We start from the raw sequence: 133,690 nt of genomic DNA on the forward strand, positions 1-133,690 counted from the left end.
CAAGACATCTTCCACCTTCTAAAATTATAGTCCTCTAAATTTGGCAACATTTATCAAAATTGTAAATGCATGTACTGTCCCCACCAGTAATAGTTATTCTTTTAATTTGGCCAGTTATGCCTCGAGAAATTTAACCTACAATATTAGCATAGAGTACAAACCTGTGTATATGAGAATATTCATCAGAGCACTGGTTATAAATATTAGGAATACTCTAAGTGACCATCAACAGGAAACTAAATAGTTACATCCAAACAATGGAATACTTGCTGCTATGAAAACAGGAAAGTGCAGCTATGTATGTTGATACAGTCGATAAATTAAAAAAGCAAAGTGCAGAAGTTATACTTGTGCCCCCCTTTGTTGCTAGCAAAAGGAACTCTGAGGTCTGAAATGGGGGAGATTTGCTTTTCACCACCTTTGGCTCTTAAAAAAAATACAAACCAAGCATATAATTCACTAAAAATGGAAAAAATTAATAAAAACAGAATGTGAAAAGCAGGCCCCCCCCAAAGTGCCCCTAAATATACTGGCCTTAACTCTTTTCCTTGCAACTATAAAAATGTTTTCACAAATATTAAAAATATACTTAAAATAGGGAGATTGATTGCTTTAAAGGACTGGGCTATAGCTTGTATCGATAAATACAAATTTATTTAGTCAATAGACATGAAGCACATTAACAGCAACAGAGTTTAGTAGGCCACAGGCACAGTTCAGTAACTCAGGACCAGAATTTAAAAATCCACTACTTCTTAATTATCTTAAGATGAAACATCACATTTACTACTACAAATGAAAAACCATTCTTTTTTGGTTGTTTTTGTTTTGTTTTTAGTAATCTCTACCCCCAACTTGGGGCTTGAACTCTCCACCCTGAGATCAAGAGTCACACACTCCAACTGAGACAGCCAGGTGCCCCACCTCCTTTCCTTTTTTAAAGCAAGCATTTCTGCTTCTTTAACGTTTCCAGATGGGTTCACCCCTATATTTACCTTCAACATTAAATCTCTGCCAGATGATGAGTTTAAATCTGAATAAACCTGAAAAACCAAATGTTAATAAGTTCAGCCCAACACCAGAAAGGATCCTATGAACTTGACTATCCACCTCCACCTAACACCCCCTCATAATGGAAAATTTCAACATACAAATTCTAATACATAGCATCTATTCTGATACAAAACACAGATAACAAGTAACACTTTCCAACAATATTGCATGAGATCTTCTAACTCACAAAACCACACTGTATTCATATTCCATACTTATGCCACAGGAAACTAAACTCAAGAATGGTGATCTTAGGGCACCTGGGTGGCTCAGTTGGTTGACTGCCTGCCTTCGGCTCAGGTCATGATCCTGGAGTCCCTGGATCTAGTCCCGCATCGGGCTCCCTGCTCGGCGGGGAGTCTGCTTCTCCCTCTGACCCTCCCCCCTCTCATGTGCTTTCTCTCTCATTCTCTCTCTCAAATAAAGGAATAAAATCTTTAAAAAAAAAAAAGAATGGTGATCTTAATTCTCAAATGCTATTAATTAAATCAAATTATCATTAAGTAATAACAGTAATCATTAGCTAGGTCCAGGCACTGTATCAGCACTGGAATACAGAGATGACAACTATGCCCACATAACTGAAGGAGAAATACAAGCCAGTAAAACTGCATGAGTTGTGGGAAGGCAGCAGGGGCAGGTCAGTAGGGTACATTGCAGAAGAGATGGTAAACTTAGTCTTAATGGTCAAGTCACCACGGCAGGGGAAGCCATTCTGGAGAGAAGGAATAACTTGCCACATTCCAAACGACTTTAAATGTCATGTAATGAAATTTGGATTATATCCTACATGTGATGAGGAATCACTGAAAATTTTAAGGTAAGGGACAGACAATATCACATGTGTTTTAAAAAGAACTATGGCAGCAGGTAGAGCATAGACTTAACTGAAAAGCTACTGCATAATCTTGGCATCAGTTTTTTTATTTGGTTAGTAAACTTAGCAAAGATCTATTAGAGACTGGTTAAATAAGTTTCGATATATCCATACAATGGTATACTATTCATTAAAAATTGTGCTGTGGATAGGAATTTACTGACACTAAAAGATGTTGATAGGACAGGGTGCCTGGGTAGCTCAGTCGTTAAGCGTCTGCCTTCAGCTCAGGTCATGGTCCCAGGGTCCTGGGATCGAGTCCCACATCGGGCTCCCTGCTCCGCGGGAAGCCTGCTTCTCCCTCTCCCACTCCCCCTGCTTGTGTTCCCTCTCTCACTGTCTCTCTGTCAAATAAATAAATAAAATCTTAAAAAAAAATGTTGATAGGACACTGAATAAAAAAGAACAGTATAAAAAAACTTAAACAACATGACCCCATTTTGGTAAAAAATACAAATTCACATAAGATGAAAAAGGGATATTTATTGAGTAGAGCGATTATGAAAATTAAAAAAATATTTTTTCTTCTCTGTGTTTTGAGATTTTGAAAATAATGAACTTGTATTCTTATTTCAAAAAAGCTTATCATTTTGTTACAAATGAAAGGATATATATGAAAATGTTAACTTGGTGGTTGTACTTGCTGATTTTTAATTTTCTTTGTACTTTCATTTTCCTAAATTTTGTTATGGACGTACATTTTTCAAGAATTTTAAATTCCTGGGATGCCTGGGTGGCTCAGTCAGTTAAGCATCTGCTTTTAGCTCAGGTCATGATCCCAGCGTCCTGGGATCAAGTCCCGCATCGGGCTCCTTGCTCGGCAGGGAACCTGCTTCTCCTCCTGCTCCCCCTGCTTGTGCTTGATCTCTCTCTGTCAAATAAATAAATAAATAAAATCTTTAAAAAAAATTGAATTATAAATTCCCAACACATACCTATTCCCCTCTTCTACAGGGAACAGGTTAGCAACCTTTGAAGAGAAAAAGGACACCTAAAATGGGATCTACCAGGTCTTTCAATAAAACTTGAGTGAATAATCTTTTTAGTCTTTACACCACTAGATTATATATAAATAAGGCAGACTCTCATCTGCAAGAAACTGTCAAAACTATCCCCCCTCCCCGGGCCAAAAATCCTGCCTTTTTGAAAACAGGTCCTTCCATTTACTGAGTCCTGAATATCTGTGATAGACACTGAGCTAAATATTTATGTACATATTAAATGAAATCCTTACAAAACTCATTTAAGATTTAAAAAACCCCACGAAAACGTGAAGCTTTTATCAGTACTTAAATCTGCACTTTTCGGGGCACCTGGGTGGCTCAGTCATTGTGTCTGCCTTCGGCTCAAGTCATGGTCCCAGGGTCCTGGGATGGAGCCCTGCATCGGGCTCCCTGCTCGGCGGGGAGCCTGCGTCTCCCTCTCCCACTCCCCCTGCTTGTGTTCCCTCTCTCGCCATGTCTCTGTCAAATAAATCTTTAAAAAAAAAAAATCTGCACTTTTCTTGAAAGTCTGTGCCTTTCTTTTTCATTCTACCAGTCATATCACCTGTCCTTATATTGCTGATCTGAAATGTGTATGCTACTTACCTAAAAATTTTCTAGTCAGGTTTACATTTTAAAAGTCAGTAAGTTTGGGCGCCTGGGTGGCTCAGTTGGTTGGATGACTGCCTTTGGCTCAGGTCATGATCCTGGAGTCCCGGGATCGAGTCCCGCATCGGGCTCCCTGCTCAGAGGGGAGTCTGCTTCTCCCTCTGACCTTCCTCCCTCTCATGCTCTCTCTCTACCATTCTCTCTCTCTCTCAATAAATAAAAATCTTAAAAAAAAACAAAAACCTCAGTAAGTTTTACTCAGACCAGTAAGATCTTGTCTCCTTACCTCTTCACCCTTCTCTCCAGCTGCATTTTGAGTGGGTGAGAAGTGGAAAAACAGGAGGAAAAAGACCAAATGGTCCACTACTGTAGGTTTTCAAATTTGTGTCAAGCCTCTGCTAGGTACTGTTGTGGGTAGAGGGGAGAGGAAGAGAGGTGCGCTGGATTGGACAGGAGACTCAAGTTTTGATTGAGATGGGGGGAAAATAAACCAAATAAATGTTTGAATTTTCTAACCCCCAGTGAATATACTTTTCCAATGAACTGTTCATTTTAGTGATAACTGTCCAACACCAGCAGAATACAAACTATATACATATATATTTTAAGATTTTATTTATTTATTTGACGGGGGGGTGGAACAGAAGCAGGGGGAGTGAGAGAGGGAGAGGGAGAAGCAGGCTCCCAGCTGAGCAAGGAGCCCGATGCAGAGGGGTGTGGTGGGGGTGGGGGTGTCGATCCCAGGACCCTGGGACCATGACCTGAGCCAAAGGCAGACGCTTAACAACTGAGCCACCCAGGCGCCCCTACAAACTCTATTTTTTAGAAAAGCAGCAAAGTTACTTTTAGGAACAACTTTGTACAATGAATGACCTCTACATTGAACCTCAAAATGTCTGCCTTTTTGTTAGTTTCTATAGATTAAAGCATCTTCCAATACATAAGGAAAAGGAGTGTTTGAAATTTTATCTAAAATTAATGAAGATTAGAAATTCATTAGCTCTTTCAAACATCTTTTCTTTCTACTGTTAAAAGAAAAGATTTTTGAAACGGGGCGGCTGGGTGGCTTAGTCAGTTAAGCAACTGCCTTCGACTCGGGTCACGGTCCTGGGGTCCTGGGATGGAGGCCCACGTAACTCCCTGCTCAGCAGGCATCTGCCTTCTTCTTCTCCCTCTATCCCTCCCCGCCACTTGTGCTCTTGCTTGCTCTCAAAAATAAAACAAACAAAAAAACCAAAAAACTAAAAGATTCTTGTCACTTACAGTTTTCCTTTTGGCCTATAAAGCTAGGCTCTCCGAAAAGGGTTTTTCCACTCTTTCCCATGACCACAATTCCCGATGGCAACTCATATCATTTCCGTAGAAGCTCCTACACTGAGCCAATACCCACTGTCCTATTAGAATTCCAGGGATAGGCAGACCAATTTCCCCCCCGGCAAACTCTATGTCATTTTTTCCCTTATATTTTTGTTAGGACCTCCACTGTATTACTGAATATTAGTGGTGAAAGTGGACCTCCTTACCTTGTCCAAAGCAGTTCTGATTTCATGATTAAGGCTTTTTTTAAAAAACAAAGAAACTTTTTATTTTAGAATAATTTTAGATTTACAGAAAAGGCCCAAAGGTAGTAGAGTGTTGCTTTATATCCAGCACTCAGTTTCTCCCATTGTTAACAAGTTACATTAATATAGTAGTACATTTGTCACATTTAATGAACACTGACACATTACTAATAAGTAAACTCCATACTTCATTCAGATTCCATTAATTTTTCCCTAATGCCTTTTTTTCTGTCCCAAAATCCCATTCAGGACACCGTATCACATTTTGTCATCATGTCTCCTTAGCCTCTTTTGGACTATGACAATTTCTCAGTCTCTCCTCCTTGCTTTTAATGATCTTGATAGTTTTGAGGAGTATTGGTCAGATATATGAGGAATATTGGTCAAAATGTCCCTCAATCTGAGTTTGTCTCATGGTTAGAATGGAGTTTTGGGGAAGATTACCACTTAGGTAAAGGGCCATCCTTGTCATAACATATCAAGGGTATGTGGTATCAATATGACTTATCACTGAAGATATTAACCTCGATCCCCTGGCTGAGATGGTTTGCCTGGTTTCTCCAGGTAGTATTTTTCTCCCATCCTTCCACACAGTACTCTCTGGAAGCAAGTCCCTAAGCACTTCCCACTGTAACTCTTCTGAACCCTAAAAGAGTTGGAAGGCTTTTTTTGTACATTTATGGAGTAAATGTATATGCAGTCTGAGAGGAAGAACAAGCAGAATTCTTGTTGCAAAAGAAACACAATTAGAAAGTCTAACAGAAAGAAATAAAATGGACTGTGTAAATAGGAAATTGGTTACAAATATTTTAATGACTCAACTTTTTTAAAATATTTTATTTATTTATTTGAGAGAGAGAGAGAGAGAGATAGCGACAGAGAGCACAAGTGGGGTGGAGAAGGAGAAGCAGGCTCCCCGCTGAGCAGGGAGTGCTACATGGGGCTCAATCCTAGGCCCCTGGCATCATGGACATCACAACCTGAGCTGAAGGCAGACTGCTTAACTGAATGAGCCACCCAGGCTCCCCTTAATGACCCAACTTCTAAAATAGTGCATATACTTTTAGAAATGTCTTACCCTTTTCCAAATAATGTTCAAGATCAATGTACTGAATCAAAACCTCAGATTTTGTTAGGAATAAGATGGAAATTAAACTTATTTTAACATATTTAAAAATCCTGACACATCAGACTAGCCTACCACTGAGTCCTTATTAGAAATGGAGTCTCTTTGTAACATACCAAAACGTGGCATTCAAGTGATTAAAAAAAGAAACTTTTTTGGATTAAAGCCATTCGTGGAAAATACCATGAGTCCAGAAGTAAACAGAATAGTAAAAGAAACCAATCTTACACATAAGATATATATATCACAGATACAGTTTTATGGGCTTACATAAAAACTCTCGTGGCTGTCAATTTCCATAGGGGTTAACTTTTTGCAAAACTTGTAATTCAATTTTCAAAAACCAAACATTCTTAATCTGCAGTCTATGAACAATTTTGTAGTTCATGCACTATGGACTTTGTGAAAGCGTATGCAATACTTTGTTTATACGCATGTTTTTCTGGAAATAGAATTTCTCCATTCATTCCATAAATATTTATTGAACACCCATTATGAACCAAGGACTAGTTTTAGTTGCTGAATAAAAATGATTAGTTGCTCATTCAAAAATATCTGAGAGCCTGCTTTGCACCAGGTCCTGCTCAGACATTAGAAATAGAGCAGTGAATAAAACAGCAAAAACCCCTACTCTGGTGGAACTTATATCTAGTGTGGAAGACAGACAATAAACAAAGTAAGTCAGATTACATACCATATACATGTAAAGATAGGAAGATTATGACAGATGGTAAGAAAAATAAAGCAGGGGATACCTATAAGGTATTTTTTTCTTGTGCAATTTAGATAAGGTAAGTCAAAGACCTAACAAAGATGAGAGAGAGAAAAGCTGCAAAGATAAATGGGGAAGAGCATTCTAAGCAGAGAGAACAGCAAATAAGACTCTGAGGTGTGAAGAACAACAAGGGAGCCAGTGTGGCTAAAGCTGAGTGAGTAAGAGGGAGGTTGAGGCCAGATATCATAAGGCTTCAAAAGCCCTCTAAGGACTTTGGCATTGACTCTGATGAGTATGATCGGAAGCTACTGGAACATTTGCCCATGAGTGACATGATCTGACTTATTTTTTCACAGGCTTACACCAGCTGTTGTATGGAAAACAGAATGAAAAGAGGCAAGGGATAAAGTTTTAAGACCAGTTAGCAGGTAAGTGCAATAATCCAGGAGAGCTACAACAGCAACCTGGGCTAGGGTGGTAACAACGGAAGTGGAGAAAAATGGTTAGACACTGGATAGATTCTGAAGATAGAATCAATAGGATTTGCTGATGGTTGTATGAAGGAAAGAGAGGAGTCAAGGGTACTCCAAGATTTTTGATTTGGGCAAGAGATGGATGACGAATGACCATTTATTGAGATGCAGAAAGTGTGTGAAGAATAGATTTAAAGGAAAGATCAGGAGTTCAGGTTTAGAAACAGTTAAGTTTGAAATGCCCATTAGCCATGAAGACTAAAGATAAAGATTTGGAAGTCACCAATTTATAGATGGTATTTCAAACCACAAGATGGATATCATAAATGAGACCAATGCAAAGAGAAAAGTTCTGAGAAGTGTGTCCTGGAGTACTCTACATTTTAGAAGTTGGGAAGACAAAAAGAATTATAGCAATATGAAATACCAATATGAAGGAAATCCACAGAGTCAGAAGGATTAGTGGTTGCCAAGGAATGGAGGGAGGGAGGAATGGAGAGTGATCACAGGTACAGAGTGTCTTTTTGGGGGGGGGTGAAAATGTTCTGGAACTAGACAGACTTTAAAATGGTGCCTTTTATGTTATGTGAACTCTTATCTTAAATTAAAAGAAAAGAAGAACTAGCAAAGGACACAGGGGGAGCAGCCAGGGAGAGTACGTGGTGGTGTGGAAGACAAACGAGAAAGGTATTTCAATGAGGAAGCAAGTGATCAATTTTACCAGAAGCTGCTGAAAAGGCATTTAAGATGAGGTCTGAGAAGTAGCCACCAGACTTAACAATGTGGAAAACAGCTAATGAATGTGACAAAAAAAGTTTCTGTAGAAAAGTGGAGCAAAAAGGCACCTGACTTAGGAAGCATGGGACCAGAAATTAAAATTTTTAACTTCAACCAGTAACTGCGGTGAAGAGGGTGACTGAATGATTTTTATCACATGCTGTTTCAAATTTTAAAGACAGGCAGTATATATATTTGGAAGAGACCTGAATTGGGCCCTCAATCCCTTAGTTTTATCCTACCCTCAATGTTACAGCAACAAACCTTTAGGCATGTCAATCTCTCTGAGCCTGATTTCTCATCTGTAAAATGAGGCTTATATCACTACCTATGTCACAGATAAACATAACGTAAGGCTTTCTCCTATTAAATACAGCCTCCAGAGATCTAGATGATCTGTTTTGTTTTCCTATTTTCCAAAGAGCTTTACTGTATGCTCAAACATTTGTTAAATTAAGTTAATGGATAGGCAAAACTTAAACCATAAAGCAATACACAAATATAAGACATAAAAATCAAATATTTCTACCTCCTAATTAAAATGAAGACACTTCTTTCTCACTGTTGAAATGCTTTCAGGTAACAGGACAAAAGGGCCTCTATCAGTTTTGCTTAAAAAATTTTCCCCAAATACCCTTCAATATAACCTAAGGGCGAGCGGCCAATGAGGAACATGTCAGAAAGCTCACACTTCTCCTGGTTAGGTTATGATGATGTGCTTACAGGGAGAAATAAAACAGTTGATTGGAGAAAAGAGAGAAGTACATTTCTCTGAAATTTAAAAAAAAATCATGAGAGTGGGCTACCTACTGACAATTACACCCTTTCCTAACAAAATAAAAAAACAAATCCTATACAGTATTTAAAGGGATTCTCTCTGAGAATTGCAGTTTCACAGAGAAACATGTCTTACATACATCATGGAAATACAGCAAAAGACTTCAATAATGCAATCACAAGCAATACTGATTATAGCTAAAATTACTTGGCGTACACAATTTTTCAAAACATCTTTAGCATACCCAATGACCAAAAATAATTCTAGAATTAACAGCTGTTATAAATGAACTGAATAAAAGGTAAGTCAGTTTCCTGGGCAACTTCTGAATGAGATAATTATATGAACATAATGCCAACTTGATAATTTTTACCTAAAAAGTTTTATTATGAAATTTATATATTTTTCACAAGTTTATACAGTTTAGGAGGCAGTTATAAATTCACCATTAACAATAAAGTCAAACACACAAACTATAAGCTAATTACATCAACAAATATGCATAGTTATTCATTTATTTGGAGACTTTATAATTCCACTTGGAATTACAAAAACGGTAAGTTCCAGGATTACTACTAACGAGTAGTGCTTTCTATACAACAAACAACCTCAAAACTGGAAAATTTAACTTTCCCTAAACTTCAATGACATGTCACCAATTCCTTTACTACCAAACTTCATTTACAAGTGCTTGAAACATGAACAGGATTAAACAGGTGAGTCGTTCCCCCCCACCCCAAAACAAAAACAGTGAGTCCTGTATCAGGACAAATATATAATTTCCTTACCATAGAATACAATAAAAACAATGATATTCATTTTGTTTTGTTTTCAGACCATCTCTAAAATCATAAAAATTAAAAACAATGCACTTACCAGCAATTTAATAAACAATCCTCTAGAGATTTCTTTTTTCTTTTTTTAAAGATTTTATTTATTTTTATATGACACAGAGACAAAGATAGAGAGCATAAGCAGGGGAAGCGGCAGGCAGGCAGAGGGAGAGGGAGAAGCTGGCTTCCCATCGAGCAGGGAGCCCGATGTGGGGCTCGATCCCAGGACCCTGGGATCCCGACCTGAGCCGAAGGCAGCCACCCAACCGACTGAGCCACCCAGGCGCCCTCCTCTAGAGATTTCAATTTAAGGTTAAGGTATACCTGTCAAATGTATGAGACTGGTTTGTTCGATCAGAATGGTTAAATTATTTGTGAATGTGACTCTAAGAGGAAAAAAGCATTAAAAGAAACCTTTTATTCTGGGGGAACAAAAAAACCCAACTCAACAGGCAAATGTAAAACATACTGACACGACCATTCTTGCTGTCTCCTGTACTCTTGCTTCCAGTGACAGTAGGTTCTTAGTGCATCAGAACTACACTTATGGTTAGAATGCTGCAGACAATACTTAAGCATACCTTTTTTAAACATTTATTTACTTAAGTAATCTCTACACCCCACGTGGTGTTCAAATTCACCACCCCAAGATCAAGAGTCCCATGCTTTTTCCACTGAGTCAGCCTGGCACTCCAATATTTAAGCATATTGGTGTCATGTCAAGTTATCTACAAAACACTTTGGCTACCCCCCACCTCCCTTCTAATAGACTAGCTGAATGAAAGGGCTGGTAGCTTTGAGACATTAATGGGAAAGGTCAAAAGCTGAAATAGATTCACTTTTAAAAAGAAGAAGTCCTACCAGATCTTACTTCATCTTGAGGAAGATTATGATTTCTCACTTGTAATTCAATTGCTATTTTGTATGTATGTGCAAAGTTTATAAACTGCGAACAGATGTATCAAATATTAGATATTTTTACTCAATGAGAGTTCGGATTTTAGGGCACAAAGCAAATTTGCCTAGGTCATATTGCTGAGGCTCACGATATGCACAAGGTCATACAATTAAGAGAATTAGGCTTGAAATCTTTGTGCCTCTGGAGCTCAAATCTGTGTGTTTATCACCATGTTATATTGCCACTGACAATCTGACATGAATATAATAATGTCAGTGCTGAACAAATAGATTTCTAAGGGTTAAGATGAAAAATGCAAATTACATACTCACATTTGATTGACATAATAGGACAAAGTGTGAAATGGTGCCATAAAAACTACACAGGACAACTAAGTTTCATGAGTAAGGAAAATAAGTATTTAAAGCAAAAACTTTTTTTTTAATTGTGCAAGCTGTTTTTGCTTTGAGTTAATTTCCATGAACAGATAAAAGAAATGCAGCTTTATTCTGGCATCATGATTTTCATAGCAATCATAAAGAACAGTTTCTGGCAAGTTACAGAATTTCAAATGCTATAAAAACAGTAAACTTTTAAAGTTCAGACAACAGACATGTACCTATACTTGATGCCTAATAAAGGCAATTCTCTTCCTGAAAAGAACACCAAATATTTAAGTTTCTCTTACCTTAATCTCAATTTTCTGCCTTTGAGATCTTTGATTTTCTTCAAAGGCAGAAATCTGGAAAGCCAATTCTGGCACTTGACCTCCTTCTCCAAGCATATTACAATGCTGGCTGCACCAGTACCCAAGGCACTAGACCAGGGAGTGCGGACACTCATTCTCTACCTTTAGTAGGAACTAATATTTCTCAAAGCTGTTACTGGATAGGTCAATCGAGACAAAACTTTTTCCTGCAGGACATCAAGCAACCACTTCTTTTACTTTTTGAAAGTCTCTAAAACCAAGCTGAGTTTGGTGAAAGAATGTGAAGCTGAAGGTTGATGTCAACACTTGTAGTTTTTTTAAGCAATCAAGATAGATTTTTAAATATCCATTTTAAATAGGTTAAATTGTGGAGTAACAAACTTCACCTTATTTTCATAGTGCAGAAGCCTAGGACATTTCCTCTGAGGTATGGAGAAAATATTCTGCAAGGGGAAGAGCTTCTCCAATGGAATGATAACTACACATTGCAGTATCTTAAGCTAAACTTTTCAAGTAGCGACCTGACAAATGAGGCCCACCAAAACTGTATTAATGCTTTTTTAGATAATATTAATACACATCTACAATAGATAAGAATTTAAGACAAAGTATCTATTTTTCAGGTGAATCAAAAATTTAAAATCAAGAAGTATCAAAAGCTACATACAAAAAGGCCAACAACCAAAAGTATCAAAAGCTACATACAAAAAGGCCAACAACCAAACGGAGAAGTGATTAAATCCAAAACACGAAGTTGCTAAGTTAGAGGGAAGCTGCTGTTCATCTGGACCTTTGCCCAGAACACAAAAATTTGGAGGAGAAACGCTGGTTTAAAGGTAACAAGAGTTCTAAATTTGCGACCTCATTCCTCTATCTGGACAGCTAATCTTGACCTTGCAGAAGCTTCCTTTGATACTGTTTCTACTGAAATGGCCAAAATCACAGTGGAAAATCCAAAAGGGTACCAAAGCTCTTATGTGGAAATCCACTGTTCAAAAAACACCTACAGAAAAAGGGGCACCTGGCTGGCTCAGTTGGTGGAGCATCCAACTCTTGATCTCGGGGTTGTGAGTTTGAGCCCCACCTTGGGTGTAGATTAATTAAAACAAAAACCAAAACCCAACACCTAAAGAATGTATTTAAAGTGAAGATCAGAAATCCTACATTCCTTACATCAACCTAAGCTTCTGGCAAAGGAGACAGTGAAGTATTTTAAAACCCCTCAAAATCCTTTAAGGTAACTAAATAAAGGGCAAAATTATCTGTACTCTCCCGGGCTTATGGCCCACTTATTTTGACAAAAAGGTTTTCTTCTTTTCTTCAAAGACTGAGTTCCTTTAAGAACCACCACCTGCTCAGGGTGCATTTTTTTTTTCCCCCTCAAGAAGGCATCTGCACTGCAGATCTCTGCATGAGGGGAGCTTGAGCTTGCCAGCCAGCTCCCACCAGCAGGCAAACGCGTATACAATGGAAACTAAAAGCGGCCTGCAGCTTCCCTCCTAGTCTTTCACAGAGATAGGAGAATGGGGTTCAACCAGCTCCTGCTTTGTCTAATTTTTCTCCCCTCCCCCTTTCTGCGCTAAACATCCCCTTTTGTTACAATGGGATCAATAACAGCCCACAGAGAGCATGAAATCAAAATGTGTTGATGGCTTGGCATGACATTACTGTCTTCTAGAATATAAGCAACTGATTGCTTGTCCCCACCCCCACGCCGCGCCAGTGAAGAGCAAGCGGTGCTGCAGATGCAGCCACGGATCCATCTTGGACCATCAGCTGCTCCCTCCCAAATCTTCCTGAGCTATTCTCATCACGCCTCCTCTTACCTCAGAGCCTAAGAAAAGCGGGCATTTAGAGAGTCTAGCCACACACACACACACACACACACACAAGCAAATAAAAAGGGTATAGAAAACGGCTACCATGTTCCCATGAAACTTCCTGATCCTCCCCACGAGAAACCAAAAAACATTTTTTTTGCAAGACTACCATGAATTTGATTATGTCAACATCTGTCCGCAAACCTGCAATGCAACCCTTTCACCATTAACCCCTCAAAATCGTAACTAGTTCTTTCTCCTACAACCAATCTGCCCCAATCCTCTCGATCTCTCTAATCCTCCACTAAACCCCCGTTCAGCGGACGACTCCCCCAAACTGCTGTTTTTCCCCACCTACCCTGCCTCGGCGTTAACGCCCACTCCCTAGAATATCTCCCCGCCCCCAACCTGTTTGCCTCACACCCCGTTATTTCCTCACCGCCTGCACCACCTTACGCTCCCCTCCCCCTTAGCCCATTTTCCAGACGCTCGTTCCCGGGGGCTGAAGCCTCCAGTAGGCGAGGGTGATTTGCCTTCCCCGACCCCAAAAACAAGCCCCTCGAAGGCGGGGTTCCCCCGGCGCGCCTCACCCGCACAGGAGGAGCCGCAGCTCTTCGCCCCCAGGGCGGGGCAGGATCCAGGGCTCCCGCCGCCGGGCGCTGAGGGTTCGGCTCCGGAGGACGACGAGGAAACGGACGGGGACTGAGTGGCCGCCGACGGTTCCGCCATGGCTGCGCGAGCAAGGGCAGGAAAGGGGTGAAGAGAGATGTGGGGCGGGAGAGAGGGAGGGGAAAGAAAATTATCGAGCAGGAAGCTCTCAGAAGCCCCTTCGCTCCTCCGGCTCCGAGGACAGACTCCGACAGACTGACTGACTCAGCCGAGCGCAGCGAGAGGGCGGGAGCGCGAGCGCGCAGGCGCACAAAAGGCTCTCGGGCGGGCGTCGGTCGCGCCTAGGTGCCCAGCGAGGCAGGGCGCAAGCGCAAGAACTGTCCCTCCGCGCTCCTGCGGGGAAGGAGGGGCAAAACTGGCTTCACGCTGCGTCCGCGCGGGAGGCCGGGGTGGGCCGCGCCCCTCCGGGAAACCAGACGCAAGGGGGCGTGGCCAAGCACCAAGCTCCGCCCACCACTGCGGCCGAAGTGGGAGGGGGCCCTGCAGGTTAGTGTCTCTTTACAACTCTTGTGAATGCTTTAGGGGCGGCGGATTATGTGTTTTAACGATATTAGTTTTTTTTGCTTCCATTAGCTGGAGTATGTCTTTCCCATAAATTCCAGAGCGGATGTCTATTGTCTGATGCGTTTCTGCCTGTGACTCCAATGAAAAGTGAAAACCACGATGTGGATAGGCCCACAAGGTGCTTTATGAATTTTTCTGGATGTGTCGTAATATCACCATGAGGCAGAGATGGCACTGTCTCCCGTTCGGTAGGTGGAGCGAGATGCTAGACAGAATGAAAAGCTATTATTCATTCCAGTCACATTGCAATGCAGCTGTAGAACCTGCTTCATATTCTTATGTTGTTTCTGTTCCAAAGAGGGGTCCACCTTGGGTCTTAAGGTTGTCCTTTCCTCCAAATAGGCTATCAGGTAAAGAAGACATATTTTGAAGAAAAAATAGCTGAGCTAAGGAGGAAAAAGAAGAGCCAGGAGATAACATCCTGGCTGCGGTCATGAAGGAGGGTAAGATGCGGTATTAAAAATTGAGAATAGGGCACAAAATACACATAACTGAATTTTATTAATAGCCTAAATGGAGTCCTTTTCAGAGAATTTACTTGAAACCAGATATCTAGCTTATACTGAATTTTTTTTTTTTTTTGTCTTCTCTTTGGTTGGATTGTGAAATAGAAAGCCTTCTCCATAGGCCTGGTTAAAATATTTGAAATGTGCATAATTCTTTTAAAAAGGGGAACGTAAACTGGCAATGACCATGATCAAAACTGTTGCCCTTGTTATTGCTAAAGCAGCAATCGATGACCTGAAGGGCAACTGCAAGATCAGCAGATCCTGTAGAGATGCAGCCTTATGAAGGGGGAGGTAGTAAGCCAGGCAGCAACACAGAGGAAAAGCGATCTGAGCAGTGGAAATCTTCTAGAACAGGAAGTGGACGACATCTGCCCTTGACAGTTTTTAAGGTCAGGTAAAGCTCAAACAGGAAAAAAACTGGCCATTGCAACCTTCTGGAAAAAAGGCACAGAAAATATTTCCCAAAATAACTTCGTGGCAAATATCTTACTCTGACACTTACAGCATCACTTGATAATGCAGCAATCTGTCCTTTAGATGACAAAGGGAAATACAAGCCAATCTGATAACCAAGCCAGTTATCTACTCATTCTAATAAATGCATAAACTTTAAAAATGTATGTTATTAGGAGCTGGATAAGGAAATGAACGATGCTGGTCCCTAGCCCTGACAGCGATTGCTAGGATCTGAAGACCCTGCTTGGAAAGGAAGCCTGTCTTCATGGTAACTAGAAGCAGAGAAAAGAAGCTAAAAATCAAGATACTGATGTTGTCTTGGTGGTCCTTTCATACTCTTAAGGTTTCTTACATCAGAGGCCTTGTGCCAGGTCCAATTCCTGAAGCTGCCTTTCCTTCCTGCTCCCTCTTGCTGTACCAGTAAATTCCCTGAGATTGACTCTTGCTTGAGATGTTATTTGTATATAAGGTTTGTTCCACAAATGTTTACTGATCACCTGCTGAGAGAATGACAGTCTCCTGGGAAATTTGAAGGAATCCAAAAAATGTTTGTCCTGTCTTCAATGAGCTTACAAGCTAGTTGGGGCTTAAAACATACTCATAAAGATAAAAATTAAATAGCAACCGAAACAACCCCCAGCAACACAAAGCTATAGTGTTCTGCTTAGATGGCAAGTGAATTATATGGATTTAAAGGGAGAGGGAGTCACTATGGAGTTGTAGTGGCTTGCGGAGGTTTTTTGAAGAAGCGTGAAGTCAGATGGGAGTTTGGATGGTAAGGAGGTCATTAAAGGCAGAGGAGAATGGTATGGGGCAAATGCCAGGGGCTGCTTTTGTGCACGTGTACAATAAGACTTCCTTCTGGGCAGACAAGTCACAGAAGAGCACCCCTTCCTCCCAGCCCAACCCATGATGCACTTCAATGCAGGCTTGTTTAGCAGAACTTGGCCTAGATTTGATCCTCTCTTGCCCCTCCCCTCCACAGCTGCCTTAGACCTACACATAGAAAGCACAGCCATCTGTGGTGGCTAGAGGTTCCGAGTGTGACCCTGGGTAAGGTGTTTTGGGTGTGGTTAGCCCAGGTTGGCTAGAGCCAAGGGCTAACAAGATGGAGATAAAATGGGGAAGATGTGTTGGGGCCAGAGTGTGGAGAAGAGGTAATATAGCACTAAGGAACCAAGGCTTCCTTTTAAGGTGAATGGGGATTCAGTGAATGTTTGCAGGCAGGGAAGGGCTCAGATGGGATTTTTAAATGCTCACCGGAGCATAGCCACTTCTCAGTTCTGTGGAGCAATTTTTACTGCTGAGGCACTGAGCTGGGCCTCTTCCTTGGCCCTGTCCTTGTACGACTGGTATTTACACTGGTATTTACAGTCCTTATAGGACTGCTAATTTCCCCACTCAGCTTCTGGGCCATCTCATTATCCCATCTTTTTCTTGACTATCAGAAAAAAGTATTTTTTAATTAAGAAATCTCTTCGAATATATTTGTATGTCATATATATATATATGTTCACATATATATGAGTGTATATATACCTTAAAGTTTTCTTCTGTTATTAACCCCTCTCCAGCTCCTAGTCTCCCCCTCTACATACACATAGGTAAATACCGTTAGGAGCTTTTTGTGGCAAATGCAAAGGTGAATATAAGCAAATCTTTATCCTCATTTGCTCTTTTTTTTAAATATATATTTTGAGATTTTACTTATTTGAGAGAGAAAGAGCATGAGCAGGGGGGAGGGGCAGAGGGAGAAGCTGACTCCCCCAACCGAGCAGTGAGCCCAACTTGGGGCTCCATCCCAGGACCCTGGGATCATGACCTGAGCCAAAGGCAGACATTTAACTGACTGAGCCACCCAGGTGCCCCTTCGTTTACTCTTTTTTTTTTTTAACACAAATGATAGCATGCTATACAAAGGTATGTTGCTTCCTTTCCTTAATTGTAAATTCTAGTGATCCTTTCTAGTATCCTTTTGAAGAGACAGAGAGCCATACTGTTAATAGAATAATAATGAAGCAGCTGGTAGGTCTTGAGCTCTTAGAGTATTACCACCATGTTGAGGGCCTGATATGCAACTTTATAACAGTCTGTGAGTTGGGGTTGACTATTTTTTCTTTTCTTTCTTTTTTTTTCAGAGAGAGAGGCAGGGGAGGGGGAGAGGGAGAGAGAGACTCTTGAGGAGGCTCCATGCCCAGCGCAGAACCTGACTCAACTTGGGACTTAGTCTCACAGAGTCTTGGACCCCAAGACACCAGGTGCCCAGCTGGGCATCATTTAAATATTTGTATATTAAGTACTTAAATATTTGCTCTGTGTATAGAATGAGCTATTGACTTGGTGTCATAGTTTATAAAAAGAAAATAGTCGGGGCGCCTGGATGGCTCAGTCAGTTAAGCATCCAACTCTTGATTTTGGCTTAGATCATGATCCCAGGGTCCTGGGATCTCAAGGTCCCATGTGGGTCTCCCCGCTCAGCAGGGAGTCTGTTTGAGGATTCTCTCTTCCTCTTCTTCTGCCCCTCCCCACCTAAAATAAATAAATAAATTTTTTTTTTAATGATGCCCAGGGATGCCAGTGGTCCAGTCTGTCCCTTCTGAGGCCCCAGACTGTTGCTTAAACATGGATCCTATGAGTAGGTGCTAAGAGAAAAGGCTGAACTGAGGCCCAGCACAGTCACAGGGAGTGATAATTATTTACTTGGCTGTTTATCCCACAAGACTGTGAGTCTCTGGAGGACAGGAATATGTGTTATGCGTATGTCAGCAATACTGCCTAGCACTATGCCTGGCACATAACAATTTTGGAAAGCTATTCTTGGAAAGCTTTGAAACCTGAGTCACAGTGGATGTCACTGCAGAAAACAATTTTATTATTACTGTGCTTCATAAAATACTTGATTATCTTGAATATTTATGACTTTGTTTTGGCTTTCCAGAATGAATATGATTACCAGTTTTTGAACACTAACTATGCATCAGTCATAATTGCCAAATACTTAGATCTATTTTAACCCACAACAACTCAAATCATTTGGCAACAGACAATGAAATAAGTTCAAAGAGGTTAAGTAAGTCACCCAAGTTTGCACAGCTAGTAGCATCGAAGCCAGAATTCAAAGCCAGGTGAGTCTGATCCCAAACCCTGTGGTCTTAACCACTCAAACATGTCTACATGTCTACATGTCACCTGCTTCTGGAAAACCACAAGGAAAGCTCAGCCTCTGGTCATACCACATGACTCAATTCAGAGTGAGATGGCTGAAGGCAGACTGTAATCAGTATTATCAATATTTAGCGTTTTGAATATCCACTGTTTTGATGACCCTGGTTATTTGAGAAGGAAACAACACTAACAACAAAACGTATTTCTCATTTACAGGAGTAGCTTTCTAGGCTGTGACTAATCCTAAAGTCTACCTATAATTTGTACTGTGTTGTTCTGAATTCCAAAAACTTCTACAAGGTATGGGGAAGGCTGATGTGCTGACACTGACTTTGATGCAATTAATTGAGACAGATGTAATGTCAGTGTTTGCTGGTCACTTCTTGACAGGATGGATTTCAGTGGATCTCTATTGGGAGCCCTTAAAATAGAACAGTGTATTTTGTTCGAAAGCAAAAGTTAGGGACTTAATATTAAGGGAGCAAGAAAGTGAGTGAGCAGTGTTAGGTGTCTCATATCCCTTCTTTATCCAACCGTTCAATAAATATTAGAGTTTCTACTATCTGCCTGGCATTGTCTGAAGCACTGTGGATATAGCAGTAAACAAAAACAGACAAAAATTCCTATTCTAGTGGGAAGAGAAACAAAAAGATTATGTTTTACTTAAAATGTAAGTCAGGGGCGCCTGGGTGGCTCAGTCAGGTAAGAGTCTGCCTTCAGCTGAGGTCATGATCCCACGGTCCTGAGATCAAGCCCAGCGTCTGGCTCCCCGCTCAGCGGGGAGTCTGCTTCTCCCTCTGCCCCTCACCCCACTCGTGCTCTCTCTCTCTCTCAAATAAATAAATAAAAATAAAACATAAGTCAAATGGTAAGAAGTCTAATGAAGTTGGACGAGGAAGGGGACTAGAGAATTCTGGGATGTGTGTGCAATTTTAAAATTCTTACACTGTGTGTTGCAATTGTGTCAAGTCATTGGCCTTTGGCCCCTGTCTCTCTCTGAGCATGCCACATGATTATCTGGACTTGTGTCACATCCTGTAGGTCTTGCCTTCTGCACACCTAGTGTGAAACTCCAATAACCACTTGCCCTGATGTTCATGGCTGGTTTCTTGCTGGCCTGAGTGGACTAGATGTAATCTATAGACTCTTAAATCTAAAGCCTAGAGGAGGGTATTCAAGTAATCTTGAGAATTTGGGGAGAATAAGAAGGCAGAGGTAAAGAAATCAAAACAGGATTTCTTTAGATAAGATTAGGCAAAATTCTCTCTCTCTTCATCTCTGTCCTAATCACTCAGGAAGTAAGAAAAAAACAAAACAGCTCAAAGGCTTGGCAGGGCCAGGAGGTGGCTGGAAGGAGGTTCTGGGTAGATTATAATAGTTAAGGCAGAGGCAGAAGTGGGGTGCCTTGCTGGCTCAGTCAGAAAAAGTTAGAGGTAGAAGAAAGTATAATAATTTGTCTAATGAATGAGGGAATGATGATGCCAAGACGTGGTGGTGATGGGATGGATGGATGCTTTAGCCTCCCATAAGCTCCATCAGCTACTTATCTCCAATAACCGCCCTTACCCCCAACAAATCCAAACTAACAAGATTCTTCACAACTGACATTTTCTTAATCACACGTGAAGTGTGAATAAAAGCATTTTCGGAGAACCTTATTTTGTATTGACCTAATACACAGTTTAAGTAGGGTGTGCTTGCAAAAGTAGCTTCAAAGCAAGCCCTATAAACCCGATATTTACAAAACATGGCCATGGCTTAGGCTGGACAGAGCCTGTGGAAGGAGTTTCCCTGGAAGTTCTTAGCTGTTAAGAGTGGTGGTGATGGTCCACCACCAGGCTTGGCCAGGCATGCGATTATGGGGTGAAACTGATGATCGTGGTGATGAAGTCACGTCCTCATCTCCTTGTGAAGTCAAAATCGTTAAAAATCCAGTGACGCTCACGTCATCCAGGTTTGAGGCCTCCCTTTGGTCCTTTGGTCCTTAAGCCTGAAACTGCCAAACGCGGCAGAGAGGGGCTAGAGGCGGGTTATACCACGTCCTCCGCCCCGGGGCCGGTCTCAAGACTAAGATCTCGGCGGGGCCGGCTGGCTGGCCCCGGCCTGAGCCGGCCCGCCCCTCCCTTCCCCGCATGGCCTGCTGGGAGTAGTAGTTCAGTCGTCGAAGAGACGCGCCAAGCCCCTTCCCTCTCTTCCGTTTCCTCTCCGCCCCGGATGAGTGCGCAGAATAGGGACCGCAGGCGGGGCGGGGGGGGGGGGGGGGCACCCAGAGAGTTTGGGACTACAATTCCCAGCGGACCGCCTTCCCTAGTGCGCAGTCCCAGGTAGCCGGCGGCTCGCTTGCGCGCAGGAGCACACGCGTGGGGCGGTGGCGGGATTTGGCCGCGTACTCCTTCCCGCCCCTGCCCGCCCAGCGCCCGCCGCGAGTAGCGCGGTCCGTCCGGCCTCGCAGACCCGCCCTGTGTTGGTTCCCTCCAAGCTCTGCGAGCCCCTCCTCCTACCCAGTTTCTTCTAGAGCCCAGGCCCCGCCCGTTTCCCACCTCCTGGGCCCGGTTCGTTCCCGACTCAGCCCGTCCCTCTCTGCGCCCCTGCTGCTTCTGCTGAAGGCGGAGGCTCCATGTTGTCCCCTCAGCGAGCGGTAGCGGCTGCCTCGGGAGGAGCAGGTGAGGCGCCCAATTTTCCCCGGGCCCGCTCCGTGGCCCCTCCGCCGCCCTCCCGACTATAGCCCCGAGGAGAACGCCCGCACCGCCGCCCGTTCCTCGTCCCAGGGCTGGGACCCTGCGCCCCTCGCCTGGGTACCCTCGGCCCGCGAATTCGGGGCCGGGGTCTCTTAGTGAGGCCTGGCCGGTCGGGCGCGGGCGGCGCTTCCCTCCGTTCCCGGTGGGAGCGGCAGCCGTCGGCGGCCGGGCCCTGCGCCCGCGGGAGGCCGGCGGTGTATTAGAACGCGGGACGGGCGGCGTGCCGGCCCCGCCCTGACCGAGCTGCGCGCTCCGGGGCTGCGGCTCCCTCCTTGCCTGGCGCTTCGCAGGGTCGCGGGCCGGGAACTGGGAACTTAGATGCTTTACTTTCAGTTTTTGACAAAGCGCTGGACGGCTGCGAAGTGTTTCGGAGTTGGAAGCTTAATTTTTTATCCTAACGACCTCGAGGCGCTGACAAGCATTAGGAAAGTTGATTATAAGCCCACACTTCTTTCCATAAACGAGATAAAAGAATGTGGCCCAAATTGCTTTTTTAGGAAGTTCTTTTAGTACGTTTGGCATCGTACGTTGTTCTCTTGCTTCCTTGAAGACAAAAAATGGTAAAAGAATTAACTAAGTAGAGAGTCATCAAAAATTGAAGGATACTTCATCTGTCATTTTACTTGGCTTTATTCTTGCTTAATGTGTGTGCTCTTGAAATCGCCAAAAGTTTCACTTGCGAAATTTAAAGGCAAAAAAAGAAAGAACATTGAAGAATCTTAAGAGATAAATCCCAGCCCTCAAATTTGAATACGAAGTTGGGTGGAATGTTTTGTGAAAGGGAGAAAACTAACGGACGAAAAACGCAGTTTCGCATTTTGGCTTGCCTTTGGAGAAGCAAAACCTACGTGGTTTTAATCCATGTCAAGTGTTCAGTATTGCAGGGAACTGAAATTCAAATTAGTGCTTTTCTTTTTCCACTTTCCACAGAAACTAGCTTGTAGTCTAGAAATCCCTGTTTCTGCTTTACCACCTGTAAAGGAAAGACTTGGATGAAAAGAATCTCTATATAATGAAAAATTAACATTGGTACAGCACATTGTTTTATTAGCTACCATTTACTATCTCATTGGAGTAATCATGAAATTAGGAAAAATGACAACAAAGGATAAATATGTGTACTAGCATACTTTTTGTAGTTTTCACTCAATAGTTTAGAATAGGCTTTTTGAAATTGGTGTTCTATGGTGGAGCAGGTGTGTTTTTCATTTTTATGATTTCTAAATCTTAGAATAAAGGATAGATGCACACTAATTTAAAATGAGATAATAGAGAATTGTAAGAAGCAAGAAATTAATATAAAGTTTTCTCTACCTCCCCCAACCCCTGGTGCTAGGTCACTTAACAGTTTGGCTACATAATAAGATTCCAATGAAATAGGGAACCCCAGGTTGTGTGAACTTGTTGAGAACTAGAATTTGCCTATAATGACTAGTTATGCCTGTTAAAGTGTCTATGGCCTTGTGAACTGAGAAATTGTTCAAATAACACAGCTGCATTTTAAAGTTAATATGAATTTTAAAACATTTTCCCAAGTTATCTTGAGGTTTTGGGAGAATATTCTTTAAAGAAGCATCAAGGGGAAAAAGTGAGGAGAAAGCTTTTATTTAAAGGAAAAAAAACCCCTCTATTTGGGCTGTGGATCTCCATTCTGCTGCCTGATTAGAACAACCTGCGGTATTTTAAACCTGACAATGCATGGGACCCACAGATCCTGATTTAATTCGCTGAGGGACCAGGCAACAGTTAAAAAAAGAACACTGAATAATTCTGATTTGCATACTAATATAAAATTTCCCTATAGGTGGTTGCTTACATTTGAATTGATTTGCTACTTAATAGGAAGTATAATTTATAATATCAATGTATTGAGAAGTTGATGCTCTTCGCAAATTTGTAAAGAATGCTTTTTATTAGCATGTATTTTGATAGAACTTGTTGATATATTTCACAGCTAAAGTATATTACAAGTTAGGAAATAGACTTTACTGGTATAGTCGGTGAAAAAACAAAGTAGATGAACTGTATTTATGTCTTGAAATCATAAGGAATCCAAGTCATATTGCCAATTAACTGCGTTCGCGCTTTCCCCTGGTTTTTTAAAAAAAAGAAGAAAGCCTGTTCATCTGGAGCACAAAACCTTCAGGTAACCAAATTGATTTTGGTGATTTTTTTTTAAAGATTTTATTTATTTGACAGAGAGAGACAGTGAGAGAAGGAACATAAGCAGGGGGAGTGGGCGAGGGAGAAGCACGCTTCCCGCTGAGCAGGGAGCCCGATGCGGAGCTCGATCCCAGGACCCTGGGATCAGGACCTGATCCGAAGGCAGCTGCTTAACCGACTGAGCCACCCAGGTGCCCTGATTTTGGTGATTTTTTATTTTTAGGGCTGAGTCAAATAAGATGAATATTGAACTCATTCTATTAAAAATAATTTTTTTTCTATAGCATAGCCTGGCATCATTTTTAGATTCAACCTAGTCTCTGCGTTTCTGAATCTTAAGTACTGTTTAGTTATAATTGGTCTTTATAAAACTATAAAGCACTACAAAATTGACAAAATATGGTTTTGTTCAGCATTCTGTGCTAAAGTATGAAGATTTCTTATGACAGATGAATTGAGAAAAAGTTTCCTCTTAAACCCTTTAATTGATTCTAATGTAAATTTCCCCCAATATTCTCTTCTCTTGGGCATAAGTAGTATTTTTATTGAAACAACTTTAAAAATGTCTGTGTATCTACCAGTATATTTACTGCCTTAAGACAATAATAGACTGTATAAAAAGCACTCCCCCCATCAGTGGCATGGAACCACACCCAGCTGTTTGAGTTGGCTGAGGGCTTACCATCATATATGATGATGTGTTTTCTCTGGCCTTGCCTGAATTAGGAACTTTGAAGACTGCTAGCGAGAACAAGGCATGAAATGGTATGCTTCTGTTTTTGGGTGTGTTGTTCTTGCCCTTTAGTGAATGTGTTTCAAAAGGAAAGTGGAAAACTCAGGTCATAACTTTATCCTGAGTCATTCACTGTACTCAGTGAAATGTTTCTGAAACTGTAGTTTATTTGCTTTTTGGAACTCTGAATAGTAAAGATGAGCACTGGGGCTGGCTCTGCCATAGTGGTTCTTAACCCAGGGTGATTTTGCTGCGGTGGGACATTTAGCAATATCTGCAGACATTTTTGGGTCTTACAACCAGGAGGTAGCACTACTGGTATCTAGTGGGTAGAGGCCAGAGTCGCTGCTAAATATCCAACAATGAATAGCCTAGCTCCCCACAACAAAGAGTTATCCAGCCCAAAATACCAGTAGTGCCGAGGTTGAGAAACCCTGGTCTGCACTGTTCATCAATTAAATTCTGTATGAATTTTCTGAAATAGCATTTGTAACTGCTTCCAGTTAACTAGTTTCATTGAATTTATCACTGTTCAGATGGTCTTTTCAAATATTTGAGGGGAATTTAAGCTTTTTTTCCCCATAATGTTTTTTGATAGAATTTATTTCTTAGAATGTATGTTTTCCATAGGACTGAAAAGGCCAATTATGATTAAGTAGTCTCACGGACTTTTATTTAGCCTATGCAGCTCCTTTTGAATTTTTAAAAGACTTTTTTTTTTTAAGATTTTATTCATTTATTTGAGAGAGAGACAGCATGAGTGGGAAGGGCAGAGGGAGAGCAAATCTCAAGCAGACTCCACACCGAGTGCGGAGCCCAATGTGGGCCTCAATCCCAGCACCCTGAGATTGCAACCTGAGCCGAAACCAAGAGTTGGATGCTCAACCAACTGCACCACGCAGGTGCCCCTAAAAGACTTTTTTAAAAGTAGCTGCAGGGGCTCTCGGGAGGCGCAGTCAGTTGAGTGTCTGATTCTTGGTTTCAGCTTAGGTTGTGATCTCGGGCTCATGAGGTGGAGCCCCGTTGGGCTCCTCAGTCAGTTCAGGGTATGCTTGAGATTCTTACATCCTCTCCCTCTGCCCCTCCTGCTCGTGCGTTCTCTCTCTCTCTCTCTCAAATAAATAAAAAATCTTTAAGACAAAAATTCAGCATTAGGTCATTCTAAAAGAGTTAATGCTGTAATTTGCTCAGATCTCTACAGTTTTCCCTATGATAATTAGTTTCACCTGTTAGTCTCAACGTCTTTCTACTTGGGTTGTCTGTTTTTGTCGTTTTAGTGCAGAGCCAGTCTATTGAATGCAGTTATTACAGAGATTATTTGAGCAGGCATATTTAAACCTATTGGTTAGTCTGGGTTAAGGTGTATTGTGCCAAAAGTAAAGGCTAATCAGTACTTTAAAAGTAATTAGAGGGGCTCCTGGGTGGCTCAGTTGGTTGGGTGTTGGGATGAGTCCCGAGTCGGGCTCTCTGCTTGGTGGGGAGCCTGCTTCTCCCTTTCCCTCTGTTCCCCCTACCCCACACATGCTCTCTCTCAAATAAATAAAATCTCTAAAAAAGTAAAAGTAATTAGAAAAAAGGTTGTAGCTTCCACATAAACTGTTGAAAGGCTTTTTAATTATCCAAATATTTTCAGCACTTCCTACATAACTGAAATGAAGGCTGATTCGGTGTTACCATTTGCTATTTACACCAATAATCAGAATTGGCAGTATGATACAGTATTTGTTCTACTCATCTTTTAAAAAAAAAAAAAAAAGGTTTTAAGTTCACTTATGTGGATATGGATGACAGATGTGACTATTGTCAGGCCATATCTTTGTGTACCAAAATGTCTCATCTGTTATTCATATAAATGAACATAGTACAGCATTAACTCTTCATCTAAATAAGCATTAACTGTTCATATAAATGAGCATTACTGTTGTCTCAGAGTAGATATCTAGATCTTGGGAAATAATTGCTTCACTAAAGGGAGAAGCATGTCAGGTTGTCACCTAAAGTTTTTTTAATACCATTCCTGGAGGTTAGATCTCTAGAGTTAAAATTCCTGAGGAATGGAAGTAATTTCAGCGCAATTAAGAGAAACCCCTCCCCCCTCCCCCTAAAACCCTCAAAACAAAACCCCAAACCTCAAAAGCTTTTGTGTGAGTCCTTACTGAGCAAGTTGCTTTAATGTTTTTATCATTATAAATTTTGATCTATTCTTTAGCCAGGCCTATAAAATTTAAATTAAGCCAAGGGATGCATAGGTTACCTAGCCAGTTTGGCCAATTTAGACATCTAGGAAATTTTCAATTGTTAAAGAGTCATTGAATCTTAGAGCTAGAAAATAGCTTTACCTAACTGCCTGGTTTTGTTGAGGAAACTGAGACCCAGAGAAGTAAAATGATTTACTCATATGGTTGTACAGTCATTGTACAGCTGGGCCCTGAGTGTTCGGGAAGGCCTTTCTCCTGTACATTCTGCCTCACTAGAGAGTAACAACTTTTGCCAAAACAAGCTTAAGTCATAGAAGGAGGAAATGAGAGGTGCTTGGGTGGTGCAGTTGGTTAAGCGTCCAACTCTTGGTTTCAGCTCGGGTTGTGGTCTCAGGATCATGGGATGGAGCCCCGAGTCAGGCTCCACACTCAATGCGAGCTCTGCTTAAGATCCTCTCTCCCTCTCCCTCTGCCCCTCTACCCCTGTGCTCGCTCATTCTCTCTCTTTCAAATCTAAAAAAAAAAAAAAAATAGGAGGAAATGACTGGATTTGGAGGTATATAGTATATAGGGAGATAGAGTCAGGGAAGATGTGGAGGCTGAGAGGTGGAGATTTGAGAGAAGTGGAGTATCTGAGAGGATTCAATGTGATGCTACCACAAATAGACATAGAAAGTGTTAGTACTGGAGGGCTTCTAGAAGTTAAATCTTGACTCATTTCACTCTTGAGCCTGAAGACTAGACATGCCCAGAATCCCATAGGCTGTCAGTGGTAGAACTGGAACAGGAACTCGTCTCTTGACTCTTACACCCATATATTTCTACATATTACTCCTGAGAAGGAGGTGATGGTGGAATATCCAGGTGCATCTGTCCCTGAGGCAGTTGTATGTTTGGACCTGAATGCAGGTTAGAAATTAATGAAGTTGCATCACCAAAAGAGGGTATAGTGAAATTATAATAATAAAGAGCCCATTGAGGGAGTGAGAGAACTGCAAGACTGAAGCAGAGCGCTGGTGGAGCTCGCAGGAGGCTGAGGAGAAAAAGAAGCAGTGGAAAGAGCTGGTGAAGAGGCTGGGAGGGAGCTAGGAATGGGTACTGTCACTGAGACCAAAGGTTTTCAGGAGTTCTAGAAGCAGGTGGCAGTTGTGTTTTGTCTTACAGAGAGGGTTGAATGAGGATCAAGAAAGGGCCATTGGATTTGGCAAGAGAGGTCATTGATAAACTAGTGAATAGTTTCAATAAGAAGATTGAGAGAAAAATCAGGTTGCAAGGCAATGAGAAGGGAATGGGTAGGTAGGTGGATGAAGACATACCTTCAAGGAGTTTGGCTGAGAAAGAAAGGAGACTGCAAGTGGGAAGGGAAGAAACTGGTTTTTATTGAGGTGCTTAACAAGTATTACTGGTTTTAGTTTTCACAATACTAGGAAACTGTTATTCTTCCTTTTATTTTTATTTAATTTTATTTTATGTTCAGTTAGCCACTGTGTAGTACATCATTAGTTTTTGATGTAGTGTACAGTGATTCTTTAGTTATGTATAACAGCCAGTGCTCATCACAGCACATGCCCTCCTCAATACCCATCACCCTGTTACCCCCTCTCCCCATACCCCTCCCCTCTGAAACCCTCAGTTTGTTTCCCCGGGGTCCATAGTCTCTCACGGTTTGCCTCCCTCTCTGATTTCTCCCCCTTCAGATTTCCCTCCCTCCCCCTATGGTCCTCTGTGCTATTGCTTATGTTCCACATATGAGTGAAACCATATGATAATTGTCTTTCTCTGCTTGACTTACTTCACTTAGCATAATCCCCTCCAGTCCCATCCATGTCGATGCAAATGGTGGGTATTCATCCTTTCTGATTGCTGAATGATATTCCATTGTATATATGGACCACATCTTCTTTATCCATTCATCTGTTGAAAGGCATCTTGGCTCCTTCCACACTTTGGCTATTGTGGACATTGTTGCTATGAACATTGGGGTTCATGTGACCCTTCTTTTCACTACATCTGTATCTTTGGGGTAAATACCTAGTAGTGCAATTGCTGGGTCATAGGGTAGCTCTATTTTTAACATCTTGGGGACCCTCCATACTGTTTTCCAGAGTGGCTGTACCAGCTTGTATTCCCACCAGCAATGTAAGAGGGTTCCCCTTTCTCTACATCCTCTCCAACATTTGTTGTTTCCTGTTTTGTTAATTTTTGCCATTCTAACTGGTGTAAGGTGGTATCCCATTGTGGTTTTGATTGTATTTCCCTGATGGCTAGTGATGTTGAGCATTTTTTCATGTGTCTTTAGCTATTTTTATGTCTTCTTTGGAGAAGTGTCTGTTCATGTCTTCTACCGCATTTTTTGACTTGATTATTTGTGTTTTGAATGTTGAGTTTGAGAAGTTTTTTTGTAGATCTTGGATATCAGCCCTTTATCCGTAATGTCATTTGCGGATATCTTCTCCCATTCCATGGGCTGCCTCTTAGTTTTGTTGACTGTTTCCTTTGTTGTGCAGAAGGTTTTTATCTTGATGAAGTCCCAGCAGTTCATTTTTGCTTTTGTTTCACTTGCCTTTGGAGACGTGTCTTGAAGTTACTCTGGCCGATGTCGAAGAGGTTACTGCCTATGTTCTCCTCTAGGATTTTGATGGATTCCTGTTTCACATTGAGGTCTTTCATCCATTTTGAGTTTATCTTTATTCTTCCTTTTAGATGCTGGGGCTGAACGTGATAGTTTCCCTACTCCCCAGAAGTTCTCAGTTGGGTGGTAAATCATGATTACAAATGAGAATATTATAATGGGTGGGATAATAGAGTATGTATGAGGTTTTAGTGGAAATAGGAAAGTGGGACCACTTTATTGAGTTCCTAATATGTGTTAGACTCTGGGCTTTGAGAGGAGTATTCAATTACTAAATGAACCTACAAGTGGTTAGGATTTTATCCATAATCACATTGAGACTAAGTGGTGGAGTTTATTCAGTTATTCCACAAATATTTATTGGATATCTATTATGTGTGGGCACTGTTCTGGGATCTTGGGGGATATAGCATTGAAGAGAAGAGACAAAAATTCTTGCCCTCATGGGGGCGCCTGGGTGGCTCAGTCATTGGGCATCTGCCTTCAGCTCAGGTCATGATCCCAGGGTCCTGGGATCAAGTCCTGCATCAGGCTCCCTGCTTGGCGGGAAGCCTGCTTCTCCCTCTCCCACTCCCCCTGCTTGTGTTCCCTCTCTCGCTGTGTCTCTCTCTGTCAAATAAATAAAATCTTAAAAAAAAAAATCTTGCCCTCATGGAGCTTACATTTTAGAGGGGAGAAGGTAATCATTCAAGCCCTGCTGTATCTTGATTCCAGAACCTGTTTTCTTTTTAGTATACCATGTAAAGTGATAGGCAGAGGATGGGGACAGAGGGAGGGTAAGGTGGGTGTTGAAGGGTCAGTGTTTGGCCTGGAGTTGGGGGGTGGGGAATGTGCATTTCATGCCATGGGAACAAGTGGCTGAATAAGTTGTACGTTTGAAATTTTGGAATCAAGGCAGGACAGGACCCGAATCCTAAGTTTCTTCAGTAGAAAGACCAGTGAAAGTAAATCTTCCTGAGAGGATGAGGGGGATAAGGAAGAAGAGGAACCAAGGCAGTGGGGAGAATGGTGAAAGGCTTTGACTTAGAGGATGGAGATTTAGCTTTGAGCCCTTGATCCATAAAGTGTTTTTGCTGCTAGCCCTTATGTAGTTGCTGTCGTGATGTATTTATGTACTATAATGAAGGAGGTCAGCCCAAAAGGATGAGGTCGCATCATTAAAGCAACCCTTGGGGATGGTTCCTAATGGGTGTGAAAGATTGGGAGGTGGTAAGGCCTGAGGGAGAAGGTCCTGAGGTTTTGATTAAGGGATTGGGGAGCCTGAGATATGGGGATAAATCAGCAAAGGACATTTATTTTTTATTAAATTTTTTTGTTTTATTTATTTAAGTAATTTCTACACCCCATGTGGGCTCGAACTCATGACCTCAAGGTCAGGAGTTGCATACTCTTCCAACTGTGCCAGCCAGGTGCCCCTTTTAGCAATTTTTTTAAAGAGCAAAGGGCAATTATATGACATCTGGAAAGGGGTGAGTAGAAATAAAGTTTTTGCTTGGAAGATCAGTGATACCATTGGGGGCAGCTGGCTGGCTCAGTCAGTTGAGTGTCCGACTCTTGGATTTGGCTCCTGTCAGGATCTCAGGGTTGTGAGATTGAGCCCTGCATCAGGCTCCATGCTCAATGTGGTGTCTGCTGGAGATTCTCTCCCTCTCCTTCTGCCCCTCCCCCTGCTCGCTCGCTCTCTCAAAATAATATATCTTTTAGAAAGAAAAGATACTGTCTTGTCTTAGGAAATGAGAGAGAAAGATGATATGTTGAAAAGTGAGCAACTCAGTTTAAATTGAATTATTGGTGATGTGTGCAGTTCACAATGATTTTTCCCTTAAGTGGACGGAAACCAAAGGAATAAGATCTTTTTAAATCCAGTGTGCCCAATAAACTGTTTGAAGAGAAATGCAAGATCATCCCAGCTCCTCCAACTAAACGTAGCCTGGTTCTCTCTTCCTTTTCACTGTGCTGTAGGCAGAAAGAGAAGAAGAGATGAGTGAAGGGCCTTATCACCTTTTTCCCCCCAACTGTCCTCAGTGGTCTTCATCTTCTCTTGAAGTACAGTTCATTGTGCACAACTGCATACATTCTTGTCATTGGATTATCCCATCTTGTCAGTAGCCCAGGTAACCTTATCTTTTGTGCCTGTTGCTCTGGCAAAACCACCTGCATCCTCAAGGTTGTGGCCTTCAACTGTATTACAGTACATATGATTCATTCTTTTTATGATTGTTTATTGTGTGCCTGCTATGTGTCAGTACATTCACCTGCTCAGTAAACTTTAATGGTTTAATAGATGAAATGGAAAGAGCCAGTATCATGAACTTAATGGTGAAGTCCTGGGGGACTGTTGTACTGGTTACTGGGTTTGGCCGTACCTGATAGAGCCTTCAAATTAGTTATCTAAACAAGGTAGACATTTATTTATGTATTTCACATAAAAGTGAGCCAGCAGGGCAATTCTGCTACATGAAGTCCTAGGCCCTACCTCTTGTTGGGCCCTACCACTATTTCTGGGGCGTTGCGCTCGTGTGCCTGGTGCAGGATGACTCCCTCCCGTGAATACATCTAGCTAGCAGGAAAGGGAAAAATGCGTGCCCCAGAAGTTGCTATATCATTTCCAGAGTTAGAACTTAGTCACACAGTGATACCCCTGCTACAAGGTTGGGTTGAAAATGGGTTTCTTTGGGGCAGGTTTTATGCCCAGCTAAAAATCAGTTGCCATAGCAGGAGGGGAAAATGAATAGTGTGGGAGCAACCAGCCATCTCAGGGTCTTTGGAATTGCTCTTGAGTCTTGCACAGTACTTGACTCTGTGGCTTATCCATAAGATCGTTTGTTCTTTTATATGAAAGATTGGAGGTCTTTAGGTCCTGGATTCACCTGCTTTTGTGGCAATAAAGAACTGTTAAGAGATTATTCACAGAAATATTTCCTTTTTATCCGGGCAGTAATGGGAAAGAAAAATAGTAATATACATTTATTACAATGATACTGTGACAGTTAATGTATACTTATAACTTGTTTTCCACTAGTTTGATAAAAATATAAAAGTGGCAAGAACCCTTTGTTGCTTTCTGGTATAAAAAGTGAGCAGCAATTCCCATAGCTTAATGGGTAGAGTCTGGCAATCAAGCTGTTTTGTTGACTTTGTCTACTATGATCATGCAGCCTTCAGTGTTTCCCAGACAGAAGTAATTTGGGGACCGTATTTGTGGTTTTTGCCATATCTGCTTACCTTACTGTGCTTTGCATAGGATTTGTTTTTCAATTTACTTTGAATTGATTCACCTTTTAAACTTAGCATCCTTCCAAGTAATAATCCATTAAAACATGGTTTTGTTTCCTTGTATACATTAAAATACATAATTATTAAAATAAATGTCCTTTTAGTACATGAAAACATCTTTAATACCAGTGGTACATACACTTAGGGAAATAGTGCTTTGCTTCTAGGCTTTACTAGGCTACACTGGTAGTTTTTCGTAAACTTTCCATAAATCCATAGCTACTGAGTGGCTCTGTGAATTTCAAAGAATTGATACCTTTCTGCTTTCAACTCTGGTAGGGAAACTATTAGTTAGTGCTTTATTTTGAGCTAAAGAATTAATTGCCCCTAAAGTGTTGACTAGGTTATTAGGAATGATCTGCAAGTCCTAGCCACCTAAAGATCCTTTCAAGCTTTTCTCCAGAACCGGTTGGATAAGATGTTTAACTTTTGTAAGCCCTAGTTTCCTTATTTTTAAAAATGAGGCAGTATTATTTACCACATGGGGTGGTTCTGAGGATTAAACAAAATGTATGTAAAAGGCTTAGCAGTGGCAGGCACCCTTTCTACTGCTGATAGACATTTGGATTGTTTCTAGTTTGGACTATTTTGAATAAAGTTGATGTGAACTTTTTTTTTTTTAAGATTTTATTTATTGGGGTGTCTGAGTGGCTCAGTTGGTAAAGTATCTCCCTTTGGTTCAGGTCATGATCTCAGGGTCCTGGGATGGAGCCCAGCCTGGGACTTTCTGCTCATCTTTATTTATTTGAGAGAGAGAGAGCATGAGCAGGGAGGAGGGGCAGAGGGAGAGGGAGAAGCAGACTCCCCGCTGAGCAGGGAAGCCCCATGTGGGGCTCCATCCCAGGACCCTGAGATCATCATGACCTGAGCTGAAGACAGCTGCTTAACTGACGAGCCACCCAAGCGTCCCTGATGTGAACATTCTTGTATTTATGTCTTTCGGTGGGCATAAGCACTTATTTCTCTAAGTTATATACCTAAGAGTAGAATTGCTAGATTATAGGTATGTTTAGTTTTAGTAGCTACTGCCAAGCAGTTTTCCAAAGTGGTTATATTCCTGTTAGAATGTGTGACAGTTCCAGCTGTACCACAGCTTCTCTCACAGTTGATATTGTCAGTCATTTCAATTTTAGCCCCATTCTGATGGGACAGGTAGTGGTATCTCAATATGGTTTTATTTCTATTTCTTTGGTAAGTAATGGTATGGAAGCACCTCTTCATAGGATTATTGACCATTTGGGTATCCTTTTTTTAATGAAGTGCCTTTTGCTTATTACTATTTTGAAAAATTTGAATATTTGTCCTTTTCTTATGGATTTCCATATTGATTCTGGGTGTGAGTCTTTTGGATATAGGTATTGTGAATATTTTTTCCTGGTCTGTGGCTTTTATTTTACTTTCTTTTGATGGTGTCTTTTAAAATTTAAATTCAATTAACATATAATGTATTACTGGTTTCAGAGGTAGAGGTCACTGTTTCATCAATCTTATGTAACACCCAGTGCTCGTTACATCACATGCCCTCCTTAATGTCTATCACCCAGTTACCCCATCCCCCCATTAATGATGTCTTTTAATAAACAAAAACTCTTAATTTTAATGGAGTCTAATTTGTCATTTTTTCTTTTATGGTTAGTGTTTTTGTGCCATTTAAGAAGTTTTTGCTTTTCCCATGTTCAAAAATACAAATTTAAAAAAGATTTGAAAGTGATTTTTTTTTTTCTCTGCAACAATCTAGGTGATGCCATGGAGAGTGGAAAGCCTGGCCCAGTGCAGGTTGTTTTGGTTCAGAAAGACCAGCATTCCTTTGAGTTAGAAGAGAAAGCCTTGGCCAGCATTCTCTTGCAGGACCACATCCGAGACCTTGATGTGGTGGTGGTGTCAGTGGCTGGTGCTTTCCGAAAGGGCAAGTCCTTCTTCCTGGACTTCATGCTACGATACTTATATTTCCAGGTAAGCTCGGATTATTTCATTTCAAATTGGAAAATGAGACTTCTGTGTCCAAAAGAGCAAAATAAGCTTGTGGATTATCCTTGATAGGTAAAATTACTCAAAATTTAAGATTTAATGGAAATTTCTTATTTTTCCTATAGAAGGAAGGTGGCCGTTCAAATTGGTTGGGTGACTCAGAAGAACCATTAACAGGGTTTTCATGGAGAGGGGGCTCTGACCCAGAAACAACGGGGATTCAGATCTGGAGTGAAGTTTTCACTGTGGAGAAGCCGGGTGGGAAGAAGGTAAGGAAGAAAAGACTTGTAAATTAACAAAAACAACAACAGAACGAGAACTTTAATGTGTATTCTGATAATTCAATTAAAAATAATTTTTATCAAAATGATGTAAGTGCATGGTTTAAAAATAACATGAGTATATTTTAAATGGTCAAGTAATAAGATTTCTTTTTTTAATTTAATTTAAAAAAATTTTTTTAAAAAGATTTTATTTATTTGAGAGAGAAAAAACGCATGAGCAGGGGGAGGAGCAGAGGGGGAAGCAGGCTCCCCGCTGAGCAGGGAACCCCACGTGGAGCTCCATCCCAGGACCCTGGGATCATGACTTGAGCGAAGGCAGATGCTTAACCGACTGAGCCACCCAGGCACCCCAGTAACATAAGGTTTCTAACAAAAAATAGCTATCAAAACCAAAAAGTAGCTATCAAGGGCCCTGTTCTTCCCTCTGCTTGTTTTCACTTCCCGGGTGTTAATGATCTCAACTGTTTCAGATGTTACTTCTGTTCTTTACTTTCTTACTCCTGTGAGGGTGACATAGACTTGGCTGCCAGTCTTCTGGGAGCTGAGCAGATACAGGACACTAGGGCATCTCACATGCAGAAGGTGAGCATCCTCCACCTGCCGCTGGGGCAGTCATCAGTAGATCTCTTACCCCATCTCTTCCGTGCCTAGTAAGCTACAGTCCTACAGCCTCCCCTACATTTTTTTGTCAAAGGTGAGTCATGTGTCTTCTCAAAGTGGCAGAGAGGATTTGGGGGTATCATTGTTTCTTAAACAGATTTTAACCCAGTCCTTCTGTTTTTAGTTCCATCCTAAAGCATGCTTTCACAGCTGTTGGTGCCTCTCATTCTCGAGTCTTTCTAGGGCTTAAGGTTTCAGGTCCCCACTTCAGATTGTTCGGTTTCAACCTTTTCTTAAATGCTACGCTATTCGATATTTTTGGGAGCTGGAGAGTTGATGCACAAGTCTTGATTGCTGTTTCCACATCTTTTATTCTTTTTCCTTATAAATTTCCTCATTAAATCTTTTATAATTTTCTTTCTCTTTCTCTTTTAGTGAGATTCCAGGAGAAAGGTATATTGGAAAACCCTCTAATTTTTGGGAGGGGATTTTATTTATTTATTTGACAGAGAGCAGGAGAGAGAATGAGAGAAAGCACAAGCAGGGGGAGCAGCAGAGGGAGAGGGAGAAGCAGGTTCCCCACTGAACAGGGAGCCCGATGTGGGGCTTGATCCCAGGACCCTGGGATCATGACCTGAGCTGAAGGCGGACACTTAACTGACTGATCCACTCAGGTGCCCCTTTAATTTTTTTTAATGCATAGAGGCACATATAAAAAATATGTGGCAAAATGAAGAGGTTATCACATATTTTTTAAAGAAAGAGAATCTAGGAGAATAAGAAGTTGTAACATTGAAATACTACATTATAAACTTTTTCTTTGGAGGGTCTACCTTTAATTATTTAACCACTTTATTGAGATATAATTGACATTCCATTTCTCCCTTCCTACCTTTTGGGCTATTGTCACATAGTTTACTTTAATAACATTGTATTTATTTTTTTGTTTAAACAATTCCTGTTAAAACATTCAATTATCTTTTAAAGATATTTAAATAATAAGAAAGAAGCCAGGGACACCTGGGTGGCTCAGTTGGTTAAGCATCTGTCTTCAGCTCTGGTCACGATCCCAGACTCCTGGGATTGAGGCCCGTATTGGGCCCCTCCTCAGCAGAGTCTGCTTCTCCCTCTGCCCCCCGCCCCATCAAGCTCACACACTCTCTCTCTGTCTCTCTCTCTTTCTCTCAAACAAATGAATAAAATCTTTGAAAAAAGGAAAGAAGCCATATATTTACCCATGTAGTTATCATTAACTGTGCTCTTCATTTTTGGGTGTCCATATTTCTATTTTTGTGTCCATTTTTCCTTCTGCTTAAAGGACTTCCTTTAATATTTCTTGTAGTGCTATTTTGCTGGTGCTGACTTCTTTTGGTTTTCATATATCTGCAAAGTGTTCATTTTGCCTTTTTTGGGAAAATATGCTGGGTATGGAATTCTAGGCTGGCAGTTTTTTCTTTCTGTGCTTTTTTTTTTTTAAAGATTTTTATTTATTTGAGAGAGAGAATGAGATATAGAGAGAGAGCATGAGAGGGGGGAGGGTCAGAGGGAGAAGCAGACTCCCCGCTGAGCAGGGAGCCCAATGCGGGACTCGATCTCGGGACCCCAGGATCATGACCTGAGCCAAAGGCAGTCGCTTAACCAACTGAGCCACCCAGGCGCCCCTCTTTCTGTGCTTTAAGATGTCAGTTCTTTGCCCTTTTCCTGATTGTTTCTGATGACAGATCTTTTATCCTTATCTTTGCTCTTGTGTGTGCTTCGCATGTGGTTTTTTTTTTTTTTTCCTGGTTGCTTTTAACAGTTCAGCATTTTTTTGTTTTTTGAGCAGTTTGGTTATGATGTGCCTTAGTGTAGTTCTCTTCATGTTTCTTGTGTTTGGATTTTGTTGAGCCTCTTGAATTTACAAGTTCATAATTTTTATCAAATTTGTGCATTTTTTGGCCATTATTTCTTCAAATTTTTTCTCCCTTATTCCTTTTGGGGCCTCCTATTACGCATACGTCAGGCTGTCCCATAGCTCATTGAAGCACTGTTCATTTTTTTAATTTGCTTTTCTCTCTGTTTCCTTTTGGGCAGTTTCCATTGCTAGGCCTTCAAGTTCCCCAGTCTTTATAATCCAGTCTACTTTTCATTGCAGAAATGTGATTTTCGTCCCTGGAAGTTCAGGTTAGGTCTTTTTTATGTCTTTCATGTCACTACGTAACTTTTTGAATATATGGAATATAGTTATACAGAATGCTGTTTTAGAGTCTCATTTTCTGTTAATTTTAACGTCTGTATCTATTCTGGGTTTTTTTTTTTTCCCTTAAGTAGTCTCCACGACCAGTGTGGAGCCCAAAGTGGGGCTTGAACTCACAACCCTGAGATCAAGCTCTGAGCTGAGATTAAGAGTCCAACGCTTAAGTCCAAGTGAGCCACCCAGGTGCCCCTGTTCTCGGTTAATTTTAATTGATTTTTGATTGAATTTTCTCCTCATTGGGTTGTACTTTCTTGTGTTCCCCGATTTCCCCCATTTCCCATATTTTCCTTGACCTTATTCTATTTTTTAAAAAATATTTTTATTTATTTATTTGACAGAGACACAGCGAGAGAGGGAACACAAGCAGGGGGAGTGGGAGAGGGAGAAGCAGCCTTCCCGCGGAGCAGGGAGCCCGATGCGGGACTTGATCCTGGGGCCCTGGGACCATGACCTGAGCTGAAGGTAGACGCTAATGACTGAGCCACCCAGGCGCCCCTCCCTGACTTTATTCTAGGATGCAGTTAAGAAATTTGGAAACAATTGGACCCTTTTTGTTCTGGCTTTTAAGTTTTCTTAAACGGCACCAGAGCAGTATTTAATATAGAGCTATTTATTCCTCACTACTGAGGCAAGTACTCTTCTGAGTACTCTAGAATTATGGGATTTTTTCAGTCTGGTTGGAGGGAACAGGCCTGTTCTTGGCCCTCTGTGAGCACCAGGTACTGCTCCCTCTAAACCTTTTGATTGGTTGTCTCTAGCCTCAGGTAGTGTCCTCATGTGCATGCGCTTGTCAGTACTCAGCTGAACTCTTGATGGGGACCCTCTGCAGATCCCTGGGGTTCTTTGTCTTTGTATCTCTCTCCTCTCAGACGCTCTGCCTGAGAATTCCAGTGTCCTTGGTCTCCCTGACTCTCAGCTGTGTCTCCTCAACTCAGGGAATCCGTTGAGTTCTGCCTGGTTTCCCCTCCCCACGCCTTAGTCAGTAAGCTGGGACAACAGAAGGGCTCACCTCATCTGTTCCTTTCCCTCAAGGATCGTTATCCTTTGTTACGTGATGTCCAGTGTCGTGAACTGTTGTTTCATGTGTTCTGTCTGTTATTTTTTGGTTTTAGGTGGGAAGGTAAGTTCAGTCTCTGTTACACCATTTTGACTGGAAGTGGAAGTCTAGTCTTTTCATTTTGGAGATGTTTGGCATCTCTAAACTGCTGTATTACCCATAGCAGTTAAGGCCTGCTGTGGGTAATACAGCTGCTCTTAGATCTGGCATTACAACAGGCCCTACAATTTTCATTTCAGTCCTGTTTCGTATCATTGCTCTCTTCTATTTCTCTGGTAGTGTGTGGTAGATGCTTTCATAATTTTCTTTTTAGGAATAAATAATTATTTTTGACTAGATGATCCCTTTGTATAGAACTGGTAGACCTGATTTTTATTTTTTGGGGCAATTGATATATTTTCATAATAGTTTAGGAAATCTCTACAGTCTTAGTAAGCAAGCTTTGCTTTTAGTTATCTAACATTTGTAGTGCCGTCATTTTTTTTATCTTGTTGAATGACTCCTCTATAAAGCTCAATTTTTTTTTTTATGATTTTATTTATTTATTTGACAGAGAGAGGCACAGCGAGAGAGGGAACACAAGCAGGGGGAGTGGGAGAGGGAGAAGCAGGCTTCCCGCCGAGCAGGGAGCCCGATGTGGGGCTGGATCCCAGGACTCTGGGATAAGCTCAATGTTTTTTGACATCATTTTGGTTTCCTGACCTTTAAAAAAATTGATAGACTTTATTTTTTAGGACAATGTTAGGTTTATAGGAAAATTGATTGGGAAGTGCAGAGTTCTCACATGCCCCTCCCCCTGCCAGTTTCTCCCTACTATTTATATCTTATATCAGTGTGATGCATTTGTTATAATTAATGAACCAATACTGATATATTGTTATTAGCTAAAGCCCATGCTTTACATCAGGGTTCCCTCTTTGTGTTATATGTTCTATGGGTTTTGGTAAGTGTGTCATGATATGCAGCTGCCATTGCTGTCTCCGACAGAATAGGTACACTGCCCTAAAAACCCTCTGTGCTCCACTTATTTGTTCTTGCCTCCTTCTCCTGCCTTCTCCCTGAACTGGCAACCACTGATCTTCATACTGTCTCCGTAGACCTGCCTTTCTAGAACGTCATGTAGTTGGAATCATACAGTATGTAGCCTTTTCTATTGGCTTCTTTCACTTAGCAGTGTACTTTCATGGATCCTCACATTTTTTTGCCTTGATAGCTTATTTCTTTTTATTGCTGAATAATATTCCATTGTCTGTATGTACCACAGTGTATCCGTTCACCTACTGAAAGACATCTTGTTTGCTTCCAGTTTTGACAATTATGAATAAAGCTGCTGTGTTAGCATTTGTGGGCAGGTTTTTGTGTGGACATAAGTTTCAACTCATTTGGGTAAATACCAAGGAGCATGATTGTTGGATTGTATGGCAAGGTGATGTTTAGTTTAGTTTTTTTTTTTTTTAAGATTTTATTTATTTATTTGAGAGAGAGAGAATGAGAGATAGAGAGCACGAGAGGGAAGAGGGTCAGAGGGAGAAGCAGACTCCCTGCTGAGCAGGGAGCCCGATGTGGGACTCGATCCCGGGACTCCAGGATCATGACCTGAGCCGAAGGCAGTCGCTTAACCAACTGCGCCACCCAGGTGCCCGGTGATGTTTAGTTTTGTAAGAAACTGCCAAACTGTCTTCCAAAGTACCTGTATAATTTTGCATTTTTTCCAGTAATGAATGTGAAAGTTCCTGTTGTTCCACATCTTTGTCAGCATTTGGTCATTCCAGTAGACGTGTAGGGATATCTCGTTGTGTTTCCTATCCTTTTTTTTATTTAAGATTTTATTTATTTATTTGGCAGAGAGAGAGAGACAGAGAGAGAGGGAACATAAGCAGGGGGAGTGGGAGAGGGAGAAGCAGGCTTTCTGCTGAGCAGGGAGCCTGACGCGGGGCTTGATCCCAGGACCCTGGGACCATGACCCAGGCCGAAGGCAGACGCTTAACCGACTGAGCCACCCAGGCCCCTGTTTCCTACCCTTTTAAGAAATACTATGTTCAGGCATTCAGCGGGATCAGGAGTGCTTTAAAAAATCAATATAATATTGGATAAATGCCATACTAATAAGCAGTTCTTTAGAAGTTACCCAAATGAAAGTTTCACATGATTGTTTTGTTATTTTTATTTTTAATTTTTTAAAAGATTTTATTTATTTGAGAGAGAGAGAGCAGGAACACAAGCAGGGGGAGTTGGAGAGGAAGAAGCAGGCTTCTCGCCTGAGCAGGGAGCCCGATGTGGGGCTCGATCCCAGGACCCTGGGATCATGACCTGAGCTGAAGGCAGACACTTAACGACTGAGCCACCCAGGTGCATTGATTGTCTTGTTTTTTTTTTTTTTAATGTTTTATTTATTTATTTGAGAGAGGGAATGAGATAGAGCATGAGGGGGGGAGGGTCAGAGGGAGAAGCAGACTCCCTGCTGAGCAGGGAGCCAGACGCGGGACTCGATCCTGGAACTCCAGGATCATGACCTGAGCCGAAGGCAGTCGCCCAACCAACTGAGCCACCCAGGCGCCCCTGATTCTCTTGTTTGTAATATACCTGGTGATATTTTAGCTTAGAATATATCTGGCTAAAACAGTAGGTAATTTTGGGGGGGGGCACCTGGGTGGCTCAGTTGGTTAAGCATCTGACTCTTGATTTTGTCTCAGGTCATGATCTCAGGATCATCAAGTCAAGCCTCTGCTTGTCCCTCTCCCTCCCCCTGCTTGCACATTCTCTCTCTCTCTCTCTCAAATAAATAAATAACATCTTTTTAAAAAAGTAGATAATGTATTTGTTTTTACTTTTTTTAATAAAGATTTTTATTTATTTATTGAGAGAGAGAGAATGGTAGAGAGAGAGAGCATGAGAGGGAGGAAGGTCAGAGGGAGAAGCAGACTCCCCGCCGAGCAGGGAGCCCGATGCGGGACTCGATCCAGGGACTCCAGGATCATGACCTGAGCCGAATGCAGTCGCTTAACCAACTGAGCCACCCAGGCGCCCCTTGTTTTTACTTTTTAATTGAAAAACTACAGTCTTAAATATGTGGCTCCAGTTTATTCTTTTTAACTGTTACGTGGTAATCATTATATGAATATTCTTATTTTATTTTGCCCATTTACCGACTGGTGGGCATGTGGATTGTTTCCTTTTTTATTTTTTTTAATTTTTATAATCCTTCCTACAGTGAACAATCTGGTAAATGTCTCCTTGGGGAATTGTGCAAGCGTGACTCCAGGCCACAGTTTTTTGAACTCTGTCCATGACCCATTAAAGGTAGAGAAATCAACTTATTGGCTCATGACCAATATTTAAAAAGAAAGAACTAGAACAGTGTAGAAAGTGTCAGACTGCAGTATGCAAATTTAGTTTCAGCTTTATGTATGTGTTTATTTAGTTAGGATGTTAAGTATATTTCTTTCTCTGCGTTCTGGAGTCCAACAAAACGTTAGAAAGCCACTTGGAAGTGGAATTGCCAGGTCTGAGAATGCCCATTTCCCCTTTTTCTAGCTCCTGCCCAGTTGTTCTTGATAGTGTTGATGGCAGTTTATCATTTCACTATGTGATAGGAGAACACCATTTCCCCCAAATACCCAGGACTTCATCTGAGTGTATGTATGACTCCTATTCCTCAAGAGCTTATTTCCCTGATACAGCCTCATTTTTCTAGTTAGTAAATATATGCTAGGATGAGCTCTTTTTCATTGAGAGCGAGTTCACATATCATAAAATTTATGCTTTAAAAGTATATAATTCAGCAGTTTTTAGTATAGTCACAAGGCTGTGCAAGTAACACCACCATCTAATTCCAGAACATTTTCATCATCCCAGAAAGAAACTCACTACTCATTAGCAGTCATTCCCCATTTCCCTCCTATCCCAGCCCCTGGCTACTATTGATCTACTTTCCTTTTTTTTTTTTTTTTAATGATTTTATTTATTTGTTTGTTAGAGAGAGAGAGCAGACAAGCAGGGGGAGCGGCAGGCAGAGGGAGAAGTAGGCAGAAGGAGAAGCAGTCTCCCTGCTGACCAAGGAGCCTGATGTGGAACTCGATCCCAGGACCATGGGATCATGACCTGAGCTGAAGGCAGACGCTTAATCGACTGAGCCATCCAAGCGTCCCTGATCTGCTTTCCTTCTCTACGCATCTATTTGTCTATTCTGGACATTTAATACAAATGGAGTCATATAATCTGTGGTCTTTGCGTCTGGCCTCCCCCACCCCCCTACCCTCCCAGCCCATTGCCCTCCAGATCCATCCATGTCGAAGAATGCATCAGCACTTCATTTCTTTTTGTGGCTGCATAATACTGTGTTGTGTGGATGCGTCACACTTTATCTTTTCATCATTTGAAGGACATTTGGGTTATTTTTACTTTGTGGTTATTACGAATCATGCTACCATGAACATTCACATACAAGTGTTTGTGTGAACATATCCTTTCTTTTTCCTTGTTTTTACTGTGGTAAGAGCACTTAACATGAGATCTACTCTCTTAATAAAATTTCAAGTGCACAGTATAGTATTGTCAGCTGTAGGCACTATGCTGTGTAGTGGATTTTGAAAACTCATCCATCTTGCATAACTGAAACTTTATACCCACTAAACAAGTCCCGTTTCCTCTTCTCCCCTGCCAACCACCATTCTACTCTCTGTTTCCCTGAGTTTGACTATTTTAGATACCTCACATAAGTGGAATCAAGCAGTGTTTGTCCTTCTGTGACTGTCTTATCTCACTTAATATCCTCCTGATTCATTTATATTGTCACATATGACAGGATTGCCTTCCTTTTTAAGGCTCAGTTGTATTCCATTGTAGGTAGATACCACATTTTCTCTATCCATTCATCAGTTGATGGGCATTTAGGTTGTTTCTATATCTGGGCTGTTGTGAATCTTGGCGCAGTAAACATGGGAATGGAGATATCTTGAGATACTGGTCTGAATTCTTTTGGGTATATACCCAGAAGAGGAATTGCTGGATTATAAGGTAGTTCTATTTTTAATTTTTTGAGGAATCTCCATACTATTTTCCATAGCAGCTGTATGATTTTGTATTCCCAACAGTGTACAAGGGCTCTGATTTCTCTATATCCTCGCCAACACTTATTATTTCTTTTTTTCAAAATAATCTCTGCGCCCAACATGGGGCTTGAACTCCTGACCCTGAAATCAAGAGTCACATGCTCTACCGGTTGAGCCAGACAGGTGCCCCTATTTCTCTCGTGTGTGTGTGGTTTTTTTTTTTTTTTTTTGATAATACCCATTTTAATAGGTGTGAGGTGGTGTCTCATTGTGGTTTTGATTTGTATTTTCCTGTTGATGAGTGATAGTACCTTTCCACATACCTGTTGGCCATTTATGTTGTCTTTGGAGAAATGTCTGTTCAAGTCCTTTGCCTATTTATTTAATGAGATTATTTCCTCCCTCCCACCCTCCCTCCCTTCTTGTTGAGTTATAGGATTAAGCATGTTTTCAGTACTTCTGGGTATATACCTGGGAGTGGAGTTTCTGGGTCATATGGCAACTCCATATCTAACCTTTCGAAAAACTGCAAAAATGCTTCCCAAAGCAGCTGGCGCACCCTACATTCTCACTGGAAATGCAGGAGGCTCCCATTGCCATATGTTTGCCACCCCGATCTTATGTGTCTTCTTGATTATAGCCAGCCTAGGTGTGAAGTAGTATCTCATTGTGGTTTTATTTTTCTAATTTAAAAAAATTTTTTAAATTATTTTTTAATTCTTGAGGTATAATTGGCATAGATATTACATAACTGTTACATTAGTTTCAACATCTTTTTTTAAAATTTAAAAAAATTTTTTTATTTTTAAAGATTTTGTTTAGTTATTTGACAGAGAGACACAGCGAGAAAGGGAACACAAGCAAGGGCAGAGGGAGAGGGAGAAGCAGGCCTCCCGCGGAGCAGGGAGCCCCATGCGGGGCTCGATCCCGGGACCCTGGGATCATGACCTGAGCCGAATGAAGGCAGACGCCCAATCACTGAGCCACCCAGGCGCCCCTAGTTTCAACATCTTGATTTGATAGTTCTATACATTATTCATTGCTCACTGTGATAAGTGTAGTCCCCATCTGTTGCCATATAATGTTATTACAGTATCGTTGATTATATTCCCTGTGCTGTACTTTTCATCTTCTTGACTTACTTATTTTATTACTGGAAGTTTGTACTTCTTAGTCTCCTTCACTTATTTTATCCATCCTCCCATCCACCTCCCTCTGGCAACCACTAGTTCTCTATATTTAAGAGTATTTTTCTTTTGTTTTTTAGATTCTACGTATAAGTGAAATTACATTTGTCTTTCTAAGTCTGACTTATTTCACTTAGCTTAATAGTAACTGGGTCCATCCATGTTGTTGCAAATTGCAAGATCTCGCTCTCTTTTTTTTATGGCTGAGTAGTAGTCAAAGATGTATACCACATCTTTATCCAGTTTACCTACTGGTGGACACTTGGGCTGCTTCCACATATTGGCTCTTATAAATATGTCCCAATAAACACAGGGGTCCATGTATCTTTTCAAATTAGCGTTTTTGTTTTCTTTGGGTAAATACCCAGTAGTGGAATTATTGGATCATATGGTGTTTCTATTTTTAATTTTTGAGGGGCCTCCATACTGTTTTCCAAAGTGGCTGCACCAGTTTATATTCCCACCGACAGTGCATGAGCGTACTTTTTTCTCCACATCCTCATCAGTACTTGTTATTTCTTATTTTTAATTTCTTTTTTTAAAGATTTTATTTATTTATTTGATAGAGAGAGACACAGCAAGAGAGGCAACACAAGCGGGGGAGTGGGAGAGGGAGAAGCAGGCTTCCCGCGGAGCAGGGAGCCCGATGCGGGGTTCGATCCCAGGACCCTGGGACCATGACCTGAGCTGAAGGCAGACACTTAATGACTAAGCCACCCAGGCACCCCTTATTTTTAATTTTTTGAGGAAATTCCATACTGTTTTCCACAGTGGTTACACCAATTTACATTTCCACCAACAGTGCATGAGGGTTGTTTTCTTCACATTGTCACCAACACTTGTTATTTCTTTTCTTTTTTCTTTCTTTTTCTTTTTTTTTTTTTAAGTAATCTCTACACCCAATATGGGGCTCGAACTCATGACCCCGAGATCAAGAGTTACATGCTCTACCAACTGAGCCAGCCAGGTGCCCCTTGTTATTTCTTTTTGATACTAGCCATTCTGACTGATCCTCATTGTAGTTTTGATTTGTATTTCCCTGATGATTATTGAATGAGGTTAAGCATCTTTTCATGTGTCTGTTGGCCATCTGTATGTCTTCTTTGGAAAAACATCTATTCAGATCCTCTGCCGACTTTTTAATCAGATTATTTCCTTTTTGGTGTTAAATTGTATAAGTTCTTTTTATATTTAGCTATTAACCCCTTACTGGATATATCATTTGCACATATCCTATTCAATAGTGCCTTTTTGTTGTGTTGATGGTTTCCTTTGCTGTGTAAAAGCTTTTTTTTTTTGATTTAAGATTTTTAAATTTTGTTCAAAAGCTTTTTATTTTGATTCTTTGTGGCTTTGATTTGCATTTGCATTTCCTCAACGACTAATAATGTTGAGAATATTTTTATGTACTTATTAGCCATTTGTATATTTTCTTGGGAGAAGTATCTGTTCAAATCAAATTCATTTTTTTAAATAATTTTTTATTGTTATGTTAATCACCATACATTACATCATTAGTTTTTGATGTAGTGTTCCATGATTCATTGTTTGTGCATAACAGCCAGTGTTCCATGCAGAATGTGCCCTCTTTAATACCCATCACCAGGCTAACCCATCCCCCCACCCCCCTCCCCTCTAGAACCCTCAGTTTGTTTTTCAGAGTCCATCGTCTCTCATGGTTCATCTCCCCATCCGACTTACTCCCCTTCATTCTTCCCCTCCTGTTATCTTCTTTTTTTTTTTTTCTTAACATATATTGCATTATTTGTTTCAGAAGTACAGATCCGTGATTCATCAGTCTTGTACAATTCACAGTGCTCACCATAGCACATACCCTCCCCAATGTCTATCACCCAGCCACCCCATCCCTCCCACCCCCCACCACTCCAGCAACCCTCAGTTTGTTTCCTGAGATTAAGAATTCCTCATATCAGTGAGGTCATATGGTACATGTCTTTCTCTGATTGACTTATTTCACTCGGCATAACCCCCTCCAGTTCCATCCACGTCGTTGCAGATGGCAAGATCTCATTCCTTTTGATGGCTGCATAATACTCCATTGTGTATATATACCACATCTTCTTTATCCATTCATCTGTTGATGGACATCTTGGCTCTTTCCACAGTTTGGCTATTGTGGACATTGCTGCTGTAAACATTGGGGTGCACGTACCCCTTCGGATCCCTACATTTGTATCTTTGTGGTAAATACCCAGTAGTGCAATTGCTGGATCGTATGGTAGCTCTATTTGCAACTGTTTGAGGAACCTCCATACTGTTTTCCAGAGGGGTTGCACCAGCTTGCATTCCCACCAACAGTGTAGGAGGGTTCCCCTTTCTCCACATCCCCGCCAACATCTGTCGTTTCCTGACTTGTTAATTTTAGCCATTCTGACGGGTGTGAGGTGGTATCTCATTGAGGTTTTGATTTGGATTTCCCTGATGCCGAGCGATGTTAAGCACTTTTTCATGTGTCTGTTGGCCATTTGGATGTCTTCTTTGGAAAAATGTCTGTTCATGTCTTCTGCCCATTTCTTGATTGGATTATTTGTTCTTTGAGTGTTGAGTTTGATAAGTTCTTTATAGATTTTGGATACTAGCCCTTTATCTGATACGTCATTTGCAAATATTTTCTCCCATTCTGTCGGTTGTCTTTTGGTTTTGTGGACTGTTTCTTTTGCTGTGCAAAAGCTTTTTATCTTGATGAAATCCCAATAGTTCATTTTTGCCCTGGCTTCCCTTGCCTTTGGTGATGTTTCTAGGAAGAAGTTGCTGTGGCTGAGGTCGAAGAGGTTGCTGCCTGTGTTCTCCTTTAGGATTTTGATGGACTCCTGTCTCACGTTTAGGTCTTTCAACCATTTGGAGTCTATTTTTGTGTGTGGTGTAAGGAAATGGTCCAGTTTCATTCTTCTGCATGTGGCTGTCCAATTTTCCCAACACCATTTGTTGAAGAGACTGTCTTTTTTCCATTGGACGTTCTTTCCTCCTTTGTCAAAGATGAGTTGACCATAGAGTTGAGGGTCCGTTTCTGGGCTCTCTATTCTGTTCCATTGATCTATATGTCTGTTTTTGTGCCAGTACCATACTGTCTTGATGATGACAGCTTTGTAATAGAGCTGGAAGTCCGGAATTGTGATGCCGCCAGCTTTGCTTTTCTTTTTCAACATTCCTCTGGCTATTCAGGGTCTCTTCTGGTTCCATACAAATTTTAGGATTATTTGTTCCATTTCTTTGAAAAAAGTGGATGGTATTTTGATGGGGATTGCATTGAATGTGTAGATTGCTCTAGGTAGCACTGACATCTTCACAATGTTTGTTCTTCCAGTCCATGAGCATGGAACGTTTTTCCATTTCTTTGTGTCTTCTTCAGTTTCTTTCATGAGTATTTTATAGTTTTCTGAGTACAGATCCTTTGCCTCTTTGGTTAAATTTATTCCTAGGTATCTTATGGTTTTGGGTGCAGTTGTAAATGGGATCGACTCCTTGATTTGTCTCTCTTCTGTCTTGTTGTTGGTGTATAGGAATGCCACTGATTTCTGTGCATTGATTTTATATCCTGCTACTTTACTGAATTCCTGTATGAGTTCTAGCAGTTTTGGGGTGGAGTCTTTTGGGTTTTCCACATACAGTATCATATCATCTGCAAAGAGTGAGAGTTTGACTTCCTCTTTGCCGATTTGGATGCCTTTGATTTCTTTTTGTTGTCTGATTGCTGTGGCTAGGACTTCTAATACTGTGTTGAATAGCAGTGGTGAGAGTGGACATCCCTGCCGCGTTCCTGACCTTAGGGGAAAAGCTCTCAGCTTTTCCCCATTGAGAATGATATTCGCTGTAGGTTTTTCATAGATGGCTTTTATGATGTTGAGGTATGTACCCTCTATCCCTATACTCTGAAGAGTTTTGATCAAGAAAGGATGCTGTACTTTGTCAAATGCTTTTTCTGCATCTGTTGAGAGGATCATATGATTCTTGTTCTTTCTTTTGTTAATGTATTGTATCACGTTGATTGATTTGCGGATGTTGAACCAGCCTTGCAGCCCAGGGATAAATCCACTTGGTCATGGTGAATAATCCTTTTAATGTACTGTTGGACCCTATTGGCTAGTATTTTGGTGAGAATTTTTGCATCCATGTTCATCAAGGATATTGGTCTGTAATTCTCCTTTTGGATGGGGTCTTTGTCTGGTTTTGGGATCAAGGTAATGGTGGCCTCATAAAATGAGTTTGGAAGTTTTCCTTCCATTTCTATTTTTTGGAACAGTTTCAGGAGAATAGGTATTAATTCTTCTTTAAATGTCTGATAGAATTCCCCTGGGAAGCCATCTGGCCCTGGGCTTTTGTTTGTTGGGAGATTTTTGATGACTGCTTCAATTTCCTTAGTGGTTATAGATCTGTTCAGGTTTTCTATTTCTTCCTGGTTCAATTTTGGTAATTGATACATCTCTAGGAATGCACCCATTTCTTCCAGGTTATCTAATTTGCTGGCATAGAGTTGCTCATAATATGTTCTTATAATTGTTTGTATTTCTTTGGTGTTGGTTGTGATCTCTCCTCTTTCATTCATGATTTTGTGGATTTGGGTCATTTCTCTTTTCTTTTTGATAAGTCTGGCCAGGGGTTTATCAATCTTGTTAATTCTTTGAAAGAACCAGCTCCTAGTTCCGTTGATCTGTTCTACTGTTCTTTTGGTTTCTATTTCATTGATTTCTGCTCTGATCTTTATTATTTCTCTTCTCCTGCTGGGTTCAAATTCATTTTTTAGTTGGATCATTTGTCTTTTTATTGTTGAATTGTTCTTTATATATTCTGGTACTAGACTGTTGTCCAGATAGATAATTTGCAATTATTTTCTTTCATTCTCTAGGTTGTCTTTTTATTTTCTTGATAGTGTCTTTTGATGTGCAAAAGTTTTAAATTTTGTTGAAGCCAGTTTGTGTATTTTTTCTTTGGTTGCTTGTGCTTTATGTGTCATATTAAAGAAACTATTGTCTAGGGTGCCTGGGTGGCTCAGTTGGTTAAGCATCTGCCTTCAGCTCAGGTCATGATCCCTGGGGGTTTGGGGATCCAGCTCTGCTTTGGGCTCCCTCTTCAGTGGGGAGTCAGCTTCTCCCTCTGCTGCTCCTCTCCCCTTGCATATGCGCTTGTGCGTGCTCTCTCAAATAAATATAATCTTAAAAACCACAACAACAACAGCAAAACCATTGCCTCATCCAAGGTCCTAAAGATTTACACTTCTGTTTCCTTCTAGGGTTTTATGGTTTTAGCTCTGACATTTAGGTTTTTGATCCATTTTGAGTTAATTTGATCCATTTTGTATATGATCTGAGGTAGAGATCCAATACTATTCTCTTGTGTCTCAGCCATGATTGGTGCTGATTACTTGTTTAGTTTGATGGTATCCTCTTCACAAAATGGATAAAGTGTGGAAAGGATAAAGCCTTCATGTCTGTCATTAGGTTTCAGTGTATTGAGGTTGGCTAGAAACTTTATTTGGTTTGATTTTATCTTTTCTGCTTAATACTTTCTTTTGTGTGGATTTATATCATATCTCTTCCACTACTGTGGATTGGGGGTATGAAAATAAACTCAAAAATGTAGTATGTGATTAATGGGACTTGATATGTAAGTTACATAAAAGTGATAATCATATTATTACTTCTGTGAATAAAAATATCCGAATGACGGGCTTGGTAAGTGAGCTAATTGGTCCCAACATTTGGCTCATTTAATTGGTGAGGCACTTTCCCCATCTATGCATATTGCTCTGCGGGTTTCTGTTTCATACATCTCATCAGGTCAGAGCAGATAATCTACAGGAAACTTCTCTGATCAAGACAAGGCATTTCAATAACTACTTTTCTGTAGAACTACAAACAGGTGCCAAAACCTCATTTAATTGTTACCTGTACTGTACTTCTCGACTTCTTTTCTACATTTTTCCCCTTCTCACTCTTAACATATTTTTGTTGGTATTTGTCTTTCCTTTAGGTTGCAGTTGTTCTGATGGATACCCAGGGGGCATTTGACAGCCAGTCCACTGTGAAAGATTGTGCCACCATCTTCGCTCTCAGCACCATGACTAGTTCTGTTCAGGTATCACCATTTGATTAAGATAAAAGTTTGCAGAGGAAATGAGATAAAGGGAGTACAGCTGTTTTCATTGTTCTGTTATCAGAATTCCTAGGTGATGTGTAAATGTTCTTTTTAGGCTGTAGATATAAGTCAAGCTCAAGAAGGAGCTTTAACTATTTTTCCACTTTGGTCATAAGTATGTATAAAATACTTCAAGAAAAGTCTGAAAAGTGGAAATTGAAATTACATTAATTACATCACACAGGAAATGGAGATTTGGTGAGAACTCAGGAAAACTGATTTTAAGCTATGAAGGAAGAATTAGGTGATTTCAACATTATATGCATAGTTTTCCAAAAGACAGCTGATACTACTATTTGAACAGACCTCATGTTCTTGTATGTAAACCTTTAGTTGTACACAGCTTCTCTTCAATGCTTTAGGCTTATTTGGGACTCCTTTGAAGTGAAGCTAGAGTGATTGTCAATCTGGATTTTTGTTTTCTAGATTTATAATTTGTCCCAGAACATTCAGGAAGATGATCTTCAACAGTTACAGGTATATATTCATCATAAAAAGTTTAATGTCATAATATATCATTTAAAAGTTTTAAGCCTAAGAGAAATTTTATAGCTGAATAGGTTTAGCAGTAGATTGAACTATAGGGGATGGTTTTTGGCTCACAGCAGTTCTGTACCCTGTTCCTGCGGGGTAATCAGGGAAGGCCTTACTGAATTGAGCACAGAACCCAAGAAAGTGGGTAAGTCCTGCAGTATATCTGGGGGAGAAGTAGTATAGGAGAGGGGGCAGCAAGAAGAAAGACCTGAACTGGAGGGTGCTTGGTAGAATTGAGGAACAGCAAGGAGGCTAGTGGTTAGGACTAGGAAGTATGACAGGAGGAGGCTTTTTTTTTTTTTAAGATTTTATTTATTTATTTGACAGAGAGAGACACAGCGAGAGAGGGAACACAAGCAGGGGGAGTGGGAGAGGGAGAAGCAGGCTTCCTGCTGAGCAGGGAGCCCGATGCGGGGCTCGATCCCAAGGCCCTGGGATCATGACCTGAGCCGAAGGCAGACGCTTAACGACTGAGCCACCCAGGCGCCCCCCCTTTTTTTTAAGAGAGCGTGTACACGATGGGGAGGGGCAAAGGGAGAGAAAGAATCTTTTTTTTTTTTTTTTTGAGAGAGAGAGAAGGAGAGATAGAGAGTACAAGCAGGGAGGAGAGGGAGAAGTAGGCTCCCTGCAGAGCAAGGAGCCCGATGCGGGGCTCCATCCCAGAACCCTGGGATCATGACCCAAGCCGAAGGCAGACGCTTAACCCACTGAGCCACCCAGGTGCCCCAGAGAGCGAGAATCTTAAGCAGATTCCCGCTGAGTGTGGAGCCCGACATGGGCCTCAATCTCACAACCCTGAGATCATGACCTGAGCCAAAATCAAGAGTCAGATTCTCAACCACTGAGCCACCCAGGTGCCCTGTGACAGGAGGAGGCTTAGTGATAAAGTCAGAGAGGCATTTAGGTCCTGTTGATGCTTGGCCTTTGCCAAGGGCTCAGGCTTTTCCTCTGGGGAATGGATATAGGAGCCCTGTTTTGAGCATAGGCGGGACGTTATTTGAGCAGAGGATCACTCTGGCTGTTTAGAATAGATCTTTTAGGGACAGGTGTGCATTCAGTGAGACTGGTTGTGAAGCTGTTGCAAAAATCCAGGTGAGGGTAAATAAATCAGTATTTATAAAATGCGTAGCATTATGTGCCTAGAAAAGAATATAAGCTTAATACCTGTGAGCCATTATTTAGTATTACTATTACTACTGCTGCTATTAGTCATCGTCTTCTGTTCTCCGTGCAGCAGTTCCTACGTGTTATTCCTGTAAAATACTCTTCCATGGGTATTCCAGAGTTGAATGCAATTCTTGACATGCCTTTGTGATTGCACTTGTCCTGTTGACATTCAAGAAAACAGATCAGCGTGCAAGGGAACGAGCGCGTCCTTTATTACGGGGATTACTTTGAGTTAGTTCTAATTTCTATTCCTTTAAAAAGCAAGGAAAATAATTCCTCAACTTTGGCTCTTCATGTTACTGTTGGCAATAACTTGTACTCTCTGACTGGTGGTTCTGCTCTGGTGTTATGACTCCGGACTTGGGAGCTGTTGTTCCTGAAACATTTAAATCAAAACTTAAGTTTGACACCTTTTCACCTGAAAATTATTCTTTTTTAGGGTCTTTCCTTTCACACATTTTTTTGAACACCTAGCTTGTGTGAGGCAGTGGACTCTGTGCTGTGGACACACTCATGTTTGAAGTAGACCTAATTCCTTATGGATCGTGCCATCAGTCAGTGAAAGGTCATCACGAGTAGACCCGGGTGATGTGTGAGGGCGGCTGTAACCAAGTACCACGGACGAGGGGGCTTCGGACAACAAAAACTTACAGTCTCACGGTTCTGGGGTCTGATAGTCAGAACTCAGGCTGTCCACAGGGCCACACCCTCTCTGAGCCTGTGGGGAAGAATCCCTGCTTGCCCCTTCCTCATTCCTGCTGGTTTGCTGGCCGTCCTTGACGTTCCTTGGCATTAGCTGTAGGCCTTCAGTCTCTGCTTCTGTCTTCCCTGTGTGTCTCTTTGTCTTCACGTTGCACTCTTCTCCCTGCGTCTGTGTTGCTTTTTCTTATAAGGACGCCAGTCACGTTGGCTTAGGGCTCACCCTGATGGCCTCATCTTGACGTGATTACCTCCGTGAAGACCCTGCTTCCAGTAACGTTTCCTGGTGGGAGATCCCCCTCCACTCTATGCCTTCTTCATAGAGGCTGAATTTAGCTCTCTCCATTAGTAATATGACACCTGTCACTCTAGTCATTTCTGTATTTTTAAAAGTTAATAGCATAATCATTATGAAATTAGAAATGATGTTGTTCTTGCAAAAAAACTGGGACACCTTGGATAAAACTGAAGTCCCCCTTCCCGGTCCCCAGAGGTAACCACATATCGGGTTTGAATATATGTTTTCTGTTCTCTTTGTAAACAGATAGATATCCCTATAGGAAATAGATAACATGTGACAGCAAGCCTTACTCCAACCCTTTGAGACTACGTGTATTTTGGGATTTGAAATTTTTTGGATTTTAGATGGACGATATCAAAAGTGCGTGTAAGCATGAGGTCGAGGACAGGAATGGGCGTTCAGGTAACATCTCCTGATGAAACACGCTACTGTTTCTGCAGGTAAAGGCATGACCGATTCATGAAATGGGATAAATAAAGCTTATAAAAAGCCTCATATCCGTTCAAGGCAGATTTTCCTTCAAAGGAGTTTGCCACCTAACTTGGGTTTTTAGAGCTTTTTGGATTTCAGAATTACAGAGAGAGACATCATGGGTTTTGTACAGTTTTGTTTATATACAGTATTTTATATGTGTTTCTTTTTCTTAAGCATCATTTTATTTTAACAAAGTAACATACACATACACACATACACACAGTATAAAAGTCAGTAATATTGCAGTGTTCATAATAAAAAAGAACATCCTTTCAACCTCCTACATGCTTTCTCCAGAGGCAGTCACTTGTCCTTTGGGCTATATCTTCTGCTATTTGCTTCATAATTTTTCAAGAAGATGGTTATGCTGTTTCTTCTGGATTTTTATATTTGAAATAGTAATAATTTCTTTTACAAAGTTAGGGTTTAGCATCTTTACCACTCTCCCACCCTCACCTGCAGCTTCCTTTCCCTCATCCTTCAACAGTTAGATCACAGTTTTTGACTAAAAAAGTATTCGTAGTTGCCTTATTATATGGGTATATTTATATGTTCTTCCTTACTGAGGTTTCTTGTGAATTATGATTGCATTTCTTGTAATGAATTACCTGTATCATGTTTTTTGGTAGTTTTAGTGTTCACTAATGTATCTCAGGGGATAGACTCGTAAAACCTCTCAGTATGGTCTTCGTACTTCAGGTTTTTTGTTTTTTTTTTTCCTTGGGAGCATCACTCCTGGGCATTGTGTTCTCCTTTACCCTGCACTGCTTCCTTTAGTCCTGGTGCACAGCTGTCTCACTGGCAATTTCTTTCTTTAAAAAAAAAAAATATTTTTTCCCTTGTGATGAAAACATTTAAAGATCTACTGTCTTTGCAACTTTTAAGTATTATTAACTATAATCACCATGTTGTATCCCCACGACTTATGTATTTTATAGCTGGAAGTTTGTACTTTTTTTTTTAAGATTTTATTTTTAAGTAATCTACATCCAATGTGGGGCTTGAACTCACAACCCTGAGATCAAGAGTCCTATGCTCTTCTGACTGAGCCAGCCAGGAAACCCTGGAAGTTTGTACTTTAACCCCTTCACTTTTTTTCCTCTACCCCCCACTCCACCTCTGTATCCATATGCTTGTTTGTTTTTTAAGCGTTTAAGTTTTTTTTTTTTTTCCAGATTCTACATATAATTGAGATCATACGGTGTTTGCCTTTCTGCCCCTCGCTTAGTAACACTTGGTACGTTGCCCTCAAGGTCCGTCCATATTGTTGGAGATGGCAAGATTGCCGCCTTTTTTATGGCACATAATATTCCACTGAATATATGCACCATGTTTTTTGTATGCATCCACCGATGGACACGAAGTTGCTTTCGTATCTTGGCATTTGTAAATAAAGCTGCATTGACCACGGGGGTGAATATGTCTTTTTGAGTTGCTGTTTTCGTTTTCTTCAAGTAATTACTTGGAAGTGGAATTGCTGGATCGTCTAGTGGTTTCATTTTTAATTTTTTGAGGACCTTCCATACTGTTTTTCTTAATAGTTGCACCAGTTAAATTTCTGCCAGCAGTGGACAACGGTTCCCTTTTTGCCACATTCTCACCAACACTTAATGTTTCTTTTCTTTTTGATAAATATTCATTCTAATAGGTGTGAGGAGGTATCTCATTATGGTTTTTATTTTCATTTCCCTGATATTATTGATGGTGAGCATCTTTTCACGTACCCATTGGCCATGAAATGCCAAATGGATATATCTTCCTTACAAAATGTCTATTTAGATCCTCTGCCCATTTTTTAATTGGATTGTGGGTTTTTTTCCCCCTGTTGAGTTGTATGAATTCTTTATATACTGTGGCTGTTAACCTTATCTGATGAATGATTTTTAAATATTTTCTCTCACTTGGTAGGTTGCTTTTTCATTTTGTTAGTGGTTTTCTTTGCTGTGAAGCTTTTTAGTTTGATGTTGTTCTGCTTGTTTATTGTGGCTTTTGCTCCCTTTGTTTTTGTTTCCAAATCCCAAACAGTTGTTGAGACTGACATGAAGGAGCTTACTGCCTATGTTTTCTTCTAAGAGTGTTAGGGTTTCAGGTTTTATGTTCAAGTCTTTGATCCATTTTGAGTTAATTTTTATGTGTGGTGTAAGGAAGTGGTCCAGTTTCATTCTTTTGCACGTAGCTTTCCAGTTTTCCCAGCACCACTTATTGACGAGACTGTCCTTTCCTCATTGTATGTTCTTGGTTTCTTTGTCTTAAAGTCAATCGCTCATATATGCAGGGGTTTATTTCTGGGAGAATAAAAAGCTATTCTATTCCATTGATCTGTGTGTCTGTTTTTGTGCCAATATCATACTGTTTTGATTACTATAGCTTTGTAAGATAGCTTGAAATCAGGGCCTGGGAATTTCTTTTCAGTTCCTTTTGCAGTTGGATCCATTTTAATCTTTTATTTATTCTCTCTCTCTCTCGGTTTTTTTTTTTTTTTTTTTGGTTTATTCTCTTCTTAATTCTAAACATTCTACATTAGCTTTCTGAGAAAGGATAGAATGGATGTATAGTAGATAACTTTTTTGAGTTCTTGTAAGTCTGAGAATATTTTAATTTTATCCTAGAATTACAGGATAGAAATAATTTTCTTTTAGAATTGAGGGCATTGCTTCATTGCCTTCCAGCTTCCAGTGTTGCTGCTGAAGTCCCACACCATCTGATTCCTGATCCTTTGTGTGTGACCTTTTTCTCTCTGAAGCTTTTAAGATCTTCTTATTCTTGGCATGAATTTTCATGGTAATGTACCTTAGTGTGGGCTTTTTCTTCATTCTTTGTAAATGCATATGGTCAGAAAGATAATATGTTGCAGCTGTTGCAACCAGGAAAAAACAGGATGCTGTTAAAAAGCAACATTCAGAAAACAAACAAAAGCTTGGAAATGAACACTGTGTCAGTAAAATTGGAAACTTCAGTAGAGAAGGAGGTGGAAGCTAAATTGGAGAAAATCTCCCTGGTGGGCTGAATGAAAGGGCAGAGCAGAAGTCAGACCAGAGGGAGGGAATGAAGCAGAGAGAGAAGAGCGGGGCGTGGGGGGAGAGAAGTGGGAAAAAGGGAAGAGAGGAGCGGGAGAGGTGGAGGAGAGGGAGAATGGGGGGACACAGCCAACAAGGAAAATTTGAGCGTCAGTTTAGGAGAGGTTACACCTGTTAATAATGAGAGGTGTTTTAGTAAAACATAACGGAGAAAATGGAGGGAAAGAAACTATAAAAGGAATAATATAAGATGATGTTCTGGAATTGAAGGACACAAGTGTTTTTCTTTCCTGCTAGTAGCTTCTCTCAAAGGTCTGGTGTCCTTGGCCATGTGTATTTAAGAGTGAGCTGTTAAAAATCTGACTGGGACCTTTGGTAAGAGGGTGGGCCTGGTGTACTGCTTTGGATCACAGTGAGGTGACTGGACAAGTATTTGGGTATTTTGTTGCAACCCCTGAATGTCTATTTGCAGCCTGTTCTTGGGCTGTCATTTTCCCCAGAGAAGAATTCTTTAAACTCCTGCCTGGGGGGTAGAAGCTTGCTGTGTCTCCAGCAGAATGGGAGGCCAAGGAGTCTCACTATTCAGTATGTAGACCTTGATCTAAGTGCCCATTTCCAGTAAAGTAGGGGACTTACCTTACTCCTCTTGGCTGGGTTTGGTATCAAAGTATAAGTTCTTTCTGGTTTATCTCCAGACAGTACACTTTCCATCTTCTGTGGGGGCAGGAAGAGAATTTGGAGCACAGCGAGGGAGCAGGATCTGGGAGTGTAGGTGCTCTCTCCGAAGACTTGCAATCGTTTCTTTAGTTGTTAGCCCCGCTCCCTCACCCCCTCCTTCATGGTGATGGGTGCTTCTAATTTCTGAGCCTTTCAGGGATTCTGCTGGGAGAATCTGCTTGTTTCTTGTTGGCCTGTCACAGATAAGGCAGAGAAAGCCAAAACCTGAGATAGTTTTCATTTCTGTTTTCCTTCCAGAGTGTTTTTGACAACTCTTCTTTGTTGCCATATCATTTCTCATCCCCTTTGACCTGTGAGTTTATAACTTTTAAACTTCATTTTGCTATATTTTTAGTGAGAGGCTTCATGAGGACATAGAGATGAATGTCTGTGTAAACCCTGACCTTAGAGAATGTGGTCATTTGGTCGTTTGTGTGGTGTACACGCTCTTGGCCCAGTGCTCCTCCTGCTGCCAGAGATGCAGTAGTGCAGGGAACAGACAAACACCCTTGCCCTCCTGGAGCGTAAATTCTAGTAGAGAAGACAGGCACTAATCAAAATAAGTAAAGGTATAGTATGTTAGATAATGAGACGGGTTAAGGAAGGATATTTAGAAGAGATGTGGGAGTAAGAAGAATTGTGGGGGAACTTGTAATCTTTTGAGGCAGATGGTTGGGAAGGCTTCTTTGAGAAGGAGCCATTTGAGTGAAGACCACAAAAAGTGAGGGAGCGGATTGTGCCGTTACTTGGGGGGAGAACCTTACAGGCAGAAGGAGGAGTCAGAACAAAGGCCCTAAGGTAGCAGTGTGCACAGCATGTTTGAGGAAGAGCGAGGAGGGCCAGGGTGGCCAGATCTCACTGGAAGGGGCCGGCTTTTCTACTATGAGGTTGGAGGGTTTTAAGCAGAGGCATGATGTGATCTAAGTAATCTTGTAACAGAGCCATTGTGGCTACTGTCCTGGGAATAGTCTGGGGACGGAGCAAGGGCCGAGGCAGGGAGACCAGTTAGGAAGATGTTGTAATATTCCAAGCTACATGGAAGCTGTGAGCGGTTGGATTCTGGGTTTACTAATGATTTGGAATATGGATGTGAGACAGAGGAACAACAGATTATTTTAAGGTTCATGGCTCTCCAGGCTTTTGAAACTGTAGAACTTGGGCCTCATAAGTAGCATTGAGTCTGTTAAATGAATTCTTTGCTAAATAATAGCCATAGAAATACTTTAAGTAATTTTGCCTAACAAACCATTAACTCTTCTTTTTTAAAGCTCTTCACAGAATATGGTCGTCTGGCAATGGATGAAATTTTCCAAAAACCCTTCCAGGTAGAATGCTAACTGTAAATGTAATTCATGTCTTTGTTCTGTTTTTTTTTTTAAAGATTTATTTATTTATTTATTTTAGAGGGCGCACATTCAAGTTCGGGGAGGGCAGAGGGAGAGAGAGAATCTCAAGCAGACTCCCTGCTGAGTGCAGAGCCCCACATGGGGCTTGGTCTCACAACCCTGAGATCATGACCTGAGCCAAAACCAAGAGTTGGATGCTTAACCGACTGAGCCACCCAGGTGCCCCTCATGTCTTTGTTTTAGTTCAGAGATCAGCAAACTGCAGCCCGCAGGCCAAATCAGGCTAGCTGCCTGATTTTATATGACCTGTGAGTTAGGAATGGTTTTTATATTTTTGAATGGTTGCAATCAAAAAAGCAACACTATTTCATGACGTGTAAATTAGCCGTGGACACAGACATTTATTTATTTATTTATTTATTTTTTATTTTTTATTTTTTGTTTATTTTTATTTTTTATTTTTATTTTTTTTAAAGATTTTATTCATTTATTTGACAGAGATACAGAGAGAGATACAGCAAGAGAGTGAACACAAGCATGGGGAGTGGGAGAGGGAGAAGCAGGCCTCCCGCCAAGCAGGGAGCCCGATGCGGGGCTCGATCCCAGGACCCTGGGATCATGACCCGAGCCGAAGGCAGACGCCTAACGACTGAGCCACCCAGGCGCCCCTATTTATTTATTTTTTAAAGGATTTTATTTATTTGACAGAGAGAGACAGCGAGAAAAGGAACACAAGCAGGGGGAGTGGGAGAGGGAGAAGCAGGCTTCCTTCTGAGCAGGGAGCCCGATGTGGGGCTTGATCCCAGAGTCCTGGGATCATGACCTGAGCCGAAGGCAGATGCTTAATGACTGAGCCACCCAGGCGCCCCGACACTGACATTTAAATTGCAGTTTTATTGGAACACAGCTACACTCATTTGTTCATAGCTGCTGCTTTTTTTTTTTTTTAAGTATTTATTTATTTGAGAGAGAGAGTGCGTGCACAAGCAGGGGCAGAGGGAGAAGTGGACGCCCTGCTGAGCAGGGAGCCAGATGCGGGGTTCGATCCCAGGGCCCTGAGATCATGACCTGAGCCAAAGGCAGATGCTTTTTTTTTTAAAAGATTAAAAAAAAATATTTTTTTTTATTAGAGAGAGAGAGTATAAGCAGGGGGAGCAGCAGGGAGAGGGAGAGGGAGAAGCAGGCTCCCCTCTCAGCAGGGAGCCCGACGTGGGGCTCGATCCCAGGACCCTGGAATCATGACCTGGGCCGAAGGCAGCCGTTTAACCGACTGAGCCACCCAGGGGCCCTCCATAGCTGCTTCTTGTTATGACAGTCTAAGATACTTACTCTTAGGTCCTTTATGAAAAAGTTTTCTGGCCCCTGCTTTAGCTAGTTGCTTCATAAGGATGAGAATGTATAGTAACCTCAGTAAGATTAGAGGAGTTTTAAGTATTATTATTTAATTTAGTTTTCCTTTCTAACATTAAAAGTAGATCTGATTTCAGGATTAGCTGGTACCATGTTGTTTTCTTGTCCTTTACCACATTCCTTGTGCTTGCCTTTAGAGCAGAGCCCTGAATTTAACATCTCCTCAATCTCTTCCTTCTGCTCTTACCAACCCATGGGAACAAAAATAGCCGATAGGATATATTCACCTCACATTTGACTTAATACATGTCCTTCTAGTATTTATAAGGTTTCTCAAACTTTACAGAAGAAATAAATCCTTCACAATTTCTTACCCTCTTTGAAGAAGTTGGCACTATGCAAAGAAGTGTTTCAGTTGTTATTTTGAAAATGAATTTGTGCAACCTTATAATATGTTCTATTCTTTTCCTAAATAGACACTGATGTTTTTGGTTCGAGACTGGAGTTTCCCTTATGAATACAGCTATGGACTACAGGGAGGAATGTCCTTTTTGGATAAGCGTCTACAGGTAAGAAGAAATAGAATCTTCTGAAGAATTACCTACAAGGAAAGTAGTGGTAACTTTCTCATTTGCCTTTAGCTGTAGTAGTTAAAGCAGATTATGGAAAATTCTATCAAGTGTGTTAAATACTTATGAATATTAGCGCACTAATGGTATTCACATAGGAGTGAAGAGCCTGGGTATGGAGTGCACAGGGATTGCAGAGGACTCTGGCTTTGAAGGACTTCTGAAGGACTCTTGACTCTGGCCCAAGCTTTGATTGTGGTTTCCGTTTCACATTTTGCACCAGGTTCTATATGTGCCTTTAGAATGTCATATTCAGAATTTTAGTTCTGTTCTTCTTCTTCAGAATTCTTACTTGTTTTGGGGTAGATATAAACAGGCTTAGCCTGTTGTCCAAAATTAAAATATGGGAGTCCTTTGTCAATCACTACTAACTAGTTAGATCTTCCTTCATGACCACAAACCTTCCCTTGTTCTTCTAAAGTACTGTGTGATACTTTTTTTTTTTTTTAAAGATTTTATTTATTTATTTGACAGAGACACAGTGAGAGAGGAACATAAGCAGGGGGAGTGGGAGAGGGAGAAGCAGGCTTCCTGCTGAGCAGGGAGCCCGATGTGGGGCTCGATCCCAGGACCCTGGGATCATGACCTGAGCCGAAGGCAGTCGCTTAATGACTGAGCCACCCAGGCGCCCCTGCAATACTGTTTTTTAAGAAACTCTTTAGTCCCTGTTCTTTGGTTGCTATGGGAACCAAACCATGGTTAATCAAATGTATGCATTTATTGCTTCTAGGGTTCCGAGTTTTCTCAGTGGACACAACGTAAGTTGCTATGATCCATCAGAGTTGGGAAGTCTTTGTCCTATACTAGTGGTTCCTAGTGAAGAAAAACAAATGGTCTTTTGTAAATTGTTGGTCTTCATTGGCAGGTAAAAGAACATCAACACGAGGAAATTCAGAACGTCCGAAACCACATTCACTCCTGCTTCTCCAACGTCACCTGTTTTCTCCTACCACACCCAGGACTCCAGGTGGCCACAAGCCCTGACTTTGATGGGAAATTGAAAGGTGTGTTACAAATGATGTTATTTTAGACTGGTGATTTGATCTTTGGAATTAAATAGTGATCAGAAAATGTCAATTATGGATTCAGTGAATGCTGAAGAGGAACGGCGGCGTGTTCTCTTAGAAAGAATAGTATTTAGAGTCCACTTCATTTTTTTGCTTCTGCCTTTCTGTGACCATTAGAGTTCACCTTAATTTTTCCATCTGAAATGGTAGTGGTCATATTCATCAGTGATCTTTCTAAGAGGCATGTTTTGATTACTGGTTTACAAGAGATAAAAGCACTAAATAAAGGAACACTAAACATTGGTCAGCTGATAATTATCAAGTACAATTAAATTCTCAGAGGAAGGTAACATGATGCATGGCATGGCTGTGTGTTGTGATTAGCGCAGAGCCTGGCGCTGGGTCATGTGTGAGTATTAGGAAGTGTTGACTAGGTGTAAGCTTAGAGTAATTATGAGTCGGGAGTCTTGGATTCCATTATCTTATTTTTGTTCCTTATTCATTAAGACCTTGTGTCATGTAATGCCTAGCCTTCAGTTTATACATGTGTTAAACTAGCATGTTTGTTTATAAACTTACCTGAGCTTCTCAGGTTCCCAGTAAAGTAGGAATAAAAATAGCTGCCCATTTCTCCAGGCTCTGCTGTATTTCCCATTGCTCATCTCTTTGGGCTGCTATAACAAAATGCCATACATTGGGTGGCTTATCAACAACAGAAATCTATTTCTCATGGCTCTGGAGGCTGGAAGTCCAAGGTCAGGGTGCCAGCATGGTCAGGTAACGTCTGTCTTCCTGTTCTCAGACTTCTGGTTGTACCCTCATGCATGGAAGGGCTAGGAAGCTCTGTGGAGTCTCTTTTATAAGCGCCCTAGTGCTGTTCACAGGGCTTCTGCCCTCATGACCAAATCACCCCTCAAAGGCCCCACCTAATACCATCACCTGTAGGGGTTAGGATTTCCACATACAAATTTGGTGGGGACACAAACATTCAGACCATAGCACCAACACTGCTAGTTTACTTTCCTACTTCATGCTCCTGGTGCTTCCATAAGCTGATACTGTCTCTTTTATCCCACAGATGAAGAAACTGAGTTAGGAAAGTTAAGGAACTTGCTCAAAGTACTCCGCTAGTAAGTCGGGGGGCAGGGGGGGGGCAGAGATTTACATCTAGGTTCTTTTTGCCCCAAAGTCACATTGGGCTAAAATAGAAGTTCTTCTGTTATTTTGGGGAAATAATTTAGAGGGTATACCATGTTTAGTTTACAGAAGAACTTGCCTTTTGAAGTGGGAGTTTTTCATAGCCTTGTAATAAACATAAAATATATCATTTTCAATTTATTTGACTTACTTGATCCAAGAACATTAATGTACTTGTTCAGTGTAAGATTTACATCCCACCTGGTCCTCATGGTACAGAAGAAGTACATAATAGTACAGAAGGTCGTCATGGTGCAGAAGGAACTGAGTTTGAAAGACTTCTTAACCTTTACCTTCTGTTTGTCACTGTGTGCTATTTTCATGTGGTTGGCAGCTTTCCTGAGCAGGAGACTTCAAGAGCCTGTTAGATGGCTATTCAGAAATCCAAGTTTGGGGTCTGGCTTTGGAGAGAAATCTGCTCAGGCAACATTGGAGCTAGAACCTTTTATTTCAAAAGCAGTTGCAAGTGACTTTTCTGAGTGGAGTTTATAGAGGAAGTTGAGTGTGTAGGTGATGTGTTCCTTTGGGGTTTTCACACTCTTATTAGACATACCTTTACCAAACCTAAACTTGGGTTTGTTCATCACTGGGAGGGGAGGTATCCAGGGCATTCCTAAATGAGACTGCTGAGGAGGGGGTGAGTTCAGGGACTTCCTCACGCACTTGACCCAGCAAGCATGTTCTCAGGTTATTAGGTATAAACACAGAAAAAGGCATTCCGCTGTATTTTCAAGCATTTTAATGTTTCAAAACATTGTTTTAAAATTCACTTTTATTGTGTTATTCCGGGAAATAGGAAGAGCTTTTTAAGGTTTTCTAACCCCAGCTTTTGAAATTTTGTATCACTGTTGGGTGTGTACATTGTATCTGTTTCCTAGGACTGCTGTAACAAAGTACCACAAACTGGAAGGCTTAGGACCACAGAAATTTACTACCTAACAGTTCAGGAGACCAGAATTCTGAAATCATGGTGTCGGCATCGATTCCTTCTGGCGGCTCTGGGGGAGAATCTGCTCCCTCTCTGTCTCCTAGCTTCTGGGGTTTGCTGGCGGGCCTTGGTGTCCTTTGGCTTGGAGCTGCGTGCATCACTCCGGTCTCTGTCATCACATGGCTGCCTTCTTTCTGTGTCTCTGTGTTCTCTCCTCTTACAAGCACACCGCTGTTTGGATTTAGGTTGCCCCCTGATCAATATGATCTCAACTAGTTACATCTGTAATTTACAAGTAAGGTAATGTCTTGAGATTCCAGGAGGACATGCATTTTGGGGGGATACTGTTCAACCCTCTACGTATTTAAAACTAATGAACAGCTTCTCGCTAAATCTTCGTTGTCCTAATTTTCCTATTATAGTTATAAAGTAGGGAACAAATTCTGTATAAGCTGTTAGTATCATAATTATGTACTATTTGCTTCCCTCATCCATCATTGAACTTTAAAACACACTTATGGGGTTAAAATCTTAACTCTCTTACATGAAAAGGCAAGTCCCAAAGGAAGAAGTACAAATGGTGAGTATATACTCATGAAAATACATGTAGCATCACAATAATTGAGAAAGTGCAAATGTATTGGTACAAATTCGTAGTCTTTATGGGTCAGTATCAAAATTTAAACTGTTTACATCCTTTGATCCAGTATTTCACTTTTAGGAAAGTATTTTAAAGAACTATCCAAGTAAGTACATAAAAATATATGGACAAGGATATGTATTACTATACCATTATTATAATAGGGAATAATTAGAAACAACTTAAATGGGTATTTTTGAGGAATTGGTTAAATTATGGTACATTTGCACTTTTAAAAGTTTACTTTAAAACTTATTTAAAGTCTTTTTTTTTTTTTAAGAGAGCAGAGAGAAATGGCAGAGGGAGAGAGAGAGAATCTTAAGCAGGCTTCACGCTTAGTGCGGAGCCTGACATGGGGCTCCATCTCATGACCCTGAGATCATGACCTGAACTGAAATCAAGAGTCAGATGCTTAACTGATTGAGCCACCCATTTAAAGGTGCCCCTATTTCAAATCCTTTAAAAGGTTAAGGTAGATAGATGGATCTGTGTTTACATAGATGTCTATGACATATAATTAAATGTAAAAAGGTTGTGTAGTAGCATATGTTGTATGATCCTATTTATTTAAAAATGTATATTTATAATTATGTTTTTAAAAGGAAAGATTTAAAAAATAAAAATTTTCTTTTTTGCTTTACTTTAAAAATATATTTATAGTCTGCCTTGTGTGTCTGTTTCAAGAACTATAGTCATTAGGAGGATTGCTCATAAAGAATTCTTATTAGCTCTGCAAAGGTTTGTGTACTTTTAGGGGCTTTGCAGATGGATATTTTGTAATTTTAGGCAACTTTCTAACAGGATAGTGAAGGGTTTTGAGTGAAGTGTAAATTGGACGATAAATTGCAAATAATTGGTGGCTTGGAGTACTTGGCAAGGGCTTGATTGAGAACCACATAAATTTTATTGTGGGGGACCTGTAAATAGAGCTGATGTATTTTTCAGAGTTAAAGAAAATGCCTCCATGTTGTTTTTTCTCAAGTATATACTTGTGTGATGACTTGGCTGAGGTCCTGCGAGCCGCATTCCATATAACCTGGAAAAGACAACAGTAGCTTGAGAATGGTTAGGGCTAATCCACAGAAGGACCTTAATGTAATTACTGTAGAACATTTAAATTTAGTAAGTTACATTTTCTGCAAATGTTTTCCTAAATACTTCAGGGATAATTTTAGTGGTTTTATTTGCTGTATTTTTTTTTTTTTTTAAAGAATGACCATTTATCCAGAGATGAACACTTGCCAAACACAGTTAGTCTTGGTATAATCGCTGCTCAGCTGCTGCTTCCTCTTAGCTCGATTAGCTCACTTTTGAGAACCCTTTCATCAGACACAGATGTCTCTGCCATTGACATAAAGAAAACTGTCATCTTCGTATTTTCTAGAGCAGAGAGACCTAATGCAGTAACCCCTGAGCTGTTTAGCTAGAAATTAAACGGAAGAATTTGTAGGGCACAATCTTCTTTGACACCATGAGATTTGGAGATTGTCAGGAGATAGTTCTTGTCTGTTCTGAGTCTAAAACTAGTGTTTTGGTATAGCCTTTATAGAAGAATTACTAGCTGAGGGTCTGTTAAATCTGGGTAAAGTCGAATATAGGAACAATCTGTGGTGTCTATATTGTGCTAGTTTCTTGAGTGAAATATTTTTGAAGTTCTTAGTCTTTCAGTATGATAAAAGTTGAAACCATAAAGAAAGGGTGGTTGTTTTTTTTTTGGAATAGGTAATACATTTACATGTTTAAAATCCCAAAAAGGATTAAAAAGTATTCAGGGAAAAGTCTTCTCCACTTTTTTAGGCTTCCAGAGTTTCTTTAGTATGTGCAAGCAAATATGAATATAAACAGAATAACATAGCATGTACACTATTTTATGGTTTTCCACTCCAAGTTATAAAGAATTTGTCCCACTTTTTTTCTTGAAATTTTGTAGTTTTATTTTTCACGTTACAATTTATTATCCAGTTTAGATCCATCTTATTTTCTGAATGGCTACCCATTTGTCCCAAAAGTATTTATTGAATAGTCCAACTTCCCCCACTGGTTGAAATGTCACCTTTATCATACATTAAGCCACTAATCAATGTGTAATATGGGGATTAATCCCTTTTTAAAAATTGGTAAAGGCCATACTTTGGCGCCATCCTGAGGAGACTATAGAATTAAGAGTATTTGGATGGGAGATTGGTACCCATTTATTTAGGTGGGATAGATTAGAAAACCAAAAAATTTTTTTGATGCCATGAGATCTTATAATTGATCGGTTATTTAAGATGTGATGGGAATCGGTAGAGATGAGAGGTACATGTTACTATTTAGAGAGAAATGTCATGTAGATTTTAATTTATGAGGCATAAATAAATTCTAGGTAGATTACAGAGGTAAATTATAAAAATTAAAGCATGCGGAAAATTTAATTTTATTAGATCTCTGGAATTGGGGAAGGACTCTTTAAAATTAGGAGGTATAAAGGAAATTGCCAAGGAAAAATGGTATAGGTTTGAATACCTAATAATTTTATGCATATTAAAAAGGCAAAGAAACTGAAGAAAATATTTCAGTGATTATAGTATACATAAGGATAGAGGATAGCATATTTGTTTACTTTGTGAAGAATGACTGTATTCTAAGATACAGGAACCAATATGGGAGAAAGCTTGGTCTAACTAGCAACAAAAGAAATGAAAGCAAATTAAAATAATGAGCTACCATTAAATTTTAAAATGTATTATTAGGTATACAAAAGAATACAAAAGTTTTACATATATAAAAGGATACATAGAACTTATATATGTAAGATATAAAACCTTATATAATGAACATCATGAACCTATTACCCAACTTAATATCTAGAACCAGAATTGGGAAATTTTTTCTGTAATGGACCAGATAGTAAATATTTTAAGTTTTGTGGGCCATACAGTTACTCATTGTTGCTATTGTAACAAGAAAGCAGCCATAGACAATGCATAAATGAAGACATAATTGTGTTTCAACAAAATTTTACTGACAGTTACAGTTAGCAGGCCATATTTAGCCCAAGGGCTGTAGTTTGCCAGTCTGTCATCTAGAACATTACCAGTACTATTTCCTATACCTGTGTGCTTTTTTCCTATCTCTTCTCCCTCCCTCCCCACAGAAATAACCGCTATTCTAAATTTTGCTTATTTCACCCTTGAATTTTTAAAAAAATCGTTGTGTTTGAATCACTTAGTCTGTTGCTAAGTTTCTTTAATTTTGAACTTACAAAAAATAGTATGTGGCCAACTTGTATTTTCATTGAGTGTTTTTCTTTTTTTTTTTTTTTAATTAAAAAATTTTAGGGGCACCTGGGTGGCTCAGGTCCTTCGGCTCAGGTCATGATCCCAGGGTGCTGGCATCGAGTCCCACATTGGGCTCCCTGCTCAGTGGGGAGTCTGCTTCTCCCTGTCCCTCTGCCCTTCCCCTCTGCTCATGCTTTCTCTCTCTCTCATGCTTTCTCAAATAATAAACTCTTTTTTTTAAGATTTTTTTTTTTTTTTTGAGAGAGGTAATGATAGCGAGAGAGCATGAGAGGAGGGGGAGTCAGAGGGAGAAGCAGACTCCCTGCTGAGCAGGGAGCCCGACGTGGGACTCGATCCTGGGACTCCAGGATCATGACCTGAGCCGAAGGCAGTCGCTTAAACAACTGAGCCACCCAGGTGCCCTCAAATAAATTTAAAAAAAAAAATTTTTTTTTAAGATTTTATTTAGAGAGACAGTGTGCACGAGAGTGTGCCTGCAAGTGGGGGGAGGGGCAGAGGGAGAGGGAGAAAGAGAATCTCAAGCAGACTCTGTGCTTTGTGCGGAGCTGACATGGGGCTGGATCCCATAACCCTGAGATTGTGACCTGAGCCAAAATCAAGTCAGACATTCAACTGACTAGCCAGATGCCCTGAGTGTTTTATTTCTGAGATTATCTGTGTTATTGCATGTAGTTTAGTTCATTCACTTTTTTTAACATTTTATTTATTCATTTGAGAGAGGGAGAGACAGAGAGAGGAGGGGCAGAGGGAGATGGAGAAGGAGGGGCAGAGGGAGATGGAGAGCAGACTCCCCGCTGAGCCAGGAGCCCGGATGTGGGGCTTGATCCCAGGACCCCACCCATGACCTGAGCCGAAGGCAGATGCCCAACCATTTAAGCCACCCAGGCGCCCCTAGTTCATTCACTTTTACTGTAGTATAATTGTGCCTTCTGCGAATGTAACACAGTTTATTCTTGATGGAAATGTGAGCTTTTCCAGTTTCTTGCTGTTATGAACAGTGCTGCAGACATTCTAGTATATGTGGATATATGGGAGTCTCCCAAAGGTATATGCTTTAAAAGCAGGATTCCTGGGGAAAAAAAAAAAGCAGGATTCCTGGATATTAGAATTTGTATATTTTCACCTTACTGGATAATGCCAGATTGTTTCCCAAAGTGCTTGTTCCAAATTATACTCCCTTCATCAGTGTATATAGAAATTCCTGTTGATCCATATCCTAGGCAGTGCTTAGTGTTATCAGACATCTAGTTTTTACTAAATTAGTGATAAAAAACAGTATGTCATTGTGGCCTTAAATTGCATTTCTCTGGTTACTAATGGGATTGACTATCTTTTCATATATTTATTTACATCCATGCTTCCTTTCCTCTGCAATTCCTATTCACGCCTGTTCAGTTTTAGATTGGGTTTGTCTTTCTCTGCAATGTATAGATCCTGTATGTGTATTTTAAGATATGAACCTTTGTTAGTTATATGTTGCAGATATCTTCTCCCATCTTCTGTCTTGTTTTTTTTTTTTTTTATGGTGTCTTAGCTTAAATGTGATTGAATTCATTCACCTTTGATCTTATGTAGTGTTTTTTTAAGTCTTGTTTTAGAAAATCCTTTCCTTTCTCCAATACACACCTGCACACACTCTCCCTTGATCTTTCTCTCTCTCTCAAGTATTGTCTTTCATACTTGTGTTTAATCCACTGGTAATTAATTTTTATGTATGTATGAAGTAGAGATCCATTTTCTATTTTTCTTTTTTTTTTTTTAAAGATTTTATTTATTTATTTGAGAGAGAGAGAATGAGAGAGAGAGAGCACATCAGAGGGGATAGGGTCAGAGGGAGAAGCAGACTCCCTGCCGAGCAGGGAGCCCGATGCGGGACTCAATCCTGGGACTCCAGGATCATGACCTGAGCCGAAGGCAGTCGCTTAACCAACTGAGCCACCCAGGCGCCTCCATTTTCTGTTTTTCTATAGATACCAATACTTTGACATCATTTATTGAATACTCTGTCTTCCCATTATTTATAATTTCTGTTACATTTTTTAAAAACGCTTTTCCTTGGGGTGCCTGGGTGGCTCAGTCGGTTAAGCATCTGCCTTCGGCTCAGGGCATGATCCAGGGTCCTGGGATTGAGTCCCGCATCGGGCTCCCTGCTCAGTTTGAGCCTCAAAGTAGTGATTGTTTAAAAATAAAATCTTTTTTTTTTTTTAAGATTTTATTTATTCATGAGAGACAGAGAGATTGGCAGAGGCAGAGGGAGAAGCAGGCTCCCCATGGAGCAGGGAGCCCGATGTGGGACTCGACCCCAGGACCCTGGGATCATGACCTGAGCCAAAGGCCAGACGCTTAACAACTTAGCCACCCAGGCGCCCCGGAAGGGAATACTTTAAATGTTAATCATCATTATCTGGCTTTATGATTTTTTTTAATTCATTTTGAATGCCTTCCAGGAGTGTGTACATTGTCATTATATTATCTAGTAATTGCTTTTAGAGGACCATATGTTCCAAGGAAAGAATCTAAGGAAATAAAAGTAACTCAGATTTTTCTACAGAGATTCTTAGTTTGTAATTGGAAAAATTTAGAAGCTGCTTTTGTTCTGTTCACTGCTCTGCCCCCAACTCTTACAACAATGTCTGTCTCAAAAAAGGTTCTCAAAAACTGTTGAGTGAATAAAATTTGAAATCGGAATGTCTCAGTTTTATACATTAGAGTTCTGGAGTGTTGAAGAGTTTCTACCTTGATGTGGGTTCCTACCCACTTTCTTTTCAGCTGATGTTTGAATTAGTTGGGAACCTAAGAAGATTCCTTGTATTTTTTTTAAAATTTTTTTATTGTTACGTTAATCACCATATATTACATAATTTGTTTTGGTAGATTCCTTGTATTTTAATTCTCTTGTGTCTTCAGAGTTGGACCAGCTAGTTCTCACTTTGAGGAAAGAGCTCTTAATTAATGGCTCTCCTGCACCCTCAGTGGGAATTTTGTAGAAGCTGTCATCTTTCCTGAGATAGTAGCCTTTTCCTTTTGGGATGGCCCAGAGGGTCTTGAGGAGATAATAGAAAATAAATACCATGCAGTACAGGTGCTTCTACTTGTTTTAACATTAAAAAATGAACAACAGAAAAGCAAGTGGATGATGAGTAGTGATTTCTAATGGATCCAAGGGGGAGTGTGAAGGTATGGTAAGGAAGAGAGGACTAGAGGGGTTGATAATTGATTTTTTGGAAATTCTTTAAAAAGTGAGATTTCTTGAAAGGCTGGGAAGTAGACTAAATCCTCCAGAATGAAAACCAGGGGAAGGATATTCTGCATATTCTGTTCTAGACTAGGCAGCCCTTAATTCCCAGAAGGGAAGGAAGGAGACAGTAAAGGTACATGCTAGACAGAGGTCCATCAGCAACCTGGTCATGGGCAGAAAGTGTCAGACACAGTTGGGACTCCCTCCCCTCACTTTTCTTCTTTTTAAGATTTTATTTATGAGAGGGGCACCTGGGTGGCTCAGTCATTAAGTGTCTGCCTTCGGCTCAGGTCATAATCCCAGGGTCCTGGGATCAAGCCCCGCATCGGGCTCCCTGCTCAGCGGGGAGTCTGTTTCTCCCTCTCCCACTCTCCCTGCTTGTGTTCTTTCTCTCGCTGTCAAATAAAGTCTTTAAAAAAAAAAAAAGATTTTATTTATGAGAGAGAGATTGAGCATGAGCAGGGAGAGGGGCAGAGGGAGAAGCAGACTCCCCGTTGAGCAGGGAGCCCAATGTGGGGCTTGATCCCAGGACCCTGGGATCATGACCTGAGCCAAAGGCAGACGCTTAACTGACTGAACCACCCAGGCATCCCTCCTTCCCCTCACTTTCAACTAGCAAATGTTAAAACAGTTGGATAGACTGAAGATTGCATTTTATGCTCAGCTTGGTTGAATAAACCCGTTTGGCTTACTGTTTTCTTCCTCACGGTCTCGTGAACAGATATTGCCAGTGAATTCAAAGAGCAGTTACAGACCCTGATTCCATTTGTATTAAACCCAGCTAATTTAATGGAAAAGGAGATCAATGGCTCAAAAGTCACCTGTCGGGGGCTATTGGAGTATTTTAAGGTAAATATGGGTTTTAATAATCAAAATATTTGACTTTTGGTAAAACTGATCTAGGTTGTAAACTAACTTAATTTTACTATTTTAAAGCTTAGGGGCAAATTTCATGGGGGAGATGGTGAGAGGCATTTTCAGAGCCTCCAGTGTCCTTCCAGGAGTGGGCCACTGGGTGGCAGTATCGGTCTAAGAACCAAATGGATGTTCTTTGCACTTTCTTAGAGGAGTAATTACTGTGGCTAAAGGAAGATTGTTCCTCAAGGAAGATGGTGTGGACAGGAGGTGGTTAGGAGGTTGCCGTGAGTAGGAGGAGATGGCATCTAGATGTGACATGGCTACTTCAAGGCGGACGGTCACTGTGCCCACAGGTAGTGGTGAGGCCAGTGTGCATGGGGAATCTGGTGGGACTCCTAGCCTTGCTAGGCTCGTGCTGCTTGAGAACAGTTTTAGTTAACTAAAAATGCTAACATGCACTCAAAGGTGTGTTGTGTTTTTGCTAATTCCTGGGTGTTGATCTAGGTCTTTAGGAAAATGCAGTTGTATGGTCATTTTCTAAAAGTTAAAGTATGATTAAATGTGACAGGATCACATTTTTCACAATTGTTTTTACGTTTATATCCTAAGGCATATATTAAAATTTACCAAGGAGAAGATCTGCCTCATCCCAAATCCATGCTTCAGGTAAGCAATTCTTTGACATCCGAAATGATACTGTTTAATTCCTTGTTGACTCATACACAAGAAGCAGCGTCCTTTAAGAAGAGATTGTGGGGCGCCTGGGTGGCTCAGGTGGTTAGGCGTCTGACTCTTGATTTCAGGTCATGATCTCAGGGTCCTGGGACGGAGCCCCACATAGGGCTCTGTGCTCCGTGGGGTAGTCTGCTTGAAAATTCCCTCTCTCTCCCTCTCCCTTTGCCCCTTCCCCCACTTGTGCACATCTCTCTCTCTCTAAAATAAATAAGACTTTAAAAAAAAGAGAGAATGCTTTTGCTCTCCTTGCCTGTTATGCTGAAGTATGTGAATTTTTAGCACATTCTTCAGCATTGTGACTGCCCTCTGGGTTGTTTTTTTTTTTTTTTTAAGATTTTATTTATTTATTTGACAGAGAGGGAGGGAGCACAAGCAGGAGGAGGGACAGAGAAGAGGGAGAAGCAGGCTCCCCACTGAGCAGAGAGCCTCGCATGGGGCTCAATCCCAGGACTTTGGGATCATGACTGAGCTGAAGGCAGATGCTTAATTTACTGAGCCACCTAGGCACCCCTGCCCCCTGGGTTTTTTGTGCGTATTTGTGGGGGTACAGTTAAAGCAGAACGGCCCCTCAGTGGGCCTGGTCTTCCCACCAAATGCACTGTGGAGAGCACTGTTTTATTACACCCAGGTAGAACAGGCACAGTCATCTTAGACAAATTATTGTCCTGTTTTCTCTTGTCTACTTTAGTAGAACATGTCCTGACATACCTATTTACTACTTACTGGTCAGGTTTTTTATTTTTGGGGACTTTTATTTTCAACATCTTGCTATTTTCAAGATGTCATTTTGTTAACACATAGTCTCTGACTTTCATAAAGTTTACTGCCAAATGTTTATTTCTTTAGTAGCAAAACAGTTCTACAAAGGAAGCTAGAATTTGGAATTCATGTAAAGATAAATTTTTTCCCTTCTTTTTTGACCCATGTCTATTTCTTAACACTTATTTTTTTTTAAGATTTTATTTTATCTATTTTTTAAGATTTTATTTATTTATTTGACAGAGAGAGAGAGACAGCGAGAGAGGGAACACAAGCAGGGGGAGTGGGAGAGGGAGAAGCAGGCTTCCCTCTGAGCAGGGAGCCCGGATGCTGGACTCGATCCCAGGACCCTGGGATCATGACTGAGCCGAAGGCAGATGCTTTAACCACTGAGCCACGCAGGTGCCCCAAAGATTTTATTTATTCATTTGAGACACAGAGATAGGGAGAGAGAGAGCATGAGCTGGAGGAGAGGCAGAGCAAGAGAGAGAAGCAGGCTCCCTGCTGAGTCAGGAGCCCATTATGGGGCTTGATCCTAGGACCCTGGGATCATGACCTGAGCCGAAGGCAGACATTTAACCATCTGAGCCACCCAGGCACCCCTATTTCTTAACACTTAAAATGGAAGCAAAGGGAATGATATTTCCAGAGGTTTAACTGATGGTAAAACCCCTTTGTATAAGAATGTTTTTTGGCAGAAAATTTGGTAGAAAAGTAGTATTTTATTTCATAAATTGGGCTGTATGGAAACAAAAAATGGCAGAAGGATCCTAGAAAAGGAAGAATGGGGACAGGGTGAGATGACGTTGGCACTTGGTTATTTGTGGAAGAATGTTAAAAGAGGGGATTCAGAGCTTATGCTTTCCTTTCTTAAAAGGCCACCGCTGAAGCCAACAATTTAGCAGCTGCAGCCTCCGCCAAAGACATGTATTACAACAACATGGAAGAGGTATGTTGGGCACGTGTCTTATTCTGACGTATCTATCACCTGGCCCTGTTGCTGACTTCAGAAGCCCAAACTGATCCTGTTTAATGTATCTGAAGATGATGAGACAACAAAGCTGTGTTCAGGTCCCCCTGGGGGGGGACCTGAAAGCAAGACTTTCTTTTGGTGCAGTTAATGTCACCTTGCTTATTTCAGTGTGCTTTTCAGAGGAAGTGAACCCAGACTTTTATTGGTCTTGGTCAAATTGATTTCTAATATCTTAAAATGTTCTGACTTTTTCAGTGTTTTCACTTGTTTTATTGGGCACTTGTTTTCAAAGGGATCTTCAACACGTTATGTCTTTATTCTTTTTAGGTTTGTGGGGGAGAGAAACCTTATTTGTCTCCAGACATTCTGGAGGAGAAGCACTGTGAATTCAGGCAGCTTGCTCTGGACCATTTTAGGAAGACCAAGAAGATGGGTGGGAAGGATTTTAGCCTTCGTTACCAGCAGGAGCTGGAGGAGGAGATCAAGGAGCTCTATGAGAACTTCTGCAAACACAATGGCAGCAAGAATGTCTTTAGCACCTTCCGAACCCCCGCGGTGCTTTTCACGGGCATTGTGATTTTGTACATCGCCTCAGGCCTCACTGGCTTTGTTGGCCTTGAGGTTGTGGCCCAGCTGTTCAACTGTATGGTTGGACTGCTGTTAATAGCACTTCTTACTTGGGGATACATCAGGTATTCTGGTCAATATCGTGAGCTGGGCGGAGCAATTGATTCTGGTGCAGCATATGTACTAGAGCAGGTGAGTGATACCAGCTGATGAGGCTACGGGTTGATAATGGACAGATGTTTGTGCTTTTATTGTAAAGTATTTCCATTTGGAAGAGTTTCACAGTGAAAGAAGGCATGAGAAACTTCCCCTGCCATTTTTTGTTTTTTGATAGGCATTATGTTGTATCATCCTTCTTTAGGATATTAATATTTATTCCTAATATTTCGTTTCCACGCCTAAAAACTGCCCTCTAATGCAAGAAAGTGCTAACTTAGACATACTGTGTTACTCATGGGGAGCTTCTAATCACATGCTCTTTAGACGCAATTCCTGTGTGATTCTCCCCCATCCGAGGTTAATTTGCTTTACTGAAAATCAGGAGCTTTGAAATTTTTCTGTTTTGAGTTCTAATGGATGGCATCTCTTTCGCTTAAAATCTTTAAAAAAGCCAGTGGCTTTTGACATTGACGTGATCTCCAGGTGTACAGATCCCTGAGACTCGGATTTCTTTTTCCGAGTACCAGGAGCAGATCTGTTGAGTCAGAAGCTTGTGAGGAGCCAAGGTGGCTTCCCAGCCCACCACGATAATGGAGCAGAGGCTTCAATGACTCTGGGGAGCCAGCTGCCGCCACAGGTTCCCCTGACACCTGCATTTTCATTTCCCAGTTTTCTGGTAACCTACCCGTGATGTAGACAGAGATTTGTGAAAGTTTATCTCTCAAGTCTCTCTCGATGCTGTGTTGTATTTTATTAACTTACGTGTTGAATAAATGGACTCTTGCAGGCTGCTTCTCATATGGGTAATTCTACTCAGGCCGCTGTGAGGGATGCAGTTGTTGGGAGGCCACCTGTGGATAAAAAAGCTCAATAGCATCTTGACGAGAGGAGCCAACGAGAACGCGGCCAGCCCCTCCTGATTTCTGGGTTTCTGCCACGGCCACAAGTCCAGGTCCAGAGGAACGCAGATCTGGGATCACCCGGGAAGAGCTGAAACTCAGCAATAATAAATTAATGGACCTTTCCCGTGGCTTCAAATTCTTAAACATACTTCCATTTCTGTTGGAAGCATTTTTTTCCTTGCTGATATAGATCCATGCCTGCGTCTATTTTCTTATTACTCTCTGCTTTGTGCACTTTATGGGGAGAAAGCTAAAGGAAAAACTGCAAATGTGGTTTTAAATCCTGTATGTGCCACTTAGTGCCTTTTAAGATTGAATCCAGGCTTTTGAGGACATGATAGGGAATCAAGAATAACCTCGTGAAAGATGCTGTTTTGTGGTGAAACCTATCTGTTCTTCTATACCTTACTATTTTAAAATGTTTACAAAACTTGCAAAAGCTTCAGAACAAAAGACTGAAAAGGATGCCATTACACTTTTAAAATCTTATAAAGAATCCTGCTTGCCACATAGTGTGGAAAATCCATATCCTATTTAAATCCACCATACACTGAAATTTATGGTCTTTTACTGACAGGCTGACGGTTTTGTTGGAGCATACTTTCATTTTATTTTTGCCTTCATTCCTCTAGCTTCTTTTTAGAAAAGAGGGAAACATGCCTTGAAGAGCCACAGTGGCTCATAATGAAAGGAGTGAGCTCGATGCTTTAAACAAAAAAGCTTGAGTTTAAATGAACCATGTGACCTCTGATGAGTCACTTGAACTTGTGCCTTGCTCACATTCACTGTTTGCAGGTTTATATGCATATCTGTGTTATATATAACTCATGGCTGTCATTTGAGAGGTCTTGTTTGCAAGAGTTCTACTTAAGAACAGAACTTTATTAAGGATTAGAGGAAAGACATTACCAAACATTACTGCCTTCAGTTGTCCTGTTGCATTGTGGCCTAGCAGTAAATCAGGTCTTTATCCAAAACATTTACTTGCGTTCTCCTAGGCACTGTCTAATATTTTTAACAATAAAGCTAAAATTGTCAGTTTTGTTTAGTGAGTCTTCCTTTCTTTAACCTCACTTGACTAGTCTGGTAGCTTTAAAATAGCTTTGGCTTAGTGAGGACCGAAGCCCCACCTAAATATGGACAGTATCCAGAAGTATCTAAGAAATCTTTTTTATTTACCTTGATTGGGTGGTAAAAAACATTTTCTCTATGAGTTGCCTTTTCCTTTGATTTATAATATAATGGTGAATTATTGTGGATTTTTTTTTAATTTTTTTATTGTTATGTTAATCACCATATATTACATCATTAGTTTTTGGTGAATTATTGTGGATTTTTAAACTTCATAAAACTTGCCTTTAAGTATTTATATAAACATTCAGGTATGAGAGCCTTAATTAAGATAGTTTTTGTTGTGGGAGGGAGATAGGAAGGCTTAGGCGAAACCCAAGTGTAGATTCTACATACGTGAAGAAGTCTGAACGGAAGGCAGAAGAAAGAAGCATGTAATCTCTATTAAAGAATTTTTACTACATTAACACTTCACCACTGAAGTATTTTTATGAGTCTGAATTAATTCCAAGCATTTTATATTTTTTTCCTATCTACATACCATCTTTCCCCTAAGTTCTTGCTAGTTTATTCAATTGCCATTAAATTTTAGGAAAATTCCAGCTTGTTCTAAAAACTGTTTATTTGCCTGTCAGTGCTGCTTAGTGTTGACTGTTAAATTGAAAGCTTCTCTTTGAAATTTTGGTGCATTTTCAGGTGGCCTCTCATCTTCCTGAAGGTTCATATTTATTCACTAAAGGCTTTACAGATGTTGAGATACTTGGCTTTTAATGCATTGTAGAGGCACATTTATAGATTTCAGAGTAATTGTCTAGAGTGATGCTTTTAATGGTGAGAAAAGGATGATGTATCTAAAACTTATTTTAATACTAAAGTATTAGAATTTTTAAAGTAAAACAATATGTGATAATGTATGACTAAATGAAATCTTAGGATTTAGTTACTGTTCAGATTCACCATTTCTGTTTTGATCTTAAATAATTTGGTTTAATTCCCTGGGGAAGCCTTATTATTTTTGTCTTTATTAGTTAATTTATTCTAGCTCTGGGAAGTACTGATAAAGTTTTCTCAGTGAAGATCCTTAATGAGTTTTCTTTGGTCTCTTTTCTCTTATTTTTACAGTAAATTGGTGGTTTTATATCACCTTTTTCAATAAAAGATGCATTCTCATTGCTGGCTTTAAATAATCCGGGGAGATTTATGACCAGGTTGAAAAGAATATCTTGTACCTCTTAACTTCCCTCAGCCTTTAGTTTGTGGGTCAGAGACATTGCTTAGGTGTTCACACTGCAAGTGTTTGCATGGTGTATGTAGTTCTGCCACTCCTGACCAGCCTTTTCACACAAGCATTTATGGTTTGCACGTTTCTAACGGTTATATGGGGGCATAGCCCTATTAACGTGCAAAAGGAGGTTTTCAGAATTTCTATGAAAAGTATTCATTTCAGGAAAAAAATTTTTTTAAATCCAATTAGCTTTTTATAGTAAAAATAATAGAATCAAAATTTCAATTCTTTCTAGATTGGTTTGTAGATACAATGGGGGCAAACGATCATGTATGATGATCAACATCTTCAGAGCCATGCCCTATTTTAGCAATATACCAAGAAGTCTGTTCCGTGGAGGTTTATGTGTTAACGCCTTCTTTATACTTGGTAGAATTGCCTATGAATATTGTTTTGCTTTATCTGCTCTTTCTTTTTTCTCTTAACATGAAGTGAAAGGGTTTAGGCACATAAACAGACAAACAAACTGCCTTGTTACTGGCAGGGTGTTCCCTTAGCAGGTCATAGCCAGTGTTTTACCTACGTTATAAAAGTAGTGTCTTGGATAGGGTGAGTTTCGATGGGTATTTATGCATTATGGATGAGTTACAGAGAAGTAGGTTGACGTAAGCCCAGGCAAAAGTGATAAAAAAACAAAACTAAATAGTTGATTTTTTCCTAGAGTTTTTATATGGAAGTCTTCATAGGCCTTTTTTCCCCCTCATAGAATATTGAAATGTAATTTAGGATGATTTTAGGATGGCTGCTATCCAAGGTAGCCAGTGTGGGCTACATCTTTCTGGCTTACGTTGAGACCTGACAAAATTTTAGTCAAGGAATAGGGCATAATGAAGACAAACTTGAGTCATAAAAGTACAAACTATTTGTGTAAGTGATTTTTTAAAATGACAATGACCATTTGCTGCGATAGGATAGTTTTCCTTATGTCCTGTTGTAGTTGTGTTTTGGGTAGTGGCTCTCATCTATGTTAGAGCGCCCAAGACGTACTTGGGAGTCTTGTTTAAAACCATTCTGGTCCCTAGCTTTATGTTAGGGATTGCCTCAGTGGGTCTGGGTTGTGGCCCTGGAATCACCCCTTCGATAGTATTGCAGGTGGCTCAGAGACCAGTGAGAGAGATGCTCCGTGGGATGGGAAGGTGCAATCAGTATTGTTTGGAGCCGAGGGGACGGTCAGCTTCTACCTGTGCTCAGAATAGGTGCTCTGCTGCCAGTACTGTGACTGAGGGTTCACCGTGTTCCGAGTAATAAGGGCGATGTCTTTCATCTAGAGGATTAACTAAGCTCGTTAAAGCTGTTTTTCTAAATTAAGGTATCATAGTGCCTTCTCTGAAAAATGAATGTACAAGTGTCCTATTTACTAACAGGTGTAATTAGGATTAAAAAAAACTTTTTGAAAGTAGTGTTTCTTTTAAAAAGCAAAATTCACTGTGACTTGAACCCCTCATCTTTCATGCACAGAAAACCTTAAGCCATAAATAAAAATAATAAAAAGGAAGGAGAAAATAATTTTGAAAATTAGTGACAAAAGTACCCCTATAACAGGAACTTTTCAAAACAGGTCTAGGAGCAGAAAGATTTCAAAAGAAAATGTTCTTCCTTGGAAGGAGTTTTCATGTGCCAGAACTAAAATTTAAATGTAGTGCTCTTCTGACCAAGGAAAGGTTACATTTGATTGGCGAAGCTTTCTAATTTAGATGGCTAAATCCTGCCATGGACTTAAGCCTTAAAGGGGTTCGTATTAATCCTGAGCATGTACAAGTTTTCTTTTTCTTTTCTTTAAAAAATGATTTGTTGAAAATACTTTCTCCTAGACCCTTGCCTTTGAACGGCTTTAAAATTTAATATACTTTTTAAAAAGTGCAATGGGATGAGATTATGCTATTAGTTTATTGAAAGCATATTTTCTGTTTCTTAATTGTAAGGTCATTTAATTGAATAAAGCTCATAGCACCATGTCTGTGATTTGTTTCTTTCTCTGTTCTTTAATATGGGAAGGTCTGTGAAATAGATTTGGGCTTGTCAAAGTGAATAGGATATCTAAGGGGAGGGATAACCCCATGTCAAAGGAGGTAGTGGAAATGCGGTTCGGGTGCATCACCTTTCTCTGTCCTGCAAAACCATACCTCACAGTCTTGCTAGCATAGTGCTGGAGAAGGGCATGGACTTGGACTTAAAATTGAACACAAGTTTTATTTACAGTAACGGGGACTTGTGAGGACCCTTGAACTTGTAGCACTTTCATTTGGTTGCCCTATTTGGTTAGATGGTTCCTCTTTGGGAGTGAGTGAAGCTCTTTCAAGAGCTTTCCCTTTTAACTGGTGACCTTGGAGCCAGTGGAGAGGTTGCATTCAACTTCCCAAATATTGGCTAATTGCTAGACGTAGCCCATTTGGCCCTGCAGTAAGATTTCTAGTATGTTTGTAGATTGAAACATACACTTGGTGTGGTCAGTTGCCATCCCTCCCTCCCTCCCTCCCTGTCTCCCTCTCTCTCCCTGATGGTGGTCATATGTTCGGTGCCAGGCTAGCTGTTGCATTCATGCTCATCAGTATAGTTAGGGAGGGTGCAAACTCACCGATTGTTAGGGTAGGAAGAGTATGGTGAAAACCCGGGACTACCATCAGAGTGGTGATACCCCAATAGCATAAGCTGGGGAGAAAGACGGGTGGGGAAAGACGGATGGATGGGGAGAAGTTGAGCTAACTTTTGTCTTTGGTGCATTGACATTCTTGCCTTTGATTACCATATATCAGTTTGCAAAGATGAGTTCAGCTCTAGCTGAATCAAAGGAAAAATGGTAACTGGATGTCTAGGAGCAAAACACATCAGGCACTGGAAGAACTCGAATGTCAACAAGGCTATTATCTCAAGCACGTGGCAGCTGTATTATCTGCTTTTGCAGATGGATTTCTTCCATGCTGCAGGGGAGGTAAGGCACAGATGGTTCCATGCTTACATCATACCACTTTAATGTTTCCAGGGGAAAGAGCCTTTTATTTATTTATTTTTTTAACCCATTGCCTATTTAGAAATGTGTGTGTATATAGAGAAGGCTTCTGATTGGTCTGGCTTGGGTCATATGTTCCTTCAGGGTCAATTGCAATAGCCTGGGGGCTGGGGCCTGATAGCTGGACCAAGGTCACATGTGTCTCTAGTCAGGGTGATGTACCGTGATTAGGCAGGTCCACTAGAACCACACAGTCACCAAGTGAAAGACTGCTGGACAAACAAAAACAAATGTTTGTTTTGGACTGTTGCTCCATTTAACGGGAATAAGAAACGTGGAACATTTCAGGAATGTTCTTTCAAAGGGAAGTATGGTGGTTATGCTGCACATTAATGCAGGGGAAGCTCTTCAGAGCCTCTCAATAGGGATTTGTTCTCTTTAGTAGGACTTGAGGGGTCAGAAATGGGATTCAGAAGGAAGTTACATTTCACCTTTTCTTTCATAAAAACCTGATTTTTCTGGTCAAACTGTCAGAAGTGGCATATTCACAAAGCTGCACCAGAGTAGCCTGGATAAACATTAAAAAGCCTGTATTCAGGGGTGCCTGACTGGCTCAGTTAGCGGTGACTCTTGACCTCAGGGTCTTGAGTTCAAGCCCCACGTTGGGCACAGAGCCTACTTAAAAAAAAAAAAAAAAAAAAAGGCAAGCTTGTATTCAGTTTTGACATTGATGGACTTCTTCCCAGAAGAGTGTTCAGGTTTTGAGAGTTAATGTCAAGCAACAGAAACCCTCATGTTCGCACAAAATGCTCCTAATGGATTCTGCTCCTTTAAATGTGGCTTGCCGGCCCTCTCTCTCCTTCCCCACTCTCCCCTTCCCCCTTTCCTTCTCCTGCCCTGGCCTTGTTGCCCTCCTACCCCACCCACTCAGAATCCCCACAAGGTCTCATGCTTCAGCATAAGCCTGAGCCATTTTCTCCTACTTTCAGAGACCGCAAAACACTGGATTCTCCTGGAGAATCGTCCTCCTTAGAAGACAGAAAATGGAGACTGCAAATAATGACAATTACCCCTCCCCACCACAAGAAGAACAGGGCTCTGTGACTGTGGTTGCAGAAAAGACCAGAGACTTTGGAGTCAGCTCTTGGTTTGATCCTGGCATGGCTTCCCATTCAAACAGCGGTAGTGGACTTGGAGGGCGGGGGGGGGGCGCCTAGGGACAGTCTTGCTGGTGGCGGTACCAACATCGTGTGGTATAGCTTCTTGGCCTGGGGTCTGTCTTACCGAGCTCCTCTTGAGCCCTGTGTGGAAGGCGAAAATCACTTTCCTGACATCCTTGTCCCTCAGGATGCTTTCTGTTTTGTTTTCCCTCGCACAGCACAGGGGGAAATAAATAAGGGAGGTGACATCTGGGCAGTTCTGAAAGCAGAGAGTAAGGAGAAACAGAAGTCAATCTGGTGTTCTCAAACCCCAACCCCTCCGCCTTGGGTTTGGGCTGCTTTACTAGTCACTTGCTTAATACGAAAAACAATTTGTTGGGTGAGTAGCAATGCCCATAAAGCTCTGGTATGTATTTGCGTTGCCTCTGACTCTCCCGTTGGGAAGCTGGTGAATGACGGGTGATGTGTTGAGCACGTGCTTTTCCTTGTGTTAACAGCCAACATGTCCTGATGAGGATTTACCATGTGCCACACATCAGGCTCAGTACTTTATAAGCATCATTTCATTTGTGGCTCTCCCTTCGGGGAATGTATTTTTACATGTGATCTTATATGTTGCCCAGTACTATCATCACTCCTTTTAAGAGATGAATAGACTGAGGCTGAGAGAGTGAAGGGTGTCCTGGACCCTATAGCCAGCAAGTGAGCAGGCCAGGATGTGGCCCAAGCATCTAGACTGCAAGGCGCAGGGCTGGCTGGGAGTGGGGAGAAGAGAGATGAACGGGAGCTGGTTCCACTCTTAAGGAGCCACAGTCCAGCCAGAGCCGGGTGCCAGGAAGGGCCTGTGTCTGGTCATTCATTCATGGAATTTGTGCTGTGGACCCAGTTTGGGGGATATCTGATGGCTTAAGACCCAATAGTTAAAAGTGCTTCCTTTTTGCTGGACCTCTGAAAGCCTTCACCTGGTTTTCAACTTTAATATAGTTTCAAACTATAAGCCCACTCCGATGGAGGAGGTAAGTCAGTTGATTACAGTCCAGAGTGGTGTGTATACAGATGGAGTCTAATACAAGATGGGTCTTCAATATTGGGCGGCCCCAAGCGCGTGTGTGGAATTGGTGAGGAGGAGGTGGCAGTGGAACTGGGTTCAGGGGGCGCCTCTAGGTGGAGGAGGGCGTGGGGAGCGGGGGGGGGGGGTGAGTGGGAGGTCTCCTGGCCCTCTGACCCAGAGGCGGGAGCAGGCTGTCCCTGTCGCCTGGCTGGGAGCTCTGCGAGGCTCTCATTTGTCAGCTGCGCGGGGAGGAGCCGGGTGACCTTACGCTGGCTGGAGCCTCTGCGGCCATTAAACCCGGTCTCTTGGCTGCGCCCTGCCTCCCAAGTTCGAGAGGTAGGTGGAGCGGTCCTTTCCCGAACTTAAGGAAGGGTGAAGTGCTTGGGGTGGCTCTCCAGGTCCCGGATGGTCGAGTGGGAGACGGAGAAGTTGGGGGGAGGCGGGCGTAAACAAGTTAGGGGGCAGCCCGCCAGCAGCCGCGCCCCTGGCACCCGCGGGCGGGGAGCACCACCATGAGCAGGAGACACTGATCGTCCTTTCCCGGCTGCGCCGCCGCCTCTCAGGTGTCGGGTGAGCCTTCCCTGACCCTTCAAGGGATTCATGAGTTCACGGCCAAGTTCAGGGGCAGGGAAGGGGTAGCGAGGACCTCGAAGAGTGAGCTGGTGGCCCTGGGAAGAGTCAGAGGAGAACCGCGCAAGGTCTCCTTGCTAGAAGCCACGGTACCCTGGGGTTCGGGGAACGCTGTTCCCTATTAATGTCATAATGAATCCCTGCTCCCCCTGCCTCAGGGCTTTACGCAGCAGATACACCGAACTCCAGCCTGAAATTGAGGGTCCACAGGACGAGAAAAGATGCGCGCGTCCATCGTAAGTGTGGGGCCGGTGTGGGCTGGGGTGGGGGCTGTGTTTTAGTGGGGACTCATTGTCCGGGAGCCTGAGTTATTACTGGAGAGTGAGGATCCTGGAGGATGTGGGACCACACCTCCTGCAGCTGGTGGGCATCAGGTGTCCGATGTGGGTTAGCCTGCTCCTGGTCCACCTGTCTCAGTACTCACTCTTGTGTGGGTACCTGCCTGAAATTAATGCCAGGGCAGGCAGGACCTACAGGAGGAGGGAGGCAGCAAGGGGCGACTTGCTCCCCGAGGGCCCTGCCCTGCGTCCCCCAGTCAGACCAGAACATCCCAGCCTGGCTCCTGGGGCCAGATGTCTGGGGCTGGACCTGCTGCCCCAGCCCCTGCTTGGGTCTGACCTTTTCTCTGGGCTTTTTTTGTCTCCACTGACTCGCCCCATGACCAGCCCTAACAGCGATTTCTAAGCTTTCACTTTTACTTTTTCTAGTCTGTGATGTGGTTCAGAAATCATAAAGGGGCTTAGCAAATGCTTCCTTTCAACCTAGCAGAACCTGCAACAGAGAGATTCAGGGCACCGGCTGCTGATGTAGACCCGCCTGGGGTTGTGTTCCTACACAGCACTTGGTTGGGGCACAAGCCTGCAGGGTGCTGTTCTGAGCACTTCCTGTCTGAAATCCACTCCGTTCCCCAGAATGAAGATTATAGGACTTAATACATGGGAAGTGCTCAGAGTAGTGCTTCCCACACATAGTAAGTGCTCAACTGCAATTCACTCTTACTATTATTTCAATCCACAAAAAGATGCCACAGGGACTGGCATCAGGCAAGCAGGACCCTGGCATATATGATGCCTCGAGTGGTCATTTTAAACATCCCTCTCCTTTATCTGACAACACTGTTTTCAATAATAATCATGAAATGGATAGTAATAATATCCGGAAAAGAAACAGTGAAAATTTTCTTTTATTGAGGTTTGTATATGAAATCATGCCAGTGCAAAAGGAAAAAAAAAAAAAGAAAGAAAAGAAAAAGAAGGTAAATGTTATGGAGAAAAATAGGAAAAAGTAATGGATTAGGAGTTTTTAATTCGGGGCACCTGGCTGGCTCAGTGAGCGGAGTCTGTGACTCTTGATCTCAGGGATGTGGGTTTGAGCCCCATGTTGTAGAGATTGCTTAAAAATCTTTTTAAAAAAGTTTTTAATTGCATGAATGTAGTTTTGAAAGAAAGCTTACTCTTGCATGTAGGTTGGTCATAGTCACGAATAATAGCAACATGACAGTTTCTGTTTTGGAACTTTTACTTCTGGAAAGTTGTCCGTGACTTTGTCAAGATTGATCTTTGCATATTCATGTTTTGTATTCAGCTGAGCTCCATTTGTCCATCCGTCTTTGTTCACAGCTGACTGAAGAGTGCTTTTTATTAATTTTAATTTCAAAAGCTCCTCTACATGAGACCACAGATATACAACTAGGGAAAGTCTTAAACATTAGGAGAGTTTTGTCATAGATTCATAAAAATCACATTTCAGAATAAATTCCAGAAATTGCAATACTGTGTCTTAAAAAAAAATCAATCTAGTGCCTTTTAAATATCTCCACATGTGAAACATTTTCACTAAAACATCATCACCAGAAAATTATAAGTTTTTATCTTATTTGGTGAAATTCGCCCAAGTTTTCCTTCTTCTGAAAAAATCAGAGAAAATGGTTGAGTGAAAGTGGGCACTGATATTTATTTATTCCATTGCTTTAGAATGAGTCTAGTTCTCGGTGATAGGGAGGCCACTTCTCTTTTAGTTACTCTGGCATGGGGAGAGCTGACTCTTCTGTCTTCTATGTTGAAACACAGGAAAATGTAGGACCTTGAGAGTCAGCATATGAACCGTGCCCCGTGTGAGCTCGAACCCCTCTGAGCTACTTGGACTTTCTGTTGGAACGGTAGCTAAGTCTGTATCCACAGACTATAGAACTGGGTGTTCTCTGATCGAACTTCCATGTAGAAGACAGTTTTATTTTGTTTTTTTTTAAGACACAGCGAGAGAGGGAACACAAGCAGGGGGAGTGGGAGAGGGAGAAGCAGACTCCCCACTGAGCAGGGAGTTCGATGCGGGGCTCCATCCCAGGACCCTGAGATCATGACCTGACCTGACGCTTACCCGACTGAGACACCCAGGCACCCCAAGGTGTGTTCTTATTGTTTTAAAAATTTCTATGGACAACTTATTCCTTTTTTTTTTTTTAAAGATTTTATTTATTTATTTGACAGAGAGAGTGAAAGAGTACAACAAGGGGGAGCAGCAGAGGCAGAGGAAGAAGCAGGCCCCCTTCTAAGCAAGGAGCCTGATGTGGGACTCGATCGCAGGACCCTGGGATCATGACCTGAGCCGAAGGCAGATGGTTAACCATCTGAGCCACCCAGGAGCCCCAGACAACTTATTCCTATTTGCATCCAAGGAATACAGCTCCCACCTCCCCACTCTTTTGAGTGTGTGGCTGCCTGCCTTTTAGAGTTTGGCAAATGTCATTTCTTATTAGAGCAGCTGCGTGGACCTCCCTGGGATGGAGAGCCTGCCTGTCTACTGTCCAGCCCATGTTTCTCTGAGTCCTTTATTTTTATTTAAATTCAATTAATTAACATAATGTATTATTAGTTTGAGAGGTAGAGGTCAGTGATTCATCAGTTGTGTATAACACCTAGTGCTTATTACACCACATGCCCTCCTTAATGCCCATCACCCCGTGACCCCATTCCCCCACCCAGCTCCCCTCCAGCAACCCTGTTTGTTTCCTGAGATTGAGTCTCTTCATCTTGTTTTATTTTTTCCTCTCTTCCCCTGTGATTCTGTATCTTGTTTCTCAAATTCCTCATATCAGTGAGACCATATGATAATTGTCTTTCTCTAATTGACTTATTTAGTTTAGCATAATACCCTCTAGTTCCATCCACGTTGTTGTAAATGGCAAGATTTCATTTTTTTTTTGATGGCTGCATAATATTCCGTTGTATACGTATCCCACATTTTTTATCCATTCATCTGTTGATGGACATCTGGGCTCTTTTCATAGTTTGGCTATTGTGGACATTGCTGCGATAAACATCGGGGTGCAGGAGCCCCTTCACTACCTTTGTGTCTTTGGGGTAAATACCCAGTAGTGCAATTGCTGGGTCGTAGTAGGGTAGCTCTATTTTCAACTTTTTGAGGAACCTCCATACTGTTTTCCAGAGTGGCCGCACCAGCTCACATTCCCACCAACAGTGTACGAGGGCTCCCCTTTTCTCTGAGCCCTTTAGTCAAGCCTGTGACTACTGGTCAGTGCCAGAGCTGACCATTCTCTCCTCTTCATGTTCCACATTTGCTTAGAACAAGCGGGCCAGGAGCCTTTGCCTCTCCTTCTCCAGCCTTGCCGTCCTTAAATCTGTGGCTAGCTGCTGGGGAAGTGAATATCCAGAGTGAAACTGAGGCTCCAGAATATCGGTACTGAACTGGACCCTTGGGTTCTCTAAACAATAGAAATCAGTAAGAGGCCAACCAGGAGCTCCAGGCAAGGCTTTACTGGGGTTTGTGCTCAAGCACAAGGGAGGCAGTACAAGGAAAGAATCCCCTGACTCCCCGGAGGAGAGGTCAGGGAGGGTTTTTTAAAAGAAACGTAGGTGGGGAAAGGGTGCGGTGGAAGCACATAGTGGAGGATTTATTCACACCTGTGCACTTAAAGGTCATGCTTCTTCCTGCGTCCCATGTCTAATCAGCATGTTAAGTCCCCATGCCCTGGGCCTGATTTTTGAGTATTATAATGAGAAGTCAAGTCTGTGAGAGTTCAGTCCTGGGATCTGCCCACCTTGGTGCAGACTGGTTTGGTCCGGTCTTGGCCAGTCTTTGTAGTAAACATACTCCCTTCAGTAAGCGCCTTCCCTCTGAATTCCTGCAAGGTGGGCTCCTCAAGAGGCACAGATTTTTAGCTTTTTTTTTTTTTTTCCCCGTACGAAGGCCCCCAAGGAGTTCTGGATTTCACAGTCAGGGTTGAAGGGACGTGAGTCCAGTCCCTGCTCTGTCTCAATATGAAGACGTTGATGGGCCTACTCTGATCTCTGACTCTGGACTCCCTTGTGACAACTTTGTGAGCCTCTCAGTTTGCCTGATATTCCGACAGATCTCTGCAGTGTTTGTTAAGGTGCTAAGGGGAAGGGACGAGAAGAGGACCTTCTCAAGTAGCAGAGCTCCAGGCCCTGCAGGGAGTCATCCACATTCCAGAGGGGTCCTATCGGGGCTGGGCTTCAGAAGGAAGCAGTGCATCCTTGGAGGCTGCAAACCTCTGGTGAGAACACTATGTGCCAGGCTGGTTGCTGGGTGTGGCTGGTGGGCTGGGCATGGAGCCTGGTCACTGTTCCCATGGGCTCAGCTCAACAATTATAGTCCCCTGAGGGCGCCTGGGTGGCTCAGCGTTTACACGTCTGCCTTCGGCTCAGGTCATGATCCCAGGGTGCTAGGATTGAACCCCACATCGGGCTCCCCGCTCGGCGGGAGGCTTGCTTCTCCCTCTCCCTCTCCCCCTGCTTGTGTTCCCTCTCTCGCTGTGTCTCTCTCTGTCAAATAAATAAATAAAATCTTAAAAAAAAATTATACTACCCGAGAAAATCGGGCGTGGCCCGTGGAAGCAGCAGCAACACTGTTTGCTGGAGTGTCCTCTTGAGGGATCGGTAGGACTTTGCCAGTGAATAGCCAAGGGCATTTCTGGCCTAGAGAAGCATGACGTAGAGGCAAAGCTCACCCTGCGGGTTGTTACCGGAAGTCAGGACTTTCGTGTGAACTTCTGGGTATAGTGGAAAGAATTTGGCCCTTGGATTCAGGAAGACCTACAGTGGAATCCTGGCCCAGCTTCTTGGGGAGCTCTGAGAACTTGGGCAAATTACTTCCCATCTCTGCGCTGTTTCCCGACTTGTAAAAAACAGGGCAGCTGTGAAGAATTCCAGATAACTCGTGTGCACGGCGGTGGCCGTGGTGGTTTCCAGATGAGTTGGGAGGCAGTCCTGATTCATGTGGAGTGAGGCTGGACTCATACATCGCACCAGCCTCGGGCCTGGAGGTCAGGAACCTGGGAGGCCCCATAAGTTTTGCCTCCTTTTTCTAGGCTACTTTTGGGGCCACAGGGGCTGGACCTGCTACCCACTGGAGCTGCCCCTGTTCCTCTCCCAGCAACTGGCAAGGGAAGAGGCGATACATAAGCCCAGTCCCTCCTCTACCTTCTCTCTGGGGCTGAGGCTGGGGGGTGTGGGCAATCAGACCTCTGGTCATACTTCCTTCATGTACCCAGCCCGGGGCACAGGGTCTCAACCCTCTCCCAGGTACTTTGTTTTACAGCTTTTGTCCCATGATCGCATTTATTCCTCACATAGACTCTGCTGGATGGATCTGCATGGCCCCATTGTACCAGAGAAGCTCAGAGAGGTTCAGGGACTCCTGAAGGTCACACAGCAGTAGAGCAGAGAGGGGCTGAATCTTGGGTGGACATGGGCTGTGCTTCTGAAAACGCAGCCTTGGATAGACAGGATTGATGCCCAGACCCTCACAGGTTTCTTCTCTTCCTCGAACCTTGGTACTGAACTCCCAGCTCTTTGCTGGAAAGTCCCCTCTTGGCATCCACACTGGACCTTCGGTCCTTGTAATTTTCCAGGAGTTTCCCCAGAGCATCAGGAAGGAAGGGGCTGAGACTGGAATTTCCACACTCCCCACAGCATGTGGTTTTGGGAACAAGGAGAACCTGCTCTCAGGCTGGGTTTCACAATCTCCATGGCATCTCCGGCTGGTCCTGGAACTGAGAACTTCCCAAACCAAACATACTGAAAACACACCCAAGGACAGTGGCAGCAAAAACTGCCGTGTACAGAAGTCTTCCTTTGTGCCAGGTGGTATTTGCTGAGTGTTTTGTAGGTATTAACCTATTTGTTCCTCAGGACAACCCCATGAGTTATTCCATTTTACAGCTGGGGAAACCGAGGCTGGGAGAAGTTGGGTAACTTGTCCAAGACTGTCCAGTTAGGAAGTAGCAGAGCCCAAATTTGAACCGAGGCTGTCTGGCTCTGGAGCCCCAAAATTGTAGTCAGTATGCTTTTTTCTGAAAACGAAAGCCATCTGGATTTAGACATGCTCATGAGTCATGCTCAGTAGCCTACTGAGCATGTATTTTTTTGTACATCTGAAATATTTCATTAAAAAAAAAAACAAAATTGCAAAGCTCTGACCGATGAGGCTAAATGGGGCCGGATGTGTGTGAGTTGGAGCACTTCCATAGTGGCCTTGAATTAAAGAAAAAGATGCTTTTTTAAAACATCTATTTTATTTATTTTTATAAAGTAGGCTCCCCTCACAACATGGGGCTCGAACTCACGACCCCAGAGTCGCACACTCCACTGACTGAGCCAGCCAGGCGCCCCGAGAAACACATTCTTTTTGTTTTGTTTCACCGCTTGGGTTGAAAATTCTTCCGCAAATGCTGTTGCTGCGCTCTCTGGTCCTGTCCAGTGCCCACAGCTGAGGATCTCAAACTGGATCGGAGCCGCAGGGGTGAGTGTGGATGACTATGTAGGGGCTGCAGACGGAGTTGTCTGCTGGAGGGCTTGGCTGTCTCCTTTCTCCCTGCGGTGGGGAAGAGGCTGGGGCTGCAGCTGCCCCATTGCCACTTTCAAGCTGACTCTGCGTAAGCGACCTCATCTCCCTTAGCCTCAGTTTCCCCGCCTGCAAAATGATGTATGTCTGCTCATCTCAGCCTGACGTTCAAGGTCACGGCTCTCTCCCCTCAGATACTCTCTCCTCTGGTTCTCACTCTGGGCTGCACCGTAGAACCACCTGGAAGCTTTAAAAAAAATGCTCCCACGGGCACCGGGAGATCCCCTCACAGCTGTGCTTCTGCTTCAGTCTGCCCCGCACCCCGGCTTCCCTGTCTCCATCATCCCCCTTAAGGCCCCTCCCTCCTCATCACCTTCTCTAATTGCCGGAGGATGTGAGGGTTGAGTATAGGATTCAGATTTGAATTCTATCTATAGCACATACACGGTCCCTCTCGCCTTTCAGGACTTCAACCAAAATCTCAGGTGCTGCCTTTTCTATCATTTGCGGCTCCTCTCCCCCTCCTCCCTTACGCCCATTCAGCCGGACTTTGGTGTCCAACTCTGGTTGGAGCTGCACTCACAAAGGCCACCAGTGACCCTCACCCTAGAGCGCACTCCTGACCTCCAGAAGCCCGTTTTCAGCTGCCTCCCTGGCCTCTCCACTTGGCTCCCTGGAGCCCGGTTCACCCCAGCGCCCCAAGCAGGAGCACCCACTCCTCCCTAGCCTGCTCTGTCTGCAGCCTGCTCATCCTGCCTCCCACTTGCTCTGGCCAGAAACCCTGGGGTGATCTTTGACTCCACTTTCCTTCACGCCCCACCTCATTCCATCAGCAAATCCTGTGGGTTTGACCTTCATAGAAATCCAGAACCTATTACTTGTCATCCTCACTGCCCTGCCTCGTCTGAGACAGACAGGATTGATGATAGGCATCATCCACACCACTCTCCATCCTGCATCCTCTCCTCCTTCGCCGCCCCCCCCCCACTCCAGCCACACTGGCCTCTGGGCTGCTCCTCAAACACGCTCCCACCTGGGGCCATTGCTCAGGCTGTTCCCTCTGCCTGGGTGTTCCAGATCTCTGCAGGGCCCACTGTCTGCCTTCCCCAACCCCTCATTTAATATTGCAGTCTCTGTCCCCACCCTGCCCCTCCAGATCCTTTAACACCGCTCTACATTTTCTTTCTTTTTTGTTTTTATTTGGTATCTCTTCCAATGTTCTGGATGATTTGCTTATTTACTAAGGCTTAAAATAAACTAAAAAAATTTCTGTCTCTCTCCCTGGTACTGAGCAAAAGCTCATGAAGGCAGGGATCTTTATTTTGATCATAGACACAGTGCAGGTGCCTAGGTTGGTGCCTGGCATCTAGCTCTGTGAGCATCTGTTGGGTGAAGGAGCAAATGAATGAGTTCCTTGACCCTCCCAGGCAGAGGTGGGCATCTCCAAGGTGAAGGGATTCTCAAGGGGTGGCCACTTACACCACTGCCCTAGGGCGGGGCAGAGTATTTGTTAAAAGTGTACGGTGATTCTGCAAGCAGCAAGCAAGCCCCTCTCCTCTAATTTGTGCGCAGGCTTGTGTCCGAGAACCACAGCTGGGGATAAAGGTTGCAGGCTCGGAGTCAGGAACCCAGTGGATTCTAGAGCAGAGTTAGAGCACATCGCACACCATTATTGCCGTTGTCATTGTCCTGGACTCCCTCTGCTTTTCCCAGAACGCCGGTCATTAAACTCTTCTTTTTAACTCAAAAGATACTCGGCTGGTGGAATGAGCAGATGGGCATATTTGTGATAAAGCAAATGCAGTAACCTAAGAGTAGCATCTAAGTGGTTGGGTATACAGATATTCACTAAACAACGCATTTAGTTTTGAATGCTTGAGACTTTAAATTGTATGTTTGAAAATGTTTCTTAATAAACTGTCGGGAAGCATGCTATGAACTTAAAAACACTCATTGCGGGAAAGCTGGAAAATACAGATAAAGAGAAGGAAGCAAAATAATTCCCGTAACCATCCCTTAGCCCCAGCACCCAGAGAGATTCTCTGTGAAGAAGTTGGTGTATATCTTTCTAGTCTTTTTGTCATGTGTATTTATTTTGTTACAGAGTAGTAATGGTATAGATTACCCCAAATTGAACACACTGATGTTTGTCAGGTTTTGTGTGTGTGTGTGTGTGTGTGTGTGTGTGTGTGTGTGATTCTAAAATGAATATACGTATATTTAAACATTTTCGAGAGTGCCTGGGTGGCTCAGTTGGTTAAGCGACTGCCTTAGGCTCAGGTCATGATCATGGAGTCCTGAGATCAAGTCCCGCATCAGACTCCCTGCTCAGCGGAAAGTCTGCTTCTCTCTCTGCTGCTCCCCCTGCTTGTGTGTGCGTGCTCTCTCTTTCTGACAAATAAATAAAATCTTTAAAAAAAAAATAAACATTTTGGAAAACTAGAAAAAAATTAAAAAGAAAATTAATACCCCAGATGTCACCAACTGGTAATAAACAGTTTACATTTTGGTGTATTTCCACAGCTTTTCTTTATGTGTTTTCTTTTTTAAACAAGTTTAAAAAATATACTGTTTTGTATAAAGCTTTTTCATTAACCATTATGTAATGGGCATTTATTGTCATTAAGTATTCTTTTAAAATAAAACTTTAAAACATAACATATAGTATCCTAGTATATAAATATGGCAAGAATAAAATAATCTTTTTACATAGGATTTTTAGGTATCAATGTTTTGCCATTGGATGTCACTTTTTGATGGACAACTTTTGTGGGCATTTCAGATTATTTCCTTAAGATCTGGTCTATAAATAGAAATTGGGTCAAAGAGTATGAATATTTTTAAGGTTAGTGAGACAAATTGCCAAATTGCCTTTCAGAAAAGTTATACTGATTTTTATTCGCATCAGCAATGAATGATGGTATGTGTTTATCTTTTCTTATATTTAATATTGGTATTTTAATTTCCCCCAAAACCAGTTTTTAATTTGCATTTACTTGATTACTAGTGAGGTAGAATATGTTTACTTATATTAGTGGTAATATATATTTCTCCTTTTTAAATTACTTATCATGCCCTTTGTCTACCTTTTTCTATTTTGATATTTACATCTTTTTTATTGGTTTGTAAAAACTCTTTATATATTAAAGATATTGACTGTTTTTCCGTCATTTTCTTCCAGCTGATCATGGTAGTTTGTGGTGTTTTATTTTGTTTTTTTCCAGTGCATAGAATGTCTGGCTCATTTGGCTATAAGTAACAAGCAACCCACTTAAGCTAGCTCAAGTAAAGAAATTTTAGTTTTAGTTTTAAACGTTTAGTTTTAGTTTAAGGACACATGTGGAGGTTCATAGGATGAGACCTGCTTGCCTTCTTCAGGTCCAGCTGGCTGAGGTGGGAGGCGTTGGTCACAGGGTATGAAATATGGTGCCTGCCTAGGCAACTGGGACTGCAGGCAATCGTTTTCCCTTAAAAGGGAGCATGAACATAACAGGCAATGATAGAAACTGCTAATCATAAGACCTTTAACATTTTTTAAATTGTAAAACCTTTTACCCTTTTTCTTTGTGGCTTTTTCTTTGGCTTTTATCCTTTGAGTGTCTTTATTCTAAGATCTGATATATATGCATCTATATTATTTTAAAATTTATTTATGGTTTTAGTCAACAAAACAAAGAGGCAACCCACGGAATGGGAGAAGATATTTGCTAATGACACTACAGACAAAGGGCTGGTATCCAAGATCTATAAAGAACTTATCAAACTCAACACCCAAAAAACAAATAATCAAGTCAAAAAATGGGCAGAAGACATGAACAGACACTTCTCCAAAGAAGTAATACGAATGTCTAACAGACACATGAAAAAATGTTCATCATCATTAGCCATCAGGGAAATTCAAATCAAAACCACATTGAGATACCACCTTACACCAGTTGGAATGGCAAAAATGGACAAGGCAAGAAACAGCAAATATTGGAGAGGTTGTGGAGAAAGGGGAACCCTCTTGCACTCTTGGTGGGAATGCAAGTTGGTACAGCTACTGTGTAAAACAGTATGGAGGTTCCTCAGAAAATTAAAAATAGAGCTACCCTATGACCCAGCAATTGCACTCCTGGGTATTTACCTCAAAGACACAGATGTAGTGAAAAGAAGGGCCGTATGCTCCCCAATGTCCATAGCAGCAATGTCCACAATAGTGAAACTGTGGAAGGAGCCAAGATGCCCTTCAACAGATGAATGGATAAAGAAGATGTGGTCCATACATACAATGGAATATTACTCAGCCATCGGAAAGGATGAATACCCAACTTTTACATCAACATGGATGGGACTGGAGGGGATTATGCTAAGTGAAATAAGTCAAGCAGAGAAAGTCAATTATCATATATATGGTTTCACTTATTTGTAGAACATAAGGAACAGCATGGAGGACATCAGGAGAAGGAAGGGAAAAATGAAAGGGGTGGAATCGGGGGGAGACGAACCATGAGAGACGATGGACTCTGAGAAACAAACTGAGGGTTTCAGAGGGGAGGGGGGTGGGGGATGGGTTCGCCTGGTGATGGGGATTAAGGAGGGCATGTACTGCATGGAGCACTGGGTGTTACACGCCAACAATGAATCATGGAACACTACATCAAAAACTAATGATGTACTGTATGGTGACATAACATAAAAAAAGAAAAAAAAGAAAATTTATTTATGGTTTTATATATATATATATATATATATATATAAATGTTACTGGTTTTTAAGCATCATTAACATGGTCATATTTACAGGTTCCAGGTGGGAAATGGTTTCAAGAGGTTTTGGTGACAGATAATATACACCTTTTCCAATTAAAAAACTTCAAGCTTGGGGCGCCTGGGTGGCTTAATCGGTAAAGCAACTGGCTCTTGGTTTCGGCTTAGGTCATGATCTCAGGATCTTGAGATTGAGCCCCGTGTCAGGCTCTGCGCTCAGCAAGGAGTCTGCTTGAGATTCTCTTTCTCTCTCCCTCTGCCCCTCTCCCCCAGCCCCATGCTCTCTCTCACTCTCACTTTAAAATAAATAAATAAATCCTTAAAAGTATTTTAAAAAAATAAACAAGATAAAAAACTTCAAGCTCATCAACACGAGGGACGTTTTTTCTCCATCTAAAAATCTTAAAAAATTTTTATTATAGAAGTAACTCATATTAGTAAAAAAAAAGAAATAAGATAAAATGTAAAAGTCTGAATCCCAAACCCCCACTGTATATAATATACAACAAGTTTGGTGTATTTTCCTCAGATCATGCATAGTGTATAGTACATTTTGCTTATAAATGTATAAAAAATGTATTTTATTTTATTTTAATTTTTTAAAATGTATTTTAAGCAAAAACGGGATAGTAATGTTTTTCAACGTGCTTTTTTCAACCAGTTCCACGTCTGCTCACATAAATCCACCTTGTTTTCTCTAATGGCTCTATGTATATATGTACATATGGATGCAGGATAATTTATTTAATTGGTTCTTATAAATGGTTATTTAGGTTGTTTATCTGATAATTTTGGAGGCCAGAAATTGTTCCTCAGTTTGCTTGCTAAGGAAAATGGTTGTTATGCAGTTCTTTGTAACCCTGCTTTTGTGGAAAGGATAAAGGCCTTTTGTTCTGAAATCCCATGGGCACAGAGTCTCAGCTTTGCCATTGTTAGTGCCTGCGTTCCAAGTTGCGTAGTTGAGGCCTGGTTACTGTGCACGCTGGGGATCCCCTGAGCCCTGACCTGGAGAGGGAACTCTCTTCCTGGAGCCTCCTGCTGGCCCCCTTCTTCCTAGAGGAAGAACCACCTGGCAATGAATCCCTGGGACTGTGGATCAAGCTGAGTAAGGGAGGCATCACAGTCCATCTTTTTATAGCAGGACCTGGCAAGCTTTTTCTGTAAAGGGCCAGATAGTGGAAGATTTTAGGGTTTGCAGGTCACACGGTCTCCATTACAACTCCTCAACTCATCTGCTGTAGAGAGAAAGCAGCCCAGCACAAGATGTAAATGAATGGGGTGTGGCCGTGTGCCAGTAAAGCTTTGTGGACGCTGAAGTTTGAATTTCATAAAATTTCATGTGTCACAGATCATCCTTCCTCTTTTGATTTCCCCCAACCATTTTCAAAATGTAAAAACCGTTCTTAGCTTGCATACAAAAATAAGCAGAGGCACCAATTTGGCTCCTGGGCTGTAGTTCTCATACTTCTAATTTTATAACCTGGTTCCTTGAGTTCTTCACTTTGATTCAGCTGAGTTGGCTCATGTGTATCATTAAGTTATTGTTTCTCTAGTTGGATTTTATGATAGAGGGTGATGTCATTCATATTCTCAGTTCATGACACCCTGTCCTCACTGATTCCTACAAGACCTCCTCTCTTACGGGTTTTTGTTTTTGTTTTTTGTTTTTGGTTCCTCTGTATCATCATGCCTTCCTCCATCTTCCCAGCGGCCAGCATCCTGATGTGTTTAATGTGTGTTCTTTAGTCCATATGCTTCTGTTCTTGTTCTTGTTGGTTTTTTAAAATGATGTTTTCAGGTATGGTTCTTATAAGATGTGTATCATTGGTTTGCGTGTGTGTATCTTTAATTGATATAAGTGGTGTTGCATTGCAGAGCTCATTCTCATTTTTCCACTTAGCTCCGTCTCTAAAAGATTATCCCTGTTGCCATGTGAAAATCGAGTCCTTGCACTAGTTAGAAACTCGTGGGCAGATCATCTCCCCAGATGAGTCTACCACCTTTCACTTCATTTTTTAAAAAATTTTATTTATTCATTTGAAAGAGACAGAGAGAGAGAGCACGAGCAGCGGGGGAGAAGCAGCAGGAGGGGCAGAGACAGACTCCCTGCTGAGCTGGAAGCCAAACGTTGGCTGGATCCCAGGACCTGGAGATCATGACCTGAGCCGAAGGCAGACGCTTAACAGCTGAGCCGCCCAGGTGCCCCGATATGAGGAATTTTTAATCTCAGGAAACAAACTGAGGGTTGCTGGAGTGGAGGGGGGTGGGAGGGATGGGGTGGCTGGGTGATAGACATTGGGGAGGGTATGTGCTATGGTGAGCACTGTGAATTGTAAGACTGATGAATCACAGACCTGTACCTCTGAAACAATACATTATATGTTAAAAAAAAAGATAATAAGAAGGGAAAAATGAAGGGGGGGACATCAGAGGGGGAGATGAACCATGAGAGACTGTGGACTGTGAGAAACAAACTGAGGGTTCTAGAGGGGCGGGTGTGGGGGGAAGGGTTAGCCTGGTGATGGGTATTAAGGAGGGCACGTATTACATGGAGCACTGGGTGTTATACGCAAACAGTGTATCATGGAACACTACATCAAAAAAAAAAAGTAAAAAAAAAACCTTTTCCTTTCAAACAATAGATATCCATTAAGATAAAAAAAATTTTAAGGGCGACTGGGTGGCTCAGTCGTTAAGTGTCTGCCTTGGGCTCAGGTCATGATCCCAGGGTCCTGGGATCGAGCCCCACATCGGGCTCCCCGCTGAGCGGGGAGCCTGCTTCTCCCTCTCGCCCTGCTTTTGCTCTCACTCTCTCGCTCTCAAATATTTTTAAAGATTTTATTTATTTATTTGAGAGCGAGAGCGAGAGCGAGAGAGAGAGAGAGAGAGAGAGTGCATGAGCAGTGGGAAGAGAGACAGAGGGAGAGAGAGAAGCAGGCTCCTTGCCGAGCAGGGAGTCTCACGGCAGTGACAGGGTAGATCCCAAGACCCTGAGATCATGACCCGACTTGAAGGCAGACACTTAACCGACTGAGCCACCCAGGCGCCCCAAAATTAAAAAAAATTTAAATAGATTAAAAAAATGTTGTGTTTAAAAAAACTGAGGTCTAAAATTCCTTTTAGTGTTCTTTTCTAAAACATAATTTAATTTTTTAAAAAGTTTATATTTGTTTTAGCAGTCTCTACACCCAGCATGGGGCTTGAACTCATGACCCTGAAATCAAGAGTCAGTCACTCCACCGACTGAGCCAGCCAGGCACCCCGTTAGTGTTTGTTCCTATGAGTTTTCATCAACACATACAATTGCATAACTCACCACCGTCAGACACAGAACAGTAGGGAAAGTTTAGTTGCCTCCCAATTCCCTCCTGCCCCTTTGTTGTCAGCCCCCCTCCTCACTCCCAGCCCCTGGCAATCACTGATCACTTTCTGTCCTACAGTGATGCCTTTTCTGGGATGGGACATGAATGGATTACTATAATTGCGTTGCTTTTTGGGTATGACTTCTACTCAGTAACATGCATTCGCTGCTCCATTATCTTGTGGGGTTTATGGTGATAAGGTTTGAATTTCTTTGTAGATATTTTTGTCATCTTTTCAGGCATCTTTCTTTTTTTAAATTTAATTAAAAAATTTTTTATTGTTATGTTAATCACCATACATTACATCATTAGTTTTTGATGTAGTGTTCCATGATTCATTGTTTGTGCATAACAGCCAGTGCTCCACGCAGAATGTGCCCTCTTTAATACCCATCACCAGGCTAACCCATCCCCCTACCCCCTTCCCCTCCAGAACCCTCAGTTTGTTTTTCAGAGTCCTAATTTAATTTTTTTTAAACATTTTTTTTTTTAAGATTTTATTTGACAGAGAGAGACACAGCGAGAGAGGGAACACAAGCAGGGGCAAAGGGAGAGGAAGAAGCAGGCTTCCTGCTGCTCAGGGAGCCCCAAGCGGGGCTCAATCCCAGGACCCTGGGACCATGACCTGAGCCGAAGGGAGACGCTTAACGACTGAGCCACCCAGGCGCCCCTTCAGGCATCTTTCTATGTGTAGGCCACCTTTCCTTGCTATTGGTCTGGAACACAGTGAGCTCCTCGGGTCTGTGTACCCACTGACTGCTCATTACTTGACATCGTATTACTGATATTCACACGGTCTCCTGTTTAATCGGTAGCCTTCCCGAGGGCTGGATCCCTGCCCCATCTTTATGTCCTTGCTTATTCATGGAAAACGCCCCCTCCCCGCCCCCCCCAAGTTAAATTCCCTTTTGGGGGATTTCTCAAGGCCTCCTAATTCTTACCAAACAATATATATTTTTTTCTTTTATTCTGGAAAACAAGTGGGATTCATAAATTGCAACCATTGTCCACTGTTCTGAAATAGGTTCTCAGTAAGGTCTGGGTGCCTTCTTTTTGGCAGACTAAAAATGCATAAGAGAACATGATTTATCCATAACATTTTTGTGAAAAGATATTTTTCCTGCCATATGTAATATGTATTTGCAGTTTTAATGTTTGTATAAATAGAAATGAACTACCATTGACCTTGCTTCATAGGCCTCCTGGAGTTTGTGATTGGCTCTTCCTAATGTCCTTTGTTTTTATCCCAAGGGAGGCCACGCAGGGGTGAGTCCTCCCCATCGCCTCCTTGATGGAATCTCTCAGTCAGGTCCACGGGGCTTGGCAGTGGGATGTGGGCAAATCCCTACAGGTCTGCCCATGAGAGGCACAGGTCAGAGCCCCCTCCCTAGAGTCTTCACTCCCTGAAGACTCAGCCAAAGGACAGAGGGGATCCTTCTCTAGGTGCTCTAAAGGGTTAGTTTCCTCGCTCATTAAAAAGAGATTTAAGATTGGCTTGGACCAGAGAAGCTTGTCACCCCTGATTCTGGTCCAATGCCCCCGTCCCCAGCACTTAGCACAGTGTTTGGTGTCGGCGCAGCAATGCTGAATGGAAGTGATCTTGAACCTCTTGAAGTTTTCTCCAGCTCTGCTCCACTCTCCCTGTTCCCCAGCAGGGTAGGGCTCTGACCCCCTTCCCCCCACTTCCCCGCACACACATAGACACTCACCCCTACGCACACTCCTTGTGAGGCAATAAGAAATACAGTTTTTTTATTATGTTATGTTAGTCATCATACATTACATCATTAGTTTTTGGTGCAGTGTTCCATGATTCATTGTTTGTGTATAACACCCAGTGCTCCATGCTGAACGTGCCCTCCTTAATACCCATCACCAGGCTAACCCATCCCCCCTCCCCTCTAGAACCCTGTTTGTTTTTCAGAGTCCATAGTCTCTCATGGTTCGTCTCCCCCTCCGATTTCCCCCCCTTCATTCTTCCCCTCCTGCTATCTTCTTTTCCTTTTTTTTTTTTTTTAACATATAATGTATAATTTGTTTCAGAGGTACAGGTCTGTGATTCAACAGTCTTGCACAATTCACAGCGCTCACCATAGCACATACCCTCCCCGATGTCTATCACCCAGCCGCCCCATCCCTCCCACCCCCCACCACTCCAGCACCCCTCAGTTTGTTTCCTGAGATTAAGAATTCCTCATAGCAGTGAGGTCATATGATGCATGTCTTTCTCTGATTGACTTATTTCGCTCAGCATAATTATGCTGAAGAAATACAGTTTTCGTCTTTGTTCCCAATTCCCTGCACTGGGCTTCTACAACCCTTGTAAGGTCCTGAGTGATGGGAGAGACGAGTCTTTTGTTATTCATCATAAGCCCCTTTCATCCCCACCTGAGTTTATGCTAATGAGGTGATGAGGAACCCACCTGATTAGAGGGCTGGAAATTTCAGCCCCGCCTCCAACCTCCTGGGCGGGGAGAGAGGCTGGAGGGTGAGTTAATCATTAGGACCAATGATTTAATCGGTCCTGCCTGTGGAAGGGAACCTCGGTAAAAACTGAAAGGGGTTGGGGAGCTTCTGGGCAGAACACACGGAGGTGCTGGGACACTGGCCTCTGGAGAGGGCGTGGCAGCTCTGCCTCTCCCCCGCTGGTCTGCCATCTGGCTGTTCCTGAGTTGAATTCTTTATAACAAACTGGTAATCTAATAAGTAAACTGTTTTCCTGAGTTCTGTGAGCCATTCTAGCAAATTATAGAACCTGAGGAGGGGGTTGTGGAAACCCCCAATTTATAGCTAGTGGAGTCAGAAGCACAGGGAACAATCTGAACGTGTGGCTGGCCGCTGGGGGTGAATTTTGGGGGGGCAGTCTGGTGGGACTGAGCCCTTCACCCCTGGGGTCTGCGTTAGCTCCAGGCAGTTAGTGTCAGAATTGAGATAAACTGCAGGATACCCAGTCCATTTCCACTAAGGACTGGATTGCTTGGTGTGGAAAAACCACATGTCTGGTGTCAGAAGTGTAGGTGTGAGTATAGTTTACAGGAGAAAGAATTTTCCTTTATTCACATACTCACACTTACACATACACACATACACACACAGCCACTCATCATCAGGATGAGCAGCCAGGAGGACATTATGGCCAGAGACTTGCCAATTCTTGGTCAGGCCCTAGGCCAGGTTGGGGAATGTCTGGGAGACACCCTCCCAGTTTGACAGCCTTTGGCAAGGGACCCCAGCCTCTGCCACCTGGTTCCAAGGTCTCACTTGCACCACCTCTAACAGCCTTGTTCTTGGTTTTGCAGCCAGAGCCCAAAGTTGGAGACCTGATTGAGATTTTCCGCCCTTTCTACAGACACTGGGCCATCTACGTTGGCGATGGATACGTGGTCCACCTGGCCCCCCCAAGTAAGGGCGCCGAGGGCCTCTGCTGTGCTGGGGCTGGGAGGAGAGGGAGATGGGGCAGCTGTGAGTGACAGGGGAGCCCAGCTCTCTCATTGATCCCTGACCGGTGGTTGGTTCCTCAGGCAGGTTGGTGTGGGGCAATGGTCTTCAAACTCTACTCCTTGGAACCCTAGGGGTTCCCTACAGGGGTTGAGGTGGGCTTCCAAGGGGATGGCTCTGTTTTTATGGTTTTAAATACTGTGGGTGTTTATAAAACACATTCACCTCTTCAATGTAAAACTCCCTGAGAGAGCATGGGCTTTGGGGCAGCAGGCTTGGTGACGAATCTAGTTTCTACTCTCTAGTCTTGGTTTCCATTATCTGTAAAACTGAGGCTAAGAGTGCTGCATTAGGAGGATCGTTGTGAGACTTCCCCCATCCCTTTTCTGAAACTTGTTACTTAAACTGAGGTATAACATAAATATGGTAAAGTGCACAACTGTAGTAAAGTGTATAGTCAGGGAATTAAAAAAAAAGTCTCCATGTGACAGTGACCCACATCAAGATCTAGAACATTTCCACCACTCTGCCAGGCCCCCTCAGGTCTCTTCAGCCTCCTCTCCTCTTCCCTAGAGACAACTACTCTTCTAGCTTCTCTTGCTGTAAATTAGTTTTGCCTGTTCTAGACCTTCGTGTGGGAGGAGCCACACAGTCTGGGCTTTTTTTGTGTCTGGCTTCTTCCCTTGCCCGTGAGAGCCATCGGTTTGTGAGCGGTAGGAGGAGTTCTTTTTCATTCTGTGTGTTTTCTGTTACATGAAAATGCCTCAGCTTGTTATCCATGCTTCTACTGATGGACGTTGGATTGGTTCCCGTGTTTGGCTGCTGAGAATACAGTAGGTGTGGACATTCTTGGACACGTCCTTTGCCCACCCCTTCACCTCTAACTAATGGCCTCACCCTGTACTTATGGAGGAATCAGAAGGAACCAGAGTATATGGCACCTTCCCCAGCCCTGACGAACCAAACCACCAACATCTGCACCCACCTAGTCTGCCTTTTCTTCAGTTAAGATTCAAAACATGCCCTGTCCTTGTTTAAAAAGCCAGCCTCTGTGTGTGGGTCCTAGACCCCCACTCTTAATTTCGTGAGCACTTTGCTCCTCAAATTCCTCACCTCCTGTATTATCATGGTCCCCCTCTCTGCTAGATTATTCTGACTGGCATAGAAAACACTGTAATACCTCCTGTTGATAGAATGAACGAACACTCCCTTCACCTCACATCTTCTCTAGCTAATTCCCTGTAGAGCGAATCTTCGATCGTCCACCATGGCCCTCAGCGCTTCCTCTTGCCATTCTGTCTTCGGTTCCCTCCACCAGGCTCTTTTTTTCAGCCCCCTCCCAAAGGAGTGCTTATCAAGGCTACTGAAAGTACTTCCACATTTCTTTTCTTTTTTTCAAAGATTTTATTTATTTATTTGACAGAGAGAGACACAGCAAGAGAGGGAACACAAGCAGGGGGAGTGGGAGAGGGAGAAGTAGGCTTCCCACAGAGCAGGGAGCCTGATGCGGGGCTCGATCCTAGGACCCTGGGATCATGACCTGAGTCGAGGGCAGACACTTAATGACTGAACCACCTAGGCTCCCCTAGACCTTCCACATCTTGACAAAGCCAGTGGTTAATTTTCTGGTCAAGGCTTACTTGGCTTCTCTGTAGCATTTGACACGAGTGACCTCTCTCTGATCTTCATCTGGCACCTGTCTTTCTTCCTCTCTCACTGGGCCTTTCCTTCTTGGTCTCCTGTGTGGGCTCCTCTTCCTCCTCACCCATACCCCTCATCCTTACTCTCGCCAGGTGACTTCATTGGGCCTCTGGCTTCCAATATTTTCCATTGGTGGATGTTTCCCAAGCCCCCCTCAGCATAGACCTCCCCACTCAGCTTCAGACTTGATTAACCTCTTGACTACTTGGCATCTCCATGTGGGTGTCCAGTTGGCACATTGAACCTGACATGCTCTGAAAGAAAGGCTCCAGTGGATGACACTATCCAGCTGCTGGAGGCAAAAATCTAGGTATCATTCTCAATCCTTTTCACCCCATATCTAATGCAACGGGAAATCTGGTTGCCTCTCTCTCCAGGAGAGACTCCAGGTCTGATCACTTCTCACTGTCTGCACTTCCATGCCCATCTGAAGCTCCTGCAGCTTGCGGCTGGTCTCTCTGCCTCTTGCCCACTTGTGGTCAGTCCCTCCTTTCCTGGGCAGCCAGCATGATCATTCTAAAGTATGAATCGGATTATGTTACTTCTCTCCCTAAAATTCTTTCTTTTCCCCCCTCAGTTCAAGTTTAATAGAGACCACAAAAGATCAAAAGTGATGTCCCACTACTGGCCACATCAGCTGACCTGCCCCATAGCACGGTTCAGGCAATTCTTTCCAGAGGAAGAAAGGTTGGCCTCCCCAGCCCCTGCAAGAGAGGCCTGTCCTGTCCCATACCACATCTGCACTGAATCTAAAGTCTTGTGTTTTCAGCATGACAGTAGTATAAAATAAATTGTTTTCATGGCCGCCCACTGCAGCCTGGCCCTAAAATGGCCCAGCACTCACTTCTGCTTAGAGAAGTATTCTTTGCTCTTCTGCACGGCAGGCTTGATGGTATCATTGCCAGCCTTCCAGCCAGCGGGGGGCACTTCCCCATGCTTGTCAGTAAACTAGAAGGCCTGAAGTAGTCTCAGAGTCTCACCCACAGAGTGGCCGACCGGGGGTGGGGGTCATCCTTTGTCATCTGCCAAAGGAAACCTGTATCATCAATAATAAAGAAACCCCTGAACGGGATGCCTTCATCAGCCTTTAAGACTCCATAGTCCTGAGCGATGTACACATGGGGTCTGATACCAGGGGAATGTTCATGGGTCCCAGTCCTCCTTGTTTCTTGGGTGTGTTGATCCATGCCAGGTGACAGAAATGAGAATCCACAGAAGCACCAGCCACTTGGCAGTTGAGTTCCTTAAATTCTTCTGTCTGTCACTGAAAGCAATGATCTCCATGGGGCACACAAAGGAGAAGTTAAGAGGGTAGAAGAAGAACACAATGTATTTTCCTTTGTAGTCAGGGAGGCTGATGCCTTTGAACTGGCCATCTGGCATAACGGCCGTGGCTTTGAAGTTGGGGTCAAGGTACCCAGTTTTGGCATTTCTTGAAGACATCTTGCTGTTGGCACCTAAGCACTCTTGAGTGCCAGACCTCGCCCAGGCACCTCCCCATCACAGCACCCCAAGTTGAGTAGGGCAGGTCCCTGGGGGGATGAGGAAAAGGCAGTGACCAGGATGTGGGGGTGCTTCCCACCAGCTTTGAGACAGAACTCACCAAAGACCAGTCAGGAAGAAGACGTCCCTTAAAATTCTTTTTTTTTTTAAGGATTTTATTTATTTATTTGACAGAGAGAGAGAGACACAGCAAGAGAGGGAACACAAGCAGGGGGAATGGGAGAGGGAGAATCGGGCTTCCCTCTGAGCAGGGAGCCCGATGTGGGGCTCGATCCCAGGACCCTGGGATCACAACCTGAGCCGAAGGCAGACGCCTAACGACTGAGCCACCCAGGTGCCCTGTCCCTTAAATTCTTGACTGGGTTTTCTATCACACATAGAATGAGGTTCCAAGTCTGTACTGTGGCCCGTGGGGCCTGGTGTGGTCTGGCCTCTGCCTGCCTCTCTGACCCGGATCTTTCTCTCCCGTCCTCCTGGGTCTCTTGACGTCAGCCACATTGGCTTTCCTACAGCTCTGAAGCATGCCATGCTCTTCCTTTCTGAGGCCCTTGCTCTTGCCCTTCCTTCTGCATGTGATGCTCTTCCCTGGATCTCAGCACGGCTACCTCCTTCCCATCATTCCAGACTCCTCTCAACTCCCATTCCCTGGGGTGGCCCTTCCCATGCCGGGCCTCCCCGAGTCACCCCTTCTGTAATATTTCACTCAATCTAATCCGTAGCACTTTCACTACCCGGAAGTACCTGATTTTGTCTATTTGTTCATTGTTGGGGGGGGTCCTCTCACTGGAATGTGAGCTACCTGAGGGCAGGTGCCCTGTCTAGTTCATGCTGCTGCCTCCAGCACCTTGGACAAGGCCCCACACAGCCGGGCCGCAGCGTTGACTGACTGCACTGAGGATGTGCCTGGTGGATAGGAGGCAGGGGAGAGCATGACAGGAATCCTGGGGACAGCTGTGCCACAGTCTTTGGGCAGGGAATGCTCCTTAAAGGGGAAAGATGCTTCCACACGCATCTTCTCACTAGAGCTTCGTGGGAGCCTTGCCAGATAGGTCAGGACTGACCTCATGCTACTCAGAAAATGGTAGAGATTAGAGTTGGAAAGAAGCTTGGGGAACAACTCTGATGATGAGAGCTGACACTTGCTGGGCACTCGCCCTGTGCCAGGTACCAGAGAAGCCACCTTACGTGGCCAGCTTCGGTAATCCTTGCAGCCCCTCCCCCTGTCATGGTGCTGTAGGGACAGGTAGGGCTGTTATTGTCCCTGCTTTACAAGGAATTGGGGATTCACAGAAGTGAATCCTTGCCCAAAGTCACAGGGCAGGTAAGCAGTGGAGGTGGGACTCGAACTCTGGCTGTCTCTTGACTCTGTGCCTTTTCCCATGATGCTACACTGCCTAGTCTGACATTTCCCAAAACTCACTTATGAAATGTGTACCCTGTCCACATGCCCTTTCTCTGATTGTTGAACTAATATTTTCTTTAATGAACTAACTTTAAAAATGGAAAAAAATTTTTAAAAGGAGCTTTAAATGACTATTGATACATGTTTGTGTATCAATTTTGGTGTGTATTTGGGGACTTGCACAGTGTTGGCCCAGCAAGGTTAAGTGGTGTGTCAGGACCACTCAGTGATGCAGCCAGAATCCAAACCCAGAGTTTCTGATTGTCAGCCCTATTGTACCACCCACCAGAGTGGCACCCACAGCGCAAAACTTAAGGAAGCCTCACTTTTACGGGTTGACTCTGTACATGCCTGGCCCTGCGAGTTGGAGCCTCCTTAAGTTTTGTGCTGTAGGCACCCTGCTTACCTCAACCCCGTCTCAGCCCTGCCACCCTCCCTGCCTGGGGACTGAAACTCACCTGGTCCCATTCCCATGCTGACCCTCTCCACAAACTAAGAGCTCCGTATGGTACCCTCTCTTTTCTTTAGTCCAATGGCTCCCTCAAACATCTCCTGCCCCATTGGTAGCAAGTCTGAACTCCCCTGGTCTTCTAAAGATCTCAGGAATCTATCTACTCAGGGCAAAGGGAGTTAGTCCTCTTTGGAAAGACCTGGAATCTGATCAGCCCCTCCTGCCATTGCTTGTTGCTGTCACATGGTGTCATGTGGAAGACTGTCCCTGGCCCGCCTAACAGGATGCCTCCCCTGCGGGGAAGGGCCTTGGAGATCCCATCCCAGCAGGGCCACCGAGGCTCTCTGAGGGATAGTGGGTCTCTCTGGGGTCCACCTCATTGGTGCGCACCCACTTTTTCGGCCATCATCCCCAACCGTGTAGGTTGGCTGCCTTGGGGAGCTGCCCAGGCTTGTGCTGACATCAGCCTCCCCTGCCCACCATCCTGGTCCTTGTATTGACTCCCTTTCTTTGAGTTTTCTATTTATCATCGTGACTTATTCATGCTGTAACTGGGAGCCTGTTCCTCGCCCTACCCTTCACCCATTTTGCCCATCTCCCCTCTCCTTCCCCTCTGGCGACCACCCGTTCATTCTCTGTCTTACAGGCCTGTTTCTGCTCTTTGTTTATTTCTTTAGTCATCTGTTCTGTTTTTGAGATTCCACATACCAGTGAAATCATATGGTATTTGTCTTTCTCTGTCTTATTTCGCTCAGCATCACACCCTGTAGGTCCGTCCATGTTGTTGCAAAAGGCAAGATCTTCTTTTATGGCCGAGTAATATCCCATAGGCAGTTTAATTTCTGGAGCTTTGTTGCTCCTTCCAGCCCCTCATCTCAGCCAGGGCTGTGCTGGTGTACCTACTGGGTCTCCCTGGCAGTGCATCTCGAGAAGTTGCTCTGGGGTTTTGGTCCCTTTGCTCCAAGCGTAGAAACTACCCATCCATCCACCCTTTCTGCAGTAATCTGCTTTGTATTTGTCAAGGGAGTGTAGCCTTGATGGAATCACAGAAGGTTCATAATCTGCTCCGCCAGGGAGAAGGGTGAGCTCAGGGCCCATATTTGCATAACCAAGAGGGCCACTGGGGAGCCACAGGTGTAGAAGGCCAGCTTCTCTAGAATCCTCACCAGTCCTCCTTTCAGATAAGGAAGCCAGGGCCCAGAGACCACAAGCACCTTCTCCAAAGCCACACAGCATGTGTCTGACCCTGCTCCCTTTTCCCTTCCCTTCTGCTCATGCTCTTGTGGGTGGTTGCCCAGGGCCTGTGGATGGACCCTGATGGGCCTGCCCAGGACCAATCCCTCTGTTTCCTCTTTGTGACTCCTTAGGCGAAGTTGCGGGAGCTGGTGTGGCCAGCATCATGTCCACCCTGACTGAGAAGGCCATAGTGAAGAAGGAACTGCTGTATGATGTGGTGGGGAGAGACAAGTACCAGGTCAATAACAAACATGATGACAAGTACTCACCGCTGCCTCCCAGCAAAATCGTCCAACGGGCGGAGGGGCTGGTGGGGCAGGAGTTGCCCTATTCGTTGCCCTCTGAGAACTGTGAGCACTTTGTGAATGAGCTGCGCTATGGAGTCGCCCGCAGTGACCAGGTGCGTCCTCAGCCTGTGTCCCTGTCCACTGGCGGTGGCTGGGCATCAGGCCCCTAGAAGACAAACGGATGTCACACTCGGGGTGGGGACAAGGGTGTGGAGACGGGCAAGTCGGCGCCGTCGTGGACCAGCACGGTTGTGCACCGTGGCCCGCGATGTGAGTCACTGCCAGGGAAGAATCCTGTGTTTTGAATAACCATTGGTCTTTTACCGACTTAAACATTGCTCAAGGTGAAGAAACCACACGAGAAGTTTCCTTTTCCTGGAAACAGTTCTGAGGCTTTAACGCTGTGTAGCATAGACAGCTCATTTTCTGTGGTCTCATAGAATTTCTGTTTGTCCACGTTAAAAAAGAAAAAAAAAAGGCAGCTTTCTTAGCATTTCTAATGAGGGACAGTTTTTCTCTTTCATGATCTTCTGCTTTAAGACCTGTGCCGCATACCAGGGGCCCTTTCTGTGATCAGACCTCCTGTAATTCAGCGCCAAGGCTGGGCTCACCCAGCAGCCCTGCCACCAGGAAATCAGCCACGGTGATGTCTGAACGTAGTGCTGACTCTGGGGCGGGTTGCGCTCCCCTCCCCCGCCCCCCGTACAATGTGCACTCTCAGGACTAACCAGGGCCCCCTGTCTTGTATTCGATTATGCTCTTTGCCTCTGTACCGAGTGAGGCAATTGTTTATTTCCTTGACAAAGTACGTTTTGTATGAAGCTGCTGCCTCATGTGTTCTCACTCTATGAGGTTCTGTAAAGAACTGGGGCCACATTGTTCCTCCTCCATTATCTGCAGACTGTTCCTCCCACCCTGACTGATCGTTTAGCAGGGAAAACGCTGGGGACAAGAGCTTTCGTGCCGGTTCCCCCCAGAACCACTGCTGCCACAAAGCCACGCCTGATGACCTCTAACAGGAAGGTTAAAGACTCACTCTCGCAGTCAAACCTCAGGTCTGTAGCTTCATCCAAACCTTGTCATCATGGCTTCTGGCTGCTAGGAATCTCAGTTCTGGGTACTGTGTGCTGTAAGTGACACCGGCATGTTTCCTGACACTGCACACAGCCATGTAGGGCACAGTTATGGGCAGCGCCAAGATGTTTACATTTTTAACCATTGAAGACCTCCAAATTCTTCTCTATAATGGTCATTAGGGGTTTTGGCAGCCACAAGCTCTGTGCTTAGGGGAGCAAAGGCAATGCCGACCGTGTCAGGTAAGGGTGTTAGTTTTGGGTACAAAGTTCATATTTTCATCCTTTTTATTCCTGGGATTTGGGGTCCATGGTCTTCACTGGATTTCTTGGCATAAAATGATGATTAAAAATCTTTTTCTTTGCTTGTTCTTGCTTAATGCCTGGCTTGGTTCGTAGGGGAGATTTCTTGATCCCTCTTCATTACACTCTTTCATGCCCTCATGTGGGGAAAAGTACAGTTTTGCTGATTTGGGGCATCGTGCCTTCATTGGGGACAGTGGCTATGAGAGCCAACTCTCCCTTTGCATTGTCACAGGGGCTGGGGAAGAGGCAGAGGGAGAGGGAGAAGCAGACTCCTCTATGAGCAGGGAGCTTGATGCGAGGCTCCATCCCAGGACCCTGAGATCATGACCTGAGCTGAAGGCAGATGCTTAACCATCTGAGCCACCCAGGCGCCCCTCCCTCTTCCATCTTTTAAGGAAATTTGTGATGACACTGGGGCCACCTAGATAATCCAGGATTATTTCCCCCTTTTTAAGGTAACTTGATTAGCAATCTAATTCCATCTACAACCTTAGTTCTCCCTTAACCATGTAGCACAATATACTTAGAGGTTCTTGGAATTAGGACATGGACATCTTCAGGGGGCCCATATGTCTACTTACCAGTTACTGTCTACAGTTGGTACTAAGTTGTTGCCCCAGAGTCTCCCCTCCCCATCACGCTCGAAATATACCCTTCCATCCTCCCTTGCCCTGGAGTACCCCTCTTCTGTAGCTCACATCTTCTTTTTGGGTTCACTCCCTTGTTCTGGTGGAAACCTCCTTCAGCAGCTTCTTGAAAAATGATGTATGTGGGCACCTGGGTGGCTCAAATGGTTGAGCATCTGACTTCAGCTCAGGTCATGGGGTTCTGGAATTGAGCCCTGTGTTGGGCTCCCTGCTCCATGGGGAGCCTGCTTCTCCCTCTCCCATTCCCCCTGCTTGTGCTCTTTCTCTCTCTCTCTCTGTCAAATAAATAAATAAAGTTTAAAAAAAAAAAAGAAAAAAAGGATGTATAGAAGATACATTTTTAAAAACCTGTATTTCTGACTTATTTTTTATTTTACCCTTCCACTTGTTTTGATAGTTTGGGTAGAGAACTAGGGTTAGAAATTGCTTTACTTTAGACTTTTGGAGGCTATGTTCCATTGTCTTCTTGCTTCCAGCATTGCTTTGGAGAAATCTGAAGTCATCCCAATTCCTGGTCTTTCCTCTGCTTCTGTTTTTCTCCCCTGCTCTAGCAGTTGCAGTATCTTTTCTTTACCCAGTTTTCTAGAATTTCACAGGAATGTGCCTTGTTGCAGATCTACGTTTATCCATTAAGAGGGGCCTCAGAGCACCATTTCAATCTGAAAACATATGTCCTTTAGTCCTGTTAATTTTCATGAATTATTTCACTCTTGATTCTCCTTTGAGTTTCCTGTATTATCTCTTTCTGGAATTACTATTACTCAGATGTCAGACTGCCTGGATTATTCCCTATTTTTTAACCTTTGGCTTCTGTTTTCTGTGTTTTTATCTTTTTGCTATTTTTTTTTTTCTGAGAGATTTCCTCAACTTTACCTTTCAAACTTTTTATTGAGTCTGTCATTTCCATTGTATTTCCTAGGAATTGTTTGTATTCTCTCAATATTCTATTATTTTGTATAGTACCATGTTCTTTTTTTAACTTTAATTTTAATTTTTTTTAAGATTTTATTTATTTGACAGAGAGAGACACAGCAAGAGAGGGAAAACCAGCAGGGGGAGTGGGAGAGGGAGAAGCAGGCTCCCCGCTGAGCAGGGAGCCTGATGTGGGGCTCCATCCCAGGACCCTGAGATCATGACCTGAGCCCAAGGCAGACGCTCAATGACTGAGCCACCCAGGTGCCCCCATGTTATTTTTTAAAATATTTTATTTATTTTTTTGAGAGAGAGACAGAAAGCAGAAGCAGGGGGTGGGGGCGGCAGAAGGAGAGGGAGAAGCAGACTCTCTGCTGAGCAGGGAGCCCGATGTGGGGCTCGATCCCATGACCCTGAAGGCAGATGCTTAGCTGACTGAGCCACCCAGGCACCCTATAGCACCATGTTCTTATTTATTGGATGTAATATGTTCTTTTATTCTCTGCTGATAATTTTTTTAAAGATTTTATTTATTTATTTGAGAGAGAGAGAATGAGAGATAGAAAGCACAAGAGGGAAGAGGGTCAGAGAGAGAAGCAGACTCCCTGCTGAGCAGGAAGCCCGATGTGGGACTCGATCCTGGGACTCCAGGATCATGACCTGAGCTGAAGGCAGTTGCTTAACCAACTGAGCCACCCAGGCGCCCCTCTGCTGATAATTTTTAAAAAGATGTTTTCTAGATATGATTTCTGTTTCTTCTGATTGTTTTTTGTTTGTTTTGCTGTATTCTGTTTTATTTATTTATTTTTAAAGATTTTATTTATTTATTTGACAGAGAGAGACACAGCGAGAGAGGGAACACAAGCAGGGGGAGTAGAGGAGGGAGAGCAGGCTTCCCGCAGACCAGGGAGCCTGATGCGTGGCTTGATCCCAGGACCCTGGGATCATGACCTGAGCTGAAGGCAGACGCTTAATGACTGAGCCACCCAGGCACCCGTCTGTCTCTGTTTTGGAGGTCTTCCTCAGATGTCTGGCATCTTGGTCATATGCTCATGATCAAGGGTGGGGGGTTTGCTGCTGAATGGAAGCTTTGAGTGAACTGGGAAGGGACGAGTGGCTTGTTGACTTTGAGTTTCACTTCTGGGTGATATAGGTGGATAGTTTGGGAATCCTTAGTATTGGTATCTTTTCTTTCTTTCTTTTTTAAAGTTTTATTTATTTATTTAAGTAATCTCTATACCCAATGAGGGGCTTGAACTCATGACCCTGAGATCAAGAATCACACACTCCTCCGACTGAGCCAGCCAGGTGCCCCAAGTACCTTTTGTTTCCACTTGGGCTGGTCAGATTCCCCAGGAAAGTTTTTCTGACTCTTGTGTGGTAGGTAGTGTTCTGGGAGTAGAGACGGGTAGGAGGGCCAAGAGTCTCACAGTTAGCCTGTTTTTGGTCTCTCAGTCCCTTGTTGTTGGCATGATATCCGCATCCTCACACGTTTCTCAAATCCCAGGCCCCCAAGTCTTCTGTTTCACCCTCTGCAGAGAATAAACTTTCAGACTTCTGTTGTCGTTGTGGGGAGAGGGGTTTCCAGGGACCTAGCTGAAGCTCTTTCTCTGTCCTGTTTCCAGAGCTATTTGGTGTTGCCAATAGCTGACCTTTCCCGAGGATCCTGTTGTATAATTCGGATTGATCCTCAACTTTTCCCACTGCTGCCTTGGAATTTAGAGTTCTGTGGATCCTTGTGAAATTACGCCTAAAACAAATGCCTTACTTTACTCTTGGCTAAGTTTCAGGGGGGAGTGAAATTTGACACGGGTTCACTTTTTGCCCTGATCTACTTTTATTTTTGCAGCACTTCTTTTTTCTAGTATGAGCCATACAAGTCAGAAATACTAATAATTTAAAGTAGAGCATCACTACTACTCCAAGTTGGGTCATTTCTTTAAGGACTCGTAAAGAGCACCCCTGTGCCTGGCAGAACTGGGTGGGGGATGCAGCGAGGAGCAAGACAAGTGACACACGTGAGGTCCTTGCTCTCCTGGGGGCCACAGGTGTGACATGGTCAGCATTCGAGAGCCGTTCCTGCGCCGCCTCACACTGGCTGCAAGGGCTCCCTGATGGCCGCCAGGATCTCAGCCCTCCTGCCTTCATCTTCTTGTCCTTTCCACAATCGCCCTCTGGGGATTTAGGTGCTTTAAATACCCACAGAGTGGATCGAGTTGCCCTGGAGCCCATGTACAGCCCTGGCTGGCTGGCTCCATCCAGCGGCTCCTTCCCCATCTAGTCCTTTTCTCCCCATTTCCCGGCCAATATTTGTTGACTCCTGAGTTTGTCAAGTGGGCCAAGGGGCACATGAGTCTCCTTGAGCTGAATGTTCTTGAACGTACAGCCCGTCCTCGGATTCCTGACGGACTGTGACCTCCCCTGTCTCCTGCAGGTCCGGGATGCCATTGTGGTGGCTGGCATCGCAGGAGCCGGCTTGGCAGCCATGGGCCTCATTGGAGTCATGTTCTCAAGAAACAAGCGGCAGAAGCAATGAGTTGAAGGGCCCGTCCCATCAGCAGTGACTTTGTCCATTTAGGGGATCTCGTTGCCCCAGAGGTTTTGAGGTTTGGTCTGTGGATTTCATTCTGTTTGACAATAAGGCTTATTTTTACAGAATAAAATAAAGCCCAACAAGGGAGCACTTTACTGGAGGAGACGCAGCAAGAACTGGCTGGTGTGAAGTGTGTGGAGGCGCAGCTGGGCTCTGGACCTGGCCACGCACGGTGGCGCCCTGGGCTTCGTCCCTTCTCTCTCCCTTTGGGTCTGTGGCTGTGTTCTTTGTCCTGCAGGAGCCAATCCGGCTCCAGCTATTTCAAGTCACGGGTGTTTCTGGTTGTGGGGAGACAGGGGAACGGCAAGGGAGACACGCGGGCCTGGCCGATGGGCAAGAGCAGGACCCATCAGACAACTCGGACCGTCGGCCTGGGACTAGAGCCGACACGGCTTCTCGGACTCCGCAGCTGCAGTCTGTGGCTGTTCGGTGGAGTCCACACCAAACCAAAGCAAACGTCTGCCATGAGGAAAGTCAGTAAAGGCTCTTGCCCATCTCGTGAAATCCTCTCTTATCTCCCTCTGCTCTCCACGCCTTTCCTTGGCCTCGTCGCTCCACCCCCAGCCCACCTGCTTCCTCTGCACGTGGGCTAGCTTGCGGACCCCCAAGTCTCGGACCCCACACCCCTCCTGTGGCCCCTCAGCTCCCTGCTCCCCATGGCCAGTCAGCACTGCCCGGGTTACCTCAGACCCTCCCGCGTGTGGCTGCCCCCATGACTGGGGTGTGTGTGGGGGGTTGGGGATGAGGCAAGCCCTTTCGTGGCTGGTCCCTTGAGTTCTGCTGCTATGGCTTGCTGGATGCGGCAGATGTGCAAAGCGGCCATTTCTCTGAGGAGGCTTTCATGGCTTCCTCAGAAATACTCTGCTGGGGCCAGGTGGCCTTCCCTCCACAGGGCAGGGCTTCTCCCTCGGCTTGCAAATGTTTCCTCTGTTGTCCCTGGTTGTCTGGAGACCTGTTGGAAGCCCAGACAGGACTTACACATGACTCCGTGCCACCTCCCTCCTGCTTGGCCCCAATCTGGCCCAGGGTAAACACATGCCCGTGCACGTCCCAAGGTTGATAGAAGAATAGTTTTCTCCCAGTGCAGTTTTCTTCCTTTTTGTCTCAGCTCTGTTGATATAACATCTCCTGCCAGTCCTCAAGCTCCCAAGAGCAGGGGACACAGGCCAAACTCAAAGGGTGGGTCTCGTGAAGGCCCCTGTTTCACATGGCAGGAGGGGATAGGAAAGGGCATGTGGAGTGGAAACCTCCAAGCTAATTATAGAGCAAAAAGGAATGAGGAAAAATAAACACAAGAAAACAAAACAAAGATACCCAGTTCAGCTGAAAAATAAAAATTACATACAAAAACGTGGGACATGTGGAAATAACCAAATAAGACAGAAGAACGAATTCCAAATATATTGGTTGGTAATCACCATATATATAAATGGACCAAATTTGCCAAGTGAGAGATAAACACTTCACTGGGTTAGAAAACTGATTTAAAGAATGCAGTTTATAGCAGATACACTTAAAATAGAAGAATAAAAAGATGAAAATCCAGGGGTGCCTGGCTGGCTCAGTCAGCAGAGCATGTGACTCTTGATCTTGGGGTTGTGAGTTCAATCCCCACGTTGGGTGGAGAGATTACTTAAAAATAAAAAATAAAAAAAAACCTTTATAAAAGTTAAAATTCAAAGGATGAATATTTTACATGACAACTAGTCTGATGTCTTAAAGAAAAGTCATGCTATGAAGGAGAAATACAGGGTGTATGAAGGCTGTCTAGATTGAAAGGCATGTTGGGGACAAACAACTAAATGTGAAAAACAACTGTGAAAGCAGTTTGAGGCAATTGGGAAAATTCGAGTGTGGACTGGGTATTAAAGAATATTAAAGAATTATTAATTTTATTAAGTGATTTGGTATTAGGCTTATGTAAACACATGACCGAATTTAAAAAATAGATGCAGATGAAGCAAATATGACAAAACAGTAAAGTTTTTAATCTAGGCGGTGGGTATGTAGGTGGTCATTGTACCAGTCTTTCTAGTACTTTTTTTTTTCTTTTAAGATTTTTATTTGACAGAGAGAGAGACAACGAGAAAGGGAACACAAGCAGGGGGAGTGGGAGAGGGAGAAGCCGGCTTCCCGTTGAGCAGGGAGCCTGATGCAGGGCTCGATCCCAGGACCCTGGGATCGTGACCTGAGCCGAAGGCAGATGCTTAACGACTGAGCCACCCAGGCGCCCCTCTAGTACTTTCCATATGTTAAGAAGTTTACATAGTAAACCTTTAAAACATATCTGAAATTTGAACTTGGAAATTTAAATAAAATAAGACTTTTGGATCTATTTCAATGAATTATATAATAATTTTTAAAAACTAAAAAAGATATGCTAGGTAAATACTAAGAACACATACTAACTAAAAGCTGGTATAACTGTATTGATATCAAAAATATAGGCTTTAAGGCAAAAATTATTACTAGCCACAAAGGTCATTAAAAAGTATGGCATAAGAAGAAATATATTTGGTCTTTTCCTTGGTTCCTAGCCTGAGCTCCCTTGGAATTTCCTGAGTATCTCGTTTTACTCATAATGAGTCCCCTTTGATCACACCTGAGTGTGTGCTAATGAGCTGACCTAAGGTGGGGGCGCTAGAGAGCCTTACAGCGGGGCGGGTCACTGGAAAGACCAAGTGATTAGAGGATTGGAACTTTAAGCATGCCTCTCAAGCCCCACTGATCTCTGGGAGAGGGAGTGAGGTTGAAGATGAAGCCCCATAAGAACTCTTGAACAAAGAGACTGGAGCTGCTGGGTTGGTAAACACATGAGGTGTGGGGAGAGTGCTGTGCCTGAGGAGGGCATGAAGGCGCCTTGCATCTCTCTGCCCCCATATCTTGCCCTATGCATCTCTCCCACTTGGTTGTTCCTGGGTTATACCCATTATAATAAACTGCTAAACATAAGCAAAGTGCCTTCCTAAGTTCTGTCAGCTGTTCTAGCAAGTCACTGAACCTAATAGGGGTCATGGGAACTCCCGATTTATAACCCATGGTCAGAAGTATGGGTGGCCTGGGACTTGTGAATGACATCTGAAAGTGAGAGTGGGGGGTGCAGTCTTGTGGGACTGAGCCTTTACTGTGGGGTCTGTGCTAACTCCCAGGTGTCAGTGTCAAAATTGAAACGAATTGTTGAACAGCCAGTTGGTGTCTGGAGAATCACAGGATTGGTTGTTGGTGTAGGAAAACACTCCAAGACGTTCCGTGAAAGTCTCAACTCACTAGGAAGATATAATAATTCTCTATTTGTTTGCATCTAATACAAATCTCAAAATAGATACTGTGAATGTTGGCCCATTGCAAGGAGAAATTGGTAAATTTCTCCGTTACAGTGGGAAATCTAAATACACCTCCTCCATCAGGAATCGATAAATCAAGGAGACACAAGAATCAGTAAAGATATAGAATATTTCAAAAACTTAGCAACAAGCTGATTTAATATATGTGGCACAATATATGTACTGTGTACTATCTAGTACATAGTCTAATTGTGGCCTACAGATACTTTTTGACCACGCACAAAGGAACATTTATAAAAACTGGCCATATCCAGGGCCTTAAAGCAAGTCTCAGCAAATTTCAAGGGACTGATGACATAGACATTATCTTCTCTAATCATAATGCAATTAAATTAGAAATCAATAACAAAGCGATAGCTAGAAAACCCCTCTACTTTGAGCAATTTTAGAGCACATCGTTAGATAAATTATGAGACAAAGACGAAAACATAATGGAAATTAGATAATATTCAGAACTGATGGTAACAAAAATATTAGATATCGATCTTTGGGCCTTGCAACTAAAGGGATGCTTAGAAAAAATTTATAGCACAAATCCTTACATTAGGAAAGAGAAAAGTATCAGTTAACAAGTTAATCATTCAATTTAAGAAGATAGAAGACATACCGATGGCCAACATGAAAAAACCCTCGACATCACGAATCATCAGGGACATGCAAATCAAAGCCACAATGACATACCACACCCCACCTGTTAGAATTGCTGCTGTCAAAAAGAAAAGAAATAGCAAGTGGTGAGGATGTGGAGAAAAGGAAATCCTTGCACACTGTTGGTGGGAATGCACATTGGTGTGGCTACTACAGAAAACAGTATGAAGATTCACCAAAAAATTGAGAATAGAACTACCATCTCCAGCAATTCCACTTTTGGGCATTTAGCCAAAGAAAACAAAAACACTAACTCAAAAAGATATATGCACCCCTGTGTTCATTGCAGCATTATTTACAATAGCCAAGGTATGGAAGCAAACTAAGCGTTCAGCAATGGATGAATGGATAAAGAAGATGTGCTATATATATTCAATGGAATATTAGCCATAAAAAGAAAGAAATCTTGCTATTTCCAACAACCTGGGTAGACCTTGAGGGTATTACGCTAAGTGAAATAAGTCAGAGAAAGACAAATACTGTATGACCTCACTTATATGTGGAATCTAAAACCAAACCAAACCTCAAATAAACAAACAAAAAACCAAGGTGATGGATACAGAGAATAAATAGTTGGTTGCCAGAGGTAGTGTGGAGCAGGCTAAATGGGTAAAGGGGGTTAAAAAGTACAAACTTTTAGCTATAAAATAAGTAAGTCATGGGGATGTAATGTACAGCATGCTGATTATAGTTAAAATATGATATTGTATATTTGAAAATTGCTAGAAGAGCAGGTCTTGAAAGTTTACATCAAGGGGAAAAAGGGGGACAAAAAGAAATTGCCAGGAGAACAGTTGTGCACCAGGCTTAGAAGAGGCAGTCCAGAGGAGACGAGGAGAGTGCAGTGCCCAGGAGTGATGCTTCCCCAGGGAGAAATAAAACAGAGCCTGAAGTGTGAAGACCTTACTGAGAGGTGTTGGGAGCCCCTTCCTTGTGGATACATTAGTGATGAGCACACAGAACATGAAAGTAACAAAGAAGATGATACAGGTAATTCATTACAAGAAATGCAATCATAATTCACAAGAAACCTGAGTGAGGACGAATGTATAAATATACCCATATAATAAGGCAACTACAAATACTTTTTTTTAAGCCAAAAATTGTAATCTAACTGTTGGAAGGATGAGGGGAAGGAAGCTGTGGGTGAGGGTGGGAGAGTGGTAAAACCCTAATTTTATACAAGAAGTTATTACTATTTCAATTGTAAAAATCCAGAAGGAGTTGCATAAGCATGTCATTGAAAAATTTAGAAGCAAATAGAAGACATAGCCCAAAGGACAAGTGATTGCCTCTGGAGAAAGGAAGTAGAAGGTCGAAAGGATGTTCTTTTTATTATGAACATTGCAATACTACTGACTTTTAATTTTATTTATTTATTTATTTTAAAGATTTTATTTATTTATTTATTTGACAGAGAGAGACACAGTGAGAGAGGGAACACAAGCAGGGGGAGTGGGAGAGGGAGAAGCAGGCTTCCCGCTGAGCAGGGAGCCCGATGCGGGGCTCGATCCCAGGACCCTGGGATCATGACCTGAGCCGAAGGCAGACGCTTAATGACTGAGCCACCCAAGCGCCCCAATACTACTGACTTTTAAATTGTGTGTGTGTGTGTGTGTATATATATATATATTACATTGTTAAAACAATAAAAGGATGCTTAAGAAAAGGAAAGTACCTAATGCATATAAAATATATAAACAAAACAAAACACACATACAAACCTGTACAAAACCCATTATCTCTCTCTCTAATTCTGAAACCCAAAAAGCTCTAAAAACCCAAGTTAGGTGGCAAACTCCTTTGAAGGAAAATCTGCCTTGAACGGATATGAGGCTTTTTATAAGCTTTATTTATCCCATTTCATGAATCGGTCATGCCTTTACCTGCAGAAACAGTAGCGTGTTTCATCAGGAGATGTTACCTGAACGCCCATTCCTGTCCTCGACCTCATGCTTACACGCACTTTTGATATCGTCCATCTAAAATCCAAAAAATTTCAAATCCCAAAATACACGTAGTCTCAAAGGGTTGGAGTAAGGCTTGCTGTCACATGTTATCTATTTCCTATAGGGATATCTATCTGTTTACAAAGAGAACAGAAAACATATATTCAAACCCGATATGTGGTTACCTCTGGGGACCGGGAAGGGGGACTTCAGTTTTATCCAAGGTGTCCCAGTTTTTTTGCAAGAACAACATCATTTCTAATTTCATAATGATTATGCTATTAACTTTTAAAAATACAGAAATGACTAGAGTGACAGGTGTCATATTACTAATGGAGAGAGCTAAATTCAGCCTCTATGAAGAAGGCATAGAGTGGAGGGGGATCTCCCACCAGGAAACGTTACTGGAAGCAGGGTCTTCACGGAGGTAATCACGTCAAGATGAGGCCATCAGGGTGAGCCCTAAGCCAACGTGACTGGCGTCCTTATAAGAAAAAGCAACACAGACGCAGGGAGAAGAGTGCAACGTGAAGACAAAGAGACACACAGGGAAGACAGAAGCAGAGACTGAAGGCCTACAGCTAATGCCAAGGAACGTCAAGGACGGCCAGCAAACCAGCAGGAATGAGGAAGGGGCAAGCAGGGATTCTTCCCCACAGGCTCAGAGAGGGTGTGGCCCTGTGGACAGCCTGAGTTCTGACTATCAGACCCCAGAACCGTGAGACTGTAAGTTTTTGTTGTCCGAAGCCCCCTCGTCCGTGGTACTTGGTTACAGCCGCCCTCACACATCACCCGGGTCTACTCGTGATGACCTTTCACTGACTGATGGCACGATCCATAAGGAATTAGGTCTACTTCAAACATGAGTGTGTCCACAGCACAGAGTCCACTGCCTCACACAAGCTAGGTGTTCAAAAAAATGTGTGAAAGGAAAGACCCTAAAAAAGAATAATTTTCAGGTGAAAAGGTGTCAAACTTAAGTTTTGATTTAAATGTTTCAGGAACAACAGCTCCCAAGTCCGGAGTCATAACACCAGAGCAGAACCACCAGTTAGAGAGTACAAGTTATTGCCAACAGTAACATGAAGAGCCAAAGTTGAGGAATTATTTTCCTTGCTTTTTAAAGGAATAGAAATTAGAACTAACTCAAAGTAATCCCCGTAATAAAGGACGCGCTTGTTCCCTTGCACGCTGATCTGTTTTCTTGAATGTCAGTGGGACAGGTGGGATTAGAAAGCCATGTCAAGACTGGGGAGACATTAAGATGGTAGAGAAGGAGGGGACCCTAAGTTCATCTGGTCCCTGGAATTCAGCTAGATAGTTATCAAATCATTCTGAACACCTGCAAAATCAGTTGAAGATCTGAAAAGAAATGCTGCAATCCTACAAATAGAAAAGTGACCACTTTTTGCAAGGTAGGAGGTGCGGAGACTTAAATCTGGGTGATATATAGGAGGATGGGGGAGGGGAGGTAGCCTGCTTAAAGAGGCTACCACAAAGTCTTATAAGCAGTGGAGCAAAAATTGGAATGTTCAGATGTCTGTTCTGGTAGGGATGTCCCTGGCTGGAAAGCACTCAGGTGGCGAAGCAGGGCAGAATCCCAGGTGGGACAGTGTGGTCTCAGGATCCCCAGGGTCACAGAAAGAACAGGGCTGCCTGAGTGTGGCCTGAGTTCCTAAGCATTAGAGCAGAGAAGCTGGCTGCAAACAGTGATCCCGGTGCTGGCTTTATCCTCCAGGTGGCTAGAAGTCAGGAACAGGGTCAGGCGACTGCTCTCCCGGCAGGGGCCCAGAAACCTGCAGAAGCATGGGGAGACCCCCCCATCCCTTTCCCTGGAGGAGTCGGGGGTGGGTGCGCACCGCAACAGTCCTGAAAGTTTGGAGACTTCAAGAGGGTTGGCGGGCCCGAGATAAAAACGCTGAGTCAGATGCTGGGTGAACACAGCGTGAGGAGGGCAACCATGGAGACAAGAGTGGTTGCTTGTCTGTGAGGGTGCACTGAAGAGTCGGGGGTGGAGCTTTCAGCTCTGGGGCTAGAGATCCGGGCTCTGCCATTTTCATCCCCCATTGGTGCTGAAAGCCTAAAGGGAGCAAAGGAGAGGCACCCAGTGGAGTCTGGAGCCATGTACACTGAGCCCAGCCCCCTGGCAAGGGAGAGCAAATCCCACTTGGGAAGGACACCTGAGAATCAGCACAACAGGGGCCTCCCCCAGAGACCAGCAGGAACATCACTCAAACACCAAGTTTACACATCGTAGGGAACTGCAAAGCTTTGGCTCTTGGGGAAAACAGTATATGGCATTTCCGTTTTTTTTTTTTTTTAATTTTTTAGTCTTCAGTATTATTTTTTCAGATATTTTCTATTTTTTCAATTCTTTTTTATTCTTCTTAAATTTTTATAATATATATACATCCTATATATTATTTTTGGTTTCCTTTCATTGTATTTTATTTATTTATGGATATATGTAAGTTTTGCTTTCTTTCCTATTTCAAGATCTAGTTTGCTGTAACAAGCAGACCAAAACACACCCAATATCTAGTTTTTTGTTTTGGTTCTTGTTTGATTTTTTTCTTCTTTTGTTTTGTGTCTGTTTTTTTCTGTTGTTTTTATTTTCGTTGTCTTTTCTCTTTGTTTCTTCTATTCTTTTCTGGACAAAATGATGAGACAGAGACATTCACCCTAAAAGACAGAACAGGATGTAGTACTCACTGCCAGGGATTTAATCAATATGGATATAAGTTAGATGGCTGAAGTAGAATTTAAAACAATGATTATAGAGATACTAGCTGGGCTTGAAAAAGCATAGAAGACACTAGAAAATCCCTTCTTGTAGAATTCAGAGAACTAAAATCTAGTCAGGCCCAAATTAAAAATGCTATTGCAGAGATGCAGTCCCAAATGGAGGCTCCAAAAAGTGAGGATAAGTGAGGCAGAAGAGAGAGTCAGTCAGTGACATAGAAGATAAAATGATGGAAAACAAGGAAGCTGAAAAGAAGAGAAAAAGACCACTGCTGAATCTCGAAGGGAGATGTCAAGAACTCAGTAATTCCATAAGTGAAATAATATCTGGATAATAAAGGTCCCAGAGGAGGAAGAGAAGGAGAGAGGGGCAGAAGGTTTCTTTGAACAAGTTATAGCTGAGAACTTTCCTAATTGGAGAACAGAAAAAGGCATTCAAGCCCAGGGGGCCAGAGAACCCCCCTCAAAATCAATAAAAATAGGTCAACACCTCAACATATGCCAGTGAAGCTTGCAAATTTCAAAGATAAAGAGAAAATCCTGGAAGCAGTTTGGGACAAGAGGTCCTTAACCTACCAGTGTAGAAACATAAAGCTGGCAGCAGACCTATCCACACAGACCTGGCAGGCTAGAAAGGACTGGCAGGATATATTCAGGGTGTTAAATGGGAAAAACATGCAGCCAAGAATACTCTGTCCAGCAAGGCTGTCATTCAGAATAGAATTTGATATAGAGTTTCCAGGACAAACAAAAACTAAAGGAACTTGTGAACACTAAACCAGCCCTGCAAGGAATATTAAAGGGGATCATTTGAGCAAAGAGAGAGCCCAAAAGTAACATAGACCAGAAAGGAGTTGAGACAATCTACATGAACTGCCACTTTACAGGTAATACAATGACACCAAATACATTTCTTTCAATAATTACTCTGAATGTAAATGGACTAAATGCTCTAGTCAAAAGACACAGGGTATCAGGTTGGATAAAAAAACAAGATCCATTGGTATGCTGTTTATAAGAGACTCATTTTAGACCCAAAGACACCTTCAGATTCAAAGTGAGGGGGTGGAGAACCATTTATCATGCTAATGGACATCAAAAGAAAGCTGGAGTAGCAATCCTCATATCAGACAAGTTAGATTTTAAACCAAAGACTGTAATAAGAGATGAGGAGGGAAACTATATCATAATAAAAGGGTCTATCCAACAAGAAGATCCAACAATTGTAAACATTATGCCCCTTACTTGGGAGCAGACAATTATATAAACCAATAAATAACAAAATTAAAGAAACTTATTGATAATAATAAAATAATAGTAGGGGACTTTAACACCCCACTCACAGCGATGGACAGATCATCTAAGCAGAAGATCCACAAGGAAACAAGGGCTTTGAATGACACATGGACCAGATGAACTTCACGGATATATTCAGAGCAGTTCGCCCTAAAGCAGCAGAATGCACATTCTTCTCGAGTGCACATGGAACATTCTCCAGAATAGATCACATATTGGGTCACAAATCAGGTATCATCTTATACAAAAAGACTGAGAGGATACCATGCATAATTTTAGACACAATGCTTTAAAATGTGAAGACAACCACAAGAAAAAAATTGGAAGGAACATAAATACATGGTGGTTAAAGAGCATCCTATTAAGGAATGAATAGGTCAATTAGGAAATTAAAGAAGAATTAAAGAGAATAAAGGGAAGCAAATGGAAATGAAAACACAATGCTTTAGAATCTTTGGGATGCAGGAAAGGTGGTCCTAGGAGGGAAGTATATAACAATACAGGACTTTCTCAAGAAGCACAAAAAGTCTCAAATACACAACCTCATTTTACACCTAAAGGTGTTGGAAAAAGAACAGCAAATAAAGCCTAAACCCAACAGGAGAAGAGAAATCATAAAGATTAGAGCAGAAATCAATGATACAGAAATTAAAAAACAATGGTGAAACAGATAAAGGAAACTAGGAGCTGGTTCTTTGAAAGAATTAGTAAGATCAATAAACCCTTAGCCAGACTTCTCAAAAAGAAAAGAGAAAGGACCCAAATAAATAAAATCATGAATGAAAGAGGAGAGAACAGGAGATAGGTCCAAGATGGCAGGGGAGTAGGAGACCTTAGCTTCATCTTGTCCCAGGAATTCAGCTAGATAGCTATCAAATCATTCTGAACACCTGTGAACTCAACCAGAGAGTGAAGAAAATAGGTGCAACTCTACAAATAGAAAAGCGACCACCCTCTGCAAGGTAGGAGGTGTGGAGAAGTGAATCTGAAGCAATATATAGGAAGATAATCCACGGGGGTGGAAGTGTCGTTAAGCTAGGTACCAGAAAGTGATATAGCAGTGGAGCACAAAATCGGAACTTTTAAGAAGTCTGCTCTGGTGAGGGACGTTGCTCAGGTGGCTAAGCAGGGGTGAGAACCCTTGCTGGGACAGTGTGGTCTCAGGATCCCTGATGTCACAGGAAGACCGGGGATGCCTAAGTGTGGCAGAGCTCCCAGGCTTCAGAGCAGGGAAGCCGGCAGCAATCAGCCAGCCCAGGAGTGGGCTCTCAGCTCAGAGCTGCCATAAACCAGGAACCATGGCCCAGTCCGGTGACTGCTCTCTGAGCAGGGGCCCAGGAAGCTGCAGAACTGGGAGACTCCCCTTCTTCTTCCAGGAGGAGCGGCTTGGGAGCCGATGGCAGGAGTCTGCTGGGTTTGGAGACTCGAAGCAGGGTCGTGCCTGAGATAGAAACACTCGGTCACAGGCTGGGTGAGCACCGAGTGGGGCAGGAGATCAGGGAGACAGGAGTGATTGACTGCTTTTCTCTGAGGGACCACAGAAGAGAGGGGCTCTGAGCTTTTGGCTCTGGGGCTGGAGATTGGGAGGCCCCCATTTTCATTCTCATCCTCTAAAGCTGCCCCGAAAGCCTTCAAGGAACAAAAGCCACAGTAAACAGTAGCAGATTATGTAGCCTTGGCCCCCTGGCAAGGGCAGTGCAATTCCCCAGGGGGCAAAGACACTTGAGAATCAACACAACATGTCCCTCCTCCAGGAGATCAGCAAGAACAACCAGCCAAGACCAAGTGTACCCGTCAGTGAGAACTGCAAAACTCTAGCGTTAGGGGAAGACAGCACAGAGAATTCATGGTTTTTTTTCCCCATGATTCTTTAGTCTTTGATTTTACTTTTTAAAATTTTTTTCTCTTTCCTTTTTCAACCAATTTCTTATTTTATCAACTTTTTAAAATTCTTTTTAAATTTTCATTTTTAGAGTTACATTCTATCCCTTCAATGTATTTAATTTTATTTTTGTGTATACACACACACACACACACACACACACACACACATATGGTTTTCTTTCTTTACAATTTTGAGATGCAGTTTCTTCTAACAGACCAAAATACCCCAGAATCTAGTATACGGCTCTGTTCTATACACCCGTCTGATCATACTCTTTTTTTTTCTTTTTTTCTTCCTTTTTTGTTTTTGTTTTGTTTTGTTTTGTTAAAGTCTTTTTTAATTTTCATCTTTACAGTTATGGTCTACCTTTTCAATGTATTTGATTTTATTTTGAGATATATATATATATATATAGAGAGAGAGAGAGAGAGAGAGAGAGAAAGAGAGAGTTTTTCTTTCTTTACCACTTTGAGATACAGTTTCTTCTAACAAACTGACCAAAATACACTCAGGATATAGAGTATGGCTCTGTTCTGTTCACTTGTCTGTTTATATCCCTTCCTTTTTGTTGTTGGGTTTCTTTTCTCTTTTGTTTTTCTTGTCTTTTAATTTTCATTTTAGTGTTACATTCTATCCTTTCATCGTATTTAATTTTGTATTTGTACAGATATAAGGTTTCTTTCTTTACAATTTTGGAAACTAACTTTCTAACAACAGACCAAAATGCACACAGGAGACATGGTATTATTCTATTCTGTTCACCTGATTATATTCTCTCTTTTTTTTTAATGAATATTGATGATGTTTATTAAAGTTGGATCAAAGTTTGTAACATGTCTTATTTCTTTCCACTCTGAGCCTGAATTTAATTTCCAAGTGTTTGGAGATTCTCCTGTTGTCTTCCTATTATTGATTTTTAGTTCAATTTTGTTATGGTTGAAGGACATACTCTGCATAATTTCAAGTCTTAGAATTTTAAGATTTGGTTTATATCACAGGATATGGTCATTCTAGAAGAATGTTTGATGAGTTCTTAGCAAGGGTGCTAGGTAAATATCAGTTAGATCTTGTTAGTTGATGTTGTTGTTCCAGTCTTTATTTCAACAACAGATGTGGATTTTTCTGTTTTTCCTTTCAGTTTTCACTGCATGTATTCTGAAGCTCTGTTTGGTGCTTACATGTACATTTAAGATCCCTCTGTCATCTTCATGGAGAAATTGTTTTACCATTTAGTTGTTTTGTTCCTTGTATATTTGTTTGCTCTGAAATCTCCTTAATCTTAATAAAGCCACTCATGATTTTTCAAATTAATGTTTGCATGATATATTTTTCCATCCTTTTACTTTCAACCTACCTATATTATATTTGAGACAAGTTTCTTACAGAGTACATAAAGTCGGGTTGTGCTTTCTTAAAAATCTACTTGGTCAGTCTCTTTTAATTGGCCTATTTAGACCATTTATATATATATTTTTTATTTTATTATGTTATGTTAGTCACCATGCAATACATCATTAGTTTTTGATGTAGTGATCCATGATCCATTGTTTTCGTATAACACTCAGTGCTTTCTTTCTTTCTTTTTTAATTTGTTTGTTTGTTTGTTTTGTTTGTTTCAGGACTCTTCTGATTTGTTTAGTGTATATTTCTCTGGGGTCATTGTTGCCATTTTAATATTTTGTTCTCTCATTCATCTATTTTTTTTTTTTTTGACAGAATGACAAGACAGAAAACCCCACCTCAAAAAAGAGAATTAGAGGTAGTACCGACTGCCAGGGACCTATTTAATACAGACATTAGTACAGTAAGATGTCGGAGCTAGAGTGCAGAATGACGATTATAAAGATACTAGCTGGGATTGAAAAAAGCCTAGAAGACACTAGAGAATCCCTTTCTGGAGAAATAAAAGAACTAAAATCAAACCAGGTCGAGATGCAACCAAAAATGGAGGCTCTAATTGCTAGGATAAATGAGGCAGAAGAGAGAATTAGTGATATTGAAGACAAAATGAGATAGAAAAATGAAGCTGAGAGGAAGAGAGATAAACAGCTACTGGATCATGAGGGGAGAATCGAGAGATAAGTGATGCCATAAAGTGAAATGATATTAGAATAACTGGGATCCCAGGAGAAGAGGAAAGAGAAAGGGGAGCAGAAGGTATATTTGAGCAAATTATAGTGGAAAACTTCCCTAATCTGGAGAGATAAACAGGCATTGAAGTCCAGGAGGCACAGAGAAATCCCATCAAAGTCAATATAAATAGGTCAACACCCAACATATAATAGTGAAACTTGCAAATCTCAGAGACAAAGAGAAAACCCTGAAGCAGCTCGGGATGAGAGATCTGTAAAATACAAGGGTAGAAACATTACACTGGCAGTAGACTTATCCACGGAGAGCTGGCAGGCCAGAAAGGACTGACATGATATATTCAGGGCAGGGTGCTAAATGAGAAAAATATGCAACCAAGAATACTTTATCCGGCTGGGATATCATTCAAAATAGAAAGAGTGATAAAAAGCTGCCAGGACAAGCAGAAACTAAAAGAATTTGGGATCACCAAACCAGCCCTACAAGAAATATTAAAAGGGATCCTTTAAGCAAAGAGTGATCCCCAAAAGTAACATAGACCAGAAAGGAATAGAGATAATATACAGAAACAGTCACTTTACAAGTAATACAATGGCACTAAATTCATATCTTTCAGTAGTTACTCTGAATGTAAATGGGCTAAATGCCCCAAGCAAAAGACACAACATAACAAATTGGATAAAAAAGCAAAGCCATAGATATGCTGTCTGCAGGAGACTCATTTTAGACCTACAGACACCTCCAGATGGAAAGTGAGGGGGTGGAAAACCATTTATCGAGTTAATGGATCAAAAGAAAGCTGTGATGGCAAAGCTTATACCAGACAAACTAGATTTCAAACCAAAGACTGTAATAAGGAATGAGGAAGGACACTATATCATAATTAAAAGGTCTATCCAACAAGAAGATCTAACAATTATAAATATCTATGCCCCTTACTTGGGAGCAGGCAATTATATAAGCCAATTAGTAACAAAACCAAAGAACCAGATCGATAATAGCACAATAATAGGAGGGAACTCTAACACCTCACTCACAGCAATGGACAGGTCATCTAAGCAGAAGATGAACAAGGAAACCAGGGCTTTCACTGACACACTGGACCGGATGGACTTCACAGGATATTCAGAACATTCCATCCCAAAGCAACAGAATACACATGCTTCTTGTGTGCACATAAAACATTCTCCAGAATAGACCAGATACTGGGACACAAATCAGGTCTCAACCAGTACCAAAAGACTGGGATCATTTCCTGCCTATTTTCGGACGATAGTGCTTTGAAACTGGAACTCAAGCACAAGAGGAAATTTAGAAAGAACTCAAATGCATGAAGGCTAAAGAGCATCCTACTGAAGAATGAATGGGTCAACCAGGAAATTAAAGAAGAATTTTAAAAATTCATGGAAAGAAATGAAAATGGAAATGAAAACACAGCTGTTCAAAATCTTTGGGATGCAGCAAAGGTGGTCCTAAAAGGGAAGCAATATAAGCCTTTCTCAAGAAAGAAGAAGGGTCTCAAATACACATCCTAAGCTTACAGCTAAAGAAGCTGGAGAAAGAACAGCAAATAAAGCCTAAACCCAGCAAGAGAAGAGAAATAATAAAGATCAGAGCAGAAATCAGTGAAATAGAAACCAAAAGAATAGTAGAACAGATCAACAAAACTAGGAGCTGGTTCTTTGAAAGAATAAGATCAATAAAACCCTACCAGACTTCTCAAAAAGAAAAGAGAAAGGACTGAAATAAATAAAATCATGAATGAAAGAGGAGAGATCACAACCCACACCAAAGAAATGCAAACAATTATAGGAACATATTATGAGCAAATATGCCTACAAATTAGGCAATCTGGAAGAAATGGATGCATTCCTAGAGACTATAAACTACCAAAACTGAACCAGGAAGAAATAGAAAAACTGAACAGACCCATAACCAGCAAGAAATTGAAGCAGTCATCAAAATCTCCCAACAAACAAGAGCCCAGGGCCAAATGGCCTCCTAGTGTAAATCTACCAAACATTTAAAGAAGAATTAATATCTAATCTTCCAAAGTTCTTTCAAAAACTAGAAATGGAAGGAAAACTTCCAAATTCTTTCTAGGAGGCCAGCATTACCTTGATCCCCAAACCAGACAAAGACCCCACCAAAAAGAATTACAGATCAATATCCCTGATGAACAAGGATGCAAAAATTCTCACCAAAATCCTAGCCAATTGGATCCAACAGTACATTAAAAGCCTTATTCACCATGACCAAGTGGGATTTATCCCTGGGCTGCAAGGGTAGTTCAACATCTGCAAATCTATCAAAGTGATACACCACATTAATAGAAAAGAGAAGAACCATGTATTCCTCTCAAGAGATGGAGAAAAACATTTGACAAAATACCATCTTTTCTTGATAAGAACGCTCTGCAGTGGAGGGATAGAGGGAGTATAGTGCAATATCATAAAAGCTATATTAAAAAACCCACAGTCCCCCTAGAGTCAGGAACACGACAGGGATGTCCTCTCTCACCATGGCCATTCAACACAGTATTGGAAGTTCTAGCCTCATCAATCGACAACAAAGAGAAATAGAGGCATCCATATCGGCAAAGGAGAAGTCAAACTTTCACTCTTTTCAGAGGACATGATACTCTATGTAGAAAACCCAAAGACCCCAACAAAAAATTGCTAGAACTGATACAGGAATTCAGCAAAGTCGCAGGATACAAAATCGATGCACAGAGAAGTCCGTTGCATTTCTATACACTAACAAGGAGGCAGAAGAAAGAGAAATCAAGGAATCAATCCCATTTACACCTGCACCAAAACCCATAAGATACCTAGGAATAAACCTAACCAAAGAAGTAAAAGATCTGTACTCTGAAAACTATAGAACACTTATGAATGAAATTCAGGAAGACATACGGAAATGGAAAACATTCCATGCTCATGGATTGGAAGAACAAATACTGTTAAAATGTTCGGACGCCCCAAGCAGTCCCCAGATTTAATGCAATCCCTACCAAAATACCAACAGCATTTCATTTTTCCCAGAGCTAGAACAAACAATCCCAAAATTTGTAAGGAACCATAAAAGACCAAAATAGCTTAAGCCATCCTGAAAAAGAAAACCAGGAGGTATGACAATTACAGATTTCAAGTTATGCTACAAAGCGATGGGTATCAAACCAGCATGGTGCTGGCACAAAAATAGACACATAGCTCAAAAGAACAGGATAGAAAGCCCAGAAACAAATCCACCCTTATATCATCAATGAAATTTTGACAAGACAGGCAAGATATGCAATGGGAAACATAAAATCTCTTCAGAAATGGTTTGGGAAAACTGGTCAGCTACATGCAAAAGAATGAAAATCAACCATGTTCTTACACCATAGACAACAACGAACTCAACGGATTATAGACCTAAATGAGAGAAATCAATGCCTGTTGTTTAAGCTCCCTTGCTGAGTGGTATGTCCTCATAGCAGCCCGAGCAGGCTAATCCAGGCTCCAGCTACACTGAGGTGCACTCCAGCCATTCATGGGTTTTCACCTGTTTCTGCTGGGAGGCCGGTATGTTTTTGTTTTTTGAGAGACAGAGAGAGACAGAGCAAACCCACACGGGGCGGGGGGGGGGAAGCGGATGAAGGAGAAAGAATCCTAAGCAGGCTCCACACCCAGCCCAGAGACCAAATGGGGCCTCGGCCGTCTGGATCTCACACTCTTGAGATCATGACCTGAGCCAAAACCAAGAGCGGGAGCCTAACCCCCTGGGCCACCACCCAGGTGCCCCTGGAGGCCTGCATTCTTCTTCGCGGTGTGAGGATACACGAGGGGAGGGGAGACACACCTGTGATGCATAAGAACAGGAACCGTGGGCCTGCCAGGGCCTGGGGTGTCAGCGGCTGAAACTGTGTGGGAGACTCTGGGCCATGAACGTGAGGCCGCCACCAGTGAGGGAAGGAGACCCATCGTCCCGTTACCCCTGCTCTTCTCCCTTCCAGGAACAGTTACTTTCTCTCCCTGTTCTCCACGTCCTTGCCCTCTGTCTGCTCGCTTCGTTGCCCACGGCTCTTGCTTCCTCCCCCCTTGGGATTGCCCGGACCCCCAAGTCTCTGATCCCGCACCCCTCCTGCGGCCCCGCTTCTCGGATCAGCTCAGCCCCACCTCTCCGCGCTGGGGGCCACTCTCAGTCCCCCGTGTCCAGGTCCCAAGAGTCTGGTTGGCTCAGCACTGCACCCGGCTGAGCCTTCCAATTGGCTGCCGTGGGTCAGGTGCTCTCATTGGGCCAATCAGCTCTGCCCCAGAGGGCGGGGTCACCTGGCTCAAACCCGGCCCCAAAGTAAGTTTCACCAGGAGGCAACTGCGGGTGAGCGAGGCAGGGTCGGCACCCCCTGGTGACCGGGCCGCCCGGGGAGGGGGTGGACCAGCACGCATCTTGGCCCCTCGAGAGCTGCTGGGAGCCTGGGTCTTGACTCAGGAAATATTCCTTGACTGGAATTCCAGGCTGGAGCTCCCATCTCTCGTGAGATCTGATTCCCTTACCTATCGCTGCTATTTGGAAAAGAAAAAATTGGATTCCAACCCTCGTATTTATTTTTCTCATGTCTGGAATGTCCATTTCGTTCGAAGGCATCAGGAGCAGTGAGGGGGAAGCAAGAGGGCTCTGTCCCTCCACCCCCACCCCTTACCTGGCCAGACCCCCTGTCTGTGTTGAGGGCCCACCCTGTAGGGGAGAGGAAGGGGGCCGGCACCTGCAAGGGGCCTGCTGTGGCCCCAGGACCATC

General features: G+C 42.5%; 2 protein-coding genes, 1 long non-coding RNA gene and 1 pseudogene across 8 annotated transcripts; 3 read left to right on the top strand and 1 right to left on the bottom strand.

The window, feature by feature from the left end:
- The first annotated feature begins 13,713 nt into the window (after positions 1-13,713).
- Positions 13,714-15,850, top strand: LOC114220452 (uncharacterized). 3 transcript variants are annotated; one of them, XR_003611559.2, is made up of 4 exons: positions 13,714-14,368; positions 14,456-14,634; positions 14,789-14,889; positions 15,585-15,850. It is a non-coding gene; the product is annotated as an uncharacterized LOC114220452 (long non-coding RNA). The 3 variants fall into 3 exon arrangements; XR_003611560.2 differs by having other exon boundaries at positions 14,485-14,634; XR_015766653.1 differs by having other exon boundaries at positions 13,714-14,634.
- Positions 15,851-20,993: 5,143 nt separating this feature from the next.
- On the top strand, positions 20,994-80,641 carry ATL3 (atlastin GTPase 3). Its single transcript, XM_028118150.2, has 13 exons — positions 20,994-21,239; positions 34,055-34,269; positions 34,410-34,553; positions 50,688-50,792; positions 51,279-51,329; positions 59,030-59,086; positions 60,934-61,026; positions 61,952-62,090; positions 72,099-72,226; positions 72,845-72,901; positions 74,607-74,678; positions 75,030-75,461; positions 76,216-80,641. Exons 1-13 carry the CDS (start codon positions 21,194-21,196, stop codon positions 76,300-76,302), a joined length of 1,626 nt encoding a protein of 541 aa, XP_027973951.1. The 5' UTR covers positions 20,994-21,193; the 3' UTR covers positions 76,303-80,641.
- A 3,398-nt stretch (positions 80,642-84,039) lies between these two features.
- On the top strand, positions 84,040-115,055 carry PLAAT3 (phospholipase A and acyltransferase 3). 4 transcript variants are annotated; one of them, XM_028118033.2, is made up of 6 exons: positions 84,040-84,180; positions 84,633-84,710; positions 91,213-91,254; positions 102,706-102,808; positions 109,269-109,537; positions 114,797-115,055. In XM_028118033.2, exons 2-6 carry the CDS (start codon positions 84,696-84,698, stop codon positions 114,896-114,898), a joined length of 531 nt encoding a protein of 176 aa, XP_027973834.1. In that variant the 5' UTR covers positions 84,040-84,180; positions 84,633-84,695; the 3' UTR covers positions 114,899-115,055. The 4 variants fall into 4 exon arrangements, with proteins under 4 accessions (XP_027973834.1, XP_027973836.1, XP_027973835.1 ...); XM_028118034.2 differs by lacking the exon at positions 84,040-84,180 and adding an exon at positions 84,312-84,414; XM_028118035.2 differs by lacking the exon at positions 91,213-91,254 and having other exon boundaries at positions 84,051-84,180.
- On the bottom strand, positions 105,118-106,046 carry LOC114220294 (peroxiredoxin-1 pseudogene; annotated as a pseudogene).
- Positions 115,056-133,690: the final 18,635 nt, after the last annotated feature.

The sequence above is a fragment of the Eumetopias jubatus genome, unplaced genomic scaffold (assembly GCF_037043125.1).
Source record: "Eumetopias jubatus isolate StellerSeaLion01/CBP00866 unplaced genomic scaffold, mEumJub1_p1.0 scaffold_13, whole genome shotgun sequence".
Classification (NCBI taxonomy): Eukaryota; Metazoa; Chordata; class Mammalia; order Carnivora; family Otariidae; genus Eumetopias; species Eumetopias jubatus.

Coding starts and splice junctions, on each gene's coding strand:
- ATL3 (XM_028118150.2), top strand. CDS start 21,194: ATGTTGTCCCCTCAGCGAGCGGTAGCGGCTGCCTCGGGAGGAGCAG. Junction 21,240..34,054: donor GGCTGCCTCGGGAGGAGCAG/GTGAGGCGCCCA, acceptor GCAACAATCTAG/GTGATGCCATGGAGAGTGGA. Junction 74,679..75,029: donor ATTACAACAACATGGAAGAG/GTATGTTGGGCA, acceptor TATTCTTTTTAG/GTTTGTGGGGGAGAGAAACC.
- PLAAT3 (XM_028118033.2), top strand. Junction 91,255..102,705: donor ACTGGATCGGAGCCGCAGGG/GTGAGTGTGGAT, acceptor TTGGTTTTGCAG/CCAGAGCCCAAAGTTGGAGA. Junction 102,809..109,268: donor GGTCCACCTGGCCCCCCCAA/GTAAGGGCGCCG, acceptor GTGACTCCTTAG/GCGAAGTTGCGGGAGCTGGT.